The sequence below is a fragment of the Hesperophylax consimilis genome, chromosome 18 (genome assembly GCF_061612785.1).
Source record: "Hesperophylax consimilis isolate HC1 chromosome 18, BYU_Hcon_1.0, whole genome shotgun sequence".
Lineage (NCBI taxonomy): Eukaryota > Metazoa > Arthropoda > Insecta > Trichoptera > Limnephilidae > Hesperophylax > Hesperophylax consimilis.
Window position 1 is genome coordinate 18431921 of NC_142853.1, and position 132871 is coordinate 18564791.

General features: G+C 32.6%; 1 protein-coding gene across 1 annotated transcript; it reads right to left on the reverse strand.

Moving 5' to 3' along the window:
• Positions 1-60623: 60623 nt before the first annotated feature.
• On the reverse strand, positions 60624-110671 carry LOC149415458 (uncharacterized). The gene is made up of 2 exons (XM_089642398.1): positions 110134-110671; positions 60624-62985 (listed from the first exon to the last, which is right to left on the reverse strand). Exons 1-2 carry the CDS (start codon positions 110152-110154, stop codon positions 62137-62139), a joined length of 870 nt encoding a protein of 289 aa, XP_089498524.1. The 5' UTR covers positions 110155-110671; the 3' UTR covers positions 60624-62136.
• Positions 110672-132871: the final 22200 nt, after the last annotated feature.

Consider the following 132871-nt stretch of genomic DNA (forward strand, 5'->3'; position numbering starts at 1 on the left):
ATCATATTCGATACAACTCAAGATATTTCAAAAACAGATCAAATGTGTGAACTTTACCTTTATTGTATCGAGAAAGACGAAAATGGAATCCCAAAGGCGCTTGTCATTAAAGAGTCATTTTTAGGATTTCATGAAGTTAAGGACCAAACTGCCTTAGCAATGTCCAACCAAATTATTAAATCCATAAATCACAAAAATATACCTCTAAATAAGTGTCGAGGACAAGGATATGATGGTGCTAACACAATGAAAGGCACTTATGGTAGAGTTCAAAAGCTCATAAAAGATATCGAGCCAAATGCAGTATACGTTCCCTGTTCTTCTCATAACTAAATCTAGTACTTAATGATGCCGTAAGAGAGGTTATTGATATGCAACATTTTTTAAAACAGTTCAAAAAATTTATAATTTTTTTGGGCAGTATCAAAAGATGGAATATCTTATCAAGTTTTATATATGATAAAGAAGGGGAGTCTTCAACTTTGATAACATTAAAAACATTGAACCCTACTAGATTGTCAGGACGTTATGATGTTTTTTTGGCTTTAAAAGTTCGGTTTGTTGAAGACAAGACATGATACGTAAATTGGCTATTCTGTTTATTGAAAATTCAATGTCCTGATCTTTAAACTTTGATGACGTTATTGATACTTTTGCGGAACAGAAAGCTTGGAGAAAAGAATTTTATTCATAAATATCTTGTAAAGACTAAATTGTTTTTTCATTATACTTACATTTGTAATACCTATGCTTTTGAAAATAAAAATGCACACAATATTAATAATACTGCTGGATAACTTCTTAAGTTATTTGTAAAAAATAAATTACAACGCGACTGTGATTTTTACTGGGGGGCCCCATCCAATGAATTTGCCACGGGCCCCCGATGGTATAGTATCGCCACTGATTACAATAAAATATAAATACAAAACATGATTTAATTTGTGATTTATTTAAGTACATGAAAGGCAGAAGAAAAATAATTGTAAGGAGTGTGATAGTTATTCGAATATACCTAATAGAAAATAAAGTATCTTTCTTACAATTTTTATTCGGCAGGATATATTTTTTTCGTTGAAAACTGAATGAAAATTTTTTTCCAAAAAGGTCCAAATCAAAACACTGTATGTATGTAATAGTTGAACCAGTCGAAGTAGTGCGTCGTCGGTAAAATGGCCCAGCGAATGCGAATTGTTTGACTTGATTTCTTTGAAAACTCAACCGAGAGAGAGACAAAGGTATATGACCGCTTAGCGTTAAAAAGTTCGAACTCTATATTATACAGGTATACATGTTGGTAACTAAGCGACTTTACTGGGTCACCGTGAGCAATTGTTTTCTGTCACGCTTTGTTTTATTTTTTGTCTCGTTATCTAGTTGCAAGTACAAAAAATGAGACTTTTGAAACCTTTCCATTTTATAAAAAGTTAAAATTAAATTATTTCCATTTTGATCTTTAAATCTTTTTAAAGAGGACACGTGAAATTCAGAAAAATTCGAAAAAAAAGGTAAACATATAATATTAAAATTTTAAATGCAAACAGAAAAAAAGTTTTAAAAATAGCTCTGAAAAAAAGTGTATACTTGCTTCATCTTAACACTGAACTAAAATTACTGATAACGAAAATATGCAATTTTATTTTTTTCGTTTCATGTAATAATTATTAATCAAAAATTAACAAGTCAAATAAGGCTTCATAATTTTTTGCCGGATTGCAGACGGAACCTTGGTTTCATAGGTGTGTATATTTTTATTATTCTATTGTCAACTCTTAGATTTGAAAACAAAGCGTAGTGGATTCTCTTTCTAACACAATTTAGATCATATTTCCGACCATGATGGTAAGAGAGCTGTTCCCAAAAGCGAACAAATTAGCTTGAGGGGTTAATTAAATTATTTTTTATCCATCCAGTAACCCAAGCAAGGGGCTCTTTAAAATGATTTACCTGTACCTACATTTAATGATTAATTTCAACATGCGAACATACCATGTCAGGAGGTAATAAGTTAAAAGATATAATGTTTCGATTAGTGGTAATCTGACACTGGACTTTGTATTACTAATAATTAAAAGCAGCATGAACATTTTACGAGGAACATGCTTCATCAACAGATCTTCCCAACATCCTCCCTCCCTCCCACCGTAATAATTTATCCTCCCAACCCTCCATAGGTATTGTCAGCTTTGAGTGATTATTCATGTTCATATTGTTCATCCTTTACTTACCAACAAACCACCGTGACCGCTTTTATAACATGAGTAGTTCAGAATGGATTTACTGTTGGGAGAGAATAATGGGCATTTTACACGATGCTTTTTTTCGTCCAGTTTCCATACGGGTCGTCTTTCATAATGGATTCCGGATTTAAAAAAAATACATGTTCTATTTTTTTAAGATGGTTGTTTAAGATGCCGGATATAATTATTTTTTATTTGAGTACATAATATTTAACAGTAATTATTTTACGTAACTCTATTAGGTGGAAATTTTGCATATTTATTTCGTTTTATCTTAATATTGATAAAAAGGAACTAGTTTATTACTGATTGTGAACGAATATTACTTTTCGAGGAAAGTAGTCGAGGATCTTACCGCTGGGATTTAACCGCTCGACCACGGAGTCGATATTTTATTTATTTATTTCTATTATTTTACATTATAGATATCAGTTGTACAAGGATGTAACTAATCAGTGTCTGTATGGGTTAGTAGAAATGTTTTGTGTATACCTCAGTGGGTGAACCTGTGCTGAGGTGTTCGCAAATTTTAGGAAAAGTGTTATTGTGCCGTCATAAGTAAAAAAACAGCATCGATAAAAAATAAATTATTTATTAAAGAAACAAAAAAATATGTTTTCCAGTTGATTATTTCATTTTATTCTATTGCCAAAATCTGCTTGCTGGCTGTAAAATTATTAAACGCAAATTATGAAGGACAAACGTTTTCGACATGGGAAATAATAAACAAGGATTATTAGGTTACAAATTCCATGATTTAGAGATGCACTCGTACTAAATCTGCCATCATCATAATGGAATATCTTGCATAGGTTATCTCATTCCTCCCCTGGTTCCGACCCTTCAGTAAAGCATGGAGGCCTCCCTTAGCGGTTATAAAGCGACAGGGGAGGGGATTTGAACTTATGTGCCCTAGAAACCACATGCAAGGGGACCATAGATAGTAATAATCGTGTATATTATGACCACTGAACAGATACACCGATAGAAGTTCGTTATGGGCGTGTCTGGAGTTGAAATGGATTAAAACAATTACAATACTTCTAGACTTGCTATTGCCTTACAAAATGAAAAGATTGTGGCAAGTAAGAAACACTCTTATATTTCCATTGAATTCTTAATTCAAACGTTCTTCATGTGTGAAGAAGATAGATATTCAAAAAATATATGTGTATGAACCAAACAAACGATAGAACCGTCGTTTTCGTAATCAAAAATTGCGTCGAATACTATCTCAAGGCCGACTACAGTACAACAGGCCTGGGCGCCTGATGGATTTTTGAAGTGTCAAGTGATAAAGTTACTGCCGTATCATAATAGAGCAACTGCAGTTGGCAAAATGTGGTGATTGTTGTCGATTCTCGCTGTTACTGCTGATTTGTATGTTTGTTGCATAAAAATAAGCAGAGAAATTTAACTATTTTAAACAGTAAAGTTTATTTAGCAACAGTAGTGACTTCCCAATTTGTGTGTCGGTCGTGCGTTTTCTCTAACGACGCATAAAAACTTAAGTAATTTGCCTATATTTATTTACAAATAAAATGTTATTCCTTGACTTTTACTAGTGTTTTTCTAGTTATTAAAACATGAACCAGGTCCAAGGTCTTGTGTGGCGTAACCAGCTTTATTTTAAATCAGTTTAGATCGCAATTCTAGAGAATTGTCAGTTCAGTGATTATGACGATTTCCCTAGTATCAATTCTTGGTGCCGGTTTAATATCCTGCGAGGATTTAGGGAGATAATTTTGCAGGCTGATGATAACCCTGCGATTTCTTCGGACTCATAATGTATGCTCTTATAGAAAATACTCCCCTATATGTACACTCGTATAGTCTCATAAATATTACATATATTCATAGTGGTGAATATGAAAGATCATTGTGAGCGTATGTATTTAATGAAGCCGGTAATCCAAAATATATTACATTAAGGCATCGCAAGGACCTATAGATACTGACAGAACGCATTAAAACGTTAAAAAATTGATATGCTTATTCTCATTTTAAATGATTCATTCTTTTTCGTTGCATTCTCTTTGTAATGACACATATCATTTTAGATAATCATAAATATTGTTCTTTACTTTAGAATGCTATGAAATGACAAAAACTAATCATCGCTTGTAAAGTTGTTGAGTAGTCACTATTTATTTTTCTCTTTTCGGCTTAGCGTCATCTATCGATTAAATGCACAACTAAAATCAGATATAAAATTTCAGTACTAAAAAATATAATATTTTTATTGTTCGTATTTGGTTTCTTGGCTAAAATTTAATTAAAATTATAGTAGTTATCATTGCCCACAATATAGTAACAACCATTTTACGTATCTATATATTATTACATTGGTTATGATCTATTTAAGTTTTAGTTTCAATACCGGCAACCTGGGCGTTCCACACTAAAATGAACTTTTACACACTAAATGTGTATTAACATTTGTAATTATTAAATATTATTTATTCATTTTTTATTTCACGCCCCGCTGGGCTTTTACATATTATTTTATTATTCCAAAGACCATCTAAATAAGCACAACCAAATTAAAGTAAGATCAAAAAAATCAAAGCAAAAACAAAAAACAAAATGAAAAATAAAATAGAAGACAAAATAAAAAACAACCTCTAAATTTAGCAGAATTCTCGCCTGAACCGACTATGCAATAATTACAATAACGTATTATCCAAGGTTGATATTTTCAGTTGCAAACTTACCAAATACAAGAGGTCCATAAAATAATATTTCTCTGATGGTTTGTGATTAATTTTTATGTCTCTTTTGTTTATATCTCTATTATGATTTGATTTATATCTACAACCTCTCTCCATGGCTATAAATCTATTGTTTTGTAAATTTTTCGTTTTATATAATCTTTTGTTTTGTATAATTTTTTTAATTCATATTCCTTTCTCACAAATTTAAATAACTTATTCCATATTATGCTGTCTCAGTTAAAGTCACAAGGAGGAAATCCATCATTTCTTTTATTTTACTATATAATACTCATGTACAAACTGATTGAATGTAAACTGTCGATTCCCGAAAATAATAAATAAAACAAAAACGAAGTAAAAAACGAATGCAATACGACACCATGCAAGATATGCGAAAATATAACACTAGGAAAATTACAATAAATTGTTGAGATAAGTTGGTAAGATAAAAAGAGCTACGTAGTTGGTATTGTTAAATTATATTAAATTTGATGTTCTTCTTTCTGAAATAAATTGGGTAATGACTTATTTATATTTGGTGAATGATGTGTTGAATATATCAACAAAATTTTACTAGTCACTACCCAAATTTTGTATATGGCAAACGGGGGTATAGAATTGTGATTCTGAGTAGGTTTTATCACAATACAACGGGAAATAATCCCTCGATGTTGGTTTGCCAGGTATATGTAAAGAAATCAAGTATAATAGTTTAGGATTGTCAATTATTGAATTTATGATTTTTTATAAACATGTCAGATGTATTCAGAATGACCGACTTTTGCATCTTTATATATTAATTTTTTGATAGATCTAATACGTCTAAATTTTTAATTAGAGAGCTGGGTATAATGCCAGTAGCCGAAATAACGAATGGTAATATTTTTATAGTCTGAGAATGCAAAAATTCTTTTTATTTCATTTCCTAAATCTGTGTATTTTCTTATTTTTTCATTAATTTTTCATTATTATATTATACTTATAATAAACCATATATATATATATATATTTTTTTTTTAAAGAAAGACAAACATTTCCGGATTACGAATAACCTGATAATATTTGAAAATCTCCTACTACTACCACAGTAAGCTGAAAATGTTGCTTGTGTTGTGATGGAGGACTTAGCCAGCCGAGGAATTGAACACACTACGCCTGGGTGGGACCCAAACGCGATGTCAACTCGGCCACCGACCGGTAAAAACATTATTTTTTTTTGTTTAACATACTATGTATTAATTTAGTACTATAGCCTTCAGTGATTGAAATTTGTTCAATGACCTTTAATTATGTATTAAAATTATTTAAAGAAAAAGGAACATTAACTTATCTTCTAATCACAGTTCGAAGAGCTGATAATTTTTTTACTATCCATTTGGTCAAACATTCAAATGGGTGGAACATTTTCCAATCCACCCAGTAGCCGGTCGATTTATTGTTAAAACTACTGAATCATTAAATTGATAAATATTATAACACAGCTTCAACTTGCATAATATATCTCTAAAGTCGCTCAAGCACGAGATGTAGGCTTACCAAGTTATTCGTAGCCAAAGTTATTAATTGGTGAACTATTGAGCCATTAAATTGAGGAACATATTGTGTACGTAAGCTGATTGTTTGGGTAAAACGTCCACCGCTGTTCGTAAGATGAGTAAACTTTAGCAATAATTATGACCGAGGAGTGGCGCTGATTTGAAGACGCGGTGAGCCTCAAATTGGCCCAATTTTACCCCACATGACACTCGTTCTACGTAGGGGTTAAACAGAGATGAAAAGTTTTATAATATAATATCTAATGCTGGGGTTGAAAATTAACAGTTTTCAAGTAATTACTGTCAAAACTAAACAAATTTTCATTAATTTGCTATTAGCTACTTCTCGACTTTACCAGAGTTTCAATAATAAATAATTTCAACCGATGAATAATTATTTTTTCCAAAAATAATATTTAAAAAGTACGTAGCTCTCTATAAAACTGACATAGACAACTGAAAACAAAGTTTGTTCACCCAGAAACTCTAGATGAAAAGCTTTTGGAAATTTCTAAGGACCGATTTTCACAATTTGAATACCCCGAACTGAATTTGAAATCACTCTCCTGAAAAGTTGTTGTTTTTTTCTTGTGTTTTGACTCTATGCTTCCCATGATAGATTTATGTTCGCACACCTAGTTAAAAGTTACTTTTATAGTTTCACGTTTGGAAACATAAATCGTATTGAAATAATTTTTAACGTTAAGTTATAGTTACGTGATATTTTCATTTCAATGTACAAAGTTTTTTTCCGTAAATTACTATGTGAGTTTGATTTATTGTTGTTGAATAGATTATAGATTCGTTTGAAAGTAAAATTTACAGATGAGTTATAATTTTCATGCTGCAGAAGATGATACCTTCAAAAGTTTTGTCATCGTCTCGGAAGCAAGATATCATTTTGGCAGCACTTCGTTTGCGTTGGCAAATTATGTAATCTTTTATTACATTAAAAAAATCCATGGCAAGGGAGGACAAAAAGATGTCTGACCAAAATAATTTTTACGAGAAACAAAATTATTTTTTCTTGAAAGAAAGTTTCCTTGTAAAGAGATAGTAAAAAAAGTACAGCTTGATTTATCGTACCTCCTGCCTCGGTGATTCTTTCGGGAGAACCATTTTGTCTATTTCTGTCTCCCCAAACGACCCATTTGAGCCCACTAACGAACCTTGACCAAATTGTGGTAGACTAGTTCTATACCTGGCCTTTCTGCTGACCATCAATATTATCTATTGACCTAGTGTCCACCTTCCTCGACTCCTTAATGAACACTGTCCTCTTCGTTATCTTAATGTTCAGTTGTATTTCAGTGGAGCCTTTGGGCACGCTAAATCCGAGATTAAAGTTTCTTGGATCGATTTAGCTATTAGCTGCGAGAGGACTTTTCCCCTGTTAAAGGGACTTGGAATAGCAGGCAAATCAGGACTCTCTAATATACACGTCTTGTAGTGGTCTGTGTAATGGCGCGAATACATTTGCGAGCCGAAACGCAAACCGAGGCTTAAATTATGGGAAAGGAACTAAACAATATCGTTTTGTATATTTTCTCTCATAAGATCCTCTTTTATGGATGATAATGTTGATTCCTTGTAATCTCGTAAATTGGGTATCATTCGGTTTAAAATTAATGGTTCTTGGCCATGATAACATTATTCGGTTCGGCGGTGGTTCGTGGAGTTTCATCAGGATTGTAGACGCGGTTTTGTATTCGAGTTGTGTAACCTTGGATTGTATAAAACCTCGGAGTATTGGTGTAGGTGGCCATAACCTTTCCTGCAGTCGACGTGTTCGGTCTTAAAAATTCTAAAAATATTTAAAACACACATTACTACATCAAATCACTATTACTCGAGTTTCAAGTTATAGTAGCCGTTTTCTATGAAGTACATAATTTAACATCAGTTTTAGTAAGGCTTGACATCTTTTAGATTAAATTATTCCCTAATTTCACATTCTTCACATTGTTGGCGATGTTTGCGTTATAATCATAATTTTAAATTTGAAGTATTTTCAGCAACCACAGACAATTTTGGCATGCGAAAATTCTGTTAAAATTACATTATTTTAATGAATGGGTTAGTGACACGAGAAAAATATACTTGTTGCTGGGTGTGTTTATAAAATTAAATTTTCTTTTCCGTTTCATATATTTTCAAAGATATCCTGTGCTAGATCTAAAATATTAGAATTATTTTATATGGTTCTTAAGACACGAATATTATAATATCGTCAAATACTAGACTTCACCAAAAGTTTTCTTATTAGACGGGTTCACGTCTTCAGAAAAAGTCATATATTTCTTTTTGAACTGTGATTATTGAGCGGCGTCCTTTCACTTTACTCATAGGAACAGGAACTGTTATCCTTGCCAGTGGAACCGGTTTAGACGTTCTTTGGAAGTGCCATCTCGTGAATGGGTGGAGTTTCAATGTAGGGGAGCCTTTTGTAGGATATCTAAAATTTTCAAATTATAGAAAATAGAATTACAAAAAATCAAATTTTCAATCTTCACACAATATTATCTAATTTAGTTACTTCAATGAAAATAAATCACAAGCGTGAGAGGTCAACTTTACAAGAGAATATTGTAATCTCAAAAAAACATAAAAGAGTTACGTTTTGCAAAGACGTTCCAATACATCTAGACTTGTTAAGGCGATGCACTACGTCGTGTAATATTTCCGATCGAGCCACTATCAATAACACACCTTACGTAGGTGGCGATAAGGCTTAAATTCCCGCTTTACACCATCCACATGTTTTGATTTATGCAAGAAAAAAACATGGCCAAAAAGTGCCTTTTATTTTATTTTGTGGATGTTCACTGTTCAGGCATAAATATTTAAATGTTTTTAGATCAATTTATAAATAACTTAATTTTCCATACTATACAATAAAACCATAACCGAAAATGGGTTCGTAAGTAGGAGATTTTGAACTTAAAAGCAGTTTTCATAGGCTTTATACATTTTTTTTTTCTGTGCCTATAAAAAGACTTATCTAAAAAATACTAGATGGTTTCAAAGGCAAAAATGTATTTTACTCGCAGTATTTAATTAAAGCATCTGAAACATTTCTAGGTGACCAAATTTTCAAACCAAAAACACATGATTTTGCATTAATACGTAGTGCATCGCCTTAAAGATAAAATGTGGCAAGTAAGAAACACTCTTACGTTTCAAGTAAATTCTTAATTCAAACGTTGCTCATGTATGACAAAGGTAGACATAATATACATGTGTAAAAACGAAATAAACGATGAGACCATTAAATATAAAGAGATTCCCAATAAATTAGCAATATTTTGTATTATTCAGATTTCTAGGTGCATAAATAAACAGATTAATGACACTATTATACAATATTAAATATACAGTGAAATTTACTAAGCAACAGCAGTGACTTCGTAATTTAGCAGTTACGCGTCCAAACCTGTACTCTAGTCAGCCTTGCATTTTCTCTAGCGACGCATAAAATCGCGGAACATGGGCCTTGAAAATACCCATCTCGTAGGCGGGAGGAAACACAGAAGCTAGCAAATCGTTCCACAGTCGAACTGTTGAACTCAAGAACGAGGTGTAAAAACGACCCGCTCTTAGGTGATAAATTTCAATTGTGTACAAAGTTTGGACGAGCATTTTGCGTGTTTGGAGACTCTAGGTCCTCGGAGCGTCTTCTATTGAAATACCGGTAGAAAAATGACAGCATTCCCACATGACGCCTGTGCTATAAAGATTGCCATCGTATTGTTGAAATAGGACATTTTCGTGTGGAAAATTTTAAAATAAATCATTATTTTGAATGCCGTTGTTTTGTTTATTTCAAATTATTTGTCAAATTTTTCTCAATTTGTCAATTTGTCATTATACGCGTACTCATTAGATTGAGGTATAGTCGTACTTATTTTATGAACCATACACGTCCACCGCGCTAAACCAAATGACAACGCCGCGCAGGATCCACTGCGCTGAGAATTTTTCACCCAGGCTTTTCCTAGTTTCCCGGTATTTACTCCCAACCAGGCATGTCTCTGACATAACCCGTAAAAATTCGAAGGAATAAACTACTTTGTGAAACGTTACGAAACCAACGTTAACTTTTTTTTATTTTATTTCATTTTTCTATTTAGTTACTTTTTTTAATAATTAGGTACATTTTTGTATGGCACATGAAAAAAAATATATGTAAAATTAAAACAGATCATTGAAGTCCTCCTCACTAGGAGATCCTGTGCTGAGTGTGACTATATATGTTAGTAGACGTTTTATACGCGACTAAGATGATGTTTTTAATATATTAGCTAGTTCTTCTTCCGATATTTCCTTAAGCCAAGATTTGATGTCCTTAATATAGTTATTTTTCGTTTTCCTTTGTTTGATGTTGAGAGGGAGTTTATTATATAATTCAGAGCTTCTTTGTCCAAAGGTAGAATTACATTTAGGAATATTTAGTATGTCTGTTTGCTTGGCTCTGGTTTTATGATCGTGAGAACTATATTATGTCTAATGATATTATGTGTATCAATTTGAAGACGTAGTATTTTTGCCCATTGACGTGGTATTGTACGAGTATATCAATGTTTCTGGCCATAATTCTGTAATATTTCCATATATTTACTTCCCATCGTAAGTATTATATCTATGACCGCGTTCCAACTATGTTTGGTAAACTTGTCGATTTCGCTGCATGCAAAGGCTCTTTAAAAAAAACAACACTTGATTTTAGTTTAACTACTTTTTTTCTTTTTTTATGTGAAACCGCACAAGTGTCCCAACTGCTCTCAGCCGTCTGGTGCCAGTGAGACTATGGCATCCCCAATTGGGGTATGTTGTGAGTCTGAAGGTAGTGTGGAGAGGAAGGTTGGGAAGTACCTAACTATTCAGATCTGGTCACCAAATACGGCCAAGCCATTTCAAGCAACGTTTCAATTCCGAATGGCGATCTTGAGAGTATGAGGCGATACTGAGAGTATCTTCCACTCTGGAACGTACCACAAAAAATACTATATATTTTTCCGACTTTATGTCCGGGTTAAATCTTCACTATAGGAAAAACTAAACCCTTCCACACACTTTTCCACAAATAATCATCTAGTCAATCAACATTATGCAAGTGCATTATATAAGCAAAATAAATACAAAACAATACAAGAATAATACGTCACCAGAGATCAAATGGGAAAATAATTCACCGACTCCAGATATTTTCATATCTTAGGGTTCGGCTCAGTGGAACTTCTAACAGGGCCTATAAATCGTACTGATCCCTCAACATAAATATTTAAAAAATCTTTCATTATCCGACATGTATTTAAAATGACTGATGTTTGCATTTTTGTATATAAATTTTTTGATAGATCTAATACGCCTAATTTTTTAATGAGAGAGCTAGGAATAATGCCAGTAGCCGAAATAAGAAATTATTTTGTGAAATAACACAAATTAATCAAATAAAAAAAATTAGGATGAACCCGCGACCTCATCTTGCTTGTAGAGAGCCTTAATTCTAATCTAATGACAACTATGTTTAAGTCGCACAATAATGTTCTAAAGGTTTAGTTTACATTTTAATAATTTATGTGTATTTAGAAAAAAATCAACTTTAATGCATCTTTTACTATCTCCAACAACATTAATAGTTATTTCTTGTAGTAATTATGTTGAAACATATATATTTTTGCGTATTAGGAGTGCAGTGGAATTCGTCAAGTGTATCCTACATTTGTAAGAAAATATTTTTTAACTTATTTTGAATAAACGCCGATACTATCGGCTACGAAATTGAATTATACGTGGCGTCATCGTTGTAGTATACTCTGTCTTTTTGTTTTCGTACAATTAGTGTGAGAAGGACAACGACGATCTTCGGTGACGTACATACGACTTTTCTCTGCCACTACCATGTACAAAAGCACGGGCAGTGCATTAAAAACTCAATGTAAGCCTTTCAACTTGCTGACACATTCTGACAAAAAAATCTTTTGCAAATTCTTAACTGCCTTTTTGTTTATGATTGCAGTGTGATTTTCTCTATGAGAACAACAACAGAAGCCATTGAAAACACGATGATATATCTGTTGCATCCGAAACTGCTTCCGAATTATAGATTCAGATGAACGTGAATTGTGGATTGTGAATGAATTAAAACGAATACGAAATTAATGGGTGTTTCCTGGAATTGGGTGATAGAATGTGGAGCAACGGATATGGTATAGAAGGAGGGAAAAAAGGAAGTACAATCACCTACACTGTATCTCTTCGATCACAGTATAAAAAATTGTTATCTTTCTATTTATAGTTTAAATCACTCACACACAGACCCTCGACCTATATAAGTAGAAATGTTTGATGAGTTATTTTTTATAAAAATTAAAATATACATTTTGCATTAAAAAATATTTTTAATTAAAAAAAATTATAGCTCGCCACCAATGTATTCACCAGTGGTTTCAAAATTTTAACGTACAGTATGTTGTAAGATTTCTGATACATGACGAATAAATTTAATAACTTTTAATAAATTTAATAATTTAATAACTTTAATAACTTAACTAACTTAATTTAATAACTAATTTTAATGTTACCTTCTCATTGTTGGTTCTTAATTTTCGTATATTTAAACATTTTTTTAAAATTTTTCAGTGTACAGTTTTTATTTTTACATTAACGAGCACTCATTTCCTAGACACAAGCACCAGCTTATATATTATGAAATTATACATGTAAAAATGCACAAAATTGTATACTGCAAAAAAAATTGAATTTACAAATAATATTACAGCAACTAATGTTGATAATTTTTTGAGAGTATATTTCAAAGCTCCATAAATTATTATAAGTATAGAAATGACTATTAAAAATAATTGCTAAATATTGAAGACAATATTAGTGATTTCTAAACGTAAATCTGAAACAGAAAAATCAGAAAAGGAAACGGTCACATCTGGGACCCAGGACCCTTGTCTTTCCGTGACAGTGCTCTACCAACTGAGCTAATGGGACCCTATTCCCCTCGGTCACTTTTAACTGTATCATACTTCGAATAAGAACCACTAACATTGTCTTCATTTTTTCACCGCACATTTTTACTGGCAACTATCTTTATGTATGATCGCAAGATTCAACCCAAACTAAATGCAATCCAGACAGCGTCTTTTTAGATAAACCTATCTTATTTTTTTATTTTTAATGTGCGACATCTGTTGACTTTTTCTGCAAGTCTAGAATGAATATTTATTTTTCGGAATAACTTTATTGAGTAAAACCTCAAATTGTAATATTTAAATATTGAAGACAATATTACTGATTTCTAAACGAAAATCTGAAACAGAAAAATCAGAAAAGGAAACGGTCACATCTGGGACCAGATGTGACCGTTTCCTTTTCTGTTTCAGATTTTCGTTTAGAAATCAGTAATATTGTCTTCAATATTTAAATATTACAATTTGAGGTTTTACTCAATAAAGTTATTCCGAAAAATAAAAATAATTGCGTTGAAATGAACATAAATCTCAAACGGAACATCATACCAATATCATTACGCAAGAGCTCATAGTTTGAAAAAATTCACAGCTTTGCAGTTTATATTGATTTGGTACACTTTATAATTTTGTTTATATATATGTTAATATTCCTTTATGTAAATCTCTTATTGTTCTCTACATAACTCTAACACTGGAGAAATAAACCGTCAAAAGTGTGTTATGGGTATGTCCTAAGTAAGGTCGAATTTCCCTTACTTCGGGAGAAATAAATGAAAATAATTTCTATCTTCTCTCTAATATTGATATCTTCTCTTGAACCGACCATCAATTTAAAAGACTTGTTTGGGAACTAGGAGTCAAAAAGTCAAAATATCATGTTTCTTTCAAAACGGTATAAATCACACATCAGTTTAAATAGACTTTGGTAATGTTTTGTATTTAAAACTTATAATATTCCTATCGACCCAACGAGTGGGTGTCATATATACCACATGTTATTTATTGAAAGCATTCGGTTGTACGGTAGCAACAATAATAAATCACTTGAAACAATAATTCAACATTTCATTAATGACAGCGGTCCAGTTCGATGAGGTCTAATTATTAAACATCCAGATAGTAAATTAATTCATGTGAAATGTTTTTGTTCGTAATTGTGCTGTGTTTTATCTTGAACCCGATTTTTTATCTTTACTAAATAATTAATCAATTTACAGAGTATAATAATATATGTATAAATATCTTCAAATAATCCTACATGATCATTCTCTTACACAAAACGACGAAAATCTCTGTCGACAAACTTGCTCAATTCTGAAAACAGCGGATAAGATTACATGTCTAGGAATAATCATTGATAAAAACCTAAAATGGAAAGATCACATCTGCCATACAATAAAGAAAATTAGGAAATTAATTTATATATTCTTACGAATCAGAAATTTCTTATCAATGAAAAATCTATACTTAATATATTATGCATTAGTACAGTCTGTTCTGCAATATGCCATTATAAGTTGGGGAGCAGCTTATATAAAACTAGCCTAACCCCCATAGAAATTGTTCAAAAAGTCATAATAAAAATAATAGTAATAAAACCTCCAGACTTCCCCATTGAACGCGTATTCGAAGAATTCAAAGTTCCTACATTTAAACACTTATTTATGAAGAATTCAAATTATAAAAGAAAAAGATAAATACTCATTCATAGCTGAAAATTGAGCCAGACTTAAATATATATTTGCATGCCCTAAACTACACACTTCTTTTGCCCAGCACCATTATACTTACCAAGGAAAACAGTTCTTTAATAAATTACCAGAAGAAATTAGTAGCATTAATGATAAAAAACAAAAATATTGAACTATATAAAAATTATTTTAGGGAAATCGTTAACAAAAAAACTGATTCCCCTAGTTTCACTTGAAAATCTCACAAATTATCTTACTATGCTCTATTAATCCTCCATAATATATATTTTTTCTTCCTTCCAAATACAATAATTTGTATGGATTTTAATTTTGTAATTTTTTTACTTTGTAAGATATTTATTGTTATTAAGTTTAATTGTTATTAAGTTTATAAGATTGTAATATAGTTAAGTTAAGTTTATAAGATTGTAATATAATAAGTTTTTAAAATAGTTATATTATTTTTTCGCAAATGTACACTCCTCTTCCATCCACAAGCAAATGCTTAATGGAAGTGTGGTATAAATTGAAACAGTATGACTTGTAAACACTGTATATTTATTGTAAAAAACACAAATAATAATACAAATAATAATAAAAAAATATTAGCTAAAATAATTCATAAAACTAGTTTTCACTGCGTTTGATGTTTTTAATGTTTCTCTTCTATAGAAGCTGGCGCTTGAGTTTAAAAGAATGGTGAGCATCAACATGATGAATATAGTGTTTGTAAATATGAATATTAAAAAATATATTAAGAAGATAGCTGCTACATCATTTTGGTAATTTTATGTTGACTTTTAATCGCTTTTAGTAGGTGTTTATCGTTTTTGATTGTTCTGATGTTTTCGGGTATGTTGTTGAAGTATTTTTTTCCTAGATATATGTAGTGATGTTGAGCAAAAGTGGTGTTACATTTTTGTGTTGGAAATATATGTTTTTGACCAGAACGACTTTCAGTTGAAAAGCTGTAATTTTGTTTATCGTTATTTTTTTATATAAATTTAAATATTATTAATTAATTTATTCATTGGACAATTGGTATAGCGCCGCTTTTGTGAGATATCACCTCAGGGGCCTTTAAATTCTGCAAAAAATAGGCGCGTTGGATAATCTCTTGGTTTATTCAGTATTATTTTTATAATCAGTTCAACAATTTCAACAAATCCTATGTGAGTATGAACAGTTGAAATATTTTGAACGTGATATTAAAATGTTGTAATCTTGTGTTTTATTAAAGGTCTCTTTGTGGCGATATTTAAAATAATCATTATATTCCTGGCTTTTTGAATCTAATTTTAAGTTATTTCCAAGCCTTGGGAACACCGGTAGAATATATTATGAATTCGCATGCTAATAGAAATAACCCCAGTGCCATCTTCTCGCAGGGACTCTGTTTTTGATCACGTTCCTCTACATCTGATGTAATTATTCATCTTGCTCTTTTCAGTTGCCGGGAATTGTTGAGGTTTAAATACCCTCCTTCGTAGACACGTTCTTTTTGCTATTACGAAATAAATCCATTGTCTCTCTAACTAAAAAAATTGGTGGGGCGCTACTTTCTGATATGTCTTGGGATACATAAATACATCATGCCGAGTTCCAAGTCAACATTAAAAACTACTGTTTACTGCATGTAAAATAATCGTCACTCCCCGTGGCGTGTTTCCGTAAAGGCATGTGGTGATTTTTTTTTTTGAATTCTTAACCTAAGGGTACAGTTGACCTTTGATCCAATAGATTACGAAAGACCAACTTACGGTCAAGAGATTATGATTTTCAACTTCAACATTTGGCAACTATCTATTTCTATCCAACCTGATTCCTGCGGAGGGCAACTGTCTATTTATATCCAGCCTGATTCCTGCGGAGGGCAACTATCTATTTCTATCCAGCCTGATTCCTGCGGAGGGAAACTATCTATTTCTATCCAACCTGATTCCTGAGGAGGGCAACTATCTATTTCAATTAGAAAATAAGATTAGTAAGATCAATTCTGTGGTATAAAATTATATTTCAGCATATGAATAGCTCTATATACATAAATAGACTGGACCACACTTACAATACTCCTTTTACGATAAATGAAGGACTAATTGTACCTAAGCATTTAAACAAATATGGACAAAGAACACTGGACTACATGATACTTAGTTGCTTAAATATGTTACCTGCTGAAATAAAAAAATTTACAAATGTAAAAACAAATATTATGTTGAAAAATTGGCTCGCTGAAAGAAATAGTTTGTATTAGAGTCTAATACAAACTATAGGTAGATACTATCACTGTTGTGTATATGTTTTTTATATTTTTAAAACAAATTGTTATTTTTTATTGTTATCACTGTTGTCATTAAGTAAAATAAGTTTTTATCTTTTTTTGATATTTTTTATGTGAAAAGTTGCCATCGACAAACTACTGAAAAGTAGTTTATTGGAATTTTTTCTGCTTTTTTTCTGTATTTTATTTTATTATTCACTGTAATATATATTTTTGTCTTTCTTTCTTTAAATAAATAAAATAAAAATAAAAATAAAATCAGATTGAGCTTTGAAACTCATTATAAATTATTAAAAAAAAAAAAAAACTAAAAAAAAAAAAAAAAATCCAACCTGTGAAATCTATGTATATTTATAGGAATTCTCTTAATTTTTATGTAATTATTACAACACAAGGACATCAGCGACTTTTTGCTACATTATCTTCCATATTGAATTAAATTTTCACATAATTTCTTTGTTAGTCGTTAATTGTGGGCTCTAAAAATATTCAATTTTTTTAATAACTTATAAATAAATAGGTTATATACCCATCAATGTAATATATTTAAGATGGTAATAATACTAATACATCGAAACGAAACATAGAAAATAGAACAACACACAGAAAATAATAAGGTAATAATCGCAACGGGGGTTTGTCGTCGCCTTTTTATTTTTTTATCTTGTTCTGTTTCATGATTCGTTAAGATTAATTAGTATTTTATTTTCAATTAATACAACGTACAACAAGTCAACCCTCTCAATACCTATACCAGAGGCCAAATATTCATTAATAATTGCAAGTGAAAATACTAATACAACATCAATCTGATGATATTCGAGACATGATAGTTAAAAAAATTAAAACATCGCATTTGGGGATTGCAGTAAATGGAGTGCAAAAAGCATCAAATAAGAAACTAATCATCTCTTGCCCCAATAAGGATCACGCAAAAAAACTAACAGAACAAATAAATATGGTCTTCAAAAATAATATGATCGCGAAAGAATTAGAAAAAAAAAATCCCAAACTATTCATCAGAAATCTACCTATCGACCTATCAGAAGAAGAAATAATAGAATCATTAAAAACCCAAAATGATGGAATTAAAATCATCATGGATGAAAATCCAATAAACTCAGTAAAATTAGTAAAAATTCTTAAACCAAAAGGACAAAATAATCTTACAAATTATATAATTGAAACAAGTGGAAAACTTAGGAAATATCTCATATCTAAAGAGAAAATTAATATTGGATACCACAGAGTGCGGGTGGAGGATGCTAATCCAATAATGCAATGCTTCCATTGCCTGAGATTTGGTCATTCAGCCGTCAACTGCTTTAATAAGGACAAGAATGCTTCGTGCCTGCACTGCGCCATGGATCATCCCTGGAAAGACTGTCCCAATAAAAACAAAGAAGAAAAATGCAAAAATTGTGATTTCCAAAACAACACTTTTAAGTCAACAAACGATACAAATCATAAAGCAAATAGCAAAAATTGTACGTATTTAAAAAAAATGATGACTATTGCCCAAGGGCGTATAAATTATGAATAGGTATGTACCTACTTAAACATTCTCAATAACTAACTTTAAAATTCTTAACAATACTAAAAACTCAATACCACAATTTATTATTTTGTTTCAAATACGCTTGTTTTCTGACATTTCACACAATTTAGCTATAAATATTAAAACCTTAAAACAATTGAGAAATATTTTAATATTATTAATCTGCCATCGAAGAGCTAACGATTTATCAGAAATATCCAACAAATATTTAATTATCTATTTCAGTAAAATCTTAAGACAAAAACAAAGCATTAAAATATTAGCCTACTCTCAAAGTGTTAATGTTTGTAAAATATTATTTATACAAAACAAAATTAATATACTACATAGTATGTATCATCTTTATAATATTATCACTAGTAATATAATGCTAAGTTGTTCAATATTGTCACCAAAACTATTTCAAGTCAACCTTGATATTATCCGTGTACATATGCTGCTAATTTATAGTTTTGTCATCAAAATCAAATTCAGTTTTGACAATTAGTTATAACAATGGCTTGTACCGACATGAGATACAAATACTTGTGAAAAAAAATTTTTAGTTATTAAGTACTTTCTTCACAAACATTATGTCTTTTAGTTACATAGATGATGAAAATTATATTAATTTTTGTAAGGTAAATAACCTGGATGAATGGTTTCAAAAACAAGATACAATAAAATGAAAATTTTGTGGAACTAAACATTAGATCAATATGTAAGTATTGGGACCTATTTCATGTTTATTTTAAAGACTGTTTAAATCAAATTGATATACTCATGCTTTGCAAAATTGCAATTCGTTCGGAACTTGTTAATCTGTATGATATTCCCGGATACAATTCGTATCACTATTGTAGAATCCATAAATCCGGTGGAGGAATTCTGTTATATGTAAAGAATAACCTCTCCTTCTCGCAAATAGTTCTGGACACAAAATATTTTGAGAATGTTTTTGGAATATTGACACTTCCAAATAACAGCACTTTAAATGTCTTAGCAATATACCGACCTCCGAATTTAAATAAGCAAGCATTCTTGTCAGAAATATCCTCTGTGTTTGATAACAATATTAAATCAAATGAAAGTGTTATATTTTTCGGCGATATAAATTTAAATGTATTAAATAAAAATGATGCTATCATAATAAATTATGAAAATATCCTTACTATTACTATCTTACTATACTATCCTTACTATAACTATTTTAAAAAATGTATAGATGTCGCTACTAGGGAAGTAATAGTTCTTCAGAAAATAAACCGCTCATGTATCGATCATTTTTATGTGCGTTTAAGTGGAAAGCTACCAGCTGGATTATCCAGTACAATATCTGCGTGCGTGTGTGACTATTAACACACTATAACTCGATAGATAATCTCAAATCTTCTGATTCTAATAACGTGAAAATTCTTTCGCAAAAACTGATCGATAAAAATATTTGTAATTATGATTGGAAATCGCTTCTAAAGGAAACCGAATGTTCTGTTATTTATTTAAAAATTAAAAATTATTTTGATGACTTGTACAAAAACAGCACGATTGAAATTAGCAAAAAATCTAAAAGCAGACCTCATGCCATAAATGACTGGATATCTACGGATGCACTATATAAAATTAAAAAAAGAGATTATTTATATAAACGTTGGAAAAATGCTCCAACAAACAAATACTATGAAAAAGAATATAAGTGTTACCGAAATGTTTTAAATAAATTATTACTTAAATTAAAAACCACATACTATAATGATAAATTCAAAAACCTTTTTCAAGATTCAAAAAAAACATGGGACGAGTGTAATCAAATTTTAGGAAAGAAATGTAAAAATAATTGTGACCAAGTTGCCTCCAAATATTTGATGAAAGATCAGACCAAAGAAAATGTAAATAATGATATTGTTAATTATTTCTCTGATAGTGTTTGCAATATATTACATAAATGTAATTATAGGACAACTGGGTTTGAACCAGAGGAGATGCCTCAAAGTATGTACCTACCAAGGGCCAAAATTGCTGATATAGAAAGCATTGTAAGACAACTTAAAAACTATTCTCCTGGAATTGATAATATCAGAATGAGCGATATTAAAAAACACATATCTACCTTAGGTCCAATTATAACCCATTTCGTTAATAGAATCATATTTGAGGCAAAAATTCCAGATGACTTAAAATGTAGTATCATCCGACCCATTTATAAAGGCGGTGATCACACTGTATTGGGTAATTATAGACCGATTAGTATTTTGGCATCACTCGAAAAAATCTTTGAAAAATACATTCAGCTGAAATTGATTGAATATTTAGAAGATTTTTCTATTATTGATACAAATCAATACGGCTTCCAGAAAAAAAGGGCACTGAAATGCTAATTCAGAAGTTTTCCAGCCTAATAAATAATGAATTAAATAGTAAAAATCATGTATTAGTCTTATTTATATATTATTCCAAGGCATTTGACACTATTAATCATAAAAAATTATTGAAAATATTAGAAATCATAGGAATAAGAGGGAAACTTTGAAAACTCTTTGAAAATTACTTGAGCAACCGATGCATGAAAATACAACTTTTGAACACCTTAAGTAAACAAAGGAAAATATTAGCAGGCGTTCCTCAAGGTTCCATATTAGGCCCAATTTTATATATTATTTATGTATCTTTTATTAAGTACATTTTTAAAGATGTAAAACACTTTGTATATGCGGACGATACTGCATTGGTGATTTCTCGCACTGATTTGCAATTATGTATTGAACTATTACAAAAAGATTAATTTGAACTTTTGAAATGGTCTCACGACTCTGGTTTAATTATAAATGCCAAAAAAACTAAATTGATACATATTAGATCACCCAATGCTAAGGCAAATATTATTACACCTGAAATAAAGACAGACACTTCAAATTGCTTACATGTTGGTATTCCTGCAATATGTACATGTGAAAATATTGAACTGGTCACAGAGTATGTATATTTAGGTATTATTATTGATTGTTTTTTCAAATGGGACTTACAAATAAATAAAGTCTGTGAACGTCTGAGATCTATTGTTAATAGATTATATCAATTAAAATTCTGTGTTCCAATACGTACATTTAGAATAATTTATTTATCACTAGCTGAATCTATTATAAGGTATGGAATCACAGCTTGGGGACTTTCATGTAAAACAAATATAAACCATGTTCAATCAGTTCAAAATTCACTAGTTAAATTATTAGCTCATAAAAGTTTATACGAACAAAGGCATAATGTTCCATACCTTTATCAGAATCTTAAAAAATTTTCAGTAAGATCAATTCTGTGGTATAAAATTATATTTCAGCATATGAATAGCCATATATACATAAATAGACTGGACCACACTTACAATACTCGTTTTACGATAAATGAAGGACTAATTGTACCTAAGCATTTAAACAAATATGGACAAAGAACACTGGACTACATGATACTTAGTTGCTTAAATATGTTACCTGCTGAAATAAAAAAAATTTACAAATGTAAAAACAAATATTATGTTGAAAAATTGGCTCGCTGAAAGAAATAGTTTGTATTAGAGTCTAATACAAACTATAGGTAGATACTATCACTGTTGTGTATATGTTTTTTATATTTTTAAAACCAATTGTTATTTTTTATTGTTATCACTGTTGTCATTAAGTAAAATAAGTTTTTATCTTTTTTTGATATTTTTATGTGAAAAGTTGCCATCGACAAACTACTGAAAAGTAGTTTATTGGAACTTTTCTGTATTTTATTTTATTATTTATTGTAATATATATTTTTGTCTTGCTTTCTTTAAATAAAAAATAAATAAAAAAATAATAAAATTAAAAATAAAAAAATCTTAAAAACACATTTAACAGCGTAAGTAAGTATCTTATTGTACATAACAAATTACGATCTACTGTTTTGTTATTTTAGTGAATCTAATAACGTCCAAGCCAATTCGTAACCAAATTACTAACGTAAATGTAAATATTCCAAAACCTTCTGTTTAGTTTTGAGTTAATAGCGTGAAGGTCTACCCTTATTCTTTTTTATCAATTTTATCAAAGAATCCGTAATAACCCATAAAGTAATATTACCTTTTCATGACAACTTCTGACCATTATTTGCATGAATCACACGTTAATCTAAAATAACTTTGTGCCTTTTTGCAAGTGGCCGTTAGCTTTTACTTGGCCATTTCGCCGTAAGTGTAGATAATTTAAAACCATATCGTATTGATGAGATGCCTTGGATATTTGGAGCTAAATTTGAGGTAGATTGTAGAAAGTTCCTAAACATCACGTGACGTAAAACTTTTCGAAAATGTTCCCCAAATGAATATCGCCAACGCTTGCTAATTTAACTAAATTAGTCAAAAGGCACGAAGTATAAAAGTTATTTCGTATTTTCAATGTTTTTTTTTAAATCGCGAAAACTATTGCCTTATTTTTTACAAAGTGTTTTCAAATTTCTTATTTTATCCATGATAGCAAAACAGTCGCTTGAATTTTGAGTATCATGAACAATTTCTAGTAAAATGTCACTTTGCTTACAAACTTAATTTCTTCATTTGAATAATTGAAGATTTTGCTTGATCTTCTTAGTTTTGGTACTTTATGTCTTTATTGTGATTTTCATTTTCAAATTTTACGTTTCGACGAATTTTCTGCGTATCACGGTTCGCCAAACAAATGGGATAACGAAATGCCCCCGTAAATAATATAATGTGTTTTTGGTATATTTTTACGGTTAAATCTTATATGTTTATGAATTTCTTAGCAGCTCGACGAATTTCCTTTCAACGTTCACGTCAAAAGAATACGAATTCATTATGTTGGTTTTTCATTGTAGATTTTATTATTTTTTATGAGGTGTCAGAAATTTTCTTACTTACGATTATTAGGAATCATATTCTGCAATTCAAATATAACTTCCTCAAATTATTCATTGACAGGAAAAATCGGAAATTTTAAAGGTACCTACGTAAATTCTTCACAAACGTTTTTGAATTGGGAATGCTGTCCAAGAGTCAGTGGGACTACGGTATTTTCAATTGGGGTGTGTTGTGAAGCTGGAAGGAGTAGAGAGGGGATGGAGGTATGGAGGATAATGGTTAGGAAGCACCTGTCTGTTCTGATCTGGTCACCAAACATGGCAATATAAATCACGATCCGTCGTGATTCTAGGCGAGAGTCCTGCATTCTGGGTTATCAAACAACTTAATGTCAACAATTCACATCACATCATTACCACGATGTTTGATTAGTCAGTCTTTTTTGATTGCAGGTCAAATGCGAAGTTCCTTTTTGATTGAACATGGTCTGTGGGAAATCTGGAGTCAATTACTCGGAGGACTTAACAGATAACGGATTTAGTCGTAAACGACATAAAAAGGAAGGTAAGTTTTACATATAATCGCGTCACTGTTCCTGATATTAATTATTGCGGCAGTATTTTGTTTTTGATAAAAGAGGATGAGTTTGGAATTTTGCAAGTCCTGAAATTAATATTAAGACGAATAAAATTTAAAATATCTTAAAGAATCTAAACGTATTGTCTTTTAAACAAAATGTGTACTTAAATGTAATAGTTTTTAATTATTGAAAACAAAATTAGCGATTCTTAAAATTGACGGTCAAGACTAGGGTCCTGGGTTCAAGTCCTAGATCCAATCTTTTTTGATTTTTCTGTTTCAAATAGTATACTTATAATATTGGTTTTTTAAATTCCAAAAGTTATCAAAATTAATATTTCTATTTTTTATATTGACAATTCGTGTTGGAATTCCATTATAATAATATAAAAAAGGTTATAAAAAACATTTTCATCTATATTTTATTTTTTTACTTTTTTCCTTTATATTTTTAAAATAGAATATTTTTCACAATAATTTATTTTGTAAATAAAATATACTGCATAATTGTCTTAAAACTTTTAATATATTATATTATAATCAGAATTTATGCAAAAAGTTAATAAACATGAATTTGTAATCAGAACATGAAATAAGACGTCCCTTTGGAAAGAAGTCAACATCACTTAACTCGTTAGTATAAAGATCGACCGTCTTTTACAATTTAAAAAAGAAAATATATATGAAAAATATGCGAAGGGTAAATAAAAAAAATGTAATTTTTAATACCTACTTTACTTAGGTTTTAACTTTATTACTAATTATTACGAGATTTTATATATTGACACATATGTAACCACCGTAGATATGTAAGGGGCGGTTCCATGATAACTCAACACAGTGACAATTCAACAAACTTTTAAACCTAACCTAACCTAACCTACTTAACCAAGTTAATAAAGTTTTTGTTTCATCACTTTCCATGACTTTATATAACTTTTTTAAAGATGTGATGATTTATCCGGTCACCATAATGGGCGTAATAATAATAATAATTGGATAATTTGTAGAGCGCCGTTTTTGTGAAAAATCACCTCAAGGGCGCTGTACAATTTATTTCCTAGGATTTACATTTGTTATTTAGAAAAAATACCAAAACATACTTACCTGGCAAGTCACTTCCGACAAACACACTTATATTAAAAAGTTTATGCTTATAAAAGATAAAACTGCACGCAGAGGACACTATACGTACTTGACTTACATTAACCAGTGAATCATGACATTATTTGGATAAAAAATTAATACGAAATTTTAGTCTCCAGTGACTATTTGGTGTTTTTTTTTTTTTTAATTTTATCTTTTATTCAAAAACAAAAAAAAATATAATACTCCACATGTTATAACTGGTCACTCAGATGAGTAACAGCCCAACCCTCACCTCTTACTTAACTGCCCAACACCTAATAATTTTTTTAATGTTTTATAAAGAAGAAAAAAATCATTTACATATTTTACTCCAAGTAATGTCAGGAATAGTCAAGTAAGTCGAGTTTGACTCTTCAACCTGTATAACATACTTCCTTAGATAGAAAAAATCTCAAAATAGGTAGAATGCTCCAAAAATTTTAGATCAAATCGGTTTCTGTTACAACCCACCGTTTTTCTTTGAATTCTTCTTAACTCAGATGTTGAGACGTTTTTGCACTCTTTTAAGGCGATGCAATACGTAGTAATGCAAAATCATGTGTTTTTGGTTTAAAAATTTGGTCGCCTAGAAATGTTTCAGATGTTTTTATTAAATACTGCGAGTAGAATACATCTTGTCCTTTGAAATAATCGAGTATTTTTTAGATAAGTTTTTTTATAAGCCCAGTAAAAAATAATGTATAAGGCCTATGAAAACTGCTTTAAAGTTCAAAATCTCTTACTTATGAACCCATTTTCGGCTATGATTTTATTGTATAATGTGGCAAATTAAGTTATTTATAAAATGATCGGAAAAAAATTAAATATTTATGCCTGAACATCCACAAAATAAAATAAAAGGTACTTTTTGGTCATGTTTTTTTCTTGCATAAATCAAAACAGGCAAATGGTGGCAAAGCGGGAATTTAAACCTTATCGCCATCTACGTAAGGGGTGTTATTGATGACGGCTTGATTTAAAATATTACACGACGTAGTGCATCGCCTTAAATAAGTTGTTTTTAATTTAAATTTTTCACAACACAACTTAGTTATTTTATATAATATTTTTTTTACTTGCGCGCTCCTCTATCATTAATATTTATAAATCTCCGTTTCAAACCATCTTCAGTAATCTTCTTCTTATTTTTGTAGGCCTATAACGAAGCTAACCAGAAGTCGGCGTTCTGGTATTCTGAGTACATGTCAAAGCCATCTCATTATCAATATTTTCTAAGAGTATAAATATTTCATTTGAATTATATTTTGTCAATATTTAAACAGAATACTGATTAACGAATTGTTACTTTTTATTTCCGTCAATCCAGTTGTAAATAAATATAGTTTCTCGTTGATTGTGTCTGAAGGCATTATCAAACTGTGGTGAAGCCTCTTTTTACATATATTATTTATTTTTATTACTTCGCCCTTATTGATTTCGGAATTTATTAATAGTTATTAATTAAAATTTTATGATTCCCCACTTAGTGGATTGTTTAAATATAATTAAAGATCGTTGAATTATGGAATGTTAATTGTTTTTAACTTATTAATAATTGTATAACATACTGATGTATAGCAAAAAATAAATTGCATTTCGTGAATCTGATGTTTATTTAAAACTATTTGTTAAAGTTTTATAATTGATACCTATTAAATTTCCGAAAACTGCTATGATTTTAACGTAGTTTAATATTGTGAAACATGGTTATTATTGCAACAATGTTTAAATTCCTGACATTTTTTTTACAATAAAAAAAACGTAACTCCCTGAGGAAAACAATTTCTTTCAGGATGCTGTGTCGAGGGTCTTTTTAAGAAAATGAAGGAGGAGAAGTTCGGTAAAGGAAAAATATAAATAAATTATTTTTTATTTATTAACTTTCAAAAATACAGTTTTTTTTTTCTATTAAGTCCCGTTTAGCTGATTGATATCAGTTTGTCAACGGGTTCTTTAAACAATTACTTTTTAAATACATATACAATTTTTGAAGGGTGGATAGGAATAAAGGTGTCCAGGAGTGACGGATATATGCGTCTGTCTCTCCCACTGCGGTGCAAGACGATTGGTCGAGAGAGACCAACTAGATAGAGCAAAGGGTCTCCCCAAACCTGCCTCTCCTGATCCGACCCACCACGCAGCTGGCGGGTAGGCGCATTCGCTGACAAGATCTGAGCACATCTTACCCGATGAACCCGGGCACCCCTTCTAAGTCACCTAACATAACAACATTATGTAATAGATACGCTACTTTAACATGAATATAGTACTTTCCCTTCCTTCAACTTTCTTTCCCAATATGACCCATTCCCTCCTGACCTTCCCACTTTTGATTATTTAAATGTTTTTTTTACTTGATGCAATAACCACATTTAAAAACATTATTTGATAATGTGGGCCTTACTGAAAGCTTTACTCGTGCTGAAGACATGCTTTTCCTTCCAATTTTGCGTCTCAACTTACTCCCAACTATTGCTGCCAACATTCCTTCCCAACTTTAACTTAATTTTTGATCCCAATTTGCATTCCCAACTTTCCTTCCCAACCATTACTCTCAACATTTTCTAAGTATTTATTTGCCAAATATTATATCTTTCTTCATTAATCCAGTGAACCAACTTAATTGTTTTTTTACCTTCACCTTAAAAATGGAACACATAAAAATAATTACAAGACAGTACCTATTAATAAATATCTATACCTTCAATGACTATACCTATAACTATACCTATCTATAACTTCTATGACTATACCTTTACCTTTACCTATCTTTACCTTATTTAACTATTCATATAACTATACCTTTATATATCTTCTATATCTGTTATATCTGCCTTACTTTGCAGATTTTGGTATTGGGAACTCTTTGTAAAAAGTAAAAAGTTCTACTTATAATTGTGTTTATTTACGTTACAATGAATAGGTTTGGATTTAGCCATATTGTTCATTACCCGAGGGTTGGTAATTGTCTGGTTCGAGAAGCTTGTTCCCTGTCAATATCATCTCACAAGTACTTGTTACACTCTAGCGACATCTGACGGATTCTGGAGTAAGCTTTATGACTAGCGCCATCTATCGCTTAAATACTCAACCTTATTATCAAGCATCACAATAACTATATTTATAACTATACCTATAACTATACCTGTTACTATACATATAACTATACCTATCTATATCTAACTATACCTTCCTACCAATTTTCTATATAGAAAATATTTAATGCCTGAATAAATTAATGTTAACGATAAATTAATGTAACCCACAACCAGTCAACTGCCGATTATTGAATAACCCATGATATTGAATAACGGCTGTTAAGCGTTAGTGTTGATACTGAAAGGGTTGCCCTTTGGCGACGTTAGCATACTACCGAATTGATGCCTTGGATAAATTTTGCCTTATAAGGTGAATAATTTAGAATGATAATAAGAGTCAGCTAACAAAAAAAATGAATATCGCGAATGGAATTATTTCGTTTTTTGGGGAACTTTAAAAAAAATTATTTATTTTGTTTACTTTGCCAAATTATGTGTCGGTTCCTGAACATTAAAGCCCAGCTACACTACTCGCGAAGTTGATCGAAGTTGACCGAATACGATAGTGTGGGCACGAACTTCACTTCGCTTCGGGCAACTTCGCTTCGCTTCGCCCGACTTCCGATTGTTGTCGGTAAATGCGCCCGAGTCAAAGGACTCGAAGCTGAGAGACTGAGTTGGACTGAGTTACTCGCGAAGTTGCACGAGTGTGTGGGCCACGCACTTCGAATTTCGGCTAACTTTGTCGAGGACTTCGTCGAAGCGTCGAAGCGAGTAGTGTAGCTGACACTATAATCTTTAAATTGGATCTGTTTCACGGTTTACGAAGTTTATTGAGAATGTGTTACTGATCATCAACACAGTTTTTTAAAAAGAAATATATCAATGGCAACATTTATTGCTCGTCTTTATATTACCTATATAAACTTTTTTCTTGTCAATTTACTTACACATTAGGCTGAATTGTTCACATTACATTGGGTATTTAAAAACAGCTCACGTTGATAATAAAGTTGCAAGAGCTTTGAAGAGAAGCAGTAACATAAGGTTTGACTTGGTTTTATTTTTAAATGATATCTTATAAATATATTTTTTGATGAAATAATTTTCGAAATACAAATAAAATTATTTTTCATATAAATTGTCTGCTATGCAAAGCGTAAAATAATAAAAAAGAGCGAATAATGTACATTAATTCTGAATTTATTTACCACTAATCTCTTAAGGCGATGCACTACGTCGTGTAATATTTTAAGTTGAGCCGCTATCAATAACAACCCTTACGTAGATGGCGATAAGGTTTGAATTCCCGCTTAACACCATCCGCCTGTTTTAATTTATGCAAGAAAAAAAACATGGCCAAAAAGTGCCTTTTATTTTATTTTGTGGATTTTCAGGCATAACTATATAATTTTTTTCGATCATTTTATAAATAACGTAATTTTCCACATTATACAATAAAATCATAACCGAAAATGGGATCGTAAGTAGGAGATTTTGAACTTTAAAGCCGTTTTCATAGGCCTTTAGATTATTTTTTTCTGGGCTTATAAAAAGACTTATCTAAAAAATACTCGATTACTTCAAAGGCCAAGATGTATTCTATTCGCAGTATTCAATTAAAGCATCTGAAACATTTCTATGCGACCAAATTTTCAAATCAAAAACACATGATTTTGCATTACTACGTATGGCATCGCCGTTGGTAAAAATATGCACCATTGCCCTTTTTTAAACTTATATTCATTTTTCCGTGAGTCATCTTGATGATGCAATTTTAAACGATTGTTGTTATCATCATTATTATTATTCTGACCTGTACCTCGATTAAAAATTTTAAAAGTGAGAAAAAGGTTACATGTAGCAAAGCTACCGTGTATCTGCCTACAACTTTGTACTTGAGAAATTTGGTGTTGTTGTTGACTTTGTACTTGAGAAATTTGGTAAATGCGTAGTGTGGTTGACTTTGCCCTTGAGAAATTTGGTATTAATGTGTAGTGTGATTGACTTTGTACTTCAGAAATTTGGTATGAATAAGTAGTGTGGTTGACTTTGTCAGTATAGAGTGAGACAGATAGGTGACAGTGTTATAAATGCGAATGCAGTAGGTAGATCTCTAACCGCAACCGAGCTATAAAAAAAAGTATTTTTCCATGTTTCAGATCTAAACCATGGGATGGACCTTTTCGCACTATGTGAGGAACTGTCTACAGATCCGAAAGGAAGGAGTAAAGAGGAAAAGCAAAAAATGAACGCCGGATATCGATCTAGGGAATAAATATACATAAATTATTGTGTTAAGTGAATTGAATTATTGAGTATGTGATTACATGTGAAATATTTAAGTAATAATTGGCATGTAGCTAAGGTTACTTATAATTTAAGCAGAGGGGGATGTTGGATAAATTAGTAGTTTAGTTGACTCTGTCAGTACAGAGCGAAACAGATATGTTAACAGTGTTATAAATACGAATGCAGTAAGTATATCTATACACATTCCAGCTGTTAGCTAGTTAAGACATATCCGTAATCTTGTACTCGGTTTAATGAACGCAATAATCCATCTCGGAGAATCATTGAAAAGCCACCATAATAACTATGATTATCTACTATGTCAACTCAATTTATTAAAATTATCTGAACGTAGAATAAAATGACCTAAAATGTTTATTTAAAATCATAAATTCAATAATTGACAGCCCTGAACTATTATACTTGATTTCTTTACATACACCTCGCAAACCAACATCGAGGCATTATCTACCGTTCTATTGTGATAACTCCAACACAGAATCTCAATTCCATACCCCCATTCGCCGTATACAAAATTTGGGTAGTGACCATAAAGATGATGTTGATATATTATACATAATTCACCAAATATAAAAATATCAAATATATTATAATTTAACTATAGATAGTACGTAGCTCCGTTTATCTTACCAAAGTTTTGTAATTTTCCTAGTATTATATTTTTCCATCTTGCATGTTGGAGTGACTAGTTTCCACTTTATTTTGTTTTGACTTTGTATTTGTTTGTGTTAGAGGTTGTGTTTTATTATGTCTTCTATTTTTTTTTTGATTTTACTTTGATATTGTTTTTTTTATGTTTATTTATATGTTATTTGTAAAATAAAATTAAAAAAATAACATGTAGAAGCCCAGCCGGGCGAGGATTTAGAAATGAATAAATATTAATATCACACATCATTATAAATAACCATAATAGTAATACAACAAATTAAAAATTATTTCAAAAACGTCTAGACTGGTATAAGTAAAACAACTTAATTTGAGGTACCTACTCCACGAATTTGGCTTTTTGTTGGAAGATTGTAGATTCATTTCACTAACTAACTAACCATAACTACACGCCGTTTTCCGTCAAAGGTAGATAGAGTGGAAACACCGGCAAGCAAGAAAGTAAATCGGTATTCACTCCTTGCTTTATCCACATTCATACATTGTCGAATTCATACTCGTCTGTTATTCTAGACTTTTGACATGACCGAGTATTTGAGTCAATTGGTTGTGCTAAGTGATTATTCCCTTACTTTTCACGCACAGCGCAATATTTCCCATAACAAGGTACAATACCCACTTAAGTGTTTTATTTTTTATTCTTTCAATGTGTAGATGGCACCAAACATATAAATGTATTATTTAACATGGGTCTTTGAACATGTTGTGTAGGTAGGTGCTTGACTATTGTTTAGTTGTCCTCCACACTAGCGACCAAATTATTCTCAAAGTATTGCATGATCTAAGGTTCTATCGAAGATCTAAGCTACAATATTAACAAAAATGCAAAATGCACCTCTGTTTTTCTTACGTAAATACATTTGTATATAGATTTCCCTAAGATCATTTCTAATTTAAATTCGCCAAATTCCTTATACCTACTCAATTCCGCTATTTCACTATAATGCAACTTTATAGTGAATTTACTATTAGTTCCTTGAGCAGTGTAAACCTTGCGTCCAAAAAAGTATTTAATAAATTAAAAACAAAATTTCCCGTGAAATCATATTATATTACAAGATTTATAAGTGGGTTCTTAAATACCTACCCACTTAATTACTAACTATAAACATATTTTATTAAGAAATATATTATAAAAAAAAACTATTTTATTGAATTTTCTTCGGTGAGGTAGGTACCATAATATTGAAAACTACGATTAAGAAAGTCCAAACGATTACACATTAAAAAAATAATAATTTGTGAAACATTAAAATGGCTACCATTATGAATCGGAAACGAAACGAAAATGCAAAACGGTCGAGTTAAAATAAAAATTCTCTACGCTCTGTCGAAAATGGAAACTGATGGAAAAATACCAGTGTAATTCAAACTAGCTGTAAGTCGTAATAATAACCTTTCAACGAATGCACACAAAATAATGAAAATCATGTATTCGGAAGTTTTAGTTAGAGCATTGGGAGAGTTGGAGGTTGGTTGGACGTAAAAAAGCGGAACCTATTGTTTCACTTCATGTCTCATCTAAATATCATTAATGTGACAACGTTATTTTATTTAATTTTTTCAAAGTAATGCATTCAACGAAACATTTTCCTGATTCAAATCAAAAACGGCATATTACATACTGATCCACCAGGAAAGTATGGAACTGTATATTATCTGCCTGTACAAAATATAAACAAATAACATATGCACATTAAAGCATTATGTTCATCAATCAATGCACTGTATTAGTAATCGACTAACCTGTGGATGCAATCTGTTGTCATAAATTGATAATAGTTTGACTAGTCTATGTATAGTTAGTAATAACAAAGATCATTGTAGAAATGTATTGTATATTTGTACAGCGATCTTAAGGTGATTTTGCATAAAAACGGTGCTATACAAATCATACAATTATTATTATTATATGGTAATGGCAAAAATTAATGACAAAACTTTGCAGCGCAAGACCGAACTTATTTCCTATCCAGAGACTATAAATTTTCAAGCTGTTACTTGTATGAGAAAAGTTTCAGGCAGATATTCACAATCTATTTATTTCGCAAGAAATTGCATTTTTTATGTTGCACCTACAAGACCGACCCGGTCTTTATAGTGTAAAGACAGGGGAACTATACCATTAGCCGTTGAGCAGCGTTGTGGTAGGTTCTTTAGGAAGGGATATGATGGAGGAGTGACACATGCCGGCAGCATGTTCCACATACTAATACAAAAACTAGTCGAAAAAACGATCTGTTCTCGAAAAGCGACTGAGAACGAGTTTCCCGCTCGTGCCCTTCGAGTGTCGTGCACGTGCACCGCTGCACAGGGGATCAATGCTACAAGCTCCATAGAACAGGCTCCATTTATATACCTGTAAAGCAAACTCCGTGCAGTAGATATGACAATCGGTCTGTTAACAACGGATTGTCAATAGACGGACTGCCTTCCTTTGTAAAAAAACAAATAGGTTTATCAAGTATTTTGAGACTCCAGCCCAGAGGTGGCTCCCAAATTTTTTTAAACGCTTTTAAAAGATATCTGAGTTAAATTATTAACAGACTTTCAAGAATCATTAGGTAAAAATACTTCTAGCGTCACTCTATACCGATCGAAAAGTCAATATGGAGTAACATGGATATATTGACAACTAAATGACTTCATTTGATTAAAAATCATATTTATGTCGTTCCCATTCTATTTTACATGGTCTAAAACTTATATCATTAAAAAAATTGGTTTAAAAATACATGTTCACTGACAATTTAAGTCATACGTTGAACTTGAAAAAACAAAAAGATTATCATTTTTTTAACATGAATCAATCAAAGTATTTTATTTATTATAATAAAAAGGTAGAATGAAATTTTTCAAATTAAAATAGTCTCTATTTTTAAGATACTTAACAACGATTCGAACGCAGAATCTGAAGTCATGCTAAGAAAATCTATGCACGTTAAAATTGTGCACATTTTGTCTACGAACATAGTGCAATCAATATTTTGTAAACGTGGTTCTGATTTGTACTTCATTAGATGTTATTGAATTGCCAGCACTCGCTGCATGTAGTCAAGAATTATCCCTGGCTAACAAGACATTTTGTATGAAGCCACGACACGCTAAAGTATCGGGCCACACGACAAAATAGATTATTATCTGCCGCTCGACTAGCGAAATGGAACTTGCTAAATTGCTATGTCTGCACTAGATGCTAGGTAGTAATACTCAGCAGTGACACAAAAGAAGTTTCTGACAAGAATCGTGAACAATTTGATACCTTACGAGAGTAATCTGTTGTAATTATAAAAGTTACCTCTTGTGCGCCGTCGTTGTTGATGGGTAGAATCAAAAGATCGTTTCTCTGAATATAAGTATCTATTCTGGGGAAACTGCTTATGATAAATTGTTTACCTGGGCTTAATGTAGTTTTTTTTTTTTTTTTTTTTTTTTTTTAATTTATTAACGAGGCTTCTGACTCACATAATGCTGTCATTTTTTGCCTCATCTGTTTTTAAAATTACAATATTAAAATATTTTAATTATAATTTATAAGTTCTTTAAAAGGTGCCTTTTGTCCAAGATTACACTTTCAAATATTTTCCAATTTACATGATCGAATAAATTTCATGATTCTTGATATGGCATAGAACTCTGTTGAGGCTATTAAATTCTGAACTTCCGATGGGTCCGAGGTCATCAATATTGTCACTCTCTGTTGTTCATACTTAATGCACTTTGTTAATGTATGTTGGACATCTTCAATTTCATCACATATTGAGCACATTGGAGAATCAGAGAGGCCTATCAAACACATGTAGTTAATCGTTGACATTATGAACGCCCCTCGTTTTGAGCTTAAACCCTCGCATTCCGAACTTCTACAGATTTATTACATATTTCTCTTTAACATTTTACGTTTTTACCTTTAAAAAAAATGTAATTTCTGAAGACAATATCTATACATTTGTTAAGCCGAAACGGTAATTATATGAAACTAGCAGTTAAAAACCCACTCCGCGGGTTTTTGCTGCTAGGCCCTGCGGGCGGCACTTCTTCCACGGCACTGATATTAACTGTTATGGTACCTAATATAATTTGCTCATAGGAGACTTGCAGTGCTTAAATATGTGTTACAACCGTCAATGTCTATAAGTTGAATCAATATCGTATAGTTTGTCACAACAATTATATACTATAAAAAGCCAGGTTTTGAAGTTTTCCGGTAATTGTTTGGTTTCGGTTTCCTCCTTATTGTACTTTTATGTTTAATATCCACCTATTATATAATATTTTAATGTTTTCCTGTTTTATATAATATTTTAATTTTAAAGTTTTTACGTGCACTGTCACTGTCTTTTATTGTTGTCCTCTACTAAAATAGCACTGTTATTGTTAAATTTTATTCTCTGCTTTTGTGTAAACCGTTTATTCTTTATTTCATGTTATGTAATTAATTTTTTTTAAAGGAACACAATAGGAAATTTTATTTTAAGTTTATTATAGTTAAGCGCACTTGAAGTGAAACAACACAAAACTGCGCTATATAAATGTTATGTTATTATTATTATTAACAATTAAAGATAGTTATAACAAAGTTGACTGAAATAATAGATTATTACATATTGATTAATTGTACCCGTGTTTATGGATAAAAGGAGGGTAATTGTGCGATGAGATTAAGAGTCAGTTTAATTAAAAGGTGTAAATTTTACTCCAACTGGTGGTAATTCTTTACCTAAAACTGTTACTGTATCTAATAAAGTTTAAAGTTAGAATATATATACACCTTCATCAGGAGAGTAAAAATCTATATATAAAGGTAGATTATTACAATATAGCGCCCCTGAGGTGATATCTCACAAAAGCGGCGCTATGCAAAATGTCCAATTAATAAATAAATATAATGTTTACATTTTATTATGTACGTATGCATTGATATACAATGGAAATGGATAAAATAATGTTATCCTATTAAACTTTATTTTATTAAAAAACAAATAACTTTTTTAACATCACTTTATTATATACAAACAATACATGTTTCATGAACGAAGTATACACCGAAGTCAAAAATTAAATATAGATTACAATTGGAAAAAAGAAGTGGAAGGAGGGGGGAGGGGTAAGAGTAGGCTGGGTTTATAAGAATTAGGAATTACAATATGAAAGACCAGTTAAGCGGGAAAATATTTAAGAGAGAGAGAAAAAAAATCTTGTTAATTATATCTACTTTTATAAACATGTTCTCTTATTTCTAAAATTTCGAAATTATTTATTTGTGATGCTTTATATCCTGTGTGAAGTATTTTAAGACCTGAACAAAAAAATTGCATAAAACCATAAAACAATATATTCATAAGACAAATAACATTTAATAACGGTTATTCTAATAAATTGAAAGTTGAAATACTAAATAAAAAAATTAAACATATTCTCTTCAAACGGTATTTTTACCCTATTTCTTAAGATATAAATAAACAATCAGTATTAAAGCATCGCAAATAAATAATTTTTAAATTTTAGAAATTATAAAACATGTCAATATAAAATCAGATATAATTAATAAGCAAAAAAATATATAAATAATAATGAAAAATTTGGCAGATTGGTATTTTTTGCCTGCAGACCCCCAATGCAGAATTTATCCGAATCACATAATATGAATTTGACCAATCAGAGGGCCTACATCGTCCAGACGCTGGGACAATAATACTATCAGATTCCACAGATAAAGTAAGCTCTGAAAATTATTAAAAACACGTTTTATTTCATTAGTTAACACGTTATTGGTATTAAAAAAATCACAGGACACCTTATGCAACTTTAGCATTTATTGTATAAAGTGTTGCTCTTTTTCAAAAAAGTCGTTTTTTTAATAAATATTTTTACCATTTTCGCTTAATTACTATCGTTTTTTTTAATATAAGCGCGGTCCCTCTAACGTTCGCATTTACATATCTCCCTATTAAACCATCTTTGAACGCTTACTACGGAGCCATAAGCAGCCCACTGACGGGCGAGCAATTATATACCCCTTTTCCCCCACTTCTCGACGAACAAACGAGCGAGCAGAGTAGTAGAATACGACGTACTGTCACTAGGTTGTCCTTCATATACTTATGTGTTTCTGCCTTCGATGTCTCACTTTCTTTTATTTCACGTTTTGACGACCAAAACGATTTTATTTATTGAAATAATAAGTATTTTTTGATTAAATGCGAATGGAAATAAACTACATCAGGTTTGTGTTTTGCTCGAGAATGATTTGTGCACATCTAAAAAGCACAGGAATGAATTTTTTCCCCAAAAAATATCCTAGAGTGACGCGTTTGTCTAATTAATTGCAAGTAAGTAGTTAGTAATTATTTTTAATTTCAATACCGTACAAGAGTCCCAACTGCTCCCAATCGTTTGGAGCCAGTGAGTCTATGGCATTTAGAGTATGTTGTGAGGATGAAGCTAGTGGGGAGGGAAAGGAGATGGGAAAGAGGAAGAGGAAGGTGAGAGAGTACCTGGCTATTGAGATCTGGTCACCAAACAAGGGTAAACTTTCAAAAAAAAATTTTTCATCGATTGAACTATAATTATGACCTAGTCTGTGAAGCCGAACATACTATATTATATGCTGGATGGTATTTAAGTCACTTAACGGAATGGCTCCGGCTTACTTATCAGAATTGTGTATTCCAGAAGATTCCAATTCCCGACAGTCAACCCTTAGGTCTGCAACGTCATCAGCTAGCGGAAGGTTGAAGGAATCAAAGCGCACACCAGATACTAAGTTCGGTGAGCGTGCTTTCGCCGTGTCAGGACCTAAAGCCTGGAATGGACTGCCGCATGATTTGAGAATGATCGCAGACTCGACAGAATTTAGGTCTAAACTTAAAACGCACCTTTTCAGACAGTCGTATCCATAATTTCAGAAACCTCCACTTTCACAGTCGACGGCAATTTAAATTAACAAAATGTAAAAAAAAAAAAAATAATAATATAAAATAAAATAAATAAAAATAATAATTAAAAATATATAAATAAAAATGATAACAACTAACAATTTGTAGACTTTTTGAGACAGTTAAAATACAGTTAAATTAAAATAAAAAAACTATAGCAGACTTAAGGTCATGCGATGACCAGTGTTTTTTGATATAGTGTCCTCTGCGTGCAGTTTAACTTTTATAAGCATAAACTTTTTAATATAAGTGTGTTTGTCGGAAGTGACTTGCCAGGTAAGTATGTTTTGGTATCTTTTCTAAATAAAAAATGTAGATCCTAGGAAATAAATTGTACACCGCCCTTGAGGTGATTTTTCACATAAACGGCGCTCTACAAATTATCCAATTATTATTATTATTATTATTAATTAATTAAAAACTGCATTGTTTTTATTGGTCAAAAATCCGGTAGTGATGAGGTTAACATTATATGAATAGAAATTGTTCAAGTGAAAGAAAATAAATTTCCATCTGTACCGTTGTTAAATTTTATTTTAATAACACCATACAAACCAAATGTAGGTAGTTTAAATTTAGCGTTTTTTCTCTCCATAATTTCATATTTATTCTAATTTGGTCCTATCGCAAATGTAACTTCCCTTTCGATTTATTTGCATCGAACAGATTACCATAAATGACATCCATTCAAAAAGGACCAAAATTGTTCGTTATTTTTTGTAATAAAAACATCAAAGCCCATTCAGATTCTTTTTATCTGGATCATATTTTTTTGCAATCGATATGCTTTCATCTTTTCTTATGTCACTTTGATCTGTTAAGACACGGGAAGATTTACATAACGACTGTGACTGTTGAAGACATTTATAAAATCCGATAAAATAGAAAAAGTTGCTTTTGTATCAAAGAGGAAGGCGAAAAGAAAAATAATTAATAATTTTCTCTTTGATGTTTTTTTTTCATATTATATTTGAATTACTATAAAGACAGGGGTCAAGATGTCAAGTTTATAAACCTACCTATATTACTAAGGAATACAATAATTATCTGTAAATCTGTGAATAGTATAAAACAAAGTGGTTTACCGTGTCCGTCTGTTTGTGCGTTTTTTCTCATATAGGGATTTCGGTATAATTTAGAGAATTTCTTCCGTAAGTTTTACATATATAATACATGCATATTATATTTATAGAAAGTAGAGAAAAGCCTCCGAGAAACACCGGGTACACATTAGTTAGATGGGAATCAAAATTTATTCAAACCAGCTGACTTGTACCCAGCGTTGCTCGACTTTTCTCTCTTTCTTTCTTTCTTTCTTCTCCTTTCAATAAATATAATATCCATGTTTTATATATATAAACCTTCCGGAAGAAATTTTCTAAATGATAGCGAAAACCCTATCAAACGTAGAAGCACAGTTTAGAAGAACTAAGCGCACAAACAGACAGACCCGGATAGTGACTTTGTTTTATACAGGGTTTTTCAATAAGAGGTGTTATTTTGATATTCAATCTTAAAATATCAATGGTTTCGTTGCTTTTGTGGCACGTATCGCCGTCTTGTTGAAATTAAACGCTGTCCAGATCGATACCATCCAATTCCGGCCATAAAAAATCATTAATCATCTCTCGATAGCGCAATCCATTCACCGTAACTGTTGCTCCAGCCTCATTTTCGAAAAAATAAGGTCCAATGACTCCGCCGGAGCATAAACCGCAGCAGACAGTCACACGTTGAGGATAGAGAGGCTTTTCAACAATAACTTTTGGGTTTTCCGAGCCCCAGATGAGACAATTTTGCTTGTTGACGAAGCCACCGAGGTGGAAATGGGCCTCATCACTCAAGATTATTTGCATTTGATTCACTCAAGTGAATTTTAATAATTTCAATGCGTTGTTGAAGTGTGTATCGTTCCATTTTTATTAGTAACGTAGTTTCTACTTGTCAAATGTCAAAAAATGACAGCTTCAAAAGTAACATCTACCGAAATATCGGGCTATTCAAAATAACACCTCTTATTAGAAAACCCTGTACTATTTAGAGATAAGGCGTAATTATAATAACCGTATTACGAATTATTTGAAAAAAATCTTCATAAATTAACAATAGTATCTATCAGTATGTCTTCTCCGTGTATAGCCTTACTCAGAAAGTCGTGTTTTAAAATCTTAAACGGGTGTTTATCAGTTGCGAAAAATTAAATACCCGACTTTTATTAGTAAGTATCAGAATTATGTCGTAAATTTAACCATGAAGTCAAATTGTTAAACTGATTTGCGGACGCATCTGCCCACGCAGTCATTTTTGTGCATGCACTACATTTATATGTGATTTTTTTTTTTCGTTCATATTATTTTGGATTTCTTATTACTGGAAGGTCATCCGCAATTATTTGTACTTTCTGAATACTAACCGCTCTTTAGCCAATGAGACTACGGCGTCCCAAGTCAGGGTATGTTGTGATGTTGAAGGTAGTGTGGAGGGGAAGGATATGGAGAAGAAGAAGGTGAGGAATTACCTGGCAGTTCAGATCTTGACACCAGATAGGGCTAAAGCCATTTCAAGCAACGTTTCAATTCTGAAAAGTGGTCTTCCACCAGGGCGATATTAAAAGTATTTTTCAATATTTCTAATTTTATTTCAAATACTATACAATAATTAAACCGCGGTTTGAACCGCGACCTCCGAATTGGTATTGGAGTGCCTAACCCCTCACCCACGGAGGTCGTAAAAAATATAGATAAAATATCACTTCACATAATACCGATTCAATAATAGTTAATTTAGCACCAAAGGTGTTTTAAAAATGATTAATATTCATTATTAGATGAACACCGCGAACGAACAATAGCGATCTGTATTACTTCCGTTTAAATTTAAACTTGCAATTCACTCGAATTACAAGTCTTAATTCATCACCACATGAGGTCGAAGATTTTTTTAAACTGTTCTTATGAGATGCTTTTCTAGGATATCACTGTTTGAAAGGTATACAGAAGACATGGGCAGATTCATTCACAATAATGAATCAATTCAGTTTTATTCACCTGGTCAAGTGAACTAATTCATTTAATTCTTTCATTTAATTCCTTGATTCGACACTTCGTTTTGGTTTTGTACCTAGGAACCTCAAAGAAAGCAATAATGAAGGATTTTTTCGCATTCAAATAAACTAAGACACTATGAAAAGAGTCTTTTGAATTACGACGCGGGACGCGGGATACCACATAGATATGTGATCTAGTGCAACAGGGCAGAGTACCTACATATGAACTCCGAGGCGCGCCGCACAGTAACGTAATAATATTTAATTAGATTTCTATGAAACACTATAATATTTAAATCATTTAAAGTGCACATCATTATTAATTATAACCTTATTATTATGAAATAATGTAACTGTAAAATATATAGAAAAAAAAATTAACGATAAGGAATGAAGATTCGATTCCTTTTGAAAATGAGAATCAGATTGAGTGTGTTACAAGATTGAATTAATTCTTACGTTACGTAAGTTAGGTTTATAGGCTAGTTTTATTTCATTGCTTTTAATGACTTATCACTGGGTCTTTTGAATAGTTATTGTATTGAGTTATCCCGGAAACGTTTTATTTAGCCATTGCTTATACCTATTATTTTAGTGCTACTTTTTTATATTGGTAGGTTGGTAGCACATACAAGATTCGTGATCCAGAACATCGTATTTCAGCAAACCTTACAGAGGCCGGAAGATCGTAAAAATCTACGACCCAGCATGTGGCGGAATATCTCATAATAGACGGTTTACTGGTCGCTTATCACGAACGTACATTTTGTGCGCATGTCTGGATGTCTAGCACCGTCTATTGATAATTTCGATAACTTGTCATCGTTTTCGAGGATGACCGCAGATCGCTAACGTAAAAACCACAGTTCACGACGAATAAATTAAGAACAGTCGTTGTTAACTGTTATTGTTCGTTGGTGATCTGCAGTTATGCTCGGAAACGATGACAAGTTACCGAGATCATCAATAAAACCGTTTTCGATCGACCGTGCTAGATACCCTGGGTAGCAATTCTCCAATCCGCGTCGCTCTCAATCGCCGTCGAATGTACATATATTGGTGTTCTTATTCTTGAGTTTCGTACATACTTACATACGACAAACGTCAAAAGTCATTCCAGTCGAACAACTAGTGGGTCTAAGAATAAGAATGTAGAGCAATGTGTGTACTTTTGACGGTGATTGCGAGCGACCTGGATTGTAGAATCGATACCCTAGAAACCCACATACGTGTTTATTACATTTTTTTAAAAGTCGTCTATCTATGGATTATGATATTTTTTGTTTTTAATGAGTTTTTATTATTCACATACCTATACGGAGCAAGCTTACTGATATAAAATATCGAAAATTTATTTTTAAAAAAACTGGTTAAATTATAATTATTCGTTTTCCTGTTAAAAATGGGACTGCAGGCCTTTAACGAATGAATTGACAGATTTCAAAATAACGATATGTAATAGAATTTATGTAAAAGGAGTGGCTTCATTATATAACGGTCATTCTTCTAAAGTAGGCATATGAGTTTGATAGCGTTTTCACAATCATTTACATAATTTCTTTCTGAACGTTTTAATATATAATAAATGGATATTGTATTTATTGAAAGTAGAGAATATTTGAGCAACGCCGGATACAAGTAAGCTAGTTATTTATAAAGTAAATATTTCAAATTAAAGTAGAAATTCAAGAAATCCTAAATAATGAAAAAGAAAAAAAATCACATATAAATGCAGTGCCGGCAAAAAAATGACTGCGTAGGCAGACGCGTCCGCATCAGTTGAACTATTTGACTTCATAGTTTAATTTACTACTTATACGACTTACTAATAAAAATTGTGTATTTGATTACGCAACCGATAAACAACCGTTTACGATTTTAAAACACGAGTTTATGAGTAAGGCTCTACACGGAGAGAACGTACTGATATAAAATATTGTTAATTTATTTAGATTTTCTTCAAATTATTCGTAATACGGTTCAAAACGTGATTGCAGGCCCTTAACGAATAAATTGATAGGATTCCTAATAAATTTTGAGTAAAATACCAACGTATTATCAACATGTCGGAACACGTGTTCATAAAAATCATAATATTGCCCCATTTCGTCATTGTATATTATCGAGGCAGGTGCATGAACATGTGTTCCGATATATTAGGAATTTACTAAAAGTTTATCAGGAAACGTTCAAAAATTCCGTTAATAAAGGATTACAAATAATTTGATGAGATTTTTAATTAATTAGTTGATTAAATTATTTTTTTATTACCATAGCTTACAATAATGCTTGTTCCGCCTCCCGAGATACTGCAGCGCCAAGGAAATTTCCTGGAGGGACGAGTACACTCTTTCAGAGCGCTTCTCCGCCATCACATGGGAAGCTTATGGCGCAGACTACGCCAATCAAGTAACAAAATCATCACTGCCATGGTTGCCTGGATGGAGTCCCCTCTGATGGCCCTCTGGAGACGGGAGATATCGAAATATCCTCCATAAACGGCTGCTTACACTCATTTTTGTTTTTATATTTTATCTTTTTTCACTAAAATTCCGCTTTTTTGTGCCTGTCGGAATCACCTACCTATGTATTTTAATTTTTTTTATTACTCTAATTATGAATATTATTTCAAATACGGAATTCTTATTTATCTGTTCCGATTTTATGTCCGGGTTAAATCTTCCCCATAGGAAAAACTAAACCCTTCCATACACTTTTCCACAATTGATCATTTAGTCAATCAACATTATGCAAGTGCATTATATAAGCAAAATAAATACAAAACAATACAAGAACAACACGTCAACTCACCAGAGATCAAATGGGAAAAAAATTCACCGACTCCAGATATTATCAGTGGGTTCGGCTCGGTAGCTAAAACAGAGCCTATAAATCCTACTGATCCCTCAACATAAATATTTAAAAAATCTTTCGTTATTCTACCTGTATTCAAAATGACCGACTTTTGCATCTTTATATATAAATTTTTTGATAGATCTAATACGCCTAAATTTTTAATGAGAGAGCTAGGTATAATGCCAGTAGCCGAAATAACGAATGGTAATATTTTTATAGTCTCTGAATACCAAATTCTTTTTATCTCATTTAATTATTATTATTATAAAAACTGTAATAAAAAAAAATGTTCCGTGATATCGACCAGCAAAAAATTCAATAAAATGTCGGTTTTATAGAATTTACAATTTTTAAATATTTTCATATGTTTGATTTGATTTTCCATTTCGCATAAAGTATTGTGCGGGTCTCACACTGTTCTTATTGCTAAAACCCTGCATGAAACATAGAACCTACGTCTCGTATATTCGAAACCCATTACCAAGGGTTCAGGCAAATCGATTTTCGATTCGTTTCCTTTCATTTCCTTTGAGTGAGAATTCATCTGACCCATTTGTGCCCACAGTTACGGCATCCGTCCATTATGTTCAATTTGTTTTAGGTCATTTTCCTTATTTTACGAGGCATAGGAGCCGGCGATCCGGACGGGAGAAATGATTTTTAATGCAATGAAATAAAGGACGAACGAAATGGTGGGAACGTTCAGGTGAAATTTCGCCTTTATTTATGTGTTGAAGCTCGATAAATGCTTTCGTACGAAGTAACAGCTCCTATCTTTGAGTTTCGTGGAAAATAGAAGAACATTACCAATGGAGTAATTTATTAGTCTGATTTTTTTATGTGTGGCTAACTAACATGCTGTCTTATCGAAGTTACATAAAAAATCTATATCTAATATTTTATCAATATTGTTATAAGATTGCGGAAATTTTTTCATATTTATATCACGCAAGGCAAGTGAATTGCATAAATTTAATTCAATAACATAAATGAATCAAACAGTAACGAGCACATCGCACAATCAATAAAGAAATGTAAAAAGTTTTGCTTAGTTAATGATAGATGGCGTTGACCGACGATTTAATCATATGTGACGGTATCCAATCTCAATAATATTTTGAGGTAAGTATTATATCATTTTATATGATGCTTTATTGGTATACATACCCGAGCCGAACTGCCGTACTGCCGAACTGAACCTCAACTTATGGGAAAGGAACGAAGCAACAGCAAATGGGGCGAAACGCCGCTTGTTTCGTTCCTTTGCCGTAATTCTTTTCGGTTCCTAAAGGTATGCTCTACATATGAATTTTTGTCTCTACCTGCTGGTACTGAATCTAATTTGAATGAATCCAATGACCTAGGAAAATTATTTTTTACATTTATCTATCAAATTTAAGTGCACATCTGGGTACCTGATCCAGTCGTCACTTCATCCAGTCCTCCAATCACTCTTCAAAATAACATCTAATTATAATGAACAAATGCGTTGGGATTCCACCCAGGCGTGGTGGGCTCAATCCTCCATTGACTAAATCCTCCATTTTGCACAAGATACATTTTTCGCTTTTTATGCTGGAAGTAGCAGGAATTCGAATTTTGTCAGGTTAGGTTGTAAATAACGAAAAAAAAATCGTATTTTAATAAAAGCATAAATACGTAAATTTTTTGAAATATTATCTACCTTACTAGATAAATTTTGCCTGTTTTTAGGTTGGTTTGAAATACATTAACGAACTGAGGGTGCTAACAGACACGATGGTATTCCCAGCCGATTTTTTTTCGACCGGTACTGATTATTATTTGTGTGGCAATATACCTACGTAAAGTGGCGGCACACGTGAACCGGCCTGGCACACCGTCCCGGCAATAATGCAAACCGGGAGCTTTCAAAAATCAACTACGGCGCGCGGACGATACGGTGGTATTATTTTTATCAGTTAGCTCGTTGAAAATAAATGATAATTATTTATAACAATCTGACATAATCCAAAATGTAATATAAGCAGCCTTCTGATTGCTCTGATCAGCTACAGGTCCGACTGCGGGTTCGATCTCCGTCAGCAGCATTCATTCTTCCTCGGGAGATTTTTTCAATTTCTATGGGTATTTCAGGAGAATTATTATTTATTTTTGAAATACATTGAATTTGATTGACTTTGAATCACCATACTAGGCAACTGCCCGTTTCTATTTAAAAAGTGTAAACGATGCAATTTAAATTTAGGCCCTTACTGATAAAGGTGTTTCAAACCCTACACAACCGATAACCAGCCCTTAATGTAGAGTAATGGTTGTTTCTAAGTTGCACAAAATCTAAAACAAGTCCATTAGTAAGGGGGTATAAATATAAATATTATGTATTGGTGTTGTTTTGAATTAACGATTTAATTTCTTCATAAAAACGTCTTTGTTTACGACTACAGGAGTAAAATATTATCTACTAAATAAAATTAGAATTAATAAATGTAAGCATATAAATAAATTTTATTGCCTATAATAATTTGTTATCCTTTGTGTATGCATTAAAATCTTGTTTTATAAAGATTAGTTTATCGTTAAAAAGTTCATATTCCTTTTGATTATTGTTAAATAACTTTGAACAGGATTGTTATTTCTGAAATTGTAATACGATATCGGCAAATATGACGTAAAAAGAATCAGGTCACAATTGTCACGTTGTCCTGGTAAGACAGAAATCCCGGGTCCCGTTTCAATTTTTTAGTATTATTTTCTTCTTGAGTGATTACATTCATATTCCGTTCAAAGATGAACAATTAATGTTATTAGTGCGGAGACAATTTAATATTACAATCATCTTTGAAGCTTACATTATTTTATTTGTATCTAGTTTCTCATCAGAAGGGATCGATATTCTAATGCACGTAGTTTTATTCTGTTAGAAATAATATTCATTATCCAATATTACGTGTTCGAATTTGGGTCCAAACGCACAACCGACTAGTACAATAGCCGTGGAAAAATGTAGAAAAAAGTCAGGCAGTAGGTAAACGCGTCGTCACATCTTTGAAATAACCGGCCGGATGCCGTCCGACAAAACAGGGTAGTTAATCTGCTAACTTGCTCTTACCTTTGTAAGTGATTTCGTGTAAGGCATCCTAAATTACCTTTACCTATCAGTTCTAGAAATACTATCATTATCTTTATGTTAAATACATTATATAATATCATATCTCTTAGTAAAACACAAATGACCTCTTAATGCTTTACAAAATTGTGAATAATCAAGTAGATAGTAACATAGTTCATAAAATCAAGTTTAACGCCAGGCCCAAATTCACTGGAAACCTTAACATATTATGGACCGAATTTTTTACTAATAACACTGGTTATTTTAATCCTATGTCTAGAATGTCTCGATCATACAACGATATTGCTAAAACACATACTTGCATAGATATTTTCGTAAATAATATAACTTGTTTCAATGGATATCTCAACGATTTCTGTACCTAAATAATAAAAAACAAATATTGTTATTGTTCTATTACATACCTAATTTAAACATATTTTTAAAATTATTATGTCGTGTAATTTTTGTAATTTTAAGCTTTGTATAAAAAAATACTGATATTGTTGTGTTTCCTTCATTGAATGTACAAATGTGATTGCTGCAGACACATTAGTCTAGGAAAATTTATATTTGTATTTAAATTTATTTTATAGTAACCACAAGAATGTACTTCAATGTCTTTTTTGTGTCTCAAATAAAATAAAATAAAAAACAAACAAAAAAGTTTTTAAAAACCCACAAGATTATAATATACCTACACAGAGAAAAATGATTATTTATCAAGAATCTCTTCAAATTATTCGTAATTGTAATTAGGCCCTTAACGAATGATTCGAAAGGTTTCCTGTTAAACTTTTATTAAAAGAGGAATGTATTATCAAGATGTCGGAACACATGTTCAAGAAAATCATAATATTTTCGCAATTTGTCATTATATATTATCAAGGCAAATGCAGGTGCGTAGATTTTACTAGAAGTTTATCAAGAAACGGCCTGCAATCCCATTTTTAACCGGATTACGAATAACTTTAATAGACATTTAATAAATCAGAAATACCATGGTAAGTAGGTACCTCCATAATATCCATTAGTAAGTAATTAAGTACTTTGGTAAATTACAAATTTAATAGTTCTGAGGGGATGTGAGGGATTCGTGCAAATATCAAAGTATTTTTTCGCTACTTACCGAATAAACAACAGTTGATTAATATGTATCATATTTTATGTATTATGTACTATCTATGACCTCATGTTCTCAGAATAACCTGATATTGAAAGTTATCAATATATTTATGACAATCCCATATCACGTGTAATACATACCGGGCTCGGGGAAATACAATCCTACCATATTATTATAAATAGTATTTTTTCCGTAGAAAGGCAGGTCTTTCTACGGCCATTAAAATATTTACCAAAAAAAATACATTTCTAGGTGAATATATAAATATATTTTAAATCTGATCATTGATGAAAATGATTGTACTAATATATCTAAGCAAAACATGAAATAGAACAAGACACAGAAAATAAAATAAAAAGTAGCGTCTGCAACTGGTTATCGAACACAGGATCTCTTTTTTACTGAGACAATGCAACTATCCACTCTACCATTGATTTTTTGACGTATTTTTTGTCGATCTGGTATTTCAATTTCGGAATTAACAAGATTATCTCTTAATAATTTTCCTATATTTTTAGATTTATTAGTATTAGGTTTCTTCTTCTACAATGATTAAATATTAAATTGGTGGGTATAACCATGGAATAAAGGACACAGGAAATGCCTCGTGGGCGTGTTTCATGATCCAAATATTTGCTCGATTCAGGCTTTCTCAATACAAATACTGTGCTTCCGAATTTCAAATGGAATGGAGATATTGGAGATACACTATGCCAAGTGAGTGAAAGTGAGAAAGGGCGCTGCGCGCTGGGCTGTTGAGCAAAATGGAATTTTTGTTTTTCGTCAAAATTTGTAAAGAAGGCACAAATCCCAGTCATAGAGATATATAATTAGAGGCTAGGTCTAAATCTAAATGTTTTCCTCTATTAAAACGCTCTAAGCGTTGCGCGTTAGCAGTATTTGGTTGTTTTAGTTGAGAGCGTTGGAGGAAAATTGGAGGAAAAAAAGTTGAACCTATTTTTTTACTTCATGTCTCATCTAAATATAACATCAATGTTCCCAGTGTTAAGTACACTCAATATCGCGCTAGTGAAAGATCATCAGAAACAAAAAGTTATTTGAAATTACTTTAGTTATGTTAACTATCCAGATCGCGGTTTCCATGTACCTATTTTCCATTCTACGAGTATTTCCCTTACCGATATCTTCAACATTACAGTATTCCCGATATTTGAATGCCATTGGCTTGTGCAGTTGTATGAAAGTGAAATTAAACAGTGAGTTTGTACCAAGACGGAGTGTGTGACGTTTCTTCCTCTCCGCTAATAATTCAAGAAATATTTTTTTATAACCTTGTATTTTTTAGTAAATAATTTACTTGAAACATTATTTAGAGATAAACTTAATTACAATAAAGACTTCCAACACACCATACAATAAAAAATATAAGAAGTAGGCTAAAAAAGGAACAAATCGAAAATACAGAATTGTTTACTGTTGGCATCCAAATGAACAGTTTTTTTTTTAATTTACATTTTTTTAAATAATGTGACCTTACTGGGGTATCCCGTTATAAGGTCACATTGTACATGATCATTTGTGTGAATTATAAATAATTATTGAGAAATATTGCTTATTTTTTTGCCCAGTAAAATTAAATACATCTACATTAAGGGTATCTAAAAAGAGTTCTTCTTTTAAAGTTGTAAGTTGTTAAAAATAGCTAAAATATTCATAATTGATTAATTTATTTGAGTTTTTGTTGAAGAAAAATTCAAATACCAATTCTATCTGAATGTTAGTGATTGGCCTCTTTTGTTAGATACTAAAATGTCTCCAGACATAAAATAAATTAATTGAAGGATAAACTAATAATAATAATGAACGAAGGCCCATTGAAAAAGAACCAGTTTTTTGTAAATAAAAGAAGCCAAAATTTTTTGATAACTTTTCAATTCACGATTACAAGAAAACCAAGGCAGCTCTTTAATAACGACCTAAAATATTAAAATGACTCGAAAAATAATTATTATGATAGCATCCTTATCGTTATACTCCCAATTCCTTTTGTTTTCACTGAGTTTTTATTTGTACATATTTTATAACTCGACGTTTTGACTTCTGGGAAAATTTCCTTTTTGCCCTATAATTGTTTTCGTGAAATCCATTACCTCGCCCCTTTCTCCGAGTTTCGGAAGAAAAGTATGAAATATTATAAATAAATTGATTTGAAGTTGGTATAAAATATTTTGTTTACTTCGATTTACGCCGTTTGATGTGTTTATATCAAACCGTAAAACTCGAATTTTCATCGAATTTTCGGTTTTTCCGGAAATAATTTTGACTTATATTTTTACAGTTATATTTTGTAGATAGGTAATAATAATTACCAAGAAACAATTTTCATACATATTTACCTATATAGAAAGTTCGCTCTATAAATGAATTGCCTGAAAAGATCAATTTTATCTGACATCTATTGACATTTATCTCGTAACTCTAAAACCTAATCTCCAAGTCAAAGGAATCGTTTTCAATTCACATAGTTATTTTCATCGTGAGTAATAACGCCTTGACTGATTTAGCTTTTAGTTCAGTTCAGTTCCGATTATTTTTTTTCATTTCTATACGAAAAAGGGAAAACGTTTTTATTATATATTCAATTTAATTAAAATCAAATCTAATAATATAATTATTAAGTTCTGCAAGTATTTTTTTGGTTTTTGTTATCAACATGGTGATTTTCACGTGATCTTTACGTTTAATTTGTGTTTACAACAACAAATTCAACAAAAAATTATAAATTCATTTGGCACGCATTGCAGAATTGTCACAAATCAACTATGTTTGGAAAGGATAGTTTGTACTGACAAGATTACCATTTTTTCAGCCATCTAGTATGACATTATTAGCTATAATATGTAAATGCATAATAATTGCTTTGGCCTAAATTAGCTTAATTGTATTTTAATTATAACTTTCGTTCCGGGTAGCTCTAATTAAAAGCGGAGAAATGAAATGCACATTTTGAACATCTGAGTAGTAGGTGGCGCAAAGAGGAGGACGGAACGTGATCAATGTCGAATTGGTACATGGAACATTAGAGGAGGAATGGAAAGAAAGATGAACGAACTGTGTGATACTATGGTGAGCAAATGTTTGGACGTACTTTGTATAACAGAGAGTATGAAAAAAGGTAGCGGTACAATGCAGCATAATGATAGGCTCGTCATTTGGTCTGGGAGACCAGATACGGAGAGGGCTTGTCAAGGTGTTGCAGCGCTACTGTCTCCCAGAATGATTGAATGTATGTTGCAGTATGAATGTGTAAGTCCGAGAATAATGTGGATCAGATTTAAAATCGGTTTGACAAGGGTGTTTCTTGTTATTTGCTACGCCCCTGTTAATTCTGAAAGCGATGAAGTGAAAGATGATTTTTGGACTGGTGTGAATGTTGTAATGAGACTAAAAAATATGAACGAAAGGATTATAATGGCAGGCGATTTGAATGGGTGGGTGGGAATTAGACGTGACGGATTTGATTCGGTCTTAGGTATGTTTGGGGATAAAAGAACGAATGACAACGGGAACAGAATGCTTGAAGTATGTTTAGAGTGGAACCTGTTTGTGTCGAATACTTTCTTCGATCATAAAGGTATCCACCAATATACGTGGGAAAGAGGAAATGAGAGGTCAATTATTGATTTTGTAGTAATTGACTCTAGGTTGAGAGCTGTTACCGAGGACACAAGAGTTTTCAGAGGGGCTGAGGTCGAAACTGACCACTTTCTTGTAGTGTCGAGAGTAAACCTCTTTCGCGGTTGGCGCTCTAAAGTGAAAACGGTACCAGCTCCGACAAGAGTCAAAATAGAAAAACTGCAAAACGATAATGTGAGAAGTAAGTATGTGAATTGTGCAGAGATAAGATTGAATGCGAAGGAAATGGATGGTCTAAGCATAGACGAAACATGGAACCACATAAAAGTGTGTCTTTGTGAATCTGCTAGGGAGGTTTGTGGAATAAGTACGCAAGGTAGGAAGAAAGGTGATGCATGGTGGGATGATGAGATTAAAGCACTGGTCTCAGAAAAGAAGAAAGCATGGTTGTGTCTGATTGCGGCTGGCAGTGCTTCCAGCGAAGAGAAGTATCGAGCGAAAGAAGTATATAAGGAATGTAAGAAAAAAGTAAGAGTTGGAGTGAAAGAACGAAAGAAACGCCTGGAAGAGGAAGAAGGAATGAAAATGACAAACCATTTCAAAGAAAACATTAAGTTGTTTTGGAAAGAAGTCAAAAGGTCCCGGAGTGGCCCAGAAAACGGAAGCATGAAAGTGATAAAATCAAAAGATGGAAAAATGTTGACGAATGAGGAAAAAATAAAAGAGAGATGGATGAATTATTTCGAGGAAGTCTTCGAAAGCGAAGTGAATGACAGTGATTCCAGTGGCGAATCAGATATGAATGACGATGGAGTGAATGTTACCGAAATTAGCATGGATGAGATAGAAAGCTCGATTAAATGTATGAAGAATGGTAAGGCTGTTGGGTTTGACAATATTGCTGCTGAATATTTTAAAGGAGGTAGCCGTGTAATTCTCACATGGTTGTGCAATCTTTTTAACCAATGTTTAAAGGAAGGTTACACGCCTTTAGATTGGAGAAGGGCTGTGATCATGCCATTATACAAAGGTAAAGGGTCACGTATGGAATGTGGGAATCATAGGGCTATTAGCCTGCTTAGTTCAGTTGGCAAGCTGTATGGTAGAATTTTGATTGAAAGAGTAAGAAAGGAAACAAAGGATAAAATATGGGATGTGCAAGGTGCTTTCATGAGTGGAAGGGGGTGCATGGACCAGATATTCTCATTGCGTATGCTCACTGAGAAGTTTCTGGCAAAAAACCAGAAACTTTTCTGTGCCTTTGTAGATTTACAAAAAGCATACGACCGAGTCGACAGGAAAAAGCTATGGAAGGTGTTGTCCAAGTATGGAGTGAATACGAATCTGATTCAGGCAATTGCGTCTCTGTATGAGGGAAGCGTTGCATGTGTTAGGGTAAACGGTGGTTTTACGGGGTGGTTTGATATCACAAAAGGTGTTAAACAAGGCTGCGTAATGTCACCGTGGTTATTCAATCTATACATGGATAATTGTATGCAAGAATTGAAAGAGGTGGGATTGGGCGCGAATTTGAATAATTTGAAAGTATGTTGCCTGTTGTATGCTGATGATGCGGTGCTGATTGCTAATAGTATAGATGATCTACAGTCTCTCGTGTCTAGGATGAACGAAGTATGCATGAAGAATGAGTTAATGATGAATGTAAGTAAGTCTAAAGTAATGGTGTTTGAAAGAGAGAGTACGAAAACAGTGTGCAATATAATTGTGAATGGGGAATACTTGGAGCAGGTGGATGAGTTTGTGTATTTAGGAAGTATGTTTACGAGAGATGGGAAGGCTGACAGAGATATCGAAAGAAGGGTAAATGCAGGTAATTCCGTTAATGGAGGACTAAACGCCGTAGGCGCTAACAAAAAATTGTCCAAAGAAGCGAAGTTAGCAGTCCACAACGGAGTGCTGGTACCTACCTTGATGTATGGAAGTGAGGCATGGAACTGGCAAAGAAAGGATGAAAGTAGATTAAATGCTGTTGAAATGAGATCCCTGAGGCGTATGTGTGGTAAAACCATGTTTGATCGTGTGAGGAATGTGGAGATCCGCAAAGAGTGCAAGGCTGATGTAAGCGTAATGAGTAAGATTAAGAAAGGGACGCTTAGATGGTTTGGGCATGTAGAGCGAATGAGCGAAGATAGGAGTGTAAGGAGGATATATGATGCAAATGTGAATGGTAGCAGAAGTCGGGGACGCCCGAGGAAGACATGGCACGATCAAGTGAATCAGATACTCGAGTCGGGCCATGTAAAGAGTCAGAATAATAGAAGAGTATGTATGAGACGATGTATGAATGTGAATGAGGCAAGGAGTGTGTGCCAAGACCGAGTTGTTTGGCGGTCCGTCCTCTCTGCCTACCCCTGCGGGGAAACGGCGTGATGGTTAGTTAGTTAGTTAGAGTAGGAAATATTTGCTAATTGAAAACGCAATTAAACTTTGAGCAAGTTCTCGAGACAAGTTTTCAAATTATACCAGTTAAGTTGTATACAACTTCAGTTGATTTGTTTGACTTTTATGCTTTAAATGACCAAAATATTTTAAATGATTTTGGTTTAAAATGTTCCAATATAGGACACTGACTAGTAGCATACTCATGTCCAAAAAAAGTCATTAGAGAAAAGCGGTTTTAGAATTTTGAACTGTTTATCTTTAAAAAAATATCTATTATTACCTAAAAATTATTACCCTTTAAACTTTTTTGGTTTACGAAGCAACGCGACGTGGCGGTCAATATTTAGTAATTCGTTTTTTACACAGTTATCATTATTTAAATAATTTCTAAATTTATTCCCCGATTATACTTACCACTTAAAGGTTCACGTGCGGAAGATAATTTTTTCTTTGTAAAATTAGTCCTAACTGCTGGTTCAAACTATCATTAGGCTGTAGTAATTTTATAGTAAGTGCTACCTGTGATTTTAACCGGCAGTTAAATAAAATAACCTCACATTTAATGAGCGGCCCTTACACTGAATAAAACAAAGATAATTTGCTTATAATTATTACGTGTACATAGGAAAGGCCCTTGGAAAACCATGACAAGCCATTGTGGTGTGTAGGTTCACACGACAATGGCTACTAAAGGTAGGTATTTAAATAATTTGTGGTTTTTTCGAAAATTTAATTTCAATACATACATTTATTTGATAAATTAAAAACAAAAATATTTGAAAAAATTGAGCAGGTAACAATAATGAGATTAGAGAATTGAGATTGTTGTTAATTTGGCAAAAGCAAAGTTTTATTGTTTCTAAGTGACAATTGGCAAGCACATAACTATTTATTGTTTTAGTGTTTAATTCGTAGAACTCCATTTAATTTTTTTAAATAATTTTAAAATAAAATAATGTTATAATAATTATTAAGTTCTGCAAGTATTTCTGTTATTTAAAGAAGAAAAAAAAGCACATAACTATTGGAAGTGAATGCACATTCATTAATACACACAATCCTAAGTTTTTTTTGTTGGGGTTAATTCTTATTGCGCGGTATAATATAATACATCAAAGGATATATACGAATAATCTTATAATATTTGTCATTACAAGCTGTATTTGAACCATTTGTCTACTAACCGGTGTTTTAACTTATTTAATTTATAATTTACACAACAGACAACACAAAACACAATAAAAAATTACAATGAAATAACAAAGAATAACTACCAACCGTCCAATAACGGTGAACAAAAGTTGAAAGAATAAGACAATAAGGGCCTCTAAACCATTAATTTATCACAAATGAATAAAATTATCAGCTGTGTAAATATTAAAACACGCTTATTAGTATGAGGGTAAGTGTGTAAAACAACAAAAAACATGAAACAATAAAGTTTGGGTCAAGTGAAAACAGGGGATTCGCGAAGTTTTGTAGGTTATCGCTAAATATGTCTATCCGGAATCTTACCACATCATTGGATGTTTACATAGTCGACAAATTTTCACAAGTGGTTATGAGAAAGTTAACTTTGTTCTCTGAAAAGGAATATGGAAAGTTTCGGGGTAGTAGAAGGTGATTGTAATTTATTTTGACCGTGGCCAAGATGAAAGATTCTACGTGGCTATTCATAATGTTGATGAAATTTTTGTCACGGCGTACATATAATGTTTTTAATTTGAAATATCCTAGGCGTTTCTTTTAGTCAGCGAGAAGTATGTTACTACGGAGTTTGCATAAAAACAATGGAAAGGTTAATAGCAATAACCATCTTTTTTCTAATCGCTGCTAAGTGCTTTTTTCTTCTTTATTGAGAAAAGAAACTGATTTTGATGCTTGCTTTGTGTGATATCCGGGTTCAAAACGTGACTATTCAAAACTAGTGACTAAAAATATTCTAATTAAAAAACACGTTAAGCCAAAATTCGACCCTCAACCATGGTCTCTTTCTCATCGAGATTTGCGGAACAATCTGGACGTTTAGAAGCTTACATTGAGCATCTCTCATTTAGTTGCCAGATTTGAATAGCAAGGTCTACACCAACTAGTTCCACTATTCCCCATCTCCTTCCTATACCCACACTCTCCAGTCTAACAACATACCCCAATTGATACCAAAAGATTGGACTAACTTGTGCTATACTGACATAAAACATTAATAAATTAAATTGTCGTGTTCTGTATTCTGTCTCACGTTTATATTTAATTACAAGTCGGAAATAGACATTCATTTCATAATGTGGATTTATTCAAGGTTTCGTTTTATTACGGGTCTAATAATTAATAATATGCTATTAGCTAAGCAATGACAACTCTCTGATTCAACTGCGTGGGAACTGAACCGATGACCTCTGAAAATACAAACACATCGCTCTCTGAGACAAAATACTCTACAAATGTAGGTTCTTTGTAATCGACTTTTTATTTATTTATCGGGTTCCTACATACCCAATACTATGTTAGTGAATTGACTTACTTATCGACAATGATTATTTTCAGTTAACAGTCATTGAAATGGAATAATGTATGTTAGTCCATGCAGTTAAAAATGTTTTCCAAAAATTAAAACCTAATGAGTTAGAAAGTAAAGCATTGTCCATTTCAATGTCAATTAGGATTTACCATCCACCACGTGGTTAACAAAGAATGGCCGAATCTATTTTTTAAGCACGGGCTAAAACCGTTTGAAGCGACGCAAAATATATCGATTCTAAATTGTGGTCTTTCACCAATGCAAGAGTATCTACCACTCGATTCCATGATAACTCAACACAGTGACTATTCAACACACTTTTAAAAAGTGATATAAAGTCATTAAAAACGATGAAAGCAACATGCTCAGTAGAAGATTTCGGCTCTGTAGTCCACGAGTGAAAAGGACGCTCTTCTTAGCCTTTTGCATCACCGAGCTCTGGGCTAATTTCAAGAAAAGAACAATGGAAAGGCTTTGGGTGCAATATAACAACGCTTACCGATTGATGTTCGGACTCCTCAGGCACTGCAGTGCCTCCTCAATGTTTACAGAAGGGCGAGTTTCAGGCTTTACAGCTCTGTTAAGAACCAGGATTGCAGGACTGAGGGAAAGGATAAACCATTCCAGAAACATTCTTATCATAGAATCCCGTCTGACTTCAGGATCGAGCATTGAAGACCATTGTAGAAAGATACTTTATCCCACAATTTTAGATTCCGTGCTTCTCTGCTTTAATTCAATTTAATTTTCAATTTAATTTTTAATTTTTTTAATCTCTTTTAATTTATTTTACTATATGTAAATACTACCTGTACTTATATCCTCTATGGGATGTGTGGGATTGCACTAATCTCCCCACATCCTGGAATAAAGAATTCATTATTTATTATTATTATTAAACGGTGAAGCTTCCTATGTTTAATTGACGTATTTCAGTTCGGCTGATGGAAATAAAATTGAAACGGCCATACAAATAATATGTACATATTATGCTTATTCGTTTTTTCGTGATGACCTCTAAATAAAAATGGTATAATTTATTGGACTTGAGTAAATAATTTATTCATATTGTTGTAATTTAGAATCACATACATATACATATAGATCACGTACACGATCATTATAATATAATCAGCCATCGTCAAAATATTTCCATTATTCACATGCTGGATGAAGACCTCTCGTACCTGCTTCCATTCTCCTGGTTGGTTTAAACGCTACCACGTGTTTGTGATATTTTTATAAAGCCCTCCGTGTAGTATAATCAGGGATCTTTACTCGGTTTCCCGACACTGTGAATGTGGGCTTTGAAAATTTGTAAGTAAAATGTCATCTAACACAACGAGTAGCAGAAACAATTTATTCTCATCGACTGTGAACATCAGGTGTTCCGCTCTTGTCCGCCGAGTTCCTTGTAGACGTGCAATGTTTTTGCTAGTTTCTCCTAGCAGACTCCATTGTAATATCTTTGAAACAGACTCCACATACTTACCATATATCATTGTGTGTTTGAGGTAGTATCGATCTATTGACAATTGATCAACTATTCGAAATTATGAAAACTATTTATCAGATATTATACGAACAACCTTTCTTTTCACACGTACAAGCAAGTTGACGGCCTCCGTAGTCGAGGGGTAAGGCTCTCAACTAGAAATCCAGAAGTCGCGAATATAAATCCTAGCGTGCGCATTTTCACAATTTATAATTAAAATAACACATGGTAAATTTGCAGCCAAAGTGGAAGAGTTGAATTGAAACTTTGCTCGAAATGACTTTAACACGGTTTGGTGATCCGATCTGAACAGCCAGGTACTTCCCCAAATTCCTCTTCCCTAACTCCTTCTCCTCCTCTCTACCTTGGCCGTCACTAAATAATAATTTGGAGCATATTCTCACTGGCTCAAGACGAAAAAAAAAAAAGTTTGTGTTTACTGATAATTCTCAACAGCTATATTATATGTATATAAAATGAATAAACGGACCCATCAGAAAATAAAGGTAACAATTGTCAATAAATTATTTTAAGCAATAATTAGTCGCCTGTAATATCAATACAAATTTAAAATATCTATAATAATTTATTATCATTTGTGCTATGCATAAAAACCTTGTCTTATAATCATTAAAAAATAGGAACAATTGTCATTGAAAAGATGGCCCAAGCAGACTGGGCAGTGGGCACGTTGTTCGAGTCGAGGACAACAGGTGTTCAAGAAGATCGATCGAGTCGTGACCTATAACTGGTTGCAGAAAACCAGTAGAACCAAGTTCTGCTGGTCAGACGACATCAGACAAGTGGGTGAATCGGTGTTTCTGAAGGAAGGAGTTGCGAACCAAAAGGGGAGTGTGTATTTGATTAGTTACACGTTTTTTTCTCCTTTCTCTGCACTTTCTCCTCAGGCTTACAACTTACAACGTACCACAATAATTGAGGAAGCCCCATATTCTGTGTACGGAAATTTGGATTTTTAGGTATACATTTTTTATTTGAGTTTTCATTTTTAAGTAAATAGGGTCCGAAGTTGGAATTTTTTAGGTCGAATTTGAAAAATTCTGTCGCTATGGGGTCAGTGTCTAATATTGACTAATAAGCTGTTTAATGTTTTTTTAATGGGTCGAAGCGCAGACCCGGCTCTAAATTTTTCTCAGATCTAAAGAAAAGAAGTTGTTTTGGGTTCCCTATGTTACCAGTTACCCGCTTGTACTACGAGATTCCAGCCGCCCTGTATAGTCCCACTGGTTTCGTTTTGTTGGTACTCTTGTGCGGCATTCATATTAGGAATTAATCTTTGTGACAGAATTAGTATTATTACTCCTAAACTGTAATTATATTTAATGAAGATAGTATTATTACTACTAAACTGTAATTACATTTAACGAAGATAGTATTATCACTACTAAACTTTAATTACATTTAACTAGGATAATATTATTACTACTAAAGTGTAATTACATTTTACTAGGATAGTATTATTACTACTAAACTGTAATTACATTTTTTTATATTGCTAAAATACTGTACTACACATGTGTGCGATATTGATAAAAATTAAAATTTTGAACCTATTTATTAAATGTAAATAAATAAATAACCCTAGTATTTTTAAGCAACAATTATAAGCATTGCTCTACCAATTGCGCTACGTCGGTTTATTAAAAAAATATTCAATATGTACTCGTAGAGCACCGGTAACCAGAAGGATGCGGGTTCAATTCCCGTGGGGCGGCATGTATTTTTTCTCGGAAGATTTTTTCAAATGCATATATATTTTTCAGGCTAATAATTATTGCATAGAAAAAATATTTTATTCTTTTTACTGTGCATTAGTTTATCATTAAAAATAATAAATAAATTACAATTAATTGGTAAAAGCATTACTGGAAAGGTAATAAGTAATGACATAAAAAACACTTACGTTTTTTATTAATGGCATGTAACAATTTATGATTCTTAAAATTGCAATAAAACACATTTTATTTCATATTTATTTTTTATTCGCAAAACATTAATTTAATGTTTAAACAACTTATAATCTAATAATAATTGGTACTGTTAATATTACATATTTGTGCGGAGACTTAAGCAACAATCTCTTATAAAATTAAAGATAAAATAAAATTCATAAATATTAATTCTAATGTTCATTCAATCAAAACTAAAAATCTCTAAATAATATAAAATAAAGCCGCTATCTGCGTCTGTCTGTTTGTGCGCTTAGTTCTTCTAAACTACGCAACGGATTTTGATAGGGTTTTCACTATCATTTAGAGATTTTGTTCTAGAAGGTTTATATAAATAAAACACATGCATATTATATTTATAGAAAGAAGAGGAAAGTCGAGCAACGCCCGGTAAACTTGAGCTAGTCATTCATAAAATCATTTTATTTTGGCACTCTTGGTGCATTTTTTCTAATCTTTATCATTACTAAGCATTTAATTTATTTTTTGTTTAATTTGTAAATGAAATAGATACAAAATTAGTCCGAGTCGCTGAATTATGAAGCGACAAATAAATTAAATTAAAGATATTATTTCCCATTTATGTTCAATTACATACTCATTTCAGGGATTTGTAAGAAGTTTTCTATTTGAAATTATCATTGTTAAAAAATAAAAATAAAATGTTAATACCTTGATATTGACTGAAGGTCAATTTGATCTAAATAATTAGATATTGACAGAGCGTCAATTTGATGTAAATACCTAGATATTGACAGAAGGTAAATTGCGCACAAAGTCGTTCAGTTCAAAATATTCTTTGTTACGTGATTGGATAAAAAAAAATGAATTTAATGGTTTGAATTTTTCTAGAGATCAATTTTTTGACGAACGGTTATTAATAAATTAAGAATGCCAAGCAAAAATGACTCAATCAGCATTAGCGTATTTTCACTGTTTTTTTTTTATTCTCGAAAAATATGATATCGAAGGTATTTTTATCTGGACGAATAAATTTTCTATAACGATTTTAAATGTGCCCTTTTCGATTTGCAGCCAAACCAACATGTTTGTTTTTATTCGTGAAATCACGCCAGGCGACGTTGGTGACAGCCGGCTTACCGGACATATGTGTTATCTTTGTCACAATGACGTTGTAGCCAATTGGAAGCGTTTCGGAAAATGCAGTTTTATATCGTTTTTTAAATCAATAATTATGAATAAAAATTTAAAAATGAAATTATTTAAGTATGATAATCATACGCACAAAAATATCTTCAAATCTTTCATACATTTTTAACGGTATTTATGGTTTGTGGAAATATTTCATAGCTGTTTCTGATCAAATACCTATGACTATCGTAAAACACTTCTAGAATAATGAGTAGGTACATTCACTCATCACGTTACGCATACAAAGGTACACACATATACATGTACAATATGTGCACATACTGTGCGCTACCTAAGGGCGTACATACATTACATACACACTTGACCAGTAACCAGTAGTTAGCCCAGGTTTAAAATCCTACACAATAAATGCAGCATTCATCACACCAGATATTTTAGTTCTTAACCATGTCCAGCGTAAAAACCATGTCCTGCGCCCTGACCTCCAAATCTGAGTCCTACTCCAAACCCTCCGATGATATCTCTGTACCCGTTCCTGTCTTCATTGTAATGCTGAGCCAGTGCCACAGGGTGATCGTCAGTCTCCTTCTCTTGACTTTCCCCAGACTCATTATGGGGTGTGACCAAAACTGGTTTGACTGTATGACCTGTCACTATAACGTGACTTGTCACTGGTACAATGGGTACATAATGATCAGCAAAGTGAACTATATGATCTTCTGTCTCTCTTACTGTATGCGTGATCACTGGTATGCTCTTTTCATCATCTGTGATCAAGTGAGATAACTTCGAAGTAATTGAAGTCTTTGACGCAGACGATGCAGAAGGGGTCAATCCGTGGACCACAGCTATCGCATGGGGAATCACAGACGCGTTGTCATTGATGGTTAAATGATCAGGTTTTCCATTTTGTTTAGATTGGTCGTGTGTTTGTAGCAGTTCATGACTGACTAGGTTAATGGTGGATCCGTGAGACACGAAAGGTCCTCTGTGTACCGCTTCAGATTTTACAGCTGTTGAAGATATGGCCTGTTGCACTTGTAGAGGAAAGCTTGGTATCAGCTGGTTGACTGCGCCGTGGCTGGAATAGTCTGGTGAGAAGTGATGCCGGTGGAAATTGTCCGAGTTGCCGAAGGAGACATAGCCAACTCCTAGCGGCTGTGGAGATCTCTTGGCATTGTGTCTTCCGGGGCCCTTCGTATACTCTGCGTTGATCTCGAAAAGACTATGAGCGTCCAGAGGTTTGGATATGCACTCTGCAACGATGGTCAGTAGTATTACTGACGAAATCTGAAAAGAAAAATAAGCAAAATATCAGAAAACGATTTTAATAAAGGTGCTAGTTTTGGTATTCGAGTACCGAATTAGTCTTGGTATTGAATAATTTGTCGATTAATTTTTTTGATAAATATGAATTAGCCCTTCTTATGAAAAGTTGCCGGAAAAAAACGGCTACGTAATGGTATGTTAATCAATTTCGCGTTTCAAAGAATATTATCACTTCATTCAAAAGCAGCGTATCAATGACCTTTCAAACATGTCAACGCATATTGAACTGGACAGAATATTGGATATTTTAGGGCAGAATATAATTGATTTGATTCCGACAATTTTAGAACCATTTGGAATTGACACATCACTCGACCTTATCATTTTCCTTTCAAAACTGTCTGAAGATAAATTGTTAGATGCAAAGCAGGATAGTAGGATATGCACATAAGCCTAGTCTTCACGGACCAGTATGGCGTCGCAGGCCGAGCGACGAGCATTTCTATATGCATGTCTGATGGATACATACGAAAATTCTTATTGCTCAGCCTATGCCATCGTGCTTGCTCCGACATGTCCCTACGTAAATACTAGGTGATAGTCAAAAATGCAATAAAAATGATTTCTATTCGACTTTGTTTCTGAAAAAAATACCCTCACGTAGAATTCGAAGAATAACGGGATAAGTCGAAATATAAATCCTATATTTATAACGTTTTTACGATTACGGCAGTATTTGCTTTCCATGGCCATGTAAGACCACCATTCAGAATTGAAACGTTGCTCCAAATGGCTTTAGCCGTGTTTAGTGACTAGATCTGAATAGCCAGGTACTTCCCCACCTTCCTCTTTCCCTTCCCCACTTACCTTCAGCCTCACAACATCCCCCAATTGGGGATGCCATAGTCTCACTGGCTCCAGACGGGAGCAGTTGGGACTCTTGTGAGGTATTCACTATAAAAAAATAAAAAAAATAAATATAAATGTAAATATTCTGGAAAAAAATAATGTGGCTTCTCTATTATTTTTATTCTTAGAAGAAAAATCTGATTTTGGATTAAATTAATCCATGGAAAATATATTTATGCATTCAAATTTATTATGATAAATTGAAAAGGTTTCTACGTGTTGAATGAAATGAAAAAAACCTACAGAACCCATACAAAGACTATTATCAAGGTTCTAGATTCTACAAACGATTAATTAACAGATAAATTACTCTTTACTTTCTGAAAATTAAATCCGATATATTCCCAATACAATCAACAGGACTTATTTAATATAGCTAGAGATCTATCGATCCAACATTAATCATTACCAATTCTAATCCAACATTATAATGCTGTGCTCGGTACCATGTTGTAAATGCGTAATAAATTACGCTTTAGATTACGTTCTCGGTGCAATCTGTGCATTTAAGGCTGTGGCTCGAATTCTTGTTCTGAATATTGGCGAAATTAATGCACAAAGTTTGTGCAAACAACCACGTAACTGCTTGCGAGTGTCAACATACTTGTTTTAATGATTATCAACGACCTAGAACCAAGAAGTTATATTCTTATGGATTGCATGTTTGCAGACACAGTTTTACGTCCAATGTGCAAGGTGAAGTTTTATAATTTGAATTTAGCTCTACTTTCTGACTAACCATTATTTTTCTTACTATTTTTATAATAGCTTACGTTTCAACGGCGTTATTCGGGGATTTACGAATAGATTGGGGTAAAGTTTTGAGGTAGTGAATTCTTATGTACCTGTAAAATTTTTAAAGGGTAAATAATACTGTCGTATTACAATACGTATTTGTTTCACTTGACCGGGTGATATATTCCTAAGGCGTCCTTCGCTTCTTCAACCATTCATTTCCAAGTCATACATTGTCCTCAGACCTTTTTCTTCGTTCATCAAGTACGCCTCATTCTGCCATAAATAATTATTTGTTTCCGGTCTTTTCAACCATTAATTTCGTGTAATATTATGAAATCCACATTTTGCTGTTAAAAAATTACGACTTATATCGACTGTAATTCGATTTTATATCTCATTCCATCGCAAAAATACGTGTTAAATCTTCCTCGGATGTCCCCGAATGTTTCTACCATTCACAACTGTATAGTACATTTTTACTTTAGAAAATCTATATTTTATCGACTTTACTTTGATTCCATATCTCATAAAGTCTTCCTAGGGCGTCCCCGACTTCTTCTACAATTCAAACTACTTGTAAACACTCCTGGTACTAATTCTAAACACTCCTGGTACTAATTAGAACAAACTTTGAAATTTTCAGCGAAACCGTTCCAGTAGTTTTGAGTCTATAGAAGAAAAAAAAGTAAAAATCATTATTATAAAGATAACGCTTCCATTTGGAAAAGAATAAGATTTGGGAAACGAACTCAGTACCTCCGCTTGCCGGGCGGAGATTCCGCCAACTAAGCTACCGAATTCATTTTCCGAATGATGAAACGATGAGACCATGTTTCTTGAAAATCGAATGTTTACGTATGTTTGTAGTAGAGAAAAATCCATCAGAACCAAATTGAATAATTTAATACGACGCGACGTTCGGCGTTTAGCAAATATTCAATAGAATTTTTAATTACGATATCGATGGAAAAATGTGTATGTTAAGTTAAAGATTTTTTTTATAATTTCAGTCTCAAATATCAGATGAAATCTTAACTTTTGCAATTTTTTGGCTCAGATATCAGATGAAATTTTAACTTCCTCAACCTTTTGGCTCAGATATCAGATAAAATCTTAATTTTCGCAACTCTCTATGTGAATTTATGAAGGCCCATAATGGCTGCTTAGAGTTCAGATTAGTTTAACCGTATTCTAATGATCATTTGAATGCCGGATATCGATAATTGCGGACCATTGTTAATCCGAACCCTGATGAAACTTCGACAAATAGACCTAAAGCCTAGTTTAGTAATTGCTCAAAATTATATACACACGGCTTTCAGAAAATCTTTGTATAAACGGGACGCTGGTGAATCTACATCAGTGTCGTTTTGGTCAATCTCATATCTTAATCTTAGAAATTACGACATAATCCGCAGCCCTCAAAGACGTGTAAAAAGGTAAATAGGTGTTTCATATAATAAGTAAATTTAAAAAAGGACACTATCTAGGTTACAAATAAAATCTGGTAAAACTCTGTAATCATCCAAAGGATAAAAATTGTATTTCTATGTTTGAGTTGATATTGACAAAAACTACGTAATCAGGTAGATCAGTTATAAATCAAGCAGAGTAGTTAAATGTGTTGTCCCGGTAAGACAGAGATCCTGGGTTCGATTCCCAGCTGTGACAGAAAAAAATGATAAATAATAAGTTCAAGAAAGCATTTCAATATTTGAAAAATTTTGATCGATTTAACCCTAAATAAGATATAATTGAGCTTACTTCGGGCACACGGCCACGCTCGCAACACATTTCTATCGCGTTATTTCTTCGGAGATTCCTGTAAATAGTGGGTATTTGTATTTGTTCCACTTCACGGATAGATAGATAATGGTCCAATAAATCATCCTGTTTGACGAGATAAATGGAGGTTTTTAAAGCCGACTCTCCCAACCTAATCTTCCCCTTTCTTATCTCATCATTGGTTAATAAGAAAACTTCGATGATCACCGAGATGGAAAAAGTATGACGGTAATGTTATTAATGATGTTAATTTACAGGAGGAAATTGCGTCCTTTAAATTCCTATAAACATTCTAAATATCGAATATTTCCATGGTCATGATTGGGATAGTGTAGTATTACTTATTGTGTTAATTATGTTTTATTTTCTCTGTAATTTATTTAATATAATATATGTTCTCTTTACGCCGTAACAACGGGTATTTTATTTTATATTTGTAATAAGCATTAACTTTGTAGCTCGTCATAATTTACAATAAAAATATATAAATTTGTTTTATGTATTTTTATTGTATTTTATTTATTTTCATCTGTCCTTCTCAAGTTAGGTGGTAGGTTATTAAGAGGAACGGCTGCGTGGCCTTTTGAACAGATAATTTTAATTTAGATTTGAGGACAAAATACAAAACCAAAAGATTTTTTTTGAAATCAAAAGTTATAGCAAATATGTAGTGCTTTATCTATTTGTGTTTTAAATTATGATTTTGCACGATTTTTGAGGCAACTTTGGTTTTTTTGTGAGTTAATTGTAATTATAAGAAAAATGTAATGAAATATAGAGTAACAATATATTTATTATAAAAAAAGTTTTTAAATGCGCTTAAATTTTGAACGGTCGATTTACCTTGGAATGCAATACAAATTGGTCGTATGTAAATTTAAAAATTTTATTTAAAAAATGAAAATTTGCATCTAAAATCAAGAAAATTTGATTTCTTTGATGACCCATATAATGTAATTTAAAATACAAATAAACAAAGTTGCCTATACCCATAATAGATATTTGCTATACCTTTTGATTAAAAAAATAACTTTTCAGTTTGGTCAAGAATTTTGGTTTCAAATCCAAAACTAACTTTTGCTTCAAAAAGGCAGCTCGACCATTTTTCTTAACAGAAACTATTTATTTTTTCAATTCATGGATTCCTCTCATTTCCAATCAATTAGCAAGGGGTATTATTTGAATGGAAAAATAATTCTTCTATTGTATAGGAAAAAACAATAAAATTTCGAAAAAAGTTGTGTCTTTTTTACTTCTACTATCAGGCAGAATCACCTCTCGAAGTTAGCGCACTTTACCCCCGAACACCTTGTATTGGTTAAATTTGAATAATCTAATAATAATAACAATCTAATGACAGCGGTTATTGCTGTGGGACAGCGACGTGAAGACAACGGGAAACCATTTTATATTTTACTCCCTAATAATTATCATGGTAAAAGATTGCCTTGGTGATAGCCAACCTCTGATGGAAAATAGTATCGGAAGAAGGGAAATAATAATAATTTTTAATTTATCTAATAAATTTATCTATTTACACCAGGAGTATATATCATTCGAAAAACTGATACGTTTTGATATAGATAGATATGTAACTACATAATTTCAGTTAATTTAATATACCTAAACACTTTTGAAGTGCACTTCCTTTGTTTATAAGAAGAGAACAGTTATCAAAAAAAAATATTAGAGTCCCAAGTTTTAACTTGAAAATAATGCCAATGAAATCTAGATGTTCATCCCAAAAAATATTTTTCTATGTTTATGATTTAATCAATTTATGCAAATATTATTTTCTATTTGATTTCCTTTAAAAGAATTTTCAGACCGAAACCTTCCAAGTGATCAACAACAAAATTCGAGTCAGTATTACCTATCTACGCAAAAACTTTTTTTTATTTATTTTAATTTTATTGCAGTTAAATCATAATATTTTTTTTTTATATATATAAAATTCGAATTGTATTTTTATTAGATGGCGTCCTTTTATATTTATAACAAAATAAAATAGAATAAAGGCTTTGTTCGGGTAGCTACCTAAGTAAGGGTACACCTAGTAGTGTTTACTCTAACAAAACAAACAAAACGCCTAAGAAAGTTTGCCGAGAAAACCGCAAATACTAAGCTATTAACAAAGTGGCTGATTATTTATCAAGTTAGTGACAGGCTTTTCACACCAGATGGTAAAGTAGATACGGCGGGAAGTAGGCTAATATTGAATTTGGATCCCAGTAACGATATTCCAGGGATAAAACAGGCAACTCCGTCTGACAGCTTGACGTCCTGGGAAGAGAAAAAACTGACAAGGAACTCTTCACTTGTATTTATCTTCTTTTGGGTTTTACTTCGGGCGCAGAGGCGTATTAGGATAAATTTTGCCAATAATGTGATTTTTATGGCTTCGTAGAAAGTATTAAAAAATAAGAAGAAGATAGTTTGAAAGAAAGATATTTGTCTACGAATGTTAACCAGTTTACTGGAAACGTCAGTGACCTTGAGAAATATCGTAAATAATTTATTCCAAAGCGGTCAGAGAAGCTGCATAGTTTAAATAAAAAAGTATTTTCTTAAGCAATATTTAGTGCAAGCGATTCTGAACTTATTCTTTGTACATTTCATTTCTACATAAGGATTAATATCGCTTTGAAAAATCGGTGTTTGTATAGAGGACACCGGTGTCCCATCCACAATTGACAGATTAATAGGCGCAAGCGATATTATTTAATAAAGCATAACTTATTTCAAATAGACCAAAACCATCCCAACAATTGTCTAAAGTGACATTGAAAGAAACACTTTACATTTTAAATAACGGTGACCGGATAAATCATCACAATGATAATTCATCACATTTTTTAAAAGTTATGGAAAGTGATGAAACAAAAACTTTATTAACTGGGTTAAGTAGGTTAGGTTAAAAAAAAAATCATCGTTAATGACTTTATATCACTTTTTAAAAGTGTGTTGAATTGTGACTGTGTTGAGTTATCACGGAACCTTAAATAACATGTTAATAAAAGAATATTTTTTGATTTTATTCTATCGATGGAATTTAATAACATTTTTGTATTTTATTTTTTATTAATAGCTTAAAAACTTAAAATTTTTAAAGAAAGAATGTTATAAATTGGTATAAATTCTGAATGCTGGATCAATACAAGATATTGATCCCATATTGATGATCTAGGAATGATTGATGTAAGACTTTGCCCCTTTGAAGTCAGTTCTGAAGAGTTTTTTAGGTCTGTGGCCTTCAAGGTGAGGATTTCACTGAAGATAACCAACCTCGGATAGGAGAAGGTACAAGAAGAATACGAAATTAGTCTATGTTCCCGCGATATAATAAAACTATTGGTCACATTCACGAGCCAAGTGGACCAAAACCAACAATTTCCACTATAGATCACTGCACTAAAGCTGTGCGAAAAGCTTTCATTTTTTTATCTGCAATGGGAACCAAATTTATCATTTGACTAATATCACCGTAGATCAGTGGTTCCCAATCGTTGGTCTGTACGAACTCAAAATAGTCCGCGAAATATTATCATGACTTCCTAAATTGAATTCTAAATTTAAAATGTTATTTTTATAGTACGAGTATAATATTACCTACTCTCAGTGCCTTTACCTACTATTTAGTTCAATTAAATAATATTTTGAATGTTTCGATTTTTATTTATTTTAAGATTAACACAGTTTATTAATTTTTCTTGTGCCACAATGGTATGTATGAACAAATAAGTGTCACAGTGGTCCCTGGTAAAAAAAGGGTTTGGAGCCACTGCCATAGATGAAGTTGATTGTTTGGAGCGGCCACAAGTGAATTTCTTTCCGTGCGATAACAGGATTCGTAAGTGGTTGAGTTGGCATCGCGTTTAGCGTCGTGAGTTTAATTTCTCGGCTGACTGAGTCCTCCATCATGACACAAAAAATATTTTCCGCTTACTGTGATGGTAGTAAGAGATTTTAAAATATTATTAGGATATTCGTAAATCAACAAAGTTTGTCTTTCTTTAAGTAAAAAATAATAAAATTAAGAACCAAGTCCATAAATAAATGTTTAGGTTTATATTAGCAAAAAAGTTTTATTTTTAGCATAAAATACTTTTGTACATACCATTTACACCTTACAGAAACAAATATGTTTGAACCTAGTTCACTCAAAACTATCCAGATAATACTTGGTTCATTTCGTATGTTGTAGTATCAAATGTAAATATCGTGTTCAGGTTGCAAGTGATGAAAAATTTAAGGCTACCACATAAAACCAACCTAAGGTTCTGAAAATCTTCTTCACAGTACAAGGATGAGATTTAGCTTCCCGCTTTGTTATCCACCTCTTCATAATCTTTCTCCTGTCCTCAGACATTCTTACTCCCATCCTTTTCCACACAGTCAGACCATTTCGTCCTTGGTCTGCCTTCAACTTGTTCTACTGAAGCACTTATCGTAATTTTTGAAATCCTTTCGTTGGAGATTCTTCCCAAGTTTTTGGGCCGAGATTGCACTAATGATAATATGATTGTATCATACTGATTAAGATTCTGTAGGATCCATTGTCTAGCACGGGTCCTTAAATTTAGCATTCATATATTTCTAATGTTTCAATGTATTTTCTTCCTCTGTTGCTGCTCAAAATACAAAACACATCACTCTTTCTACCTTTCCTCCAAAACTATTGCTCCCTTCATTCAGCAATCCTTCAACACCCGCCATGCATCAGTTAAAACAATTCATTTAGGATTTTACGAACAACCCATTCAAATGGAAAGGATTTCGAAATCGAAACGTACAGCTGCCAAATTTCGCTCTCATTGTATTATTTTTTCCTCGAATCCGAACCTGCTCTTAAATCTAGAAAAATCCAAATATTCAATATTAGCCAATGTGCTTGACAGAAAGCCACTGTACTCGAATATCGGTGAGAATCCAAAGCGATTGTGCGAAAGAAGAGAGAATGGAAAAGTTTCCAAGAAACTCCTGTTCCGCTTAGAGGAACATTACTTGCGGAAAGTGCTTGTCTTGCAACGCTTTTCAATTCTGAATACGTTCAAGTGAATATTTTAAGAAATTTCCAAAGAGATTTGAAATATTGAGCACGCGCCTACTCCTGTATTGTTACCAAATATTTTGTAATGGTTTTATTTGACAGGTGGAAAGAATTTGTTATTTATGACTTCTGAAAAGCCACACTCAAATCAAACTTAGGAATATTCTAGATTAATAATTACTATTATATTCACTTACGATAGAAACATAACATTTTTTCAACTGTACCACTATTATATATCTCACTAATGTTATCGTAATCTTGAAATAAATTATTCATTACACTCAACGAACAACGTGTATTGGGAATTGCTGAAGTAATATTTTATGAATTAAAAAAACATTACAAGCTCTTAAATTTTGTGATATCTAGCTGGTTTTGTTAAAGAGACAAGTTTTTATAATATTACTTTACCTCTTTTTATGTCAGCTGAAAAGCCAGAGAAATTGATTAAATTAAATATATAATAGCAAACACCAATACACAAAATATTCAATTAGTGTAAACCTTGAACGAAGAGTACAAAAAACATTCAGTTAATCTAAATAAATAATTGAGTGAGTCACAGTACCATTTGAATTCCAATTTTATGAGACGGATCGTCTTTTAAATATTACTGAAACAATATATTTTTCTTTTTTTATCGACTAAATTGAATATTTTTTTAATAATAAAATATACATGGAATTTAAAGAATGTTATCTTAGTATAAGATGATCTTCCCCATAAAATAAAGTTGTCTGCTGTATTTTTACTGCTAATAAGTCCTTTCGAGTATCTGCATTCCTAGAAATGGTGAAATCACATTTTAAAGCACGATATATTACAATCTTATTGGTATCTTAGTGGAATAATGTACGATTACAATAGTATCCTTGAATGATATTTCTTTAAACGTGGGTACTTCAATCAAAAGTTTATTTTAATGTATTTCTTTATCCGCTTCATTAGACAGTCTGTTCCGAGGCGGGTAATTTAAATATTATATTAATTTATTTATGATTTTTCTAGGTAGAGTGTATATTGTTATTGCACGAGAGTTGGCTCAGGAATAAAATAATTTTAAAAATTCATAAATTTATAAGTAGGTACATGATAATGAACAACAAGCAGTACCTACACTTTATTTATTTTATTATAATGTAACATTATAAATTTTGTTCGCCCTCTGAAGGCATTATTAAACTATGGTGAAGCCATCGACGGGCGACATATTTATTTTATTTTTAAATAGATACTTGTAATGAAAATAATTAGATTCTATTTTATTACCCAATCGTAGACATTTATAATTTGATAATTCCTTCGAAGGGCGAAACAGCTGTCACGCGTAGTAATAATTACACAGCATAACTTGTTTATAAATAAACTGTTTATTGAAAATTTTAAAAAGTTTTATTGATAAAATTTTTAATATTTTAATTTTACATAAAGAAAACCAAAAATAATATAAAATATGTCGTGTTAGTTAATTTGGATTGTTAACAAACAATAAACAATAAACAATAAACAATAAACAATAAACAATAAACAATAAACAATAAACAATAAACAATAAACAATAAACAATAAACAATAAACAATAAACAATAAACAATAAACAATAAGCAATAAGCAATAAGCAATAAGCAATAAACAATAAACAATAAACAATAAACAATAAACAATAAACAATAAACAATAAACAATAAACAATAAACAATAAACAATAAACAATAAACAATAAACAATAAAAAATAAACAATAAACAATAAACAATAAACAATAAACAATAAACAATAAACAATAAACAATAAACAATAAACAATAAACAATAAACAATAAACAATAAACAATAAACAATAAACAATAAACAATAAACTATAAACAATAAACATTTAAAAAAATTGTATATTAAAAAAAAATACACGTCGATTTCGGAGAACAATGTCAAAAACAATTTTGTTTTATTAGAAAATGTTGTTTCTACTACTTTTTCCGTAAACTCGTATTGTTTTCTTTCTATCTTATCAAACCCTTACCTATGATTTATTTAGGTAGACGATGAAAAAATATGATATAATTAAAATGTAAATCCACTCTAATATCAAAAGTGTTTACTAGGGAGGCAAAGCAAATTCCAATTTAGAGACAATTCATTTCAGGTGACAGCTTGCTGCCTTCATTCACTCTGAGAATTGGAGTAAGTGACAGCTAGATTGCCTGTTTTCGATCACTCTCGATGGTGACAAACTGCAAGTATTTTCGGTCTCGAAGGGTGACGTGTCATTTTAAACCGTTCGAAGATTTTGATTTTGGCATTACGTCGGGAAAACAGTTGTGTATTCTTTATTTTTTTAGGAGATGTTCTATATTTATTTATTTAACAGTTTTGAATCAAATTGCTGTCTTAAGAAAAGGAAAAAAATCTAAAAATACAAACTGATCTTAATTTATTATCAGGTTAAAATTTCTGAAAAGAAGAAAATATTATTGTATGTTATTAGAAGGCATGCTATAAATACTACTTTCAATCATTATTAACGTTTGTAGCTTTTTTTAGCGATTGTATAAAACATTGTACACACACATTACTATGGTGAATTTAAGTATAGTAATCATAGATTTGTCTTATTTAGTTAATGATAGGAAAGGTATTTCTTATTTCTTCCTCACTAGGGGATTCTGTGCTGAGGTGACGAAAGTTATTTAATTCTATTTCATTTGTTTCCTATGTCGTTTTTACTGTTTTTGTTTTATCATTGACCTCTTTCATCCAATTTTTTGTTCTTGATTTCTATTTATCAAACTTTTCTGATTTTATGATTTAAGATTTTCACGGCCAAAAGTATTTTTGTTATTTGTTTTTGGGGTGTTATGCCGTGTTGCGCTAATTCCTTCTTTAGCCAACGTTTCAAATAACACATCTGCCCTGATGATGGACACTGCAATGTTGTTCGAAACGTTGGCTAAAGAAGGAGTTAGCGCAACACGGCATAACACCCCAAAAACAAATAACAAAAATTTTCTGATTTTATTTATTTTTGGGGAAGGATCTTGTAGAGTTTTGCTACAAAATAAATGTAGTTTTTTTTCCGAATGAATGAATCGTTATATAACTCGTACTGTTTTTATGTCATTTAAATTCGATCTAGTGTGTTGAATATGCGGTCTAGTAGAGGATTTGGTATTTTTGGAAAAATACGTAATATAAGTCATACGCTTTTAGCAAATACTACTTATTAAATTTTGAATTCTTTTGAGGTGTTTTTGGTTTCTTAATTTGTTATTAAGAGATAAAAGTGTAATTTATTTTTCCTAGCAGGACTGATATGTATGTCTCTTTTATGAAGGTATTATTCCAGGTATGCTGTTAGATATAGGCAACTATATAGTTTATGGTCTATATCTACAGGTATAGGTTCACTTGGTGCTTGCATTTATAAAATGTTTTTTTTTGTATAGAACGAAAGAAAACTATAACTGATTCAGTGGATAGGTAACTTATTCCAATCTTAAATAAATCAAAAATATGTTCTCAATAACACCGTTAGTTATTTCATCTTACAAGAGTCTCCAAAGAGATTATCATTGAAATTCGTCGAATTACTGGGATCTAAATGAATGCTTAGGAAGCTGCAAGTATGTGATAACAGCCGTACCCAAGAATTAAACCCAAAGCATATTTACAATCAAGCCACAAGCATTATAAGGAACCAGCAAGATTATACCTTGGACTTACGGAATACCTACCCACTAAAGCATATAATATGCGTAATCTATCGTGTGTAGATATTGTACAACGTTTGAACAGTTTAATTAGTTCGCTTAACCCTCAAATAGTCGTGCGGATACCACTTAAACCCTTTATATACTCTGTCCACTATAACGTTTCATACCATGACCGTAACCGTATCGACACATGCGAAAAAACATGATTTCTATTAACGAATGTTAAACAACGCCCACTAGACCGTTCCGTCACCGACCAACACCGTAGCGTGCCATGACCGGACCGTCAAAAAATCCACGGCGAGAATATTTTGCCGGGCATAGAACACTGTCAATCCGTTGTACGGTCATGGTATGCTCCGGTTATATGGGCATATTTGCAGATATGATGCTTCTGTGCAAAATCGGTGAGAATCGCTGGATTTATACGGCAGATCGCAACACAAAGAGATCTCAACAAGTTCCAATGTAGGTGCTTCAGCAAAATTGATGAATATGGAACTGTCTAAAAACTTCAGATGGTATATTCAACCGGGGTATATTGGGACTATGGGATGAAGGAAGGAAATAGAAAAGAATTGAAATGCAAGCACGTGACATAAATCTAAAAATTAAACACGGATAAAGCCAAACCAAGCAATGATTCACGGAGATAAATGAGTATTGCTTATTTATTAAGAATCTTAACGAATGAATTAACAGGTTTCCTGAAAAACTTTTAGTAAATTATGAATATATTATCATGATATCGGAACAAGTGTTCATGAACATCTATATGTATGTATCAATGCAAATGTAGTTCTTTTTTTTTTTTTATAGTGAATACCTCACAAGAGTCCCAACTGCTCCCGTCTGGAGCCAGTGAGACTATGGCATCCCCAATTGGGGGATGTTGTGAGGCTGAAGGTAAGTGGGGAAGGGAAAGAGGAAGGTGGGGAAGTACCTGGCTATTCAGATCTAGTCACTAAACACGGCTAAAGCCATTTGGAGCAACGTTTCAATTCTGAATGGTGGTCTTACACCAGGGCGATACTGGTAGTATCTTCCACTCTGAGTTCGTGATAATATAGCTATTCGTAATTTACTAAAATTTTGTCAAGGAACCTGATAATTCATTCTTTAATGTCTGCAAACCCGTTTTTCTCCGAATTACAAATAATTTGAGATTCTTAATAAATATGTAAGTCTCATTTTCTCCAAGGCGATACTAAGAGCGTCTATGTCTTTGAAACGTGACTAAATACGGCAAATTTGGGTGTCCGACCAACGACGGGCTAAAAAGTTTATTGTTTCTCAAAGTTCAAATCTCATCCAATTAAACATTTATTGGAAACGATTTGCTGGGGAGACTGATCCCAAAAGGGAATTGAGTTTCAGTGAAAGAGTATTTTGTTGTATCTCCAAATCAAATAAATATGGCGTAGCAGGAAATCAATCAGTGTTTGATCTTAGGAGCAAATATTAATGTAGGTTTATTTCGCGTAGATACAGAATTTGCAAGGTTGGCCTTTGCATCTCCTACAGATTGCAATAAATGTACTTAGTTGTAAAATTTAACATTTCTTGAGACATTTTGATTTAAAAATCATGATTATTAATTAAGAGATCGGACAACACTCTTGTCCAGGCCGTTGCCCAGTGGCAGGGAGCGCGTCTACACCGGAGATGGAGAATTTCACTCAAGCCACCATAAAGTCCTAATGTGCACATCAATGTATTGATTTTTTATTTCTTATTTTCATTTTTATTTATTTCTTTATTCATTTTATTTTTATGTATTAACTTAAATGTAAACTTTTATGGGAGGCAGAGCATTGCACACACCGCTCTGTCCAGCTGAAATAAACATTATTATTATTAATACGTTTATAAGAACTAATTAAAATAAACCCCTCGAAAAGATAAAATTTCTAGGCCTGCTAGGTCAAATTCGACCGTAGGACAGTCCAATACGCCCGGCCCACGCACCGTCACTTCGTCTTTGAGATTTCCACATAATTATACAGTATTTGCTGGGGCAAACTCGGCCAAAGGTCCGTCCATTACCCCGGGACAGCACGTCGAATACTTTTGTCCACGGCTTCTTCACTTACGTCGTTAAGATTCTGACTTTATTTTAGGGTATTGCGCCGTGTCAAAAACAAGTAAAAATTTAATTAAATACTATTTATATCTCCTTGATGTAAAACCACAGTTCAGAATCGAAACAATTCTTGAAATAGTTTTAGTCGTGTTTGGTGACCAGATCGGAATAACCAGGTCCTTCCCATTATTTCTATTCTGCATATCCTTCTCTTCCCCACTCCATTCTACCTCACACAATAAGGATATGGTTTATAGTCGTGAAAAAGGTACCTTTCCCAAATTCAAAGGTGATAACTTGAATGCAAAGCATTGCTGAACGCTTAAGTATATCCCACACCTATTATTACTCCTTAATACCAGTATTAAAATAATAACTCTCATAAGGGCCGCATGAATATTTCGTCGGCTTAGGAACGGCGTATTGATTTTCTCGCTTAGGGTTAACCCCGCTATATTAAGGTTTATACGAAACATTAAGTTCTGTCCCTCCGGCCGCCTTCAGGTAAACCGCCGGCTTTATCCCGAAACATATTATTACTGAGACCCCGGGGCGGGCCTGATACCCACGGCGAAGGACCGTTTGAGACCCTTATTAGTGAATTTAAGAAATGCTGAATAAAGTTTTACCCCTAAGAGAAGGGCTGTTGATGAGGTCTGCAAAATATTTCACATACATACATATTGTATGTTATAAACAGCAATAGAAATAACTTTAAAGTAGAAATCTAAGTTTATGAAACAGCAAAAAATTTAAAATGGCGCACTATGGCGACGTGTAATTTGAATACCTCTATAAATCTGGCTTAATGGTGGTCATCTACAAGGACTGTGCTCTGCACCCGATTTGCTTGTGCCGATGTGAAAATAGAAAATACCTTAAGGCGATACCATACGTAGTAATACAAAATCTTTTTTTTTTGGTTTGAAAATTTGGTCGCCTAAAAATATTTTAGATGCTTTAATTAAATACTGCGAGTAGAATACATCTTGGCCTTTGAAATAATCGAGTATTTTTTAGAAACGTCTTTTTATAAGCCCAGAAAAATATAATGTATAAAGCCTATGAAAAATGCTTTAAAGTTCAAAATCTCCTACTTACGAACCCATTTTCGGTTATGATTTTACTGTACAATGTGGAAAATTAAGTTATTTATAAAATGATCGAAAAAAAATTAAATATTTATGCCTGAACATCCACAAAATAAAATAAAAGGCACTTTTTGGCCATGTTTTTTCCATGCATAAATCAAAACAGGCGGATGCTGTTAAGCGGGAATTTAAACCTTATCGCCATCTACGTAAGGGTTGTTATTGATAGCGGCTCAATTTAAAATACTACACGACGTAGTGCATCGCCTTATTTTGTCCCTTCTCAGGAACATAATAACGCAAAACCGGTTTTGTACGCAAAACGTTAAGTAATTACAATTTGGGGGGCGTGTACCTCCGCCTCAGGAACCATTTACTGTATAAACAACACCTCTGCCAAACGTCACCCCGAGTGTTTAACTACGATTGGTAACTTGCACTGACGGCCTACGTGGTCGAGGGGTAAAGCTTTCGACTAGCGAGCCGAAGGTCGCTGGTTAAAATCCCGGCGTGCGCGAGTAAATTTTACTCGATTAATTTGTGTTATTTCACAATGTATTCAAATAAAATAATACACTGATTAGAAGCAACTCTCCGTATCGCCCTGGTGTAAGATCACCATTCAGAATTGAAACGTTGCTTGAATGGCTTTAGCCGTGTTTGGTGACCAGACCTTAAAAGCCAGCTACTCCCCCCCACCTACCTCTTCCCCATCTCCTTTCTCTCCTCACTACCTTTAGCGTCACAATATGCCCTAATTAGGGATACTGACATAGTTTCACTGGCTCCAAACGGTTAGGAATAGTTCTGACTCCTGTGTGGTATTCACATAAAAAAAACAAGGGTTCCCGGGTTAATGGGGTGAGATTTGCTTAGATCTTGGCGGTGTATAGGACCGTTTAAGAGAGGCCCTTTGACCTCTCTAACTGGACTCTTTCGACCGGGGGAGGGATTCAAACGTGCGTCGCACCTGAACATACACAAACCCCCAGCTTCCTACCTCATACTTATATTATGTATATGTACCTACATATTTCGAAGCATTTACCGCGGTATTCACTTTTTTAATATACTCGTATACCTATATACATTTTGTTGTTTTATTTAAAAATCTTATTTTACTCATTTATGTCCTGTGCAACACAATTAGAAATTAATTAAATAATATGGTTTTTCTTGCAGATATATTTTTGGTTAAATTGTCAACTACAAGCGCCCTTGAATCAATTATTTCGTGACAAAATAAAAATGAACGGTTTTATTACAGATCTCTATTAAAAGCGGTCGACCTTCGTTCAGTACTAGGAACCTTAAAGTCAATAGGAAGTACCTTTAGTGGTGAACTGTAAAAAACGTTGTAGGTAATCAAACGAAGTAAGGTCAGAAAGTTTCCATATAGTAATTAAAATGTTTTAATATTGATATAAGGTTTCCCGGAAGTCTATGGTTGTTTGCATTGTTAATAAAACAATGCTCTTAGCAAAGGATATCTTCTATATTCGGATTAAAATCAACTCGTGATGGAATCGCAGTTCTATAATTAATTTATTCCATTCGTTTCTGTACTTGGGAAGTTTGTTCACATTGTGGAGTTAAATTATTAAATGACTGATTTATTCAGTGGTCGCTAATACTATATTGTTGGTTAGCAGTACATAATGGAGTTCTGATGCAAACCCTGATGTATGGCAGTGAGGCATGAAACTGGTTTAGAAATAGCAGCAAAGTAGACTGTTACATTTAGCAGAAGTAAGGTCCCTTTACTATATGAGAATGGATGGACTTTATAAATCTTACTTTATAAAACCTTCTTCTAAACATTCAAGACTTCTACCGACAAGCACCATTTCAACAAACACGTAATAATAACATGCCACATTTCAACAAACACTTAATAATAACATGACACCAAAGATATTAGAAGAACGAGATATGCTATGTTGGCCGCCGGACTGTATGCGGAGTACTACCTAATTAGGGTACTTTGAATACTATCGGGACGTGTACGCACAGAAATCTGTTCTATGTACTAGTGCGGATACCTTAGCGTAAGCGAAGGTGTGCAGTAGTATTGGTGAACAAAACCGGCGACACTGGGCAAAACAATTCCACACAGTATGAACTGCTCATAGCATATCTCGTTCTTCTAATGTCTTTGCATGACACATTTCAACAAACACGTAATAATAACATGCCACATTTCAACAAACACGTAATAATAACATGCCACATTTCAACAAACACGTAATAATAACATGACACATTTCAACAAACACTTAATAATAACATGACACATTTCAACAAACACGTAATAATAACATGCCACATTTCAACAAAAACTTAATAATAACATGACACATTTCAACAAACACGTAATAATAACATGCCACATTTCAACAAACACGTAATAATAACATGCCATATTTACCCCAAAATATATATTCAGAGTTATGGAAGTCACCGGGCTTTGACCGACGGCGATGGCTGCCTATCATCTGAATGGAATTTTCCAAGACAGCTGACGAAACGGTCGAGTTCAACAGAGGGCAATGGAACTGACACAATCTTTGCGGAGTTCAATAGAGGCCAACCTCGTCAGTTATAGAGTGGAACCGTGTATCTGTAGTATATAAAGCGTAGTAATTTACGAAAAACAGCTGATTTTATTCAGTCAATAAATTATCTACACAATCGATGTGTTGTCATTTCTACGCCATGAAAAGGCTAACAGCCGGCTACTGGCATCAGTAAAAGTCTTCTGCAAAGTACGGAGCATAGTTTGATTCCTGCACATTCATAAATGGAGTATTCCATATAAAACAGTGAATGTGTGAGACGATTTAAGATGGACGTTTTTGGATAACTACGTATGTGCCTGTCTCTACGGGGAAATTATGCTATGGTCGTATAACACTGTGTCCTCCGTTCTACCATTGTTCTATAACGAAGAACAAGAAGTCATATTGTTGTAGAGATTGTTGAATGATTAAGTATGCTATCCTCAGAGAAGATTAAAAATTGCATATTAAATCGGCTGACGTCTTTGGACTCATGAACGTCATTAAATGTCAATATCAGGTAATCTATACGTGAGTGGCATGCTTTATTTGGGTACATTATTGTTGTTACGTGAGAACTGACTTCTGTTCTACTCAGATGGTACCGGTCGGGTATATTTTTTTATTATTATTATTATTTTGGTTTTTTTCTTTTCCGACTTTATGTCCGGGTTAAACTTTCCCCACAGGAAAAACTAAACCCTTCCACACACAGATAAATAAATCACTATCTTTTAGAAGTATAAAAAACACTCTAGATATTAAATTATTATAAGAAATAATTAGTCGCCTGAAATATCAATACAAATTGAAAATATCTCCCGAGTAAAAATAAATGCCGCCGACGAGAAGTATGTATTCCCGACGGGAAGTATGTACTATATCCCGGGAAGTATATATTCCAGTATGTATCCCGTATATTCCCGCCGGCGGCATTTATTTTTATTCGGGAGATATTTTAAATTTGTATTGAAATTTAAGGCGACTAATTGTTGCTTATAATAATTTGTTATCCTTTATGCTATGCATAAAACCTTGTCTTATAAACATTACTTTATCATTAAAAAAATAATTCAATGTGTTGTATAGACTCGATATTTCAATCTATAGGCAAAAGTGCTTTAATCTCAGTTATAGTTTTACAAACTGCTTTCTGCAAAATTACGTTCAATTAAAACTCACGACACCAAAAACAATACAAAAGTACATATAATTATAAAAGTTCGCGCTAATTAGCACTCATTTTAATTTCGTACAATTCAAACTTCACTGTATGAGCAACTAATTCTGCTACGTTACCACGTGAAGCCAAACGTTTATAAATTCACGTCCAAACCATATAAGGTCCCTTGCTTCATTTAAAATTACACGCTAATTAAGGGCTTGAATTAAATCCACAACCCTCGTCTGTGCCATTTGAAGTTATGTCGGGAATAAACATAACATGTCCTGCATTTCATTGTACCTGCATGATATGTTGTTTAATTTTAATGCATTTCAGTGGTTCACAGCTTCATAACGAATTCACTCTTCAATGGCTTACGTGCTCTAAACGTTCATTTATTAAATAAATCTTATTCCTAAGTATCTTAACTATAAACAGAATATCTGTTGGTCTTATAAATTTAATAAACAATATTAGAAATCCTTTAACGAAAATTTGAAACAGAAAATCAGAAAAGATACGGTCACATCTAGGACTTGAACCCAGGACCCTTGCCTTGCCGGAGCGCCGCTCTACCGACTGAGCTAATGGGACCCTATCTCCTTCGGTCATATTTAACTGTATCATACTTCAAATAAGAACTACCTACATTGTCTTAATTTCCTCACCACACATTTTTATTGGCTGCTATCTTTATTTATGATCGCAAGATTCAACTTGAACACTTTCTCCACTTTATATTGGTAGACTGAGCCGGTTTTAATTTGATATGGTCATCTTCAGACTGGTACATACATTACTACAAATACGGTTTTTTATATAAAATAAAATAAATCTGTCTGGATTTTATATTTCAACAGCAGTTTTCAGCTCTCCACGAACTTTCCATCAAAAGCTATGGAGTTATATATCTTGTGCTTAATGCTAGAAGTGCTTTTATCAAATGTTTAAATTGCTCTAGAATGGAGATTATTTACCAATATCATATTTTGACTTCTACACTAGACATGTCATAATTTTATCAATCTAGAGCACTTGACGGGGTATTCATTGCATTCAAATATTATAATTAATAATAAAATTACCAATAACTGACATGGGCTATTCTTGCATTAACTCCGAGATATGTATTTAACAGTTACAAAAAGACAAGTCGCAAAAATTTTCTCATTTAAATTGTTTTCACATCTTCATAATTTTAATATACGTATAATAGTTTGTCTAAACACGGTTTGAATTCAGGTTTAAAGCAAAAGAAACATTTAAATCAACTTTACCTATAATCTTACAAATAAAAAATTGCTGTAATTTTTTTGCTCTGTGCTCTAAATCAAATGTCTTATTTTTCGTCAAAATAAATTCGTCATAAATTTGAACAATCTGAAACAATATGGACACCTCCACCTAACCGCTTTCATTTTTGAATAAATATGTGCACACATACATTACCTGGCATTGCTAAGTAACTTTATTTAATAAATTGTGGTTTTATCTGTATTCCTATATTAATAATTTCCCCGTCCTTTTTTTCCTAGAACGTTATTTTCTGGCCCAAAATATTCCAGCACCTATTATATCAATTTGGTTATCAGAACCCTAACACGTACAATAAGTGATTAAATGTCAAAAGTTAACTCGATTCCGCCACTCAAGAGAGTAATACTTTCTCCCCCAAAATAAATAAGAAAGCACCCACGTAATTCGTCTGTGAATTTAGCCAAACATGCTGCGGTTGACAGTAAGCCATGACGTTACACGTGACAGGTAGGCTTAGGAATAATTTAAAGAGTGACTTTCATACGAGTACGTACGGCGTATTTCAGAGTTAAAGTTACAGAGCACACCTGAAGAGTGACTTTCGGTTTTCAAGGTGGAATCTAATAACGTTGCGGTGTGCCTACTTACGAAGTCAACGGTCTGCATTCTGCGTTGGTTCTACCAGAGGAAGGTGTAACAAGTAGTAGGAATTTGTTAGTTCTGCTGCGTAGTAAATAATGCAAATGTAGCAAACCTTTGACTTTTATTATCACGTATGACATAATTTATTTTAGGCTGAGGCCAAACGGGCGTAATTTTGTGAGTTGTAAGTCGCGTTTTTTTGAGTCGCGTAATTTACGCTGCATTCGGTTTTATATAAAAGTCCGGTTATGACCGTTATATTTTTATTTTCTGTTTCTTTTGTTCTATTTTATGTTTCATTTAGATTTGTTAATATTATCTTTTTCGTCAACGACACAACATTAAAAAAAATTGTATTTCTAATTAAAATATATAAATAATAATAATATGTATAGGTACACCTGGTACATTTGCATATTATGCTTCCAGAGTTGAAAATGCTTTCACAATCGCACTTGTGAGAAACCACCAATCAGAAAGTAAATATTTTCTGGAATTAGAATACCTATATTTAATGACTATATTTGAGCCATTTACCTTCTCTCACTGAAATCATCCTCACTAATTTTAACTAAACATAATAATAAAATACTTACACGTCCAGTTGGGATTTGAAATAAAAAGATTTTTTTTAAATGCGTGTGAAAAACATTGGAGTAAATATCGAAGAAAGACTCCATGGGCTTTGGCACGTAAAATGCAGGAAAGGACACTCAACTCTCAAGAATATAACCAACTTGCTGTTACCTAATCAATGCCGAGGGAGACGAAAGATCCCGTTGAAGTACACGCTGCAGGAAGACGTGTATACCTCACTATGCGTCGACTACCAACAACTACCAAATTGGTAGAGAGCTGTCCAAACCACTGACCTCAAATTGATATAACTTCGCCTTGGACTGAAAGTGAAAATTAACACCGTTGGAATTCAAACAACAGGAGATGGGCTGACGACTTAAGGTAAGGTCAGACACGGCATAAATTGGCCAGGCTTGAAAACTGGAGCTGCGTGTAGATTAAAAGATGCATCATGATCAAAGCAGACTAATATTAGAAAGCCCGAATCGAAAATATCACTTCTCGATGGGATTTGTAAGTATCAATGGTGGTTGTTAAAAGGCAGTAAAACTTTCATGTTTTAGATGTCAGAAGTGGAATTTTAAGGTAAACAAATTATTATTCTACGTCTAATATAATCTTAATTTCACTTTGACGTTGAGGTGCTTTCAACTTTCAATCTACATTCAGAACTGGTCCTGCGAAGGCGCAATAGGATATTTTTAATGTTTTTTTTTTCAATTTTCGAAAAAAATATTATGATAGTAAAGGTTTTTTTTATGTTGACTTAATTGTAATTTTTGATTTGCTGCCAAAATAACATATTCGTTTTTTGTGAATTCAGTTGCGTTAACGTCACGCCGGGTGACGTAGATGACAACCGTATTAACAAACATTGTAGTTTCTTTGTCACAAAGACGTTGTAGCCAATTGGAACCGTTAATCTTAAGTTATCAGAAAAAAATTAGAAAACTACCTCTATGTACTTACTTAAGTTAAGAAAGGGAAATGTAAATTTCTTTTAACTTAATAAATAAAAAACATTTAAAATTAAAAAAAACCGTTGCAGAATGTGCGTTTTAGATAGTTTTTTAAATTAATAATTTACGAATGAAAATATTAAAATTACGTATTTTTAGTACGATAATCACAATCACAAATATAAAATGTAATCTTCCACGCATTTTAGCGGTATTCGTGGTTTGTGAAAATACCCTTTTGGGTTTAGTCTTCTCTGGGCGCCGACTTCCTAAGGCTCCATGGAGCCAAGGCGCTGATAATAACCTATAATGATGTTTTCACTAGTGCCAAGCGCCGTTTGGCTTTTTTTGTATAAACGTTGTATAAAAATAAAATAAAAGTTGGTGTCTGAGTGCGAAAGAAAAACGTGTTAAAATTAACTGTATCGAAAAAATACACTCAACCTTCACCAATTGAAGTATTTTTTAAATTAACTTTTTTTCGTGTTATTTATTATTGATAGATTGACGATGGATTGACGATACATACTAAAAAACAATTTCAGTTTTGGATCATCAAACAGATTTATGCGTGAAACAGATTTACGTCACCAAGGACATGCTTCCAACTGAATTAAAATGATCAATATTTAATCATTATTTGCAACGGTTAATAAAATGCGACGTGAATCTTGATACGATAAATCTCACTTTCATTCTGGAAAACAAATTTTTATTCTTAAGAAAACCAGAAGATCCTACACAGTAGTCGGTAGTAAATATGCTGGAAGAATTTAAAACAGTTTGGGGAATGAAGTGGGAATTGAATACAAATTATCTTGATGCAAAGACGCTGTTGAATCAACAACATATTATGTGGCAGGTAAGCGTAATCACAACATACATACAATGTGTAGAGGAAAGAACAGACTATGGCAGATTTTTTGGCTGGTTTGCGTTAGGTTAGGTTAGGTTAGTTTCACGATAGATTTTTATTTTTAGATTTACTCCACACATACTCCTAGACCTGTGTCATCTTTGGAGATGATGATTGGGGGGTATTTTTGCGGAAATTAAGAATTGAACCTGAGTCTTGTACATAAACAGTAGTTTTATGAATAATTGTATCAGTCTGAAGATGGCTATAATTAGTTAAAACCGAAAAAGGTGAAAAAAGGTGAAAAAAGGTAGAAAGTTAAAAATTTTGTCAATATTATTTATTTTGTAAAATGAATAAAACAGTAGAAGCTCTGCACGAGAAAATAACAAACACCCAAAAATTATTCACAATAATGCTTTAGGCCTTGGAAATATCATAACAGTGCGGCTATTTCAAATCTTCTTAATGGAATTTAGTATATAGTTTGAATATTTACTTCGACGTTATGGGAGATATATAGATCATATTTATTGTATTCTATCGGTTCTGAGCATAATACGATCATCTCTGAAAACCAACAATCCCCTCATCTTATAAATATAAGCTTCTCTCAAGACGAAGTCGTATTATGCCGGTAATAATATCTTGCATGGTTTTCATAGGATGAGTAGGTATTCAATAATTAATTTAACTACGCATCGGCTTAGATACACCGATAATAATATTAATATATACGAAGGTAAAGATATTTGGTTGGATTCTTTAAAAGTGAAGTATCCTTGGATGTGTTCAATAATGCGCAAATAAATTTTATTTGATTAGTTTGTGTTATTTCACAATTAATTAATTAAAATAATATATAGTATATTTGCGGCACGTTCCAGAGTGGAAGATACTACCAGTATCGCCCTGGTGTAAGACCACCATTCAGAATTGAAACGTTGCTCCAAATGGCTTTAGCCGTGTTTAGTGACTAGATCTGAATAGCCAGGTACTTCCCCACCTTCCTCTTTCCCTTCCCCACTTACCTTCAGCCTCACAACATCCCCCAATTGGGGATGCCATAGTCTCACTGGCTCCAGACGGGAGCAGTTGGGACTCTTGTGAGGTATTCACTATAAAAAAAAAAAATAATAATTAAGTGCCGCCCCGGGAACCATTTTTTGAATAACAAACTTCCATAGGTCACCCCAAGTGGTTTGCTACGTTTGGTCACTTAGCAGGGTTGCCCGGGCTCTTCGGGGGAGATGTGTTCAGGATACGCCTGCCACCGGGATCGGGAAAGGCTGGTTTGAGGAGACCCTTTGACCTCTCCGACTGGTCTCTCTTGACCCATCGCCTTGCGCCGCAGCAGGAGGGATAGATTCATATATCCTTAATTTATGGACATACTGATTCCTAGATTCCTACCTACTCCTTTTTCCTTTCAAGAACATCCTCTCTCATCCCCAAAGATGACATAGGCCCTAAGGGAGATTGTTTTCCTCGGGGCCTTCTGTGTGTTATTAATGTTAAAAAAAATATATATGGGTTGTTCACCGTTATTGGATGATACTCTTTTTTATTTCTTTATATTTTTTTATGTTAACCCTCCGTGTGATATATTTTTACCAACCAGGGGCGGTCCTCCCCTTAGGTCAGTTGGTTTTTGACCTCCCAAAAAAATAAAACAATAAAAATCAAAATAAAAGGATGAAGGTAAGGAACAATCCTCATATTTCTGGAGGGGTTGACGGAGAGGATTCACCGTGACACATAACTCTGTCTTGGCAAGCATTCCTCGGTTCAAACACATTCATTAATCGTCTCACTCGCACTATTCTGTAATAAAATCTGGTACCTACCGCTAATTTTATAGTTGAAAAACGTTAAAAATATATTAATAGTAAGGTACGGATTTTATTAATTTTAAATATAAATGTGGGTATATTATTTTTTATAACTTACATCCGTGGGGATCCTTTTAGACACATTTGAGATATTAGTAATATGTTCGTCAGAAATAATTCAAATGTGAGTGTAGAGCAAACCCCCCTTATTAGAGTCTTATGTCGACTTAATATGATTTACTCGATCGGTTAACTGCTATGTTTAGGTATGTCATTTAAAGCTGTGAATTCTCATCCAGGTCCTTAGCCATGTCCTATATCATTGCACAAGCTACATTTTCCGCTAATACTGATTATACAAGTAATAGGATGAATTTAAATATCGTCAGGTTATTCACAACGTTGAAGTGTTTAACTGTCTTTTTAAAAAATCAGAAACACCTTAGCATGACTTTCTTTAGTAGTACAGTGCTATTCCACACGCGAAATTATAAAACAAATGCAGCATCTAATTCGACAATTAACCGAGCTCTCCATACTCTAAATAATATTTGTCTTAACTCTAACATTGCACATCTTTTCGGATTCACTGCCCAAATTCAAACGTGGCATCATGTCAATAATTTAAACTATTCAATGCACATACATTCAGACACACAAACACACACAAAAACTAGCCATACATTAAACACGTCACACACACACACACCTATAAACTACACAAGTCACCTGGTAATTAAGGATTAAATATACCACTTAGCAGACATTACAAGGAAACATATCATAGGTACACAAAATGAAATATCTTATTCCTGTATATTGTTTCATCTCTGTAAATCGGGTACTGTTTGTTTCTGTAATATAAAATAAAATAAAATCTCCGACTTCTTTCATTATTGATGAGTCATTATATCCTAATTTTCTTTCTCCGTCTATCTGCTTTCATCAAACCGCCTAAGCAATTGAGATTAATATTTCCATCGATCAGTGTAGGTACAGCACCCACTCGCATATTAATAGCGTACCTACACACAATGTAAGATGTTAAAATCATATGCTATTATTTCCTGAATATTTGACAATGTGGAAAACCGCCCGAAGATGTAGACGTGTTACCAATCACTTGCTTTTTGTCTCACAAGATTATCTCCATGAATACATTATCAGTTATTATTAACAGAAAACGTGCATCAAATAATACATCTGCTTATTATTGAAAACTGTTCGCAGACTGAATCGCAAATTGACTGGGAATTTTGTTGATGTTTTTAAAACAAAATGATTCACATTTGAATGAATCACCGTCTGGTTGTAAATACACAAACTTTTTTTTAAAACAAGGAAATTTTTCTTGAATATACCAGATCTAACTGGTTACTATTGGTTACTATTAGTGAGCGTCAAATTTTTTTTCTAATATTAACATATTTTGTTGTAGGTTTAAAATTTATGTAAATAATTTCCGTTTAAATTTATGTTTTGTGCCTAAAACGTTATGTTATGTCTCTGGTCATAAGACCTATAAGGAAAATCTACTGATAAATACAACTACCCATAGGTAATTGATTAGGGATCATTAACTTACTATTAAATGAAGAATGTACTAATTAAAATGCTATTTAATGAATATGAGTGGTTATGTTGCCAAATTCCAGAATAAATTGGTTATTTGTTGAGATGTTACACCTTATTAGTATTTTATACTAAGGTTTAAATGATTTCATTAATTTACAAATCTACGTAAAATTTTAAAAGGTGTTTTAGTGTTCATTATGTTAAAAAACTGTTATAAAAAAAAATAATGTCAATTTCAAATTTACGATGTGCTAAACCTTCGGTTAGTGAAACAGCTATAACCCGTAAAAATTGCCAACCACAGCTGAACATTAAAAATTTCATCTGAACTAAATAAACAAATATTTTTACGACAATTTAATCTGAACATTGTGCAAGTACATTATTTTTTATTTACCTCTAACTTCGCTTGACTCGATTCTAAGTTCTAGCAGTAAACATATTATTTTAACAATTTCTTCTATAGGCTGGATACGAAAAAATATAACACTTATTTATATGAATAAGAATTCAACAAGTTGTCGATGGCCAAAAAAAATCTGTCAAAACACTACTTTTAACTTATTAAGTACCTACCTAACTACCTACGTGATTGAGCAATTTATTAAGTCAGGTGGGTACATTTATCTCCATCGAGTTGTTATTACTGCTCTTAAATATTTCAGTGGCATAATCGCATAGTATTTAGAGGCAATTAGTTAACCGAGTACAGGCTTATAATTAGCCAAAGCAAGGAAATTATGCAGATATATACAATCACATTATTTAAGTAATAAACGAGTGAAATACTGTATTCCCATCGAAAATCATTTGATTTACGAGTATATGTGTCCCCTTGAGTTAAAATAATGACTCGAGACTCGACTCGAGATAATGATCGGTTAGATCTTCGAGTGAAGTCCCAACTGATCTTAACCATCAGGATCCAGTATGGCATCCCCAATTGGGGTATTTCGTGAAGCTGAAGGTAGTGGGGAGGGGAAGGAGACGTGAAAGAGGAAGGTGGGGAAGTACCTGGCTATTCAGATCTGGTCACAAAACTCGGCCAAAACCATTTCAAGCAACGATTCAAATCTGAATGATGGTCTTAAACTAGGGCGATACTGAGAGTATCTTCCAGTCTAAAACGTACCGCAAAAGTTTAAATTAGTAATTTTTTAAATAAAATAAATATCAAATAATATTTACTTGCGCACGCCAGGATTTGAACTCGCGATCTCCAGCTTGCTAGTCGAGGACCCCTCGACTACGGAGGCCGTCTATGTAAAGCTATTCGTGGCCAGAAAATGTTTGTTTTTCTTCTTAAAAAATTAGATATTACAACAAAGGTCCACTCCGTGGAAGTAATTTTTTTGTTAATATGTATTTCACTTATGCAGGGTAACAATTCTAAACGTGTTTGGAGTAAACGGGTAGATATCGTTTTGTTCTATGCTCAATGTTTTATGATAAAAAAAATTTTAAATGCTTTCTTCGAGGCACATGTTCAATCCGTCTGATCCTTATAAATGCCTTCACATACTGCATCACCAAAAAAATAACTGTGTTCAACCGGTGTAAAGCAAGAGAATAAACATAAGTATATTTATCTATTATTAATATTACAATGGTTTGAAAAAAATCTCAAATGGATTTCGCAAGAAAAGAAAAAAAGCTCTTTTTAATAAAACCCTTAAGATTTGAATATCGCCATATTTATGTTCAAAGGACGCTTACCTTTGAACGAAAAAAACTATTTTCCTATACAATGTTACCATGTGCTCTCAATATCGACTCATCTATACAATAAGGGGACGATCCAATTTTAGCGATACTAAAGGGACTTCGTCAGGTATGGTCAATCTTTATTAAATGAGCTATTTTATAAATGATGAAAGAATTAAAAGTTTTGTCGCGTTCCATTCCGACTGGCGACAAATACGAGAACATCCAGGGAAATTCCGGAGGCTACTAAACATGACTGACTGAGTGCATATATATAATCTGGCTGCATTATACAGGGTGAGAAATTTTCTGATGATAAACAACCTCCGTTAGAAGCCCCCTTCCATACTAAAAATATTATGGAACGATTTAAATGGAACAATTAAACATGATTCTGCCCAAAGTAACAATACTAAGTACGCACGAAGAAAAATTATCCTGTTAAAAAAGTCATTCAGAATATATAGAGAACACGTGTTCTTCTCCTAACAAATATCATGACAGAATGATATCATGACGGAATGCGACAATATCGGTATGACAATATCAATATCAATATTTAATAAACACGTGTTCGGCCGTCCTCATAAAACATTCCCTTTTAACTGATAATTTGTTCGTAACTCTGCCAATTCAAGGCCTGCAGTCCCGTTTTCAACAGAAAAACGAATAATTTGACCACATTTTTAATAAATCAACAGATTTCAAAATAAAAAAAGTTGTCTCCGTGCGAGTAAAAATATGGCGTTTTCTTACGATTTTCTACAGAACTTAATTTTTTTTTTCAACTCAATATTTATTTTTTATCGAATAGCCTGGAGTAACATGCTAGTAGACAGATTTTGATACCATATTACCCAGAAAACGTATGGAGTGAAATGATCATATAGAATCTGTGGACATCTTAAATTTAACACAAATACAAACGATTGTTACTGAGTCAGGTTAGTTATCTATTATTTCAAAATTTTTAATCTCCGAAAGTTCTTTACCAATTAGTATGAAATTTTGACAAAGCATTGCAATCGAATACGGGTGTCTTTATATACCTATATTATATAAATGTCACCTGTGACAGGTAAAAACATGCTTTTTGTCACCTTTTTGTAAAAGAACGCCATCTGTTGAACAAACGTGATTTTTTCAAAAACAGTGCCATCTGTTGTACGTAAAAGCAACACGCGCTATTGTTTATCTATCTGCACGGACACACTAAGTTACAGCAACACATGGCAGGGTACAGATAGTATATAATATTTTATCACTATTCATATGTATAAACCCCTAAAAAGAGCGTTTATAACCTAAAAAATAAATAAAACATAGGTTCTATAGTTTGCAAGCTGAGCGCTCCATCATTCGAGTTATATATGGAAAATCTGCTGTATAACTTAATGTGGCGAAATGATGGAGCTGCAATTTAAGTACATATTACACAGTACGTTATTTTTTATTTTAAATTTTAATTTTCGCAGTTTTCCTACCACCACATTGCACAAACAAAAATAATTTTTAAATCTTTTAATCAATATGAAATATTATCTTGTTATTTGAAACCGGGGGACGTTAGAAATTCTATAAAAAAGAGAATTTCTTATGTACCTTTTTTTATTACTAATATAAGCCAATTGCCCAAACCTATTCATCATGTTTTTGGTGTTTCTTAACTTTTTAAATTTATGTTATCAATTTTGGTTGGTTAACATTTGGGTTTGCCACCCCTAGATGCCAGTTTGGATATAATAATAATAGTAAAGGACATATTTACAGCAAAGTACTTTCCCGCATATTCTCATATCCGCTACGAATTTTCATCCCTCGTAAAATCTCCATATTCAGTGGAAATTATTTTTTATTTTCCTTCCTTCCCTGAAAACCCCTAAAGTTATAGATTTTACTAGCTTTAGAAGCCTGCAGTTGCCCAGGTTAAAAGGTAGTATCCCCTTCAGATGTTAAAACAAAATTGATTCGATTTTGATGCTTATTTATATCGTGGAAACTAAATCAACCTTTAATTATTAGTTAATTGTTGTGGATCGTTACAAAGCATTTTAATTTTGTATAAATTTAATTTTTAAATACTTCTATTTGATTTTCACTTGTGCTTTCGTGAATGAATGAATGCAAATCTTGGAAGTGGAAATTAACTCACTTCCCGAAATCCGATCAAGCTGAAACTCAGCAGATAGACTCATTGTTGATGACAATGCATTGTATCAACTTTTTATGTTAATCACGCACACACACGCAAACACACAAGCATTTTTCTGATATTGGTTGACATGTAGTGGTACGCTACTATTCGAGTCGGATGGCATCGGGTACTAGGTACTTAGTATGCAGTACCAAGCGCTAAGATACCTAGGTCGTCGTAGAACCTACTGGACACTTCACCCAGTACCTGTAGGAATAGCGCAGTAGTTTCTAGTACCGTCCGGCTTGACCTCTAGGCTTACATCTCTAAATTTACAGCAGTTAATATCAATCACTCATACACCCGCAGACATGAATTATTTCTCTGAAATTGGATGACATTACAGAGCTAATATGAGAAATAATCGTTGGTCTTACTCAATCGGTCTTACCCAATCAAAGGTCTTACCCAATCTTAACAAACGGACTGCAATCTTTAGAGCACAGGCGTCAGGTAGGTATGCTGTCCTTGTTCTATCGGTATTACAATGGAAGATGCTCTGAGGAACTAGCGTCATTGATCCCTTCGGCACCGGTGCGTAGTCGGGATACACGCCAAACGCGCGCCCAACATTTGTACACAGTTGACATTTGTCACATGAGAACGGGTCGCTTCTACGATTCGTTCTTAAGTTCAACAGCTCGGCTGTGGAACGAACTGCCGGCCTCTGTGTTTCCTCTCTCCTACAACATGGGACTCTTCAAGACCCATGTTCACTCCTTACTCTCCACAAAAAGACCCTCCACACAGCATCCCTAAAGATGACATAGGCCCTGAGGAAAATTATTTTCTTCAGGGCCTCCTGTGTGGAGTTAATATAAATAAAAAAAATCGGGATTTGACGCAGTTGTTAGCGCAGTTGACTCCAGTCACTGGAAAAGAAGGTTTGGCTACTCGTCGGCCAAAGAGATACGCAAATAGATGTATTATAGTATATGTTTTTTACGGTTTAATTTTTATCATTTTAACAAAACAATGAAGCTTAACATCCCAACATTTCTCTAAATAACCTATCAACCAATTCTACAGATTACATCCACCTACTATAACCTACTACCTATACACACACCATCAAGACATCAAGTTGACAATATTTTGGTATAGTACGATACTATTACAATATTCGAGTACTAAAATTTTTTTACATTGTCAAAATAACACATTGAGAATCTAACAACTACTTAAATTACACCCACTGGAATTACTTACTTTTTTACGTTAGACCGCACAAGAGTTCCTGAACACGGTGGATAACCCAAATTATTGGGGAAGGTATGTGGTTAGGCCAAATGAAGTATGAGCGGAGGAAAAGGGGATAGGAAGGTTAAGAAATAGCTGTCCATTAAACGATTTTTATTAATAGCTAAATCCAATAACTACGTAGTACACGAAACGCTGCAAATTTTAAGGAATGGATTGTTAGTAAAAAAAATATAAAGTAAAATATTTGTCTTATGTTTTGGAACTTCCAAAAAAACGTGCAACCGGCTGACTAACAAACAGTGTTTTTTATTTATTATAAAAGAACATGATTGTGATAAAATCTTATTCCTTGCACGATCAGCTCCGTCCTCTTTTGTAAGAAAAAATGTAAGATTGACCATAAAACAATATAAAGTGCTTAATAAAGACGTATTCTTGCCGTAATAGCATTGAAATATTTTTAGGAACGGCCTTCAACAACGGTTATATCACGGTCTAGTTGGGAAAGAGGTCTTGGTTCATTGACAGTTATCTAACCGAGTTTGACTTAGTAAACAAACTAAGACTAACAAACTAACTAATTATCAATAAACTGTCCATGAAATACATAAATGTTGATTGTTTTAAAAAATACCGTTTATTGAGGAATTTCCTTAAAATCTCGCAGCACAAATTAATTGTGTTAAAGTGTTTTTTTCAGTTTTCGAGTATAAATGACGGTCGATGCGTTTCGTGAGGTCGATGTTGTGAAACGTGAAAATGAAATATTTCAAAACAATGCTCGAATTTTAAAACATATACAAATATACATTGTGTCCGGTGACTAATAGTATAAGCGGGAAACTGGTGAATCTAAAACACATTTTGAGTCGTTTTTGTCACAAAACTTTTTTATTATTTGAGCTGTCGTTTTCGAGTACTTAAATAGAATCCAAAGTAGGGATTTTTTAAGTTTCATTTTTAAAAAAATCGGTCGTTACAGCGTTACTTTTAGATTTAAGCAGTGAAGACCAAGATTCAAAAGTTTTTTAAACCTTTACATCTCGAAATATAAAAATAAGATTCCATGATAACTCAACACAGTGACAATTCAACACACCTTTCAAAAGTGATATAAAGTCATTAGAAACGATGAAAAAGACAAAAAAATTAAAGCTAACCTAACCTAACCTACTTAACCCAGTTAATAAAGTTTTTGTTTCATCACTTTCCATTACTTTATATAACTTTTTAAAGATGTGTTGAATTGATTGATTGATTGATTTTTGGTGAATCCGGTCACCAAAAATAAAATGCTCAAATCAAATAAAAATATTTCGTTCGCTTATCTGTCATTGTTTCGCAAACTGGAGATCGCGATCGACTACAGGCATTGATGTATTGAAGCGAATAAATAGGTTCCACTTTTTGCCTCCAAGTGACCTCCAAAGCTCCCAACGCTCTAACAAAATCTACTAAATCCGCTCTAATGGCGGAACATGTTTCAATGAGATATCAGTATACAATAGAGCCCCTAATTGTATAGCTCTATGACTATAGGGCTGGTCGCAATCTGTCAAAAAAATAAGTCACGTACACGAAAAATTCTTTTTTTAAAGAATGAATTTCAAATATAATCAAGTAGATATCCTTTTTAACAAACTTATTAAAAAATGTGTAAGTTTCACATTAAAGGTTTATCATACGTGGCATTCAAAACAAATAATTATTTTCAAGTAATAATACTCGTAGATGTTTTCTGTATTTAGTTTTTAAATCCACATAGGAAACGAGAAGTCTTTTTCACACTAGTAAGTGACAAATATAATGAATGTTTTTAAAGCATCCTTTATTAAGGACGGTTTTTTTTACAGAATTTGAGCAATTCAAATTTCAATGTTGATTTTCACATTCTGTGAAGGTTCTATTTAAGTTATGTTATTATTTCAGTTTTTTTGTGAATCAACTAGCCAAGAATGATATTATAACAGAACTTTCACTTGAAAATCAACTTTCAAAATTCACTGTTCTGTGAAAAAGCCCGTCCTAAGCTTTCGTTTTCAGTAATCAGTATTCAGCGTATTCACGTCGTTGCGCAGGTCAAAACTTATCAAAATCTTGATATATAATTTCTGGTTGTAAAATTTTGTGAAATTCATCAAATATCAAAGTTAATTTTCAAGATCTGTGAATGTTCTATTCAAGTTCTGTTATTATTTCAGTTATATGAAGCTACTGGCCTACAGTGATATAATTACAGCATTTGAGATCGACTTTTACTAAACTTGAAAATGAACGTTGAAATTTGATGAATTGTTAAAATTCTGTGTAACAACTCGTTCTTCATTTGTTGTGACTATCACACTCAACACATTCTTTTCACGTAAGTAAATTTAAAAAAAAATAAACGATAAAATATGTAGTATATTTTGGCTTTCAAGGGATCGTAACACTAAACAGGTTGAGAAACTATGCTCTATGTGATGGGGATTCACTTACGTCTGGACACCATGTATAGTACCTACTCGTAATTCAAATTGTTTAAAAAAGTCAAAGATAACTGTTTATCATTTGATATTAAATTGAGGTCAACTTCCTCTGCGAGGAGTTTTTTATGTGTTTGGTTATTAATCTTGTTCCACATTTTTCTCTTTGCGTAAATATTCCTTATTCGTAATAATTTATTAATTCATTTGTAATTATTAATTTCTTCGAAAGTTTAACGTATATCCTAAGTTAGAGTATGTTTACCTAATCTATCATCATTAATATTAATACATTTTTTTTATTTCGCTAACAATTTCCATGACGTGTTTGAAGCTTTGGTAGCAATACGGTAGTAAATAAATATACGTTGTAGTCAAAAATTGACAATTATTGATTAGTGTTTATATTATAGTTTCTCAAAAACGATGCCACGAAATTTATCCAGTCATTATTATCTTTAAATTTATTTACTAGCTATTCATAATATTTTGGTTATTAAAATTTAATGCATTTAATATTTTTACTATCAAAAAAAGGGTTTTACGTAAAAATAATACAATAAACTGGGTGTTAGGCGAGGTACTTACCTCACATTAACGAGTGATTGCTGACATATTAAAATGTTCGTATTAAATTATTTTTTCAAAAATATATATTCTTTTAATTCATCCACATGTTGTCGAGTAACCGCACGACCCCTTACATCGACCTTACCCATCAAAAATAGCCAGAAAAAAAAACCTAAAAATTTCACAGGAGACCAAAAAATTATTTACATTTTTTACTCCAAATCATGTCAGAAATCACTGGTTAGTCAAGTACGTCCCTTAACACTGTTATACATTGTATATATTGTATATAAATCTTTTCGTTTTCCGTGGAAAACTAAAGAAACCCAGAGCGAAATCACAGGAAACAAACGTTATTCACAAAAGCTTTGTAAAATCTAAGTTCACACATTTGTTTTAATTTAAAAATCCTTTTTCTTGAAGTAACTTACAATGACACCACTACAAGGCTCGGATTACCATGAAGTTTGTAAACTCAACATGACGTTGGGTGGATCCAGTGTATTTTCCCTTGCCATAGGTTTAACTAAATAATACCGCCCTGTTTATCGCCTTGGACGCTTTAACCTGTATTTATTTTGCCTTGTTTATGAATCGGCTTACAGAAAAAGCTTGGATTAAAATATTTACGAATTTAGAGAAGAGTTATAAAGTTCTTCTGAACCTTGGTAAAAATGCCAAACTAATCTATCCTATCTTCATTCTTCATTCACCAACGCCATTGTGACATAGCAGGGGTACCCAGGTTCTTGGGTTGAGGTTTGTACAGGTATTGGCGGTGGATGCGTCAGCCCACCAACTGCGTGAAAAACTCGGATCGGGAAAGGCCGGTTCAGGGAGACAATTTGACGCTCGACCTACTTCCCTTACTTCGTACGACCGTCCCTCCTGCCACGTCCGGCATACTTACCTACCTGCAGATTCCCACCCACCCTTCATAGCTTTTTCATTCCCAGAACGTCATCTCTTTAAGGGGGGGCTAGGGTTTTAAAATTATTTTTTTTGCATTTTTTTTTAAATAAATGCTTAATATGTTAAGAATATTGTGTTCAAATTTCAAGTTGATTGGAGGAAAATTGACGAAGTTACGAGTATTTTTATACATATCGGATTTTAATCCCTACCCGACCATACGTATAAGCCAAGCAGAGCAGGAAGCTGAGAAACAAACTAAAGAAGGCAGGATTCGTCGTAGACAGGAGCAAAAAGGTGCTTTAGACATCATGGATGATAGCAACATCCTTTATGGACCTGGCATTGATGATTCAGTGTGAGGTAAGCCGATAAAATTTGCTTATAAACGTTTAATACCAGATTTTTTAGTGTTCAAAACTTTATAGCGTTTTTCCCATAACTCACGTTTTCAAAGTCGGTGACCGTCATAACTTCAAAACTACTGCACCGATCCTTTTGAAATTTTAAAAACTATTTTTGTACATAATTTACGAGGTAACGCTGGAGAGTTTTTTTCAAATTTGTTAATAATTATTATTTTACAATAACAAATTAGCAGTTTTTCACTAAAAATAGCGTTTTTCCCTTCAAAGTGTTCCAAAAAAGTGAAAAATTAAAATTTCGAAAAACCCTCCCAGCGTTACCTGGGAAAAACTATTATCTAACGAATGAACTTTGATTTTTTGATTTCAGATGACCCAGCACCGAGTTATGAGGGTCACCGCTATTCTACTTTTTTTTGAGACACGTCCGAATAATTGCTGCCATTGCCGTGTTTTTTAATATTTCTCCGTGAAAATTTTATACAACTTTCTTAAAATGTCATACTTTACTGTCTTATTAGATTTAATAAAGAAATTTTAACTGTGTTGTCACTAAAAATTCACAAAAAAATGCCTTTTTTCGTACGAATTAACCCTAGCCCCCCCTTAATAAAATCCTCCATACAGCATCCCTAAAGATGACAGAGGTCCCCAGGGAAATATTTTCCTTCGGACCACCTGTGTGGAGTTCATGTAAGGAAAATCTGATATATCATATTTTTATAATCATAAAGAAATAATAATAACGTTACGCGTAAAAAAGAGAGAGAGAGACCCTGTAGAAGAAAGAGATTGTCTAGGGAGGGAAAAGTATTTCAGCGGTGTGTCTGGAAGGAAGTAATATAATATCTGCCCTAAAGAAGATACTTCCGAGCCAAAACTAGTTTGTTTTAATACTTTAGCGTAGTGGGGTGTACAAACTCTCAGTTTCCAACACAAATAAAGTTTTGCAAGAAAGTTACCAACTAATTTCCCAACTAATACGAGGATCGCTGCTATTGGAAGTGCGTTGGCGGTACACACTCGCAAACAATTCAGAATCGACACGTTGTTTGAAATAGTTTAATGATCAGATCTGAATAACCAGGTACTTCTTACCTTTTCTCTTCCTTGTCTCCTCCCCCCTATGTCCTTTCAGCCCCACAATATACCGTTGGGACTCTTGAGCTATATTCACATTTGAAAAAATAGTTATATTATTTTAGTATTGTTTTCTGAAGTTCTGTGGTACGGACGTCTCACCTTTCACGCACGAGCTGTCTTTGTGGCATTAATTAACTAGCGTAAATTCAATTTATCCACCTGCGCCGAATTTCACGCGTAATAAGATAACATAATTGTGTTACTCGACAGATTCGAACTCTCGTCACTGTCTCAGACATGTCTTGTTTTATAAACTAACCAACTTAGCTGGATCGCAACGTGAATCTGCGCCCACGTCCGTCCGTGGATCTATACGTGGCCGCCAAACTTCCATATTTGATTGGATATCCTACAACGATAATTAGTTTCTTAAATTCAGTAATCCTTAAATAAAATTAAGGCTTTCTCATGAAAAATTACATTGTTTTCATCTCTTCAGTGTGTAGTCGCCTATATTGATTTTTTCATGATTGCTCCCACATATTTCAACGGGTTAAACATAGTGACGTAGTTTTCTATATAGTAATTCAAGACGCTATACATAATGACCAGTAGTTTAATATCTAGTAATAAAAAAGGTTAAACAAAGTAACCAGTAGTTTACTATCTAGTAAATCAAAAGACGCTATACAAAGTGACCAGTAGTTTCCTATCTAGTAATACAACAAGTTAAATTTAGTGACCAGTAGTTTGCTATATACTAATTCAATAAGTTAAATATAGTGACCAATCGATTATGTCTAGTAATTCAACATGTTAAACATAGTGACCAGTAGTTTACTATTTAGTAATTCAACACGTCAAGCACAGTGACCATCTAATAACTGAATTGAGTGATCCTTCGCTAAGTTATTTGCTTGGGGTTTACTTTCAAAGCGTTGCGTTCGCTATGTTTGGATTGGTGAATGTGAGTAATTGGTGGATTGGTGGATTACTGAGCCGTGTGGAGTTTCTTCCTTCTTTGACTAACATTTCCCACATCATAACATACAGATATACCTTATTTTACATAAAAATTGTACCAGTCTGAAAATGGCTTTTCAGGTGTCGCAAAAATCAATGATTATAATCCCTGACCCCAAATATTGTATATTTTACCGTTAATAAAAGTAGATAAATATTTAAATAAAACATTAGAAAGAATTTTTTAATATACGTACGCGTTTTTTCTATTGTGATTGCTTTATTTGCTTTTCTTATAGGTATATGGCGGACAAGGGGTTTTCAAACGTCAAATCCTGTTATAGAAAGAAATGATGTATTATACTATAATAAATATCGACAGTCAAAATATATTTTTGAATTGCGGTGGGAGTCACAAATTCAAACCGAAATATTCCAACCCAAGGTAAAACCGTTGACTCCTCGAGTCTAGACAATAAAGTCAAAAGTTTAAATTAAAACTCTAATAAGGCTTCGTCATGATGGGTCTACCCACACAAAAAATGAGGCGGGGTAATTAATAAAAAATGCTTTCAAACTTCTCAAGAATTTCTTAACTTCAAAACGAAATCACGTGAATATTATGAAATTGCCGCACAAATCGTTTTACGCAATTATGAATGTTCTTGACATAAAGGTATGAAAATACCATAAAATCATTTTATAAGAGCCAATCTACTAAACCGATCTTCCAGAGTGGTATTTTATAAGTGCCGATCTAATAAACCAATCTTTCAGAGTGGTATTTTATTAGAGCCGATCTAATAAACCGATCTTCATGAGTTGTCTTTTACTAGAGCCGATCTAATAAACCGATTTTCCAGAGTGGTATTTTATTAGAGCCGATCTAATAAACCGATCTTCTAAAGTGGTATTTTATTAGAGCCGGTCTAATAAACCGATCTTCCAGAGTTGTCTTTTACTAGAGCCGATCTAATAAACCGATTTTCCAGAGTGGTATTTTATTAGAGCCGATCTAATAACCGATCTTCCAGAGTGGTATTTTATTAGAGCCGATCTAATAAACCGATTTTCCAGAGTGGTATTTTCGAATCGCTCTGGTGAAATACCACCATTCGGAATCGAAACGTTGCTTGAAATAACTTTAGTCGTGTTTAGTGACCAGTGTACTTTCCAACCTTCCTTTTCACCATCTCCTACCCATCACCATCAGTTTCACAACAAGTAGGTAGGTATATATACAAGACTCGTAGATTACTGGTATTATTTATTTATTTAAATAGATTTATTTATCATCCACATTTTAGGGAGTGTTGGCTGCATGCATATCTTTAATAATAATTAATAATTCGACACGTGTTCCGGGTCCGGTAAATCCTGTCAAGATGGTAGACGTGTTTGATAGTACCTTTTTATTCCCTCAGAGCGCGCTGATGCCCTCTGACGCACAAGCTGTAACATCGAAATAATCAACATTACGCGAAGTTTACTGTTCACAGAACTACTAGATTGTGTATTTATAGGCTTAACCGTTTTAACGCTTTGATTTTTGTCGTCAAAGCGTAGCTTCCAATGTATGAAATCTATCTGAATACTTGGGCAAGTCACTAAAAAAAGGTCAAATAAATTACTATTTCTTACACCTGAACGTAAGAAGTCCAAACTGGTGCAATCCGGTTTAGGTCAACTGTTTACTCCGTGGGATGTGACCGATTACGCAAGGTGTAATTTATTTTAATTACAAACACATTCAGGTTGTTATGGCGTTCATAATTATTGTGTTATTTTGATGTTTATTTATAGCACATAAAAAAGGATTTATACGGATTTGTTTTGACTTTAGTGTTTTTAACGGTATAGATGTATACTTACCTACTTATCATCAAAATGTTGAGATTTTTTTAGCACAACTACGGTGTGTATTTAACCAATACTGTCTATAAGGTTGACAAGAAACCTACAAACTTTGACCAGCGGTTTTTTGAGCTTATTTATAATTTTAAAAGATTGTGGCACTTTGGACTCGTTCGACTATTTTTTGTTTACCTATAAAAACATTAAACATCAGTAGTATTGTATAGTTAATAGTTAGGGTCAGGACGGTATACGGGCGGACATGGGTGGACACGGGCGGAGTGACCAATATGTGAAAGAATCTAACTTTTTACTTGAAAAAAATGTGGTACACTTATTAGGCATTTACTTTTATAAGGCAATTTTCTTACACAACTGAATTGTGAAATATTTACGTCTGACCATCTTCATTTTACATTAATAATTAGTTGACGGACGTCATAGCCACAGATCGTGGGCGATTGCCAATATTGGTCAATGAAAAACAACAAAAACCCAAACACGCATTCAGTTTTTTTTAAACATATCCCCTCTCGGACTTATTGTTTTCTTGTTGTATTTAAAGCTTTGATGGTAAACAAAATACATATGATAAAATAAATTAATAAATTCCAGTTGGAAAAATGTCCAAATAAATAAAATGTGTATCCAATTGATCAAAATGGATATCCAATTGAACAAAATCTTTATCCAATTGAACAAAATGATTATTCAATTGAAAAAAAGATTTATCCAATAGAATAAAATGTGTATCCAATTGAACAAAATTTAGTCAAAATTATTTATCACATTTTTCATCATTTTTTATTTCATAATGATTAAATATTTTTAGAACATACCATCAAAATTTATCCTGTTTTCAACATTTTACCATTTCACCTCATACAGGCACGTTAAATAATAGGTTGGTACTAAATTATTAAATAAATGTTTAATGTTGATCAAATTATTAAGAAAAATTATGGCAAAGTTAAATATTATTACCGAAAATTAATACGACAGAGTGAAAGCACATCGGTTTATTTTCTGAAAGCATGCAAGGAAATTGGATGGAACGCTAAAAGGCTTCCGTTGCAATATCGAACAGACCCCATAAGCAGTTTGCTTTAATAACCACATAAGGAAGTGAAGTGAAAATGCCACCATTTAGAATCGAATCGTTCTTGAAATGGCTTTTGCTATGTTTTGTGACCAGAGCTGAATACACAGAAACTAACCCATTTATTTTTCCCCTTCTCCTCTCCCTAATCACAGCTTCCTCTAGCCTCACTAACACAGTTCTATTTGCTCAAATGGCACTAATATTTCTTGTAATGCTCATTTGTGATACACGAATGTAAATAAAATGTATTTATTTTATTTTAGGGGAAATCAACAGTTAACACTGATACATTATACTTACTAAAAAACGTGGTGTAAATATTACGCGGTGCGAAAGTCAGAACAATGACGTTTGTTTGGTTAAAATGGTCTTAAACCAGGATCGAAGCCGGCTATATCACACCAACGTTGAACAGGCATATAAGAATCTAATTAGTACGACGAAATTTTTTTAACAATAAAATAGTATAGGATTTACATATGTATAATTACAACAAGAGATACTCCATAAAATCATTAAATTTTATTGCAGTTTGGTTTATTTGGGATACGAATACATTGAATAATATTGTTTATATTTGTTGTATCGAGTTGAATTTGCAGAATTCCGTTTAAAATTCAAGTGTTTTTTCTTTTACACATCCAATAATTTGCTATTCAAAAAGAGTTTATTCACAGTCAAGTTTTTCTGTGTATGATATTCTTAATAATAAATTAAGCATCTATTTCGTTTTCTTTCGAAGGAATTGTCAAACTATGGTTAGGCCGCTTAAAGACGACATATTTATGAAAGTAAGATTTCGGAAATTATCAATTACCCTTTAAGACGGAGCTTAATGCCCAATCACTATTTTGATTAATCTTTATAATGAATTGGTGTACATTATCAAAACCAAAAAATATGCTTTAGTTAAATTGAAGATTTTCCTATCGCTTCGCTTGAGTACAATACAAATAAAAAAAAATTACTCAATAAAAAATATAAATGCAAACTACTACAAAAAATATTTTTTCAATAGAAATGTATGAAAGCATAAGGGAAAAACTTTTAAAAAATACAGTTTTATAACTAAGATTATCTGTGATAGTTTCACTTGATTTACTTTTTTGCTTTCTTATAAAATTATTTACAAAATAAGTAAAAACCAGTTTTTTGCTTGGAATCGAACGTTTCTAGACTCCGTTTGTCAAGCTATTTTAATGCATATTACCTACAATATAAGGTATACCAAGAATATACACATTTTTGGCTTGTAGCTTCCTCTTAAAATTTCCCCAACAGTTGCATTGTTTAAATTTTTTTTATGTTCTTTATTCAGTAAAGTTTATATATTACAGTAAACGGGTAAATTTTTGGCCACCACACTAGGCACATGCCCGTGTTGTAGTGGTAGGCTAAAGGTCGGTATACTAATGTGTCTCCATATAAATAATTGGGATGACTCGGAACTTTCTTTTTCTTTGCATCATTATTATAATAATGGTTTGTATTTATTAATCAAATTCTCCAAAATGCATATTATCATGTCATTAGATGCCGGAGCTAGGAAGTGGTTTGTAAAGAAATTGATGTAAATTATTACATAAAACTAAAAATATTGTTTTGCGTTTTACACTGCATTTAAAAAAAAATTACCAATGGTTGGTTTTTTAGGGGTCGTTCAGATAATTATCAATAAGAACACTTGGATACCATATGCGTATGCAAGTGCCTCATTTCACACATGACGTTCTCAATAATATTATCGATTCGAGTTTAACCAAAGGCCAAACCCTTGACCCGGGCAAGGTTTACGTTCCGGAAGCTCGTTAACTTTCATAAGCTGGAAAATGCATCAGAAACACATTGAATATTCTAATTTAATTTCCTTACACAACCTTAGCCTTAAACTTTTGTAACGATGCAATGGCGTGCCAGTATTGCCGGGCTTTCTGAAAATGCATCGTAAATTTACAACAAAAAATGTACACACGCAAGTAAATTTAATTTGACTAAATTGTGTTACTTAAAAATTTATTAATTTATAAATAATACATAGTATATTTGCGGCACCCTCCCTGAAATTTTGCTTGATATGGCTTTAGCCGTGTTTAGTGACCAGATTTTAATAGCCAGAAACAACCGCATCTTTCTCTTCCCCATATCCTTCTCCTCTCCACTACCTTTAGCCTCACAAAATACCCCATTTGGGGATGAGTCTCACTGGGACTCTTGTGCAGTATTTCCATAAAAAAAATAAAAGTAAAGATGCCTTTACACGGTGTCCGTTAAATTTACTACCTTTAATTCACCGCTGGAAAAGTTCGCCGCCTATAATTCACCGCGGAACATTCCGAAACAACGGCAAAATAATACGCCGTTGTTTTACTTTTTTTTTTAATTTTCCTTTTTTTTTAATTTTGTACAAATAATAGCCAATTAAATATCAGTAAAAAATATTAATAATAGGAATTAATACTTAGGTTAAATTTTGTCAGGTTCGGTTTGGTTATGTTAACTCGTCACTACTAATATAATTTATACAGTCCTTAGCTCCGGTTATTTTATTTTATCTATTGTGGGCGGTTAAATGTGAGCGGTGAACTTTTACAGCGGTGAATTGTTTTCAGCGATTTTTTTAGAACCGCTTTACACGTAATATATACATATTTATATTTTGCCTTGACACCTGCTGAACATTTAAGTCTTGAAACGTTATCAATGCATTGTATACCGATGCAACTTACTTTTGAATGGTTCCATCACAACTCAACACAGTGACAATTCAACACACCTTTAAAAAGTGATATAAAGTCATTAGATATGATGAAAAAAAAATTAAACCTTACCTAACCTGACCTAACCTACTTAACCCAGTTAATAAAGTTTTTGTTTCATCACTTTCCATGACTTTATATAACTTTTTAAGGATGTGCTGATTTATCATTTTGATGATTTATCCGGTCACCCTATTTAATATGTGAGAAACTAACAGAGTTACATGATCGCATCGCGCAAGAAAGTATATTTAAATTATACACTAATTTTATTTGTCTGTCATGCTTCAGAAGAAAATTCAAAATAGTGATGTTCTTGGAATTTTAACGGCTATCAAATTTAACAGCTGGTCAAACAACTGACCCTTAGTTAGCTGCGCACTCTTCGCCAATTGGCATTCACAAAATATGCACTAACTTTACATTTAATATTAATAAGTATTTTGTGTTGTGTATGGTATTTTATGGTTAATTAGTGTCAACCACGTGCCTTATAATAGATAAGCTACTGTGACGTACGTATATATTTATTTTAATATTATTTCATAGTGTATTACCGATCTTAACTACTTAAAACTATTAAAAAAATATTCAATCTGTGGCCATCCAAAGACATACAACTTACATATAATTATTTTTAATTAGCTTAAATTAATTAACTCACATTTTACGTGTAATTTTTCCTCATAGGAATAAGTAATATTTTAAAGTTCGTGCATATATTAAAATAATTATTGTAGGAGCGATAACTCTTAGAATGTTAAAAAAAAAAACTACATTTTACATGTGATTCAATAGTTGATATCTTTCGTTATGGTTGCAAGTCGTTTGCATAATGTAAATATCATATAGTTTTTAATAGATAATTTCTGTGTGTTTTCAGGTTGTCGGCCAGTATTTATAGTTTTTTCTGTTTAAAAACAGTATTAAATATTTATTTAGCACAAAAATATTATCTGTGTGAATAAATAAGAATTTAACGTAGTTGTTCTAGATTGTTTGATACCGCATTAGACAAAAGTGTGTAAAATAAAGTAAATCCCAACTAGAGTTGATTTCCACGATCAAAAAACTATAATTGCAAGAAAAAAACTTAAGTCAAAAAATATACCTTTCATTAGGGTTTGTCAATCCTGCACCTTTTTCAAATCCCGCGGATGAATTTAGAAATTTGCGAAATTTTTATTAGGGGTTTAAAATTGAAATAATGCAAATTTTTTTTAAATTATTTTGTATGAACTATCTATTATATTATTAAAAAAAACAGACATCAAAAATGTAAAAAAAGTAAATCATCGAGAATTTTTCGTATCAATAATCTTGATACTATTTATTAAGGAAAGATTTAAGTGAAGGTACATTATTATTTACTTGTGATTGTGGGATGCGGGATTCAAACCCTACCTACTATGGGACTCAAGTTAAGGCACATTAGGGATACTTTAACAAGTCGGATGAATTACCAAAACCTACCAAAAGTTTTTCCAGATATCTTGATTAACAAAACAAAAAGTAAAAATATAATAATAGTAACCTTACTATAAAGATTAATATTAAAAAATAGTTTGTTTGGCGTGAAAAATCCAAGTGAGGAAGTCAACTATTAATTCTGTTTGTTTCTTAATAAAAACTCTTCCCTGTTATTCACTTGTGTATTATATTAGCTCTATGCTACTATGGGCACTATTCCGTATTTTTTGTCTCAATTCTGTCTTTTGTCTGTACTTAGTTTATTTTTAGTTATATTAAGGAAGTAAAAACTGCATCTCTGATGACGTAATAAGGTAATAAATGTATGATAATTATAAACTTATATACACGGTTTTGAGTTTGGAAGACATTGCTGCATTTTTTATCGTTTTAACATACTCTTGCTGTATAATGATGCATTTTTTAAAGTGTGCTTTTGTGAATTTATTGTTTTGTGTGTGTAAATTTTGGAAATTTGGGGTTCTTACACAGACGATTAGAGTAGATATAATAAAAGTTAATCAATCGATATCTTAGACACGCGCCAATCGTTAAATTGAGCACATGCTTTAATGCTACACGTATTTGTAACGAGTTCTATTACAACCTTGTGGCTTATTCAACATTTGTGAAGTTTTGGTCGCAATCTTCAGAAACTTCCAAAGAGATAACCGACCAATTTCCGGTTAGGTACAAACCGAAAAATAATTTCTAATAAGAGCCTAGTTTCATCTACTATCCGAAAGTGCAAATTGCAAAGAAGGAAATATGGAAAACGGATTATTGGAAAAGCGCAAAAACACATCGCCGAATATATATATATAAAAGTTCGTGTGTATGTTTTTAATACAGCCATACACTTATTTTAATGAGATCTTGTTATTTCAAATGTGTAATTATTTGTCCGTGCATGTTAGACCTGCTCGAATCAACAGTTAATCAGCGATAAAATTTTAATATGCTGTCTGAAAATTTTTTAATGAACAAAAACCAGCTAGAGTGCTTTGAAATAGTAGTTTTAATAATAATTTTGCATTTTATCTCTGTACAGTGTTTCTATGGGTATAAAGCTTACCTAACTATATTTTTGTAAATTATCTGAAAAATGATTAACCATTGATTTTATATGTTAAAAAAATGAAGCTATTAAATCACGCTATCAAGCTATTGTAATATAGTGCGACCAAACAAAACTCAACGACAACTGAACTTTATAAACAAAATTCAACAAGTTATAATTGGTGGGGGAATCAGCAACAAGCCTGTTTGTTTATTTACAGTTAGCGACACTTATTTCATGATATTGAAATGTTTTTTGAAAATAAAAATGGCTTGGTTATGATAGTTTTTGGTTACAGTAAAAAATATCATAGTTTTTACTTCATTTTTATAAGCACAATTTTTAATTGTTACATCCGTAGCAACCCTGTTTTTATTTAAGGTAGTTATTATATTATATTCATCTTCTATATATATTCTTATATTATATCAGCACATCATTTTACAATAAGGAATGTAAAATCTAGAACAGCTTTTTTTAATCCGTCAGTTGGGCAACTAATTTACATGTTTAAAACTTTTATTTTAAATTACACTAAACATTCCTTTTCTCGGGAGATGCTGTTTACTAATTGAATTTGCAAATGTGTTCTTTTTAAAATGTTTTACCGGTACACGATCTATATTTTTATCAAGGCTTAGTAAAATCTTTAATTTTATTATAAAAATTTTCACTTACTTTATGAAATCCATCAATCATTTTAGTATTCGATGTCAATGTGAATAAAATCAGGAACGAACTATCCCATCACAACAAATCACTACAGTTCTATCACATCAAACACAACAAACTCATAAATCAATATTGTTTCACAGTGTAAGCAAAAACATCCGACAACATCAAAACACCATATTTTACTAATGTTCAAGGAAAAATCACCTCGTAAACAATGCGATTAACGAATTATAAAAATGACATTTAATAGAGGCCATATTTTTTTCAACATTGGTGATTATTCCCTTTGACACTGGTTTGAATTCGGAACACGATAAAATTGGCGGTAAATTATTGTTTGTTAACCTCAAATCACTTATTAAAATCCCTTTTTTTAGTATCTGCTTCCGAGTAAATAATTTTCTGTTATTATGATTTGACGCTAAGTTAGACGAATTAAGCGGGATATTTTCAAATTCAGAAGCGGGGTCAAGCGTGACTAGCGACTTTAGCCTGCAGATTGCGACTGTGTGTGGATAACTTTATATTTTTCATCATCTTGCGTAATAAAATTCTCGCCAATGAACGAGCGAACGCGACATGAGTTAATTCACCTATACGCGGGCAATAATAAATTGTATTCACTGAGTAAGCGAACGTTCGGAAAAAAACCTGTTTACCAAATTTGTATTGAAAAAACAAGTTTGCACTTGCGATTCAACACACATCGATTCATTGATGAACTACGGTCAGTTCTAGGAGAAATTAGACGTAACATAAATGGTTTTTTGATTGTGAAAAAATTACAGTCTGTACTATAGCGGCCCTCCATGCCAGCGACTAAATGCTTGAACAGAAGAATTTATTTTCTTAATGTCATGATGAAAATTAACCCAGTGATTGATGTTAATTATAATGTAAATTATAACCGAAAATTGAGAAAATTGAATGAAAATATAATATTATACAAATGCAAAAATGTATTTATGAGCTTCGTTAGATCTTCGATTCAATATTGAGCATTACTTTAAAAAAATATAGCGCAATTAAATGTTATCTCATTTAATAAAATTAAATGAATACCGGAAACTTACAAGTTTCATTCACAAGAAATTTCGTTTTCATGATACCGACACCATCTGTGAAAGGGTGTTACGATCTGGTTTATTGAACGTTGTTCAACTTCTGATGATAGCTTAACGAATTTTAATGGTTGCTAAAACGACCATTCTCTTTTACGTTTATTTCATGTAATTAAGAATCTATGGAACCCATGACAATATAACCCTTACTCCATACTAGAAAATGGAGAATATTTTTTAAGCACCAGATATTTAAGATCCGCCCTCAACTACCTGTTGTCATGGTCATAAGGTAAATAAGTAAAGGGCAGTATTGGGATCGATGTTAAATAAATTTGGCTGCATTGTAATTTTTTTTATTAAAAATACATTTATATAAAATTAATATTTTATTAGAAGTGCATTTTAATTCTATTGAAAATATTTGTATACTTACCTAGTATTTTTATTCTATTGAAAATATATGTTTACTTACCAAGTATTTTAATTCTATTGAAAATACATATATATCTATACTTCCCTAGTATTTTAATTATATTGAAAATATTTATTTACTAACCAAGTATTTTAATTACATTGAAAATATTTTTATACTTACATAGTATTTTGTTGAAAATACTTGTATACTTACCTAGTATTTTAATTATATTGAAAATATTTATTTACTTACCAAGTATTTTAATTACATTGAAAATATTTTTATACTTACATACATAGTATTTTAATTCTATTGAAAATATTTGTATACTTACCTAGTATTTTAATTCTATTGAACATATTTGTATACTTACCAAGTATTTTAATTCTATTGAAAATGTTTATATACTTAACTAGTATTTTAATTCTACTGAAAATATTTTCTATGGATTTCTATTGAAAATGTTTGTTTGAATTTTTTTAAACATGTTTAAAATGAGTGGTTTAATAACATACACCATCCATATTGTTATTACTTTTACAATAGCCGTGAGGTTGCTCATTACAAATCATAAAAAACCTAGTATATCTGTATTGTATTTATTTATTTTATTCAAAATATAGACAGGTATAAATATGTATCTTGTCATAGTTTGAGCTAATAAATAGCTCGTGATTATCGGAGTAGCATTTACATAATAAGCGATGAATTGTAATAATGAAAAAGGCATTTTTTGACTTATAAATTATAAAATAAGATAAGAGTTATGAAAATAATAATTTTAATAAATTATGCTGAAAACAATCTGATTTTTTTTTAGTAAAAATTCTCAAAATTGATACACAATTTCAATATTGCTTAATATTAATAATTAGATTAAAATTGTTTTGTTTGAACCACTAAACATATTATTTTAATAAACGCCGACCGGTTTCGGACCAACCGTTCCTTCCTCAGGGTAAAATATTTATTTACTCAGTATATATTAACTTAATAAGTTAATATATATTGTGCCTTGAAGAAGGAACGGTTGTTCCAAAACCGGATTTACCTTGATTCAATTATTTATAATGGATTATAGTTATAACTAATTTCAAAAGTATAAAATTTTATTAATAGGATGGAGTCTCACCAAGTATTTACAGATAAAATAGGTATAGGTATTTTTTTTTAAATAACCTCATAATACGAAATTGTACCAATGCAAAAAATAATTAATAATGCATTTCATACTTGTGGGGGGAAATCCCGCAGTGCCGAACACCTAAGCTTGGGAGATATTTAAAAAAAACGAATGGATTTGAATTTATTTACTACACATTATTGGGTACATAACGATCATAGACATGTAAATAAATCAACAAACAATCAACAGAGTACAAACTAAAAGTGAAAACAAAAGCTAATCATTGGAATCAATTTTTGGTTTATCATTCTTTGGCACCTAGTACCGAACATACTTATAAAATGACACTTATGACCAAACATTCCTAATAAAGTAACATCTATCATAAATATACTTGTCAGAGCACTCTGGAATATCAGCGCACTCCTCGTGAGCCCATTCCTTTCACGAGTTGCACTGAATCCAGTCCTCAGCAGACTTTCTAAACAAACAGATTACGTTTCTTGGGTTGCATGCGCAGATTGGTTACGTTTTTGACAATTTTCTTGTAACGGCAAAGTTTTAGTCTTTTATATCTGTCTTCTTAAATGCACTTTTTTATTAAAGTACATTTAAAGAACTTTTTAAAAGAACTCTTTAAAGTCTTTGTAAGTTATCGAAAAACACATCTACCAGTGCTTTATTGAATCCAACTGCACGGATCAACCTGCTAGACTCTGCTCTTCTTAGTGACAAGTGTGGATGACGTTTCGTATATTTGCAATAAAAATGCTTACCGGCTGTTTTTTTTGCACATTAAAACGATGAGGTATTTTGAGGTGTACAGCTAGATCAAATGCTAGTTTAAAAAATTCCTTTCTTGTCAATGACATGCATCTATCAGCTAAGTCTTTGATGTGTGTTTCTAAGACATTCTCATATTCCGACGAAAAGGTTTCCGTGAATCTCCCTAAGATAGGTTATAATTCTACTTCTTTTCCTTCTCTTACAAGTTTCAGTTTATTATATAAAGTAGAAGTGGGAATACCGTATCTTGAAGCAGCTTCTCTTAAGGACATCTTTTTCATAGTTACTTTTTCAATTACTCTCCATTATTTTTAATATAAGATCATCTGAAATAATAAAATGGAACCATTAATATTATTGAAAATAAAATAATCGCGGAAAAATAATTGTTTGGTCATAGAAGAAAAAACACTGTTCGGTCGTAGGGACTCGTAGAACAATATTAACATAATAATAACTTTAAACATACTTATTAAATGCAAGTTTTAAGCACTAAAATTGTAAAAATACTTACCGAAGACAAAAAAAACTGTAATAGGAAAGTCACCACACGTAAATCTTGCAACAACCAGTATTGTCTTGTATGCACCATACGTCACGTTCCCGCGCAAAATGAACGCGTCGGTCGGGAGCCTCAAGGGGGCTACGAGCAAGACCGTGCCTGTTGCCGCGCCTCTCGCGACCTAACTAACTCTCTCACTTTCTTTACCATGACAAACGACCGTTTTCGTTCTCTTATTTGCTATAGTTTTCGTATTCGTTCGGTACTACCTGCCGTTCGGCGTTAGGGGACTCCCCCCTACTGGTTGTATACATATTTAGGAACTTTACATGAAAATTATAAAACACTAAACCATTTTTCGATTTATATTTTTAATTACTTTTGTTGGAACCGGAAATCACTTAACACAAAAGACAACTCGAGCATACTCTCGTGAAGACGAACTGCGAACAAATGACGTCTGTACAAGATTTTCCGCCGCAAATTTAAAACGTTCTAACTTTGACCCCAAGTAATGGTCTAAAAGCTGCTTACCATACAGATTATACGGCCTATTGCTAACATGGTTAGTTTAATAAAGAGGTGTAATCAGAAGAAATCTTTTCTGGCTTTAAGCTAATAGGAATGAGGGGGAGTTGGAGATGGGGAAGAGTGGGATTTGTAAGGGCCTGACTATTAAGATCTTGTCACCAAATACAATACGGTATTTTAACTGTTTTTTCTCGTGAAAATTAGGATAGTGAAAGAATTAATATATTGTTTTATGTTGACGAATAAATTTTCCATAACGATTTAAAGTGTGCCATTTTCGATTTGCCGCCAAAACGACATATTCGTTTTTATTCGTGAAAATGGCGGCGTTGTGGTCACGCTGTGCAACGTTAGTGACAGCTGTCTTAATAGCCAGTGGCGTTTACTACGTTTTAATGACGTTGTAGCCGGTTGGAACCATTTCGGTATATGCGGTTTTAGATAGTTTTCAGATTAAATTTATGAAAGAAAATATTAAAATTACACATTTTTCGTACTATAATCAGAATCCGAAATATAAACTTTAAATATCCCACACATTTTAAACATTATTCATAGTTTTTGAAAACACCCCATTACCCACTGGGGCCCATACCGCCGCCCCAGAAATCCCACAAGGTTTGCTACGTTTGATGACTTTACAATGGTGCCGTATTCTTGGGGTGAGGTTTTTCAGGTCTGTCCAGCTGCGTGGTGGGCCGGATAGGGAGAGACCGATTTAGAGAGACCCTTTGACCTCTTCAGCCGGACTCTCACTACCCATCGCCTTGCACTGCAGTAGGAGGGATAGATTAAAATGTCTATGTCACTTCTCGACACACATATGCTTCCCAAAATTTCCTCTCAACCCTTTCTTTTATAAAACCTTATACGTGACATCTCCAAATGACATAGACACTGAAGAAAATTATTTTCCTCAGAGCCTCCTGTGTGGAGATAATGTTAAAAAAGCAATACCTACTGAGAGATTCTACACCTCAGGAATGTGCCACAAATACAATACCCACAACTAACTTTATTTCAATTGTATACTATGAAATAACACATTTAAAAAAACAAATAAATTTGCTGGCCGCTATTCGAACAATGTTGCTTGTGTTGTGATGGAGAACTTAGACAGCCGAGGAATTGAACTAAGATGCCTGGATGGGACTCCAAACGCGATGCCAACTCAGCACTGACCGATCAATTTTGGTTTCGTGTTTACAATATTGAAACTATGCCAAATAAACAACACCGCTTGATATTTTATTTCTATAAATGTCATGTGCCATATTTCACTGAAAACATAACTTGTTGATAATCTAACTTGTTGCCGTAATACCTAAGTTTTTTCGAACATTTGTGCTGTGATTGTTTTCATATTAGATTCAATAGATTATATTGACCAGATAGTGACATAATAGTTGATATCAACTCACAGCCGCCCCCTCCTCCCCTAAATGAAAGCATTTCCTTAAAAGCATAATGTCTCCATATTTCGTTGAAATGTTATAAACTTTCTTTTTTTACGTTTCATACCATGAGTAAGCAGAAAAAAAGAAAAGTACCTAAGTCAAAGGATGATTTTCCACATCGCTGTATTTTTATCAATATTTTAGTTTTTGCCTACTCAGAATCACATTAAATATTCTTACGAAATGTACTCATTTTTTCATACTGTTCGTATCTTCTTCTCAATCTCTTCTTTGTTCTTTATTATTCTTTTGAAAAAATAAACTTCCAGAGAGCTTTTATATACTACATACTCGTGTATAGTACATCTTTCAATTGATTTTTATTTTTACATTTAATAATTTACAAGAAAAAGATAATAAAAATGCCCAAGCGTTGTATAACAAAATACAAGAAACTCAAAATACAAATATAGTATCATATCAAATAGTTAATCTGAAAATTTTTACCATATCAACCATTGATGTATTATGTCAACAGTTTCGTTTATTAATAAACGTGTTTTAAATTTTACACACCTGAAAAACAACAATCTTTAAATTAGTTGTGTAAAATTTAAAACGCGTTTATTAGTAAGGCTCTATCTATGTTTTTGTATAAATAAAGAAGATTGTCTGTGGCCGGCGGGCGGACTCCCGGAGGGCGGCGTTCGTTTATTTTGTATACAAATCTACAGTTTTATTCCGAGATTGATTAAATTATGCAAATTTGACCTTCAAAACAAGATGAGGGTCACAACCTTGAAACTTCTTGATGAAATTATGTAAACTTCACCTTCAAAACAAGATGAGGGTCACAACCTTGAAATTTCTTGATGAAATTATGCAAACTTCACCTTCAAAACAAGATGAGGGTCACAACCTTGAAAGTTCTTTATGAAATTTTGCAGTCTTGACGTTTAAAAGATGAGGAAAATTTCTGTCTACGCATAAAGCTTGGAAAACACCGGGGACTTCTGCTTGTAATTCATAAATAAAATGAGTAGTTCCCATATACGGGATTTGAAGTTTACCAAATTCAAATTATTGTCAAATAATTCCAAATCGTTTATATTTGTTACTAAGACTATGTAAACGTTGTATTGGGAATGCAAACCGTAGTTGGAATGAGAAATGCATAAATGTATAATGTTATTGTCTGACTAGTCGTTCGTTTAGGTAAGTTTAGATTAATTAAGTCGAGGTGTTGAAAACGATCAAATTTAGAGTTCAACAAATTTAATAAAAAAGGCTCCACGAGCAAAACAATGACTATAAGTTAAAAAAGGTTTAAATTAAAAAATATGTTAGTTAATTTTTTTGTACTTATTTAAGTACCTAGATAGAAAAAATATATAATAGCGTTGATAATATTATGTTAAATTATATTTATCTTCCAAAAGGCTATTTTCTACTTAAGAGAGATAAAGACTTAAAGTAACTTTTTATTTCAAGTTTAAAAATTGTTATTTTTGTTCCTAATACTTGATTTTCATTGTTGTTATTATTTAAATTTAAATTTACGAATCTTTTGCGCGGTTTTATTTCGATTACTGTATAATAATGACTAGCCATTTAATTAATAAAGATTCGAAATTTTCAAATTGGAAATTCATACGGCATATATTCTGGTCTAGTAATGTGTAATTTTTATTACCTAAGAAATTCTAAAAATATAGTACTAAAGGATTCATATGTCTTAGTCATATACTGATTTATAAATGTGGAAATTCTAACTATCCAATTGTAAATATTCTCCAAAATGCCCTGTAAAGAATCACAGACTTGTGATGTCCCGCAAGAAACCATTCATCTGTTCTGAATGCAATTACTTATGTTATCCAAATTGACCCTGGTAATAAATTACATCTTTGCGATTTTTTCAAGGATAATGAAACCATCTTGTCACTTCAAATGCAATCAACAATGTTCATAAAATTTGTTTTGACAGCATCGCCATTCCATTGTAAGAATATTATGTACTAAATATACAATTTGGCTGTCCTGAAACGGGAATCCTTCCCAGTTGGACAGACAAAAGTTAATTTTGTTTTGTATTGTTTATAATTTATAAATATAAAATAAAATAAATAAAAGTGTAAAGGCTAATTAAACATATTCAATTTTCCAAAAATGCACTGTCGACATAAATAAGCATTGGAATCAAAACCAGATCATTGTGATATAACAGTATGAACAGCTTAAATACCACTAAGCCATTCTTGGTCTCTACACCTTTCGATTATAATCGATGGATTCGTCTTGAGTTCACATATATTGGAATTATGTACATAGTAAACTTTACTTAATATGAGCCAGTGAGTACCAACGGAATGTTAGTTACAGATTACACTAGGTGAGTCTTCATGAATGATTTTTTTAAACACATTAATTATAAACAAAACTTACATTTCTCAAATTATGCCGATTCTATTAATTACCACAACTTCAAATCACTTCATACACGACGTTTGATTTTTGACCAAATCTTATTATTTAAAATTCTTAACAATGGCCTCGACTCACCAGAGCTAATGAATTTAATAAATATTCATATTCCAACAAGATCAACACGGCAATCCCATTTGTTTCATTTACCTACATATAGAACTAACTTTATAAAAAATTCACCAATTCCACGTATATGTGCTCAATATAATACTAAATTTCAAAACATTGACTTTTTTAGCAATACACTTCACAAATATCGATTAGAAGTAACTTGTACGATCGAAAATTAATACAATAGTATGGAATGTATCCAGAGCATCTCCTATCCTCATCCTTAATTCCTATTCCTCCCCTCCTCACCTAATATATATATATATATATATATTTTTTTTTTTATGCAATAAAACTCCATCTCTAATCAATTTTAATATAGGAGACTTTTTTGGCTTGACTGTATTTAACATGTATATATTTATATTTTATGTATAAGCTGTTTGTCTCTTACCTTTACCAATAAATAAATAAATGTATCTGAATCGCACCCATTGATGCAAATTGAAATTGACATGAAATACTCTGAAGTAGCAATGAGACATTACAGCAATTAATATACGAAATAATGTCAATCCTACCCGATTGGCGTTTAGCGAGGTAGGTAGAGTTGTCGAATCCAGTTCATGGGTAGGAAAGTTCAATTCTCAGTCAAACCAAAATAAATAAACTGATCTTAAACACGAGTCTCAAATATTGTTAAAAATAAGACAATACGTAATATAAATTAATAAACATATTGATTGCATTGTTTTTAAAATAATATTCATCTCGACCCGAAAACTCCCATTGAAACAAGCACAGCAAATTTAAATTTATGTTATAAAAAAAAACAAGACATCCTACCTAGCAAATTCTAAATCCATGGTATATGGTAACCATTTATGTTAATGTGTTTACCGTGTAAACGTTATTGGTTGATTGAGTCCTGAGTTCCAAATTCCTCACGGCAATATTCGATATTATTATACTATTTCATATTTATATGCATTACACATACACATAAACATTGCACGTACACTAAAATACGCATCTATGACAGTAGACCTTGCGTTGTAAAATTATAATAATATTTGGCTGATTTATATATTACGCCGTTTTTTGTGAAAAAATCACCTCAAGAACGCTGTTTATTTCTTTTATTTAACAAATCAAAACAAAAATTTAGGTAATTTATGAAGAAATGTTGGTAATTTATAACGCGTAAGCTGGTTTTCAATTTATTTATTTAAAGAAGTGTGCCTGTGGCGTGTAATGATCTGCCCTTTCTACTTCAAACTTTTCCTTCTCTTCTTTCTACGATACATTTTCCTTAAGTCCCGTAGGTAACTTTTCCATAAGGCTTTGGTTATATATATATCCGGGGTAGGAAGGTCCTCCCTGCCGTCTTTTCTTTATTACACACCCCTTCAAGTGTGTACATCCTAGTTTGTCTACGTGACGTACGACCTTGAACGTACTCATTTCACGTGACGGTTCAGTATAAAAAGGCTTCACCGAACGTTGTGTTGGGTTTTTGTTTCTCGGTTTAGAAACCTAGTTATTTATGTTTTGTGTGGTATCCCTTGGTTCTTTTGAGATAGAGTGAGTTGAATCCATTACCGCTGTTTTTCAAAACCATTTTATAAACCTTATCTTCTAAGTCGCCTGCTCACCCCCCCCTAGCTACTCGATTCTACCTATCGTAGGGTAATGTGAATATAATAAAGTGTTAGATTTTATATATGTGATATACATACGATAAATTTATGGTGTTAGTTGTCGGCGCCATCCATGTATATATTTTGGGAGGGGAAGGAGAGGAAAGGAAATGAATTTTTTTCAAGTTAAGATTGGCTCCTCCGCTTACCAAACAAAACTGATGGATGATAATTTGAGCAAGGCGATCGATATCTGCGTGTCTGGATATCACAACCGGCCGGGTCTCCCCTTGTTCCAAATCGGCAACCTTCACGCCAGAATAAAGAAAACCAGGTCTCATCACCAATTTCAGAATTGCCCCAATCTCAAACACCTCCAGGAAAATCTACTTTACTGAGTGTAGAAGGGGAAAACCATGACATCCCTTGTCACGAATCTAGTCGCGAAAATGTGACACGCAAGGTCCTAAGTTACGTGCCACCTCCAGAAAACGTTGTAACTCCCACGCCGTCGGGGATTTACATCCCTTTCTAGGTCAATACATATATAACACACGACGATCTTGTCGACATTTTGCCCGCTTATTAACGATAGGTTGTGTGCCTACCCATTCAGCCAATTATCATGTGAGATATATGTAAGGTCTACTCGATATGCCAAATTTGGGATGAGGACTGTCTGTATTTTAATATTTGGTTCCAGTATTTATTTTATGAGGTTACTAGCATCCTCGTGTATTAGGTATGGGTAACTCCTACTGAATACCTATCCTCTCAGGTAAGGTATAAACGGATAATTGGTTTGATTTTTGCATTTAATTTAAAGAGGCTGCCTACCTCTCGAAAGGTACCTGTTGAGAAAAGTTGTTCGGTTGGTAGTTTTATTTCGGAGATTACCATCTCCCTCTTCCGACTTTAGATTTGTTTTTGTGCATCCCAATTCGTAACTTAGAAAGTCAAACAATAGATGAAAAGTATTAAATTAGAAAAGTCAAATAACAGAAGAAAAGTTTTCATTTTGTTCCGTCTGGTTGCATCCGAACGCTTTCAATTTGGGACGGCATACGCTAGCAAAACTTCCCCTTTGACTGACTGTACTCCGCGCCTCTCGGCCTATATATGAAAAGTCATTGGCCTGTCTCTCACTCACAGCTGATTGACAATCCGTCTAGGGTATTCCTTTAATGATAACATTATTTGGGCGGCAGGTGTCGTAAACTTAGTTGTATCCGTCTTTTAAAGGGGGTCCTCTGGAATTTAATAAATAATATAAAAACTCACCCAGTTAGGCACCTCTCATTCTCAGCGTGAAGCTTACCTGGTTACACTATATAGCTAAATCACTTTAATTTTCGACCTCCTCCCTACGCTTATAAAAGGGTAATTAAATATTCCTGTAAATAAAATTGTACCTCCCTAATCTGTTAGGATTCGAACCCACAGTTAATAATCTATTTGATTCTCTGGTTTTTCGGTCTCCGTGGATAGAATGCCATCTCGCCAAATCAATAACCTAGCCCGATTAAAACTTGCTGCCTTTATATACGGTCACTCTGTTTTAAAAACGCGATCATTATTATTATTATTTTCATGTTTTTAAGACAAGTAATTTAGTTTGAACTACACATTTAAATCAACACAACTTTATAACACAATCGCGATTGCACAACACCGGGCGCCCCTGAGGTGGGTTTTTACAAAACGGCGCTCTACAAATTATCCGATTGTTCCTTATTGTCATTATTATTAATTGTTTTCTCACTGAGTCCAACCACTTTCACTTCACACAAAAACCGGTTCAATAATATTTCACTTTAGTTCAAAATTCCACAATATTCTCTAATACTATTTGAATTCAATAATTAACTGTAATTTCAAACAACACTTCTGATTTGTATCCATTTCTCGGGGCTGTCAATCCACCCAAGCTCCAAACTCGACTGCCGCTCCGGTCTCTCCTTTCCCGTGGGAATCTGTTTACTCCAGGCCTGTCTGTCCATAAATCTTCTCATATTCTAAACAAAAAAATTTTTGGAGTATGTTTGTCTCGTTTATTTTATGTGAGTATCCAAACATCACAGGCGGGAGGCGATGATTTTTATACAAATCTGCATTTTTATTCCTAGATTGATGAATTTTTGCACACCTTCAAAATAAGAGGAAGGTCACTGTTTACATGTGATTTTGAAATATCTCCTTCATCCCCTTATCAACCCTTTATAGCAGAATACTTTTTGATGAAATTTTACACACTTGACCTTCAAAATAAGAAGGAAATCGGTGTATCAATGTGATTTCGAAAAACTTCGCGTAAAGTAACGAAGGAGACTTCAGCTAATAAATGATAAATTATTGTAGAAAATGCAGTTTAATGATTTCCCATTAGATTATTAATTTGTCTATTTGAATTAACGATTGCCGTTGGTTTAGCGGAATATTATATAAACGGTCATTAACTAACCTGACGATTTTTGCTTTAATGAAATTTCATTTTACACAATAATTACTCACTTTACCTCCTGCTGCTGTTTTTAAGACAAAAGCATACAGATCTCTTCTTGTCCTCATAGTGTTCATTCAAAAATATCATATAATTTTTTTAACTCGATTTGACCAAAAATGTTACTTAATGACTTATTGTGCTACACTGACGATTTAAACTGAACGACCCGCTAAAAAGTCTTCAAATCCTTGGAGAAAATGTGAATACGATTGTACCATGAAAATATTATTCGACTGGATTTTTATTTGTAGTGTTTATAAAAAAGACCCCCATTCATATGTTTTGTAATCAAGGATAACTTCCTACTAATATTGATAACCTGATACCTATGACAGGTCAATGTTGAAAACCTTGATGTCAATCTATTTAGCTACTTATGCGATTATATTATACATGTCTATAAAAGTAAGTGTTCTGTGCAAAATTGAAATAACAATGATAAACAATTTATATTGCGTAAGTTCACCACTCGAGCGATGGGTTTTCGAATTTCGATTTGGCTATTCGATTTAAGTAACTATCCCGCAGCCGAGTGGGCGAGTAGGTACTGTAGGTAATATTCAAAATTACTATCCTCTTTATACTCGTATTAGCTTAGATACTTGACATATCATTTTGGTATTCTACGTATTCCTGAGCAAATACATAAGTTACCATTAATAATTGACTGAATAATTGGGATTTCTATAGTTTAAAAGCCGATAAGACAGAAAAATGCATGGGGTCGTCGGAAGACCCATTTGGTATCAAACTTGGCATGTTGGCCTGTCAAGGGTTAATATCTTTCCTGAAAATATTAATACAGAAACAAAGAAACTGCTAACTGCAGTTTGAAGCCAACGAATCCACCCACACTTCACCGTGTATTCAATATTTTTTAGGTTCTACATACATTTGGCACAGTATGGCAATCGATGATTCAAGACGTTTTACAAACATGCCATAATATGCCAATTTAAAGAAATTTTAAATATTTAACTGAAAATCGGAGCAATTGGGTTAAGCTTCACAAATTTTGGCTGAAAATATTAATTTGAATAAGAAAAGCACTGCATTTTTCCAGTGTTCTATTATATACATAATTGGGAAGGGATTGATTGATTGATCCATAAAATGAGCAGATATTGACAATGTTCTTTTAAAACATTGTTATGTGAAATTTTCTGAAGCTATCTACATCTTGTGATGCGTATACACATTTGAGGATGGTGAGGAGACAAATGAAATATGAGTTGTTTTATCACAGCGTTTATTGAGTTAGTGAAGTTGATGTTGAAGTTGAAGTTGATGAAGTTGATGAAGTTGATGAAGTTGATGAAGTTGATGAAGTTGATGAAGTTGATGACTCCGAACCGTTGCTCGACGCTGAAATGGACGTAATCGGTGGCGAATTCCCCAGGCCGAAGATCGACATCGCGTCGGTTAATGTAGTCGACGGCGAATCCTCCAGATCGATGGTCAACAAAATATGAAGCGGAGATAAACGGTTATAGAGTGGTCGTGGTGATGAAGTTAGTGGCTCTACACCGCGTTAGTGGAGACCGGACTTAGGTTGGTATTCAGCACTGGTGAAGATCATGGATCTTCCAGGTACTCCAGTGTGAAGTAAGAAAGCTGGAGGTACGATGGATCTGGTCGGTTGGTGATGCGAGCGTAAATGGACTCGCTGCGCGGGAGAAACAACCGCGCTTTAAGCTGGGCGATTTCCAAGTTACTTAAGAAGAATAATTAAGTTTTTTAGCAAAGTTAAATTGTGTTATTATAAATCGTTATTTTGCAATAATTTGAATCAGATTTTATAAAAATAAAAAGCATCATCTCGCCAGTAAAAGTAGAACAATTTCACAGTATATTCCCACAAATAGAAAGTTGTCACAAATAAAAAAATCTTTAATGTTCTACGATCTAGAAGGCAAAAATATAAATGATTTATACAATTGGTCAATCAATCAGCTTGAAAGTCGGTCAAATAATATCAAAACTCATTGAGAAAAAAAATTTTTTGAAGTAACTTCGTTTTAAAACTGATAGAATTTTTTCTCTCATGTCATTTTCTCCTTCAAATGTATTAGGTTTTACGAACCGGGAACTTCCGAAGGCACTGTCTTAACACAAAGGTAGTCAAAAACACTTACTCAGAAATGTATCAATAAAAATGTACTAAAACATCAATGTTAAACTGCTGAAGTTCATTGATTATGAACAAAACACTAGTAAAACCGGGTTCTGAAGCCAGTGAGTCAATAAAATTAATAGATTTGATTGACAATTGGCCATTCAAGTTCGTAACGTTTTTACATTCATCGAACTGACTCTAATTTTTAGATCGCTATCTAATTTGAAGTAGGATATAATGTTTTGGGTCAAGGTCAAGCCACGGCCAAGTTTTTATTTGAGCCAATAGTCAATAGTATTACTAGATGACCAAAAGATGTATTTTTTAAGCAGTGAGATTCCTAATTAGAAATTATTAAGGTCAGAAGTGGGCGATTTGATTATTTTTTTCAAGATTTTTGTTCTTTCAAGTAAACACATGCAAAGATAGGTCAATGTTTCCAGCACCATAAATGGTGTCGACATAAACATACTTATTGGAAAAATAACAAAAAGTATTTAAATATATTTATCGTGTGCTTTTACGATATTTCACGTGATGTGATGTGCATACTTAGTGACGTAAACGGCGCTTGACAGTCTGACATCTGGAATTGGACATATGTACCTAGCATCATATCATCTTATCTGGTCCCAAGAGTCGTACTATCATTCATACATTTATGCTGGGAGCTGGGAGCTGTGGAGGGTATTTTTGAGAAAAGGTAGGAGTGAACATGAGTCTTGAAGAAATCCATGTCGTAGGAGGGAGGAAACACACAAGCCATCAAATCATTCCACAACGAGTCTTAGAAACGACCCGTTCTCATGTGACAAATTTCAACCGTACACCAATACTGGGCGTGCTTTGGAGTGTTTCCCGACTATGCACCGGTGTCGAAGGATTCAAAGATGCCACTTCCTCGGAACATCTTCCATTGAAATACCGATAGTACAAGGATAGCATTTCCACCTGACGCCTGTGCTATAAAGATTGAAATACGTTTGTTAAGATGGGAGAATCTATCAAACGGACCGTCCATTTCTCAAGTCAAGGGTTTTTTTCAAATATTTTGAGGCTCCAGAAAAGATAGGGCTGCCACATTCAACAGGGCAATTCAAGGTTAGCGATTGTGTACTATTAAAGTGTCTGCGAGCCTTGAGCCCTATATAGTACGTCCAGCATCAGAGAGGCTAGCTTTACTCTGACTTCGATGGATGATGCGTGATAGAATTAATCTAAGCATATTAATAGAAGGCACGTTGAAAGATTGAAGGACAAATAGAGCGATTACGAAAAATAATTAAAAATTTGCAAACTGTACAAATTCTGCAATAAATGAGCAATTTATTGTCAGTGAATTTGAGTGAAATATTAACTAAACAAGTATCAGAATACCATCTACAAATATGTTTATTATTAAATTTGGTACAGTGTACACGTACAGTGCCAACTCCATTACCATTTTCAGGGGCTTAAAACACCAATTTAAATTATTGTAAATAAGCGCAATGTTGTTTAAACAGGTCTGATCGTCTACCAAAATATGGCTATCAAATAAATGCGGTGTTTCCAAAAAAATTAGTCGCCTGGAAAATTGGCCATAAATCATCAGTACGTTAATGTTTGCTGTGATTTAATTGCAATCAATGAATTGAGTAAAAGTCGCCACTCGTTGATTATAAAAATTTAATTATTTGTTGGAATAGTTTTTTGAAGATTTTAAGATGTATATTGATCAGTAAAGAAGAAGATGACATCTAAATCTAAACGAATTATGAAACAGAATAAGACACAGAAAATAAAAAGCTAATGATCGGATATGTACGTCCCATGTACTATCTGGGAAACAAATAAATTCGCTAGAACTTTATAATCGTTCAAAAAGATAGTTGCCAAAAATATCGTAAAAAATAGTTGAAGATAATATTTTTAACTCAATTTAAAATATGAGACAAAAATGACATTCAAAAAATAGATAACAGTGGTAAAGTGGATTGAGGTCTTGTCCCGGTAAGACAGAGGCCCTGGGTTTGATTCCCAGTTGTGACCGATATATTTTTTAATTTTTTGTCTCTTGTTCGGTTTCATTTAGATTTATAAGTATCATCTTCTTCTTCAATGATTAATAATTTAATTACCTGCCCCAATGACCTCTGTGTCAAAGTGGATGATAAGTAAAACCTGGAAATTAATGTTTTGTTTTTCAGAGATAACAATATACAATAAGCCGGTTTAAATAAAAAGCATACAGGCATTCAGTGAAAGAAATTAATTTTTTTCTATTCAGAAAAATGTCAAGAAAATAATATAGTCACGGAAAAAAATAAGCTAAACGGCGTCCGAGGAAGACGTGGTACAAATAGAATTAAATACTTGAATCACACCTCGTCAAGAGTCAGAATAAGTGAAATACAGTTGTCTGGCTGTTTATCCTCTCTACCTACCCTGCGGGGAAATGATATGATGGTTAGTTAGTTATAGATGGTTATAGTTATATTAAATAATCTGTTCCGAGTAGGTAAGTAAGATAAAAAAGATTGATAGCATAAAACTCGATGCAAACCGTGAACAAATGGCATGGACAACATAAGGTTGAGAAGAAACGCGAATCACGTGAGTACGTGACCATCAGTCCAGCTCGTCAATGCTACGTCGTCCTATTTCCAGCCTAAATAAACGTGTGAGATAAAATCAGTTATATTAAATAATCTGTTCCGAGTAGGTAAGTAAGATAAAAAAGATTGATAGCATAAAACTCGATACAAACCGTGAACAAATGGCATGGACAACATAAGGTTGAGAAGAAACGCAAATCACGTGAGTACGTGACCATCAGTCCAGCTCGTCAATGCTACATCGTCCTATTTCCAGCCTAAATAAACGTGTGAGATAAAATCCTTGTAAGGAGAGGATATACCCAACTTACATCCGACAAGTGGTAAATCTATCACTTTTTTTTTAAATAAAGTCATCCGATGAGGTTGACCCTATTACCTCTCTAGTCGAACTCTCGACCCAACGATTGTACCGTAGTGTGAGGGATGGACTCATACGCCCGTGACTCCTGGACACACCCACCTTTTTCCTTTCTAAAACGTCCTCTCCTTAAAGAACGTCCTTACAGCATCCGCAAAATGACATTGATATAAATATGATATTGATATAAATATTTTGACTGTCCTAAAACGGGAATTCCTCCTAGTTGGGCAGTCAAAGTATTTTTTTATCTACATGTGTCATTGTATCATCACCTGTACTAAATAAATAAATAAAATAAATAAATAAATGATATTGTCACCAAACTTTGGTTAAATTAAGTCCCGTTTCATACAAATAATACCTGGATAAATCCTATGAATAATCTCGCGAAATCCATCGAAGGCAACGAATAACTCTAATAAGATTGTATTATTTCATTTCCTCTATTCGTTAGGAACATCCTGTTACGTGTTAGGCATAAGCCCCTTTATTTTTCAAATAACCCACGTTCAAATGAAAATGCCTATCTAAGCTGCAGGTTAGAGCTACGTGGACATGACCTTAGGTAGGTACTTCCAAATACTGACATATACCTAATACCACCCTAATACAACCTACCATTAATAAAGTTTATTTCTGAAAAATAGCGGTTTGTGAGTTTGTAATTTGTAAACATATCTGAGAGCAAAATTATTGATTGTTAATTTGTAAGACCTAAAAAGCAAATATTTTTAAAATAAGAAAAGAAAGAGTGCTGAAAAAAGGGCTTCATAATAAATCACTGTGAAGATAAAAACAGACACAATGTAGCATTTTATCACAAGTATAGGGGAGTGTAGGTAGAGTGTATTGTGACATGCAAGTGGACGGTAGAGCGGTCGGGGAAACTCTAGGCAGCCATTGCAAATGTCAATATCAAGTCATTCAAATGCTAAGTCGGGTCATGTCGTGAGTAGTAATAACAGAAGTGTGTGAATGAGGTGACGTGTGTGCGATGTGTGTTCATAAATGTGAACACACGTGATATTACTTACTGATATGAAATACTATTAATTTATTAAAATATCTGGTCAAATCATTCGTTTTCCTATTAAAAATAGTACTTCGGTCCTATAACGAATGAATTTAAAGAGTTCCTAACAAAGTATCAGAAAAACGCGAATGCGTTATAAAGACGGCGGCGACGCGACGTGTTCATTAAAATACTAATATTGTTGCATTTCGTCGTTAATTATCAGGAAAAGAACACCTGCATGAACACGTGTTTCGAATGAACCAATATTTTATCAAGAAATGGATTGCCATCAGTCAAAGTATCAGTCAAAAGTAAATGTTTTGTGAGGATGACGGAACAACTTGTGTTCATACAAATGCTGATATGGATACCTACATACTTATATCCTTATATGACAGTACATTCCGTCATGATATCTATTAGGAAAAGAACACGTGTTCTCGATATATGGATGGAGATTTACACAAAACGACGCCGTACAAATTAACCAATTGAGTTTATTTATCATTATTATTACTATTCAACCTTCTCCCACACTTTCTCTCTCTCTCTCTCTCTCTCTCTCTCTCTATTCTTTAGAATAAAAACAAGATCAGATGGTTAGTTAGTCTCCCTTTTGTAGATTGTAGTTTGACGAACTTAATCAACAATGAATTAAACGGTCATATGGTTTGTTAGTCTCCTATTTGTAGTTTGTGGTTTGACGAACTTACTCAACAGTGAGTTAAACGGTCAGATGGTTAGTTATTATTCCCTTTGTTGTTTGTAGTTTGACAAACTTAATCAACAATGAATTAAACGTTCAGATGTTAGTTAGTCTCCCATTTGTAGTTTTTAGTTTGACGAACTTAATTAACAATGAATTAAACGGTCAGATGATTAGTTAGTCTCCCATTTGTAGTTTGTAGTTTGACGAACTTAATCAACAATGAATTAAACGAAAGGATGGTATAAAACCACATATAAAATTACATTTATCCACATCCAGCACAAGGCAGTTTCTAATCAACTAATGGTGTGAAACATAAAAAACTGACAAACCAAAAACCAACAAAAGATGTGTTGCCAGAATTTCCAAAAACCGAGGTTTTATTGGATTTCAAACAATTCCTCGGGTAAAGCTGATCTAAGAAGAGCAAACAGCTAATGCTAAAATATCAACTCTTGGAGGTGGATTACTCAATCTAATAATTTTCAGTAATATTGACTTAACCCATCAATGCCCACAACTATTTTTGACTCTAAATTGAATGAAACTTTGGGAACATGCTCACTATTTTTATACAAGCAAAGTAATTTCTGAAATTTTCTTTTTTTAGATCGGTTCCTTAAATAATCAATGGGTCGAAAACGACCCAGTGGGCATATGAAGTATACAATTCATTTTTTTAAAATCTTTATTACAATGTGAAACATATGTTACAATATCAATTCCTTATATTACAATAATTATTAATTAAGTAATTATTACTTCTTATTCATATAGGTTTTAAATCTAACTTGAAATTATTTACTTTTGTTGAAAAAGCACAAAACATTTATCGTGAAGAGCAACGGTGCATTTTATGCAGGCCTTCGTAGTCTTGCTTGCACAAACTGCGCATCTTTGGACATGACCGTCACAACAGCGTTATCCTTCCACTTGCAAGCATTCAAGTATGTATGTATTCAATTTCCTTCATATTGTTGACTTTGTCAAGTTTATAATCATAGGTGCCCCTTTCGGCTTTCTTCATGTCTGTAGATTCAGTAAGTGGACATCTTTCGGTTCTATTGTCTCTCACGGTACCAGTACCAAAGAAACAGATTTCACCCAGCTTTGTAATAAGTTTAGCTGACGTGAAAAAATTATCAAAATATAATGAAAAATTTGAATTTTTCAATGTATTTGCAAAATTTAGAACCACAGATTCCCCAAAACCCATCTCTGGAACCCTCAAGCCATCACGCCCTTGATATAAATCAACTTGGAGGCAATACCCAAGTCTATGGGCCAAAACCCATCCTTTCAATCCAAAACGGATTGGTTTCCCACGGATAAATTGTTTGCATCCGTGACGCCCAAAGTACGGAATGATAGACTCGTCTATAGATACCTCCGCCTCGATAGGAGCATATTTCAGAAAATTATCGTTCAGCTCATTCAGCAATGGCCTTATTTTGCCAAACTTGTCACCTTCCGGTAATTGGTTACTATCCGCAACGTGCAAATGTCGAAAGATCTCTTCAAAGCGATTGCGGCGCATTGCACCCGAAACTAAAACGTTGTGCACGTCGTCTTGTGACTCCCAGAACATTCTTCGGCGTGGGAGCGGCACATATCCGCTTACAAAAAGAATGCCCATAAATGTGTACATGTCATCAACAGACAACTCAAAGGATGGTGAATTCTTAGAAACTACATAATTGACTGAATGTTTTACAATATTGGTAACAACGTTTGTATCCATGAAGAATTCAAAAAAATCGGCTGGGTGACTGCCTTCATTCAATAGGCTGTTGACAAGTTGCTCAGGCTCTAACCTGCCGATAGTGCGGTTTTGCGGCAAATCTCCATCTGCCCATTTCCGTTGATCAGGTTGAGCACCTCCTTTCCCCACTCGTTTTCTTCCACCATGAATAACGGTGAACGTTTTTGTCCCATTATTATCAGTTGATACACTGTTGGTAACAGTCGCGACAGCTAGAGGTGGTATTACACTTTCATTATCATTCGAGACGCCACCATCATCTAAGACTATTTCTGCCTCAGCCATTAGTTGTTTCCGGCTTAGTCGGTTCGGATCATCACAGTCGTCTTCATCTCCCGAATCTCCGTCAGTTTCTGGCCCATCATCGTCGGGCGGAGTGAGGTATACATCAACGGAGTTTGCTTGGATGTCATCTAAGGTGTCTAGCTCCTCCAATATCTCCAGTGCCGTGAGAGTCCTTCTTGACCTATTCGGAATACATATATTAGTTAGTGACTCATAAAGAAGACAAAATAATAAACAGTGAAAAGTTAGGTAATGGATGAAAAGAACACATATATGTCGTTTTCGACCCAGATGATTTTTGACCATGTATAAATAAAATCCTAACAAAGATTGAAGACTTTCAATGATTCTGAATTGTATGTACATATTATGTGAGTGATTTAAAAATGCAAAACGCTTCATTATCATATATACAGTAATTATTACTTACATGTTTATCTTAGGATGACAACTCGCAAAACTGACAGCAGTCAACGGTAGTTAGAAACTTTCACTTAGTGACCACAGATGTCACTGCAGTATCAAATATGTTATTTATTTTTTGGAATGACTTTATTGAGTAAAACCTCAAATTGTAATATTTGAACATTGAAGACAATATTAGTGATTTCTAAACGAAAATCTGAAACAGAAAAATCTGAAAAGGAAACGGTCACATCTGGGACACGAACCCAGGACCCTTGTCTTTCCGTGACAGTGCTCTACCAGATGTGACCGTTTCCTTTTCTGATTTTTCTGTTTCAGATTTTCGTTTAGAAATCACTAATATTGTCTTCAATATTTAAATATTGTATTGCTTTTGCAGAAGTACCAACCAAGAAATAATTTAAGAGGTAAACAAAAAAAAAAGAATAAATAATAAAAAGTAGAGAGCAGCTGAAAGTGGTTGGGTCGTTTTCGACCCTGTGGGCATTAATGGGTATTATTTAATTTATTCTAAGTCCGCTCGAACCAAGGGACCACGTTTAATGAAAATCCCTTGTTTAATTTAATATTTTAATCGCAGAAAATATAAAGATCAGACCTATCGATTAAGTTACACGTGTGACTGTGCAGTGGAAAAATAAATAAGGAACTTCGGATGTAAACGCACTTTTTTTTTATTTACGATATGTAAATTTGAAAATGGAGAATGCCTAAATTACGATAACGTGCTTTGTTCATTAAATTTAATAAAATTATCTGATCGTAGAATCATTCCGATTTAACCTGTTTGTATAAAATCATTAATTAAATGTTTTATACCCCTGATTTATTATATGTAATCTCTTTTCATACTCCAAGCAGGTCAGTTACAAGACAGTACCTACCGTATTATTGTAGCAATTCTACATCAATGTCCCGATACTACACTCCTATGCGACGGATTCAACAGCTAGGAAACAAATACT

What these genes read in the sequence shown, in the direction of transcription:
- LOC149415458 (XM_089642398.1), bottom strand. Translation starts at nt 110,154, where the DNA reads ATGATTGATGGATTTCATAAA. An exon ending in TGATTGATGGATTTCATAAA is followed by an intron (nt 62,986 to 110,133) that starts GTAAGTGAAAAT and finishes TTTTCTTTTCAG; the next exon opens with ATTTCGTCAGTAATACTACT.